Genomic DNA, 136,590 nt, shown 5'->3' with positions numbered 1-136,590 from the left:
CTGGCTTTATAGGGGGAAACATGTCGGGGAAATTGGCCTTCCGTGATCACAAGAAACAATTTGATCCACGTGAATGCAATTGAATCTGATTGTTGCTGTAGCGCACCTTAAGTTTGCAAATACTTTTCGCATGACTTTACTAAGGGCAATGACTCACTGTTTGAAATTATTCACAGCCAAATATTTCTTGAACAATTTTTTTTTATTTTCCTAACAACGGAGTACCGTCAACTGAATCCAATTGGGACTACAGTTTGCATAGTGGCAGCAGATTGAAGAGTTGTGTTTTTGATTCCTTAAATATTGACATTGACATTTTTGATTGAGAAACAAATCAAATTAAAAATTGAGATGATTAAAAAATTTATTGTTGATTGCAAAGATAATTTTCGATTACCAAGAACGCCCTATCACAATTTCTAGGCCGAAAACTGGTTGAAACTAGAACCGCTTGACACAGTTTCTTCCTCCAGCGTATTCTACCACATCACAACCCGCTCCAAACGATGGACCTTAATCCAAGGTGCCCAGAACCGTCCGCAACCCAGTGAGCCATTTCACCGCGCACACGCGACTCAATTTGACCAGTTATGCTAATTGATTTCGATTTCTCCCAACTTTTGAATATGTCCCCAGCTAGAAGCGTCCCAAGGCGAACCGAAATGAAAAATTGCAACCTCCAAATCGATCAGAAACGCAACCAAATACGGTGAATCCAACCCCAAGAAAACCCATCAACCAAGAGACCCGTCTTTCCTTGTAATCTCAACGCCCCACACTGCCCCTGATCGCATAAATGTCCCATATGCATTTTGATCGTATTTTGAGTTATTGATGCAGTTTGGTTCAAAATTAAGTGATTTTTCTGTTTTTGCAAATGGGACATTTATGCGAACATGGGCAGCACACGCGTATGGGCTTTTGTGAACTTCGAACTCTTTCGATTGTGGCGGTCTCGTTTTCAACGAGATTCGAAAAAATAAAGAAACGAAACGAAGAAGTCAAAAGTCATCCGATGAAACCCAGAATGGCCAGTCGTCGTCGTCGTTGGAGGTGGGGGGACCATGAGGCAGAAAACTTTCCGGTTTCTTGCGTTTCGCAGATCTTTTCTCCGAGACTCCAAGGTTTCGTGTTCTCCCTCTCTGTCTGTTGGGGCTCGATTTCGGTCACACATCACGCGACTTTGGTCCGGACCAGTTTTATTGCTTTGCGTTTCGGGTCTTCTGTTTGGGCAAGATTACGCAATTTAGGTACGCACCTTTTGGGCAGCCGGTATGGTTCGCCAATGGCGTGAATTGAACCGAAATTGAATGGTCAATATCGACGAACTTTACTTTACATTCACGGCCTATGCAAACCATGTCATGGTCCACATCATTACTATACATTTCTATCAAACTCTGTAAACATACACAACCGCTGTCCCAACTACTTTGACTTCTTGATAATTTGTTCTAATCATTAATTAATTTAAAACCATTTGCTTTACATCTTTGTAGAACATTGTAACACGCTAAAAAATAACCTTGCATAGTTACAAAAATACACGAAATTTCAAAATGCAAGATTTTGTTCTCAATGAAAAAATGAGTCCTGTGGGTTAATGTAGATTCGAAAGTTACTTTAAATTTCCCTTAAAATGACATGTTCCATTTTTGTTACAATTGAGTAACGAAGAGTTTCTTTCGATGAAAAATACGTTTTATCAGAATTTTGAGTAAACCATCAAATCGGGCGTAAAATTTTACATAAAATTCCCATTGACACCAAATTTCTATCTCATCTCCGTTTCAGGATGCCTTTCTAACGAGTCTAAAACATTGAAGATCTGGCAACCCTGTCTCGAGTTCTGACCACTTAAGTGATATTTATGTACTTTTTTGTAGCACTTAAATGTATGTAAACAATGTCCGGATCCATCATCCGACCCATCGTTGGTTAGGTAATCGAAAGACCTTTCCAACGAGTCTAAAACATTGAAGATCTGGCAACCCTGTCTCAAGTTATGACCACTTATGATGCCACTTATGAACCCTTATGTGATATGTGTGTTTTTTGTATTCCGGAACTTAACGAAATTAGACGAAATTTGTGTTCAAACCCATCATATCACATATCAGCCATTGTTGGAAAAGAGTAAGGAAGGCACCAACCACATAGGTGGATTAAGTTAGTTTTTCACCAACAATAGAGTAAGCGGGCTTAGATAACTCTATAGGACCTAATAAAAAAATCAGAAGTGTCTTTGTATTCAAAAAACATAGGGGTAGTTCTCTACCAACTCACACGAAATCGGGAAAAGTTGCCCCGACCCCTCTTCGATTTGCGTGAAACTTTGTCCTAAGGGGTAACTTTTGTCCCTGATTACGAATCTGAGGTCCGTTTTTTGATATCTCGTGACGGAGGGCGGTACGACCTTCCATTTTTGAACATGCGAAAAGAGGTGTTTTTCAATAATTTGCAGCCTGAAACGGTGATGAGATAGAAATTTGGTGTCAAAGGGACGTTTATGTAAAATTAGACGCCCGATTTGATGGCGTACTCAGAATTCGAAAAACGTATTTTCATCGAAAAACACTAAAGTTTTAAAATTCTCCCATTTTCCGCTACTCGACTGTAAAAAATTTTGGAACATGTTATTTTATGGGAAATTTAATGTACTTTTCGAATCTACATTGACCCAGAAGGGTCATTTTTTCATTTAGAACAAAATTTTTCATTTTAAAATTTCGTGTTTTTTCTAACTTTGCAGGGTTAATTTTTAGTGTGTAACAATGTTCTACAAAGTTGTAGAGCAGACAATTTCAAAAATTTTGATATATAAACATAAGGGGTTTGCTTATAAACATCACGAGTTATCGCGATTTTACGAAAAAAAGTTTTGAAAAAGTTACTTTTTGCGTTTCTCTTAGTTTCGTCGTCCGTGTCTGTCACGGGTGACTATGAACGGCCATGATCGAAGACGACCAACTTTTTTAAAACTTTTTTTCGTAAAATCGCGATAACTCGTGATGTTTATAAGCAAACCCCTTATGTCTATATATAAAATTTTTTTAATTGTCTGCTCTACAACTTTGTAGAACATTGTTACACTCTAAAAGATAACCCTGCAAAGTTAGAGAAAACACGAAATTTTAAAATGAAAACTTTTGTTCTTAATGAAAAAATGACCCTTCTGGGTCAATGTAGATTCGAAAAGCACATTAAATTTCCCATAAAATGACGTGTTCCAAAAATTTTTACAGTCGAGTAACGGAAAATGAGAGAATTTTTAAAACTTTTTTAGTGTTTTTTCGATGAAAAATACGTTTTTTCGGAATTCTGAGTACGCCATCAGATCGGGCGTCTAATTTTACATAAAAGTCCCTTTGACACCAAATTTCTATCTCATCACCATTTCAGGCTACAAATTATTGAAAAACACCTCTTTTTTTGCATGTTCAAAAATGGAAGGGGTCGTACCGCCCCTCCGTCACGAGATATCAAAAAACGGACCTCGGATTCGTGATCAGGGACCTCTAAGGATAAAGTTTCACGCAAATCGAAGAGGGGTCGGGGCAACTGCTCTGTGAGTTGGCGGAGAATTACCCATAGTTAATGCAATTTGCAAACAGAGAAAACTGACCAAAATAAATTTTAAAGATCTTTAAAACTTGTAACATTTTATTTTAATTTTATATTAAATTATAAAGGACGACTTACATTTTTCCGCCAACTTTACGGATAATTTATTGATTGCCATTTGCTTTAGCTTATCGAAAAAATGTGAAAAACCAAAAAAATAGGTAAATAGCGGAAAATTTCCTAACTCTATTTAAAAAAAACAGAGGAACTGATTTTTTTACATAAAGCTCAAAGACCCTATCGATACCTATCGACTCAGAATCAAAAACTAAACAATAATTAGTTAATTAGTTCAAAAGTTATGTATACAAGTGTGTTTTCTCAAATATCCGGAAGTAAGGTAAGTTACCATAAACCGTACCAAATATCATGTTATAAATCATTGGGTACCTACCCAAAAAAGACAAACGAGTCTAAAAGATAGTTGATCTGGCAACCATGTCTGAACTTATAACCACTTAAGTAATATTTATGAACCTTTCTGAAGCTGGATCTAACTTATTTGTGCGAAAACATTTTCCGGAATCATCATCCAACCAATCGTTGGTTCGGTAATCAAGAGACCAAGTCCAAAAGATTAAAGATTTGGCAACTCTGTCAATACTTTTTCAATAATTTTTGAGACTAGATCTGAATTGAACTTTGTTGGCCTTTATTTGGTTAGCTGAAAGAAAGGCATCATCCACGTGGGTGGATTAAGTTACTTTTTATTGTTAAAAGCTGAAAATGGTTCATCGTAAAACTAAACAGATTTAAATAAATGTGAGCCCTGTGATGTAAACTAGTAAATGGAAGTTCTAAGCAACTATAATAGTTTACAAACAAAAAACATTTATTTTCATCTTAATTAGTTGTATTTATTTAAATTAAAATTCCTAAATGTAGTTGAAGATCAAAATTAGTTGGAAATGATCTATCAAATATTTTTTACAAAAAAAAACTTCGCAGGCGAATTTCGTTGCATAAGTGAGTTATAAGTCAACAACTGCAGAATTTTCAAAATAATCTTCAAGAATTGAGCTAATCTATACTGTTCAAATCGTGGAATTAAATTTTAGATCATTTCTGGACAAGTTACAGAAGCTTCTTTTTTCGATATAATCGAATATAATCGAACCTCCAAGAAATCAATCATACGTAGGAAGATTCAATAGACTTGCATGGTTTCTTATAATGAATTCTCCAAAAAAATCTTCACTTATTGACTATGACTTTGCTTTGCTGCAAACAAAAAATGAAGGTAAGCATAATTCGACCTAAGTCTAAGTAAATTGTAATAAGAAATGGCTTTATTTCGGATCGCTGAACACCAAACGAATAAGACTTTCATAAAAGGGATTTTTATTTCAGGATTTTTTTATTTTCTTAAACAAATAATAGTCTACAGGAAACACCACCCATTTCGCAAAAAAATGCTCTCAGATAAACTCACGCTTCAGCAAATAGAAGCAAACTTTACTTAATAATTCTCGTTTCAACAATCGAACGTCGGTTTGGCAACAGCCACTCCGCGCAAGGGGTGAGGTTCGGTGGACTTAGTCATCGCCTTGCGGATAAACAAACCTCCAATAACTGTGTCAACGCGGCAACACGCATGGCTTGCCTCACACACGCCCAGCCCTGAAGAGGTTGTTGGTTCTCGGATCGCAGACTTCTTATGGGGTGAATGGACTTCTTGCAAGGGAGGGTGGTTGACCCCCTACGGGGGGTAGCGTTGCAAAACCGAACCGTCGAAAGCCCGTAACTCTTGACGTTGAAGAGGAGAGAGGACACCATAGGGTTTGATAGTTTTAAGGTTAGGAATGATTTGTTCGTGGGATGTTGTGTTCATTGAGGCGCATTCACAGTTCGAGGGGAGGGAGGGCCTTCAGTCTTAGACGGTGATGCCGAACTTCTTGGCCTCGACGCGGTACTTGGTGCGGTAGGTGTTGTCGGGGTCGTACTTCTCCTGCAGGGTCTTCCACTGCGAGGGTCGGTTGTCGATCAGGTAGTTGACGACCTTCTCGGTGCCCTGCTTCTGCTTTTCGCTGCACTTGGAGCAGTTGGTGTTCAGGGCGTCGGGCAGCAGCCGCTTCAGCTCCTTGCCGTCCGGAGTGCAACGGCCCTGGTCCATCAGGCACTTGAAGTAGTTGTTGAACAGCCGGTCGGACTTGAGGATCTCGTCCAGATCGATGCCGTCGTATTTGGTGGTGTACTTGTCCTGTGCGGCCACAGCGGCGATCAACGCCAGCGCAACGACGATGTACAGCTTCATCTTGGGGCTATGTGTGTGTGTGTTCTGTAAACATTGCAAACAAACAAACGAAAGCCGTTAATAACTGCTAATTTTCCCGAGTACTCGCGGAATAGAAAGCGACAGACAAACAATCGGTAATCACATGACCTGGTGGGTCATGCTAAGGGGGAAAACCCCTTGAGGACACGTGCTACAGAACTTCAAACTTGTTGTTGTCGTGATATCTTGTATTCGAACTTACGTTTTCAAGCAAAACAAATCAAAAGTTAATGACAACTGTCTGTCTTAGATATTAATCAATGTTTTCAGGTCAAAAGATCCCAGCAGGAATCATGGATATATGTGTGACAAGCTAGCACAACGCTGACGAACTAATCACCGTACTTTCTGATTCTAATCGTAGATACTTGTACTGGTGCATACACAGCAGACAATCATAGTGCATGACTACGAAATTATGCAAACTTCTACACAAAAACGCGATACGCCAAACCCAGCATTCAATCAACGATCCCAGACGACCCGCTGTCAACGCGCGTGGCTATGAATCAGCGACATTCGCTGTACCAGCAGCAGTCAATTTGGCGACACCAAACTGGTCTGCCCAATTTGAATATCATGAGGTCGGTTTTCGAAGAACCGTTACAACTGCGAACTAGTTTGACGTGACATCGGATCTAAACCCTGAATGCTTTAGTGCAAGCTTATTCCGGCAGTTTTAATTACCTCGTTTCAAAACCATGAGGCTTAATGGTCGTTTCCTGACGTGTGAAAAGCAAAAAAGAAGTAAACACTTTGAAATCTCAACCGGCGAGCAAAACTTAGCAGTCAGAGTGGACGAGCGAATTTGTTCACACCTCATGGTATGTGACAAATTTTAAGGTGTGAAAATTGTTTGCTAAATTGACGTCAACGTTGGATAACCCATTTTTAAGATTAAGTTTAACCTTAGACTGAAACTTGATTTTTACCTAACCCATTTTAAGCCGTTTTCAAACCAAAAAAATCTTTCAAAAATACAAGTTGCAATAAATTTATCCAAGAGGTTTACCAAGTTGAATTAATACGATGAATGCTGGAAGAATCTAGCTTTGCAACGAGTTGAACATAACGTTATTCCAATTCTGGAAAATACGATTATTCATCGTCAAATTGAGTGTCAAACTCCAAAACAGTATCAAAAAGTATGACTCTCGAAACATGTGCTGTAACGATAACATTTTCAGCACTCACATGAATGTTGAACAGTACTTCCCGGGCAGACGGTAATAACAAAATTCATGCCATTTCAATAACAAATACTGTTAAAATAACAAAAAACCTTATGGAATATTCTTGCAAAATCCATTTTTGCATGAGAGTTGAATAACACTTTATGTTATCATAACATATTTTGTTATTGGTCTGATATTGATTGAATGCCAAAACAACTTTGGAATAACATTGTTTGTTATGGAAGAATACCGCAAACTGTTATTGGGATGATCGGATTAGATGTTAAAATAACAAAAAATAATAACAAAGATTTGTTCGAAGAATAAACAAAAATGTTATAAGTTTGTTATTACAATAACAATCCAATAACAAAATATTCATAACGACGAATAACAAATCTTGTTATAAATAACATAAAATGTTATTGGCCTAGTATTTTCTAATATCAAATATTGTTATTCCCAAGTTATTTCCGTCTGCTCGGGTTTTCAGTATTGTTATTCTTTTCAATGGAGAGTAGGCCGTTTGGTTACAACGGAAAGGAATATGCCTTTTTTACGTGATTTGAAGAACCATTTTATGTATCATGATAAACATTAATTTAAATTTGCTGTTTCTGAGTTCTATATACAGAATAACCCTAAGGATAGGAGAAATATATCTCATTTGTGAGATTTTCTTGAAATAAAAGAGAAGAGATTGAGATTTCAAGAAGAGAACTTTTAATTAAGATGGAAACAGCAATAAAATTAATTTTATAAAATTATTTAAGAGCAAAAACGTCAAGTTTTGGAAGTTTTTAAAAATTGAATGTATGAGTATAACCTCATTTTTGTAAAATTTAGCCTAAATAATGTTTAAAAATTTAAATTCAACAGAAACTGATGAGACTTTCATCAGTTCGTGATTTAAAATTCTAATTTTTTGACAAAAAATCTTTCGTAATTTCCAGACGTAATGTTTACATTATTTTGGTTTATGTACACGACAAAAAATGTGTAAGTTTGAATGGTTTATAATGTGTAGGTTTAAAATTACATGTTTCATTATGTAATATTAGTACAATTGAAAAAGTGCCTTTACAATGGAATATTGGTAATTTTACACATTTTATTACAAATTTTGTTTTTTTTTTTTTATCTGGGAACAACATTGATTTTGATGCAGTTACGCCATTAAATTTATATTTAATTTAATTTGATTTAATTTATATTTTATATTTGAACAAGATGCAAGGAATCATCATCCAGAAAATAACACAATTATTTATTTTAGAACAACAGAATGACAATAATTGATTTAAAATTTATTTTCCGTAAATTTAGGTTGCAAAGGGATAACAAAATCACGAAAAATATTGTATGATTTTTGATAATTTGACTGCACAATTTCAAATTCAAAATTTAAATTACATGAAAAACTGAAATTTTCAACTGATTTTGTAATTTACTCAGAATATGCTGTAAAATTAATTTTTTAGACTCAAAATTTGTCTGAAAGATATTTTGTCAGAACCAATGTGTTAAATGTTTCATTAGAAACCAGGAAAACTTTATTTTATTCTATGTAATTCAATTTTCACACATTAAAATACCAAAACAGAAGAAAATGTTTAAGCTTTTAATTTTCAAACAAAAGCGTAGTTGTCTTATTTCCTAAACTTTTTATTATACTGTAAAAGCCTTTCAGAGCTTAGAAGAGGAATTGAACCCTCCAAAGCATTATTTTTTGAGATTTTTTTCTTTTTAGTACGTCATTTCGAGCAACTTCTGAATGCTCTCATTTTGTGTTTTTCGTTTTTAACACTTTTTGCTTACTTTTCTGACTTTCTCTTGATTATTTTAGGCTTATTTTACAACCATTTTCAGTATCGTTTGCCTGTTTTATGTTAATGAAAATATATTTTTGAACACTTTTTACATTTATACACTTATGTTAACATAAATTGATCAAATACTATTCCAATACTTCTCCGATAATCAAATTTTAAACAATCTGAAGTTTTTAATGCTCAATGTCTATTCAAAGAACAAGTTTATCTAATAACTTTGAAGGAATAAATGAAGGAATGAACAAACACATGACACAAAAAACTTAAACTATTTTACTTAATAGTATCTTTCTCCTATTTAGGAGGATAATAACATTGAAAAATCAATAAAAATTAGCAATACATTTTAAACTGAAAATTTTTACTCTCTGGCCAAAGAGACTTGCTTTACCCCTTTAAATTCAAAGCGACGAACCCGATTCACTCAAAACACTTTTCACCCAAATATCACTCGACCGAACTTACCGGTACTATAAAAACAGCTAAAATTTGCACTTTTCAAGAGCTATCAACTTTGCAGACCTCAAAATCGAAACCCGTTCGTCCACTTAGGGTTGGCGACAACACACTGTGATTAACACCGGATCAACCTCGGGTTTATATATATGTACACACAGAAAGTTATAAAAGCTTCTCGCGCCGACTCTCACTCCCTCGAGAACTGGCCGTTTTTTTTTGCTGCTGCGTGGGGGAGGGACAGGGCAGGGTTTCGGACCCAAAGGGTCGGGTCGGGTTGCATTCGGGCGCTAGTTGAGAGTGTCGGGCGGCGAGATAAACAACAGAAGGTTTTGTTGACTCTTTTTTTCGTCAGCTTTCTCTCTCTCTCTCGAGATGCCGGTTTTGTTTGTGTTTCACGACAGCCTACGGAGGCCGATGACAAATCCCCAGATTTTGATACTGTTGCAAGAAATAAAATTGTCATATATATTTGATGTTCAATTCCGTTGAAATATATCCTACAACATGGAAATAACCATTGAATTGAAATTTTACTCCTGACGGCAAGATGCATTCGCTCTCACGTCTCAATCGAAGAAACTGAGTTCAATTCCAGCGATATCAAACTTTTCATGCTCCCCTTTCACACATTTTTCGCAACTTTTTTGACAGTGCCTTTTTCACGACTCACGATCGTCATCTGATACTGAAAGCTCTCTCTTCTCGTGCTCTAAAATTCAGAAACAGAGAGAGAGAGAGCGTTTTAATCAGATACGACTTAAGTCCGAGCCGCTTTGCGAACGAGAGAGCGACCAAGGGTAATTAAAACGCTATTCTAGTGAACGGCTAAAAAGATAAACATCCGCCGCGCACACGTCATTAGAACATGATCTTCAACCTGGTTCCTCGACGTTGTCTTCGAAAAAAAAGTGTCAGTTCCCCTCAAACGGAATCAGTGGCGGATTAGCATGGGGTTTGACAGCGAGTTCCACAAAAAAAAGAAACTGAACCTCGAGTTCTTCTCGAAAAGTCGTGTTGCACGCGAATAACCCAGATGTCACGCCATGCAGCTTTAACTTTTAATGAATATTGATGAAGTGACTTAAATCGGTTCTATCGAAACAGTGGAGAAAGATATTGAAAATAAAACAAGATTGATCGAATTTTGTCAAAATTTGGCCCCGGCTCAAAACGGGAACTTGGTGCGCGATGACAGGGCGTTAATACCGTTTGCAACGGATCAATCAAATCGAACGGAGCTCGTTTGGCGGCAACGAACTCTGTCGGCGGGGATCACTTTGTTAGGATGAGATTTGCACAACAAAAACCAAAAATCAGCAGACAGTCACGAGAATATGGTGAAAGAAAGGTTGGATCTCCTTTTATGAGAAATGTTGTTAGAATTATGAATTGCATTAGTGAATTTTGGCAAACAAAATTATAATAAAAACAAGACCCAATTATCATCAACAAACTTATCTTCAAAAATAAATTCATCCTACAAAATATCCATGAAAATCCAAAATGGTTGAGTCCGATTAATGCTTACTAGAATCCCGTTAAAAAAAAACAAAAATCTTTATCTAAAGATAATGCTTAAAAAATAACGTAAAATACTCCGTCACTATCCTACAAATACAATGAGCAAGTTTTATGTCTGCAGCTGAAAATCAATAAATTTTAGAAATTCATGTGAACAAGGATAGAAAATAAATATTAGAAAATTGGTTCAAATCGATGTGAATAGTTTCCTTCAAAGAAAAAGTCATGTTACAAAAAAATTAAAATTATTAAAAAACCCTAAAACCATTTAAAATATTTTGATAATATTTTACCGTTATCCCGATGAGCAAATCTTTACGAAATCGGTATTTTTTTTAGAATTTTAATTTTTGTATTTTTTAATCCGACTGAAACTTTTTTGGTGCCTTTGGTATGCCCAAAGAAGCCATTTTTGAATCATTAGTTTGTCCATATAAATATCCATACAAATTTGGCAGCTGGCCATACAAAAATGATGTATGAAAATTCAAAAATCTGTATCTTTTGAAGGATTTTTTTGATTGATTTGGTGTCTTCGGCAAAATTGTAGGTATAGATATGGACTACACTGAAAAAAAATGATGCACGGTAAAACAAAATTTGGTGAATTTTTATTCAACTTTTTGTCACTAAAACTTGATTTGCAAAAAAAAATATTTTTATTTTTTTTATATTTTTAGATATGTTTTAGAGGACATTAAATGCCAACTTTTCAGAAATTTCCAGGTTGTGCAACATTTTTTTTTAATTTTTTTGAATTAGTGCACATGTTTGCCCACTATTGAAAACAAATATTTTTGAAGAGCTGAGAAAATTCTTTATATTTTGCTTTTCTGAACTTTGTTGATACGAGCCTTAATTGCTGAGATATTGCCATGCAAGTGTTTAAAAACAGGAAAATTGATGTTTTCCAAATCTCACCCAAACAACCCACCATTTTCTAACGTCGATATCTCAGCATCTTATGGTCCGATTTACAATGTCAAAAAATGAAATATTTTTTTGGAAATTTTCCGATCTATGCGAAAACAATATTTTCTAAAATTTTAAATCAAGACTAATATTTCAATAGGGCCAAATCTTTAATATTACGCAACTACGGGAAAAGTGTTCTCCAGACCATTCCCCTTTGGCCTGACCATACCAGCAGTTGGCGCGTGATTTTCCCAGACGTGTAGGAGCGTTTGAACAAAAAGTTCCAATTTCCCATAGTAATTTCCATGTAAACTTTAACCCTGATGCGCGCAGTCAGTTTACAACCAAATGAGTTGATATTTGGCATGAATATGGGAATGCCCTACAAGAGGAACCATTAAAAAATTTGACAACCTACAACTTTGCCGAAGGCACCAAATCGATCAAAAACTTCTTTCAAAAGATACAGATTTTGAAAAAAACTTTTCCTGATTTCTATACACAGAAAAAAAAATCATGGTAATATTACATCTGGGAAGGGGTACATCTTTTATGTCAGAAAAAAGGTGTAATTTTACCACTATTCTGGTGTAATGTCATTTTTTCAATCTAAATTGAGGTAAAATTACATCATAAAAGAGGTAATATTCAACCTTCCAAAATTACAGCTTCCAAATTTACATTATTTTTTTCTGTGTAGTGAATAGCGAAATGGTCTACTTATCATGACAAAAAAACAGTGCTGAAAAGTTCAAATGTTGAAAAGTTGTTCAGAAAAATTGGTCCATGATGATTTGGCAGCTGTTCATTCAACAGGGATATGTAAATATTCATTAACCTGTTTCTGGGAAGGATTTTTTTATTAATTTTTAAACAAATAACATAAACATACCGATGCCTGTGTGCTCATTTGTACTAAGCTTGCTGAGATTCAAATCTAGTTAGCATAAGAGAGCACAGAGGTATCGATACATTACAAAACTTTTAAGATATAATCGAAAAACATGTTTTAATTTAAAATCAGCATTTTTTTTTATCGAGTTTCAGAGAATTTCAATGAGTTGACATTGAACATACATGAACAATATGTAAGGTTTAACATGCCTTTTTATTTTTTTAACATTTGAATTTCATTACGCAATTTGTTCTCAATTTCTATGAACTATATTTATAACAAATCTATTAACCCTAAAGTTACTCTCGACGGCAAATATTTGTGCTTCAGCTGTAAAAATGTCTTTAAAAGCCTAAATCTCTTTGTTAACCAGACGATATGTCGTTCCAATCGTTGCGTTTGTTTGTTTTGCTCATTTCAAGTATCGATGAGTTTGTTTTCGTGTTTTACTGCTTGATGACGGCTTTTGAGGCGCAAATAATCTTCAATGTGTTATTATTTGTTTTTGACAAGTTGCTAAAATGTTACGTTCATGATTTATTTTTTATAGATTCATTTTTTAAATACGTTAATTCTCTTTTGTTCTTTAATAATGCAATAACAATATATTTTTCAGTCCAAAAAGCTTGAAAAGTTGTCAAAAGCACGCAGCACGTTTAACGTCCGAGCAGAACAACAAATTTATTGCTTCATCCTGACGTTGACCCGTTGAAGCGCAAATAATGGCCCTAGAGCGTGCGTGTAGGCACATCAAACTTCGTATTGTGTGTTTGGGAGCCTTTTTTATTCGGACGACCAACCCCATGAACCATTATTCGTCCGCGGGCGAGCTCCATTAACGAGATGACCGGACCAGGGCAGCAGAGGCTGTCAGCTGATTTTTAAAAGCCTTCCTGGTCACTTTGTTTGGGTTGACGCAATGGCGAAAAAAAGAAGATTTTAAATTTCAGTTGATTTATATTCTTGATAAATCTTATAAAATTGCAATGCACGTTTTTACAAGAAATATCTGTTCCTTTTATAATGTAGAAATGTAGTACATTCATTTAAGTTGCCTCAAACTTTTGATACTTTTCTGTGCAGATCTCCAGAGAGGCTAAATTGGAAGGCAGTCAATGGACGATCTCCGTCTTGATTCTGTGCGCGCAGTGACGCGTTGCGTAATCTTGGACGTCGATAATGTACGTCGTCAATTGGGTTACGCGGTCACTGCAATTGGATCATCGAGAGGTCACGCCGAAGTTCACCATCTGGTCCCTTTCGCCTCACGTAGCTTTCGAGCCCTCTCGTTAAGTTTCGTTCCCAGAATGTACGCCAGCCCTCGCAAAGTTGGTCTTCATGCGTGAGACTGCTCCCTTCTTTGCTTTACTAGGCAAAGGTTGATACGAAGTTTGGGTATGACGTCAATTTTCCACTGAATTGTTTGTTTTATGACTAGAAAGCCAAACGATTTGGCATAAAATTAAACTGTATCTTAATGGGATCATCTTAACAATTTACGAGAATTTTATTGGTTTAAGATGGCAAAAAAGGTAACAGAAGAAATGGGTTTCTCAAAAGTCTGAAGATGTTTATACAGGAAATGCAACAACATTGTGAAATAGTGTTTTCAAAGTTTGTTAACAAATGTATTCATTATTCTCTAATAATTTCTAAACATTTTTAATGGTATTGGCACTATTTACAGATACATGCTCAAGAAGTCTCATCTCTTTCAAAAGTCTTTCGATTTCCTTTGGATTGCCTAACCAGCAGTTAGACTGTTGCAAATATTTTCTAACTCGAGCTCCTTAAGGGTACACAGCAACCAAGAAAGAAGTTGTCTACTTAACAAAAAGTGTAAAAGCCCTGGTTGATGTGTACCGTTAAGCATTTAAACTCTGTTTAGCCAAAAAAATGTTCCATTTTACAACTGTCAACTGTGTTCTAAACAGTATGATTCACATTAAAATCATCCCATGTGCCTGTTGTTCAAGCTTGTAAATGGCTAGGTTTACATTTCTAAGAAAAAGCAGCAAGAACTAGAAATTAGCATGGCAATGGCGTTGCCATATTATCTGTTAACTATCAATCTACAGACCGGCGGTGTGGAGCGCTCAGGCCAGGGCAGAAATAAACGCTAGTCACGTTGTGGCTGTTAACCAGCCATCATTTACCAACAACAACAACAACGACAGCAAAACTGGCAACCCCAAATGACCGCTGCGGGCCGGCAGCCGGCTGCCCAGAGGAAAATCAATTTGACAGAAAGAAAGATTGTGTCTTTGCAAAACTTGTCAGCCCTAACAGAATGGCGTCGTGTGTGGCGACGACGGCTTCTGGGTCCCCTTCAGGATATGAGTCATTCGTTGAAATCGATTAACACACATGGTTGACCACTTTTGAGAAATAAAAACATATTTACGCGATATTTCGCACTTTCTGGCTGGCAACACTGCTTGATTGTTTGCGCCCTTAACTTACAGGAGGGCGTTGAGGCCTGGACTTGACCTACAACGCGATTCCTCGAATTAGCTGGCTGGGCTAACATTTAGCAGGGAGGTTCTTCTGATGACAGAAGGTAATTAAACGGCCAGTGCTAATTATCCCTACGGGTTACGACGGGCGACAAACAACAGTGTTGACAGCCACACATCTGGACACTCTTAACTTTGAGTCATGATGGTCAATTTATCACGGGCGCGATCATCATCGTAAGCAATTGTAGGGTTAGCGAGGGTAATCTGTTTTTGTTGGTGGTGTCTAATGACGTCAAATCAAATGGAACTGTTTTATTACTTTAGGAGGTACTAAGGGATTGTAAGTAATTCGTGGCTTTTTCCATGAAGTATAATGAGACAAAAATGTATTGCTGCTTATTTTTATTCCACATTCAAAGAATTTAAAATCAATGTTGACCATACTTGTAATTAAAGACATAATCAAGTTTATATTGAGCAGTATTTTTTTAAATCAGATTGATTTTATTATGCTTTTTAACGGTGCACATCAACCAGAGCTTTTGTTCCAAGATTTTTGTTACTGACATCTTAGTATTTTCAAAACTACGGGAACAATTGATTCAATTTTATATTTATCATAGACAACATAGACATAGACATAGACATAGACGGTTACTGTGCACCCTTAATTCAAAAAAAGTTATAGACTTGTGATTTAAGGGTACACAGCAACCAAAGAAGTTGTTGTCTTCTTATTCCAAAGTTGTTGAACTTATTTATTAATGTTAATGTTAATTTGATTACAAAAAAATCAAATTTTGTTATAAATCTTTAATGGAAATAAAGTCGACTCTCTGGTTGTCAATACCCTAGGGACCGTCGAGGAGAGAAGCATCAGTTTACAGAACGATGCAGAATGAAGACTCGATTGAAATTTGTTTTTTCTTGCTAATCAGCTATGGGAGAGAGTCATGGCAACGTCCAGCAAACAAAAACAAATAAATGTCAAACACCCTTCAAAGCTTCGTTTCTCATAGAAAAATTTCTATGCAAGCCATGAGAAAGTAAAATTATTGTCAACCGGAATAGATATTTAAAGCAAATAGAATCCAAGGGACCGTCGAGGAAGAGATTCTTCAAGCAAGAGAAAATATCGAGGAATAAAGACAACCGAAGTATGCAGTTTGAAGGGACTGAGAAATTCATCGGTACATGGAGCAATATTGATATCGAGAAGATCGACAGGTGTTCGCTTTGTACGCGAATGGTTCTGGGTTCGATGCCCATCTGCTCCCAACGAGAAAGTTTAGAACACAGAATTTAGAAATGATGAATATGAACGAAAAATCAAAGTCACTCGAGGCAGGTTCGAACCCCCGTCCTTTGGATTGGTAAGCAAAAATGCTAACCACTAGGCCATGTCGACTTGGTGAACTTGGACTGGAATTAGGAATACTGTTACAGAGAGCGAGTTGTGGCGCTATAACCACGGCAATGTCCAGGGCATTCGTGGAAATACAATGTCCCATCCCAGAGGGTCCCGGAGTACCAAACCTTCTTAGCATGGTGCTCCCAACGAATACAACGAATACATTCCGATGCAATGGCGCACTACAAATGTTAATAAATGACTAGAAGATTGCTAGGCGTCATCTAACCTAAGGCACTCTCAAGGATCCCTTCGAAAGATTGGCTGCGCTAGGGTCTGATTAAATTAGATTAGATTAGATATCGATAGTTCCCGTTGTTTTGAAAATACTAAAATGTCTGTAGGTAACAAAAATCGGGGTGCTAAAGTTCTGGTTGATATGCACCTTAAAAGCAGAGAGAAATACTCTTTGTTAAAAGTATTTTAATTAAAAGTCATTTTATCGCCATTCTACACTTTGTGTATCTCAGTAAAAAAAAATCTTGATAATATTACATCTGGAAAGGGGACATCTTTTGTGTCAGACAAAAATAATTATAATTTTACCCTCTTATGTGTAATTTTACCTCTGATAATGTATAATTTTACCACTTTTCTGATGATCACTTTTTTAGTCTAAATTGAGGTAAAATTACACCATAAAAGGGGCAATATACAACCTTTCAAAATTTACGCAATTTTTTACTGTGTTTTCTAGAATTTTTTAAAGGTCCTAAAGTCATTTAAAACACAATAGCTTATAGAACCCTATAAAATAAACTCTCGATGTTTTCATCCAAATGGTGCTCCCAAAGTTTTTTTCATAATTTTCATTTTTAATTTGACGTTATAATATTCCTTAAATTTTTCTAGGTCCTACTGAAAAAACATATTAAAATAGTATTGAAAAGAAACGCAGTAAAGTTAATACAACATTCTTACTTTTTAAAGTAAACTGTTTAATTATGTCTATCATTGTTCAGATAAAATGTTCAAGTGAATTTAGCATACAATTTATTTGATTGAAAAAATAAGAATATTTCGCAATGGTTTTAACTTGAAAATTTGACCTATTTTATATATTTTTCATTTTATTTTGACCAGATTTTCGAAATTAATAATTTTTCAAAAAAGGGCGTAATATTGAATGTGAGCCCTTTTGAAATATTTGTATTGATACCTTTTTTTATTTTTCAAAGAGATCGGAAAATTTGACGAATGGTTCAATTTTTAATACTGAAAATCGGACCATAACACTGAAAAAATGATGGTATATTCATCAGGAAATTATGACAGATTTTGTGTCAAAAAAATGTGTAATATTGCATCAGAAAATGATGAATTTTCATCAGTTTCTGGTGAATATTTCGGGCAAATATTTTGCTGAAAGCAAACTTTCTGTGGCTATTACTTGAAGACTTTTTATCAAAAAACCTGTAAAGTACTTTTCGATTGGAAATTAAATTTTGCATAAAATAGGTAAAAAAATGTGTATAAAAAGTTCCTAAAATCACTACTTTTCTTCAAAATTCATAACATAGCAGCCAAATTTTTTACCATAATTCTCTAGAGCTCAAAAGTTGCGGGATTTTGTCCACTAAATCATATCACAAATTTCGAAAATAAAAAAAACAGATTTTTAGAAATTTGTTTATGTTAGAAAAAAATCTGCATTTTTTGCGTGTACATATTTTGTTCTGAACAGTCCTACAACAATAACTCCAACATTGCCGAATACGCCAAATTGATCAGAAAATTTCATTCAGAAGTAATACAGATTTTCGAATCTTTACGTACCATTTTTGTATGGACAGCTGCCAAAATTGTATGGAAACTAGTATGGGTGAACCAATGACCCAAAATTTGGTCACAGGGAAGGTCCCCACAAAGTTACCCAAATAAAAAATACAAAAAATTGTCGAAATCGGAAGATTTCGTAGAGAATAGCAGTTTATTGAAGTTTTATCTAAATAAAAAAAAGAAATGATACAATCACGAAAAAAATGCGAAATTGTGGAGTTGTTTCCAGTAGATTGCATTTTTAGCCTGCCCTGTTTTTTTTACATTTTTTTATTATTGTAAATACTAGATTTTTTGTTATGTCTAATCATTTTGTAATACTTTTTGTTTGAATTTCATTGAAAATAAATAGTTAAAAGAAACCAAAAGAGGGAAAATAGATTAATTCATCGTCTATGCTCAGTACACAGTCATGCTCATGAATCACAATGGGCTCAAAACTATGCACTTACATGCTCTTGTTAATAAAACAGCAAACACTAGTCAAGACTCTTAAGTTGCTCACTTCGAAACAATGTACCATTTAGCTTCAAGCCCTTGAACTTGACCCGATGTTTGCCACAGCTTAATGCAAATACATTCCATCACTTTGTTAATGCGTCTCTGCTTTCCTGGAAATCTCTCTGCATTGGCAAAGCTGTTTCACCTTAATTTACAAGTGTGCTTTCTTGGGCAACTGTTGCCATTGGATGTGTTTCATTTGTCATTCAAATTATCATTTTACTCTGACGGTTGACTCAAGCTCTGATCGTAACCCCAGGAAAGGAAAATAACCGACTTTGGCTTTGACTTTGCATACTCTCCACTGTCTCGAACTCGTGGGAATTCTTACAAGTGGTGTGCTTCCAAAGATGATTAATGCAGCGCTTCCACTTAGTAGAGTTGCGTCGAGAGTCTAATTGAAATTTGTGAATTTCACGCGTTTCAATTAGGGCGTAAGTGCAATTCAAGTATTGAACGCGCTACTAGCGGAACCGTTGCGCTTCCGTAATTGATGGTGCGAGAAAACTTTCCAGCTGACTAATGCCTTCCGAACTTCATTGACTAAAGTGGCAAAGTTCAGCCACATTTCCCACCCCATTTGTGACCCCGCTGATTTCCACTGACCCGGGTGACTCCGTTGAGTCACGGCAGATTACAGCGATAACGTTTCCTCCTCCCGATGACCCACGGACACGTTCTATCGTAATGGACCGTGACGGAATTGAAACAAAATGGTTCTAATTGAGGTGATGATTTAACCGCTAGCGCGTAATTACACGAAGGTACAAATGACCGTCTCATTCAAGGGAATGAAAATTTCACGTTCTTAAACCGGAAGCCGAGGCGCGTTCATTTCCGTTCCTGATGGTGTGAGTAGGATGTAGGACTAGGAGGTTGGATCGATTTTGGAATACGTTTTAGGCTCATCAGGAATTGGGTGGCGATGGTAGAACAAGCATGGCTGTGAATTGCTCCATTTACATAAACATTGAGGGAATTAATTTATGCTGCATATAGAACAGTTTGTGATATCAACTGGAATAATTGAAGGAATGTTGATGCTCGAGTTGTGAGACAAGTGACACTTGATTTATTACAAAATTGGATCATCACTGATTATAAAAGTTCTCTGAAATTGGATTATAATAGATCTCAGAAAATTATTTGCAATCTGGCATGCATGATGCATCAAACGATCTTACTCAAATTTCCTAACTCGTTCATGATCGAAGACATGATTTTCCAGATTTAACCTACTAGTCACTTATTACAGTGATTTGTTCCAATAAGTCTTCAAAACAGTAACAGCCTGAAATAATTTGTAACAATTTGATAAGGCTGTTACACATTTCATTTGAAGTTTTTGTCCTTAAGGCTTAAGCCCAGGTTGAGGTCTAGGGGAGGACTAAATTTCATATTCCAGACAAAGTTTATAAAAATTTGAATTTAAAGCAACCACAGCTATGTTACTATCAAATATTTCATAAAGTCATGATCATTGACTATCAGAAATAATAAAAATATGGAAAATGTTGTTTGATATTTCTTGCATAATGCAAAACTTAATATCATATTCAAGACCGAAATCAAACTCTCACTTCATAACGAAATAATGGTTTTAGAAGATTTAATTTAAGATTTTTATAATTTCATAAACAAAGTACAATCAAAAAGTTTTGTAACTCAACCCTTTAAATTTTCAAAATTTATAGGCAAAAAGGATAATAAAATGCGTTATTTATTATTGCTGTTTTGTAATATAAAAAAGTTAAATTGGGTCTCAAAATTCAAAATATAAAACTATCCATTAAAAAGAAAATTGACTTTTGATATTATGACTAAGTGTTGTTGACATAGACTTTATCTCATATTTACACAGCAAAATAAAGTAGTAATTAATCCTTCAGGTGTGAAAGGCCAAGGTGTAAAATAAATTCTGCACTATATTATTTTTTTTAATAAAATTGTATGTAATATAGGGTATATGGCCCTATTTTGGACCTATTTTTATTAATCGAGGTAATTCAGGCTTTTAAAAAACGAATTCAATGAATCCAACCAACAGAAAGTGTAGGCAGGATCGTTTTGTATCATACCTCTTCCAAAAATGTTAACATTTTTGATTATTTCCGCTTTTTCAGCCACTTTTTCCAACGCCATTCGAACTTCCTTTCATTTTCCTAGCACATCGATAGGGTCCAAAAATTCCGGCCTCGTTGCTTATCAGATTTGGCTCGCGACACCTTGATGATTTTTTCTGTTTTGCACTGACACCAAGCAATTTCGTCCGGTTTCCGAGCAATGTAACTGTTGTTTATTTAATTCTTTTTTGTTTTCTGTAACTGAACCATTGAAATAGCTATTCTATTTTCGAAAAAAAAACTCATTTCAAAATATTTTTTCAAATCAGCCGCGTTGGATCAGTTTTTGAAGCTACTTTGCCGTCGGTTCAAGGCTATCACCAACACATGCATAACAAGGTGTTGCCAGTTTTGTTTATCAATTTATTTCGATATTTCATTGAAATTGATTGAAATTTTTTAATTTTATATTTTGAATTGAATTTCTTTACTGTAATTATTTGATTGAAATCTAAGCTTTATAAAGCAAATGATTGACAGAAACAATGAAAATATGTTTTTAAACGATAAAAATGCAAATTGATGCTAGAGATTTAGATGATTGTTAGGACCGATTGCAAAGTATCCCAAAATTTAAACTGATGTTGATTTATTTTTGTCTTAACATCATTATCACCAATTTAGCCGTATATATTTTTTAATTTTTGCTTCAAAAAATGCAAACTGGCTACCTGGTTAGAATTGAAGGGGAAACGATTGAAAAACCTAAAGTGTCTAGTTCATTAAATCGTCAGCTGTCACCGTGACAGGAGCTGTCAACATCGCTTACGAGTGGTTTTTGAAAAAGTCGTATGAATTAAATTTAAAAAAATCTTGAGTTAGTTTTAAAAAGATCCTAAGCGCTAGTTATAAACAAATCAATTTTTCAATTAGTTCTCGATCAATTTACGAATTATAAATAAAAAATGCTTTGAATTATCATCTGCACGTCTTTTAAATGCTCTTTAGGCTGGTACAAATATTTTTAAAAGTTTTAAAAAAAAAGTTCAGATCTTAGATTTTTTGAAAACTAATGATTGCAAAACAACTGAACTAGTGTAAAATGCATTTTAAGACACTTTTTTCATTTAAATGTGAAGACTATGGCTTGTTATTTAAATTTTTATATTTTTTTGCCCCCCCCCCCTTTACCTCTGCCAGGGCCGAGGGACAAAAACTTTTTTAAATATTTGCATCGGCCTTACTGAAAAACAAACAAAATTTGGTTTGGTCCAGAAAAAAAATCAAAATTGTGTCGGAGATCGTGATGACTTTTAAGACGCATTGCAAACTAATCAGAGAAATATACATATGGATAATATATTTTTTGTAAGTTTTATCTGATTTTTGCATATATATCTATATATAATTTTTAAAAATACAGGTATAACGATTTTTTTCACAATTGGCAGCGTTGGTTTATAATGAATTACACTTTTAAATTTTACCGTGTCAATCATGTTAGAAACACAATTAAACCAGCTAGAAAAGCATAAGAGGTTAATGCGATGTTAACATTATGAATTTTACGATTTGAGACATATAGCCGGGGTGACTTTGATAGGTTTGATATTTTTCCGCAAAATGAAGAGTAAAAATTGAATACGTACGTAATGGTATGGAATCATACTGACCGTGGCTCTACCACCTCATTAGGAACTTTTCATGAAATTTTGAAAAATTTAAAAAGTAAGTTAACTATAACTAAGAAAATGTTGATAAATAGCATTATTTTCCTCTCCTAAACGTGTCATGATTTTTTCAATGAACATGATTTTGAATCGTAAAACGGAATGCATTTTCGGATTCTTCGGACAATCTTCTACTAGGAAAAGGGTACTAGGAAAAGGTAAAATAAGTAATATAAATATTATTAAATATTATTTGTATTCGAAAAATTTCTGAAATAAATATTTTCCAAATTATAATCGTAGATAGGCCCTTTGGTTTATCAAACCGAGTTTTTCTAAGTGTGCGTGTTGCCGCCGCACGCCGCAATTCGAGTTGTCCAAATTTCAACCAATCAGAGTGCGGGTCCAAAATAGATTCAGCGATGTCTCCAAAATACATTCAATAAGTCCAAAAAGCATCCAAAAAATGTTTTACTTGAAATGCTTATTACAATGGAATGGTTAAATTATTTTAAATTTTCAATAGTACACTTTGTTAAGCATAAATTAAGGCACAAAACAATCCTGAAACGAGCCAAATTAGTTAGACCGTTCATGAGAACTATGCGAAATATGTTGACGCTTTGCATAGAGCTATCTAAGCCCGATCTCACACACACTAGCACACCATTTGTTTTGCTGGCCGGTACAAAATTTAACCTCACTTTTTTTCGTGTACGTACACTCAATACATGCGCACGTAGATAACTCTATAGTAGGTCCAAAATAGGGCCATATACCCTACATAACACCCAGAAATATGAAGCGATACTTGCGATCTATGTTCTATAGACCATGACAGGAAGAGTTATGCAGCCATTTGTGGTCATGGCTTCGAGTTCAATTGAACCTTATAAAATCACTAAATTTGATGCTAGATATAATATAATATATCGACCTTTTTTATTCTGCAGCCATAAACGAAATCAATAATTTAATTAAAGCGTAAAGTCTGAAGCGTCCGGATTCCGTAAAGGACTTTACTCAACAACATACCAACAAAAAAAGGTTTAAATTTAATGTTGCCATTTTGCCAATACTGTTACCGTCGGGTACCGTTCACCGGACACGGATCACAATTTATTGAAACCAGAATATCACGAACAAGAATTTAAATAACACATCTAGGTCATCGCTAAATGCACATATTTTAACTTGACATTAGCAGTAGTTTTTATATTTTTTCGGCATTTTAACCCTGCACGGTAACTTTTTTCGTCCCGCAGAATCCGAGGGCAGCATCACTCCACAGTGAAGTCCACACTCGACGTATCGTTATTAAAAAGCATTATTTGGCGTAACAGAAGTGGCGGGCTCTCACGTCATTCGCGAACTTTTTTTGTTCTTCCATCTTCAGCTTGCTCCATAGAGCCGGTTTCGGCGCTGCTGTTCTTGAATTTTGAAGTCGATTCTTGAACTTATCCTTTGCAGAAGTCCAACCGGCCAGCCGGCAATTTAATGCGGTGGTACACGAAATGGTTCACTCTACCCTGCAGGGTGGATTGTTAGCTGCGGGAATCCCCACCGACTCGCGATGGTGTCCATAAGATAATTGCACTGTTTTAGTTGGTTGGGAATTCCCACTACGTATGAAATGGTGCTGTTTACTTTAGGCATTTCTGAGAATCGTTGGTCAGCCAAATTTTCGCTGAAAATTTGAAGGTTTTGAAAACAAGATAATTAAGTTGCTTTCGACACAGTTTTGTTTGGCAAACAAATAATTGTTGAGTTACACAAATTGCACAAACAATTCAAGTCGAAGTTTTACGCAGATGGAAGTCACACTCAAGTGCGAAATATTTGGTGATTGGATTGTAATCTTAGTTATTATGGTATCATTATTTGAGATTCTGTGAAATAATACAGGAAAGAACATTATGTCATATTTATTTTTATGAATAAAATTTAAAAAAAATCAAGTGCAAAATTAAAAAATAGCAGTAAAATTTGAAGAATCCAAACATCAAATGTATTGAAATATCATCTGTTGTGTGTTATCTTGTGACAACGACCATTTAGTACTATTCCAGAAAATTTATTTTTAAAGTATGGCAAATATTTGCAAAACTTTGAATGATGGAGTCTTGGGACTATCCACAAACCACGTGGACACTTTACACTTTTTTGGAAATCTCAAAAATGATGATTTTTTAGCACGAGTCGAAAATTAATACAACATGGCTCTGCCGATTTGGATGAATGCAACGAGTGCTTAAGATTTAGAATTTTCCATGAGGTGCATATAACATTTTTTTCAATTTCTAAAATTTTGAATAGTGAAATATTTGTTACCCCACTTTAGTTTGACGTCCGTGTGGAAAAAGTATTATTGCTCGATACAAGTGCTGGAGCCATCAGTTGAAGCTTTCAGAACTCAATAACTGCTATAATGAACTGTTAAGCACTGTTATTTTTGGTGATGATAAGTAGACCATTTCGTCGCTATAGAATGATAGGAAAAGTAAGTATTTTCAAAACTAAACCGCAAAAAAATTACTAAAAAATCGCCGGAGTCAGTATAATTTATTAGTAAAGAGAATGATTTGAACACAAATGTAACAACATCAATTTGATAATTGGGTTGGAAAAAACTAGGTCAATTATTTGGTAGTTCACTTTTTTAAATTTAACTTATGGTTATTTATTTGGTAGTTTACTTTTTTATGTGTATTGATTATTTGCTTGTATAGCAAAATGGTCCATCGATTGCTCAATGTCCTATGAATTCCTGTGACAAGGTTGGATACATTTTCAACGTTCTCAATAAATCAAAGTCGTGTTATTTTGATTGTTGGATTGTGACGCTTAGTTTATTTCTTAGGATCTTTTATAAAGACTGGAGCAGGAAATACGTATCAGTTGGACCTCTCAAAATTCAGGAATGAGTAATATTGATAACAACGTATTGTTTTCGTTATAGAATAACCGTTTTGCAATAGATATAAACTTTAGGTCAATGTCTCTCTACTAAAAGTGCATAAAAACTAACTTTTTCTTCTCCTACCAATAACCCAGTGCACGCTAGATTTTGTGAGCAATTTTCTCTCCCCCGTCACCGCCTCCGATCCCGCCCAGATCTTTGTACCCCTTCAGTGCGATCTCCATCGACAGCTTGCCGGCCAGTATGCCGTGCCTCTCCATGATGTTCCAGATGGTGGCCATAAAGACGAAAAAGATGATGAAGCCACAGAGCAGAAATTTCAACAGCAAATAGGCAGTTTTGAGCCCGTACGGCGCTTCCAGTTCGATCATATTGAGCAAAACGACGATCACGGCGATCGCCATCAAGGTGTAGCTGCGCCTGTGCGATTCCAGCTGTTTCAGACTTTCATTGCAGATCACGATGCTTTCGCGAAGGGCTAGAATCGATTCCTGGTCGCTGTTTTCACAGCTTTCACCTTGGTCCGACTTGCCACTGCACGACATCAGATGGTGGATCGCCGATGTCGAGCTGGTCTTCTTCATGATGATCTTGGCGTAGACGGCCTCGTGATCGGAGTAGCTGATGTCCTTTCCGGGGATACGATCGGGCAGTGGGAGGCGATGTTCGAGAAGTTTACCCTCGTAATGACTTCCGAATCGGTACATAATGTAGTCGATTCGTTTTCCCTTGGGGCTCTTTTTGGCCGCTTCTGGATCGGTGTAACTGTTACGGGCGATTTCGTTTGTGTTCAGATCGCCGGAAGCGTACATTTTCTTGTCAGCTGAATCGGTCAGCCGAGAGCAGGTCTGCAACACTCGGTAAGCCAGATCGCCCGGTTCGGTGTTCAGATCACCGGCCAGAACCTGCAGGACACCGTTTCCTTGCGTATTTTCGATAAATTGAGCCGTGTCGTATGCCTGAATCACTCGGTGAGCCATGTAGTCATCGCAGCTGCGATCGTACTCGGCGTGGAGCTACAGAAGAAGAGGAGGTCATTAGCTGCTGTACTTTGGTTTCTATTCAATTTCAGCAGGCAGTACTAATTGATCAACACTTCACAGTGGCTTATTCAGAAGCATAGGCAAATGAAACTTGCAACAGGCAGAAATAATAACATAATTGCAATTCTTGCTGAACACTTCCCTTGCTTCTTTGGCCATTGAATCGTACATTATATGCATAACATGGTGTGTAGTTTTTTAATTGCTTTACATCTTTGTTTCTGGGATCAAGTTTTTGGTTAGTACTCACATGAGCCGCATACACATGCACCAGCTGCTCGTTGACGGAAATCTTGACGAACCCGACGCCCTTCCCGCCAAACCAATCGCCATGCTGAATCCGGTGCACGTACCCATTGACCGACCACGCGTGAAAGAAAGCCGACACGATCGGATACTTGGACAGCACGGCCAACCCGGACCCAACGACGCCACTGCGGAAGAATTCAGGTCAAAAAAATCTCCCCATCGCAACGCAGCGCAACGGAACGCGCGCGATCCTCTCACCTGTAGAAGTAATGAGCAAATGGCAGCGCGGCTGCGGCACGCTCTTTCAGGTACCGATAGTCCGACTCGGACCAGACCTCCTGCAGCGAAACGATGTCATAGTTTCCACTGGCCAGCACCTCACCGATCGCTTCAACGCGCACGGCCCGGTCTTTGGAAACGTACGGAATTCCCCTGCGGAGAAACAAAGAACATTACTCACTGCGTTGCTGCTGTTTTTGGAGGCCGTACTCACCAAATGTTGAGGGTCAGAATACTCAGCTCGAGTGCCATCACATACCGGGTACAGCTGGTTCAGGTCCAGGTTGGCCAACCGATCGATAGTCGTTACGTGGGCGGACTCCCAAAAAAAGTTGGGATGAAAAATCAATTTTCTCGGGGAACACACTGCACAGCCCGTTACTGTGCCAAGTGGTCTGTTTTTGTTTTTGGATCTGGCGCTGACGTGATACCGTCTGACAGTTCACTTTGTTTACCGTATTCGTCGAAATGAACGAACCGTGCGGTTGTAGTTGTGAGCTCGTTCCTCCGATGAAGGTACGTTCATAATAAATTTGTTTCGCCTTTATTCGACGCTTCGATGTTTGGACTTAGAAGACGTCTGGTTTGGTTGAACGGTTAGTTGTTTATGATAACAAACTGCGTAACTGAGCCCATGGTTCAGTTGCTGGAATCTCACGCAGAATTCAACAAAGCTACAGTATTTGCCTTCAAAAAGGTTGTGATTGTGATGTGCCAAGCGCTTTTCGCTGGTTGTTGATTTTGACCGACTTATCGCAAGAGATACTGTTTACGTGTTGCAAAGTAGTGCACTCAGCTGACACTGATAACCCCGTTACTGAAAATGTCTGAATGATTTGTGTGGTACCCGTTACCAAAACTATCTCAAGCGGTTGAGAATAAAATGAAACTTAATCTTTAAATGCTAAAGATTCAAGTTTATTTCTCGATTCCGTTTCTTCAATTTGCCAAAACATTCATTTACAGCTTGATTCCCTCCTTCTCGGCCTTGTCCACGTACTTCTCGACGTACTTGTTCTCCGGATCGAACTTGGCCTTCAGCACCTTCCACTCGGCCGGTCGGTTCTCGGACAGATACTTGATGGTCTTGGTGCTGTCGGCGTCCTGCTTCTCGGTACACTTGGCGCAGTTGGTCTCCAGGGCTTCCGGCAGGACACGTTTCAGGTAATTACCTTCCGGGGTGCACGCACCCTGATCCAGCAGGCAGTTGTAGTAATTCTTGAAGAGCCGATCCGATCCCAAGATGTCGTCCAGATCGATCTTGTCGTACTTGGAGGTGTACTTGTCACCATCATCCTCCTGGGCAACAGCCAGGGCAAACAGGGCCAGAGCAACGATGAAGAACTTCATGATGAGTTTAGAGGTAGATCTGAAAAGTTAAATAAAATGTTATAAAAATTCAATTGCATTTGATGATTGAATCCTACCTTGCTGAACAGTTGCTCGAATCGAACTATGTCGAAACCAAGAACTCCCTTGAATTTATATACCCATCGCTTCCAGAAATCTTCTTACTCGTGACAATATGTTCACATTTTTTACCCCAATCAACCTTCTTCCATCAATCTTAAGAACGAATTCTTCTAACCAGAAGCCACTTATGACAATCAAAAGGATCCGCGCCACCACACACTCCCTACAAGTACGCTGCATCGCCATGTGCAACTGATTGGTCCTAACTTCAGGAAGAAAAACGATTACCAATTCGGAACAAAAACAGCGCATCGAATTAGTTGTGATTTTTTTCCCCGTTTGCCAAAACTTTTTGCCAAACCTAACAATGCTGCGTTGGTAAACGACCTTGTGCGGTGATCTTCAGATTGTCAAATCAAAATCTCTAAAATATCTTATCTTATCTTATCTTGATATAATGTTAAATTTCTTTTCCACACAAAACTGCTAGTTGCCCTCAACTCTTCCTCAGTGAAAGCACACGTGAAATTTTAAACGTGATCAACACGTTTTTTTTTGCTACATGGTTCGCCCTGGCTAAATTCATCTACATCATTTTAAGTGCTTGGCCAAGTCTTAAGCTGAAGACCGAAAGCTGGACGCAATTATCAATGCCTACGTCAAGAATGATTGACTCGATGATGCAAACACCTCTACGGTGAAGAATAGTTTCAGGAAAAAGAACACAATCGACAATACTGCCTGTGGATTCTGGAAGATTAATGAACTCGAGTAAAAACTCGTCTTAGACGCGGAGCTCAAGAGGGCTCATTTTTCGGTATATAAGTTGGGCGAAATTCTAATCCAGGACAACTTGCACACCAGCTTCCTTCGCAGCAGTATCTACCATTCCGTTCCATCGTCAAAATGAAGTTCTTCATTGTCGCTCTGGCCCTGTTCGCCTTGGCTGTGGCCCAGGAGGATGATGGTGACAAGTACACCTCCAAGTACGACAAGATCGACTTGGACGACATCCTGGGATCGGACCGGCTCTTCAACAACTACTACAAGTGCCTGCTGGACCAGGGACCGTGCACCCCGGAAGGTAACTACCTGAAGCGTGTCCTGCCGGAAGCCCTGGAGACGAACTGCGTCAAGTGTACCGAGAAGCAGGACGCCGACAGCACCAAGACCATCAAGTATCTGTCCGAGAACCGACCGGCCGAGTGGAAGGTCCTGAAGGCCAAGTTCGACCCGGAGAACAAGTACGTCGAGAAGTACGAGGATAAGGCTGAGAAGGAGGGAATCAAGCTGTAAAGGATTGCTCAAGAGTGTCAATGACTTCCGAAATCTAAATGAATAATGAAAAATAAATTTGATGAAAAACTTTGGCTGAACTGAACTTGTTTCATTTGAAAAATATGCCTCAAAATAAAATCAAACATAGACAGAAGGCGCCCCCTTCCACCATTTTTCTCCGCTAAGAGTCGAAGGACATAAACATAAAAAATATTTGCTACGGTCGTAGTTAAAAAGCGTAAGTTCTCAAAAACACTCAAGAACGCACTGATTTTAATTATTTAAAATATGAGTACAGACTCGGTTCAATTTGGTTTTAGATTTTGCTTGGTCGCGTCCAACCATCCCCCTTTGGCCCTTCATACGGCAGTAATTTGAAGATGCTCCCTTTAAGTCTGAGCCACTGTAATTCTAGACAACCGCTACATAGGTCATCCTTGTGGCCCTGTTGGTTATCACATCAAATCAAATCAAATTTTTAACTTGGTTAAATTTTATTTTTGCATAAATTTCCCAATTTAAAAACAAGCCCATGTTTTTATTTTATTTTATTTTTGTAAATACACACATTCTAATAATTTAATTACGTTGGTATGCAGTTTTAACCATGTTGGAACACAATATTTTGATTTTAGTGATTGGTTTCGGCCAGGACATACGCAGACCAACACTACACAGCAAAAAGTAGTAAACCAGCTGTGTGTAAAAGGCCTGGGTGTAATATAAATATGGCATTATTTTATGCAATTTTATGTGATTTTACACCTTGGAATATGTAGCCTATCAGCATGGGAAACCTACTTGACCGAAATGTCAAGCTCATATATGCGTTTATCCTTACAGCTTTTCATCGGTCTGATGGCCGAGTACAGTCCTTACTGTTGGTGCTGGGTTTGAATCTCGTCGGTTGCAACTTTTTTTGTGTTTGCAAAAATTGTACATGCAGTGTGTAATATTAAGTGTTTATCTTGACGAAGGTGATGTGCATGCTTTTGAATGCGATTTTACCATCGGATTTTTGCTCTGTATGTTTACAAAACAACAAAAACAAATAAAAATTTCACAACAATCGAATCACGAAACAAAAATTTTCATTGTCTTATTTTTGATTGTCGAGCTTAGACAATCAACTATTCCAATTTGACTAAAATCAGGTCGCAGAACACAAATTTGATGTTTAAAAAAGAAAAAGAAAAAAATGTTTTTGCTCGTGATTTGGTTATCCGAAGTCCCATATGAGCAACTCTCTACGAAATCGGCCGAATTCAACCATTTTTATTTTTTGTATTTTTTGATTTGACTCAAACTTTGTGGGGGCCTTCCCTATGACTAAATATGCTATTTTGTGTCATTGGTTCACCCCTACAAGTCTCCATACAATTTTGGCAGCTGTCCATACAAAAATGGTATGTAAATATTCAAACAGCTGTAACTTTTGAGTGATTTTTTGTGATCAATTTGGTGTCTTCGGCAAAGTTGTAGGTATTGTTGAGGACTATTGAGAAAAAAATAGGTACACGGAAAAAAAATTGAGGATTTTTTTATCAACTTTTTTGTCACTAAAACTCAATTTCCCAAAATACGTATTTTTTGATTTTCGAGATTTTTTGATATGTTTTAGGAGACAAAAATCCGCAACTTTTGAGCCATAGAGAAACATGGTCAAAAAATCTGCCGCCGAGTTATGAATTTTTGAAAAAATAGTGATTTTTGGAAAAAATCGAAGTTTCATGCAAAAACAAGTTTGACATTATTTTTTAATGCAAAATTGAATTTACAATCGAAAAGTACTTTACATATTTTTTGATAAAGGGCTCCGTTTTCTAGATATAGCCACCGAAAGTTTGATTTCAGCGAAATATTTACAGTTTTTCGATTTTTAAAAATAGTGACCATGAGTGACCATTTCTAAAAATATTTTTTTTGAAAAGTTCAGAAAATTTGCTATTAAATTGTCTAAGAGACATTGAAGATTGGACCTCTGGTTGCTGAGATACAGCGGCTTAAAGAAAAAGAAACACGAAAATTGAAGTCTCACCCAAACAGCCCACCATTTTCAAATGACGATATCTCAACAACCAATGGTCCGATTTTCAATGTTAATATATGAAACATTCGTGAAATTTTCTGATCTTTTCGAAAAAAATTTTATGAAATTTTTTAAATCAAGACTAGCATTTTAAATGGGCGTAATATTCAATGTTTGGCCCTTTTAAAATGTTAGTCTTGATTTTAAAATTTTCAAAATATTTTTTTCGAAGAGATCGGAAAATTTCACGATTGTTTCAAGTATTAACATTGAAAATCAGACCATTAATTGCTGAGATATCGTCATTAGAAAATGGTGGGCTGTTTGGGTGAGACTTAGAAAACTTCAATTTTCGTGTTTTTTTTCTTTAAGCAGCTGTATCTCAGCAACCAGAGGTCCAATCTTCAATGTCTCATAGACAATTTTATAGAAAATTTTCTGAACTTTTCAAAAAAAATATTTTTAGAAATGGTCACTCACGGTCACTATTTTTAAAAATTGAAAAACTGCAAATATTTCGCTAAAATCAAACTTTCGGTGGCTATATCTAGAAAACGGAGCCCTTTATCAAAAAATCTGTAAAGTACTTTTCGATTGCAAATTCAATTTTGTATTAAAAAATAATGTCAAACTTGTTTTTGCATGAAACTTCGATTTTTTTCAAAAATCACTATTTTTTCAAAAATTCATAACCCGGCGGCAGATTTTTTGACCATGTTTCTCTATGGCTCAAAAGTTGCGGATTTTTGTCCCCTAAAACATATCAAAAAATCTCGAAAATCAAAAAATATGTATTTTGGGAAATTGAGTTTTAGTAAAAAAAAAGTTGATAAAAAAATCTGCAATTTTTTTTCCGTGTACCTATTTTTTTCTCAAAAGTCCTCAACAATACCTACAACTTTGCCGAAGACACACAGATCAAAAAATTCACTCAAAAGTTACAGCTGTTTGAATATTTACATACCATTTTTGTATGGACAGCTGCCAAAATTGTATGGAGACTTGTATGGGTGAACCAATGACACAAAATAGCATATTTGGGTATAGGGAAGGCCCCCACAAAGTTTGAGCCAAATCAAAAAATACAAATAAAATCCATTTCCGGTTTTGGTAGAGAATTGCTCATATACACCTTCGGATAATCGAGTCTGGACTGTGTTTTCAAAAAATGCGGTGTTTTGTGAAAATTTTAGTATTTTACACAATAAAGTCAGATTAGGGTAAAGTGGGGCAAAACCACCATGTAGGGCAAGATGAACAATTGCTCATATGTGTGAGTATGGTTTCACGGGCAATTGTTCCTTTTGCTCACATGGTCGTCTTGCCCCACTTTCCCCTACTCTCGATGGCCTATTGCAAATTGCTGAATGGTTATTTAAAAAAATTGGTTATTGTGGAAGATTTTTAGTACATAAATTTTTAACTAAATTTAAATAAAATCCAAGTAAAGGCATTCGAATTTTATAAAGTTTCATTAAACCAGTCATAGTTAAAAATTTTACCTCACTATTGTATTCCTTGTAAATTTTTCACATTTTTTTCAATAAAAGTTAGGGTTATCTTACTAGCTTAATAGATATTTGAAGTAAAAAGTTAAATAATCACCATATTTGTGCTCAATCAAAATGTGTGATTTCAATAGGGCACTTGGTAAGATTACAATATCGTACAATTGCAGTGGAATGACTCGTATACAATCATATTTTGATTCAATAAAGTTAAACATGAAAAATCCTAAGGTGTCTATGATTTAACCAATTTATCCTAAATTGAACAATTGAATTTTTCAACATAATGTTCAAACTTGAATTCTCATTGATTTGTTTGTTGGCAAACAAAATTAGAAGGTGGTATTTTTTGTTAACTCTTTGGAAGATTTGTAAAAGAAAACATTCAGATTTTCCAAACTAAATCATGCTTCACGAAGAAAAGGTCAATTATTCAAAGCGCCTGAAAGTAATATTTGAAAAAAAAGTTAAAATCTTATTACCATAAAAAAATCTATAAAAAAATATTTTTTGGTGAAGCAGAAACAATGAAGTCATCATAATCATTTTCAAATACAAACTCAATTTTAGTTCAATTCATTTTTTATCGTCACACTAAAACAGTCAAACAAAAAACACTCTAAAAACAAATTCGTAACAAGCCGTTTACAGCTTGATTCCCTCCTTCTCGGCGTCGGCCAGGTACTTCTCGACGTACTTGTTCTCCGGGTCGAAACGGGCCTTCAGGACCTTCCACTCCTCGGCGCGGTTCTCGGCCATGTACTTGATGGCGCGAACTCCATCGTCACGCTGCTTATCGCTGCACGCAAAACAGCCAATGCGAATTTACTGACCAGTGGTATTAAAATATTGAACATCGAATGGTCATAAACGATCATGAGCATTCGATGCTCTACACGCATTGACCATCCGATGTTCAACGTGTTTTTCTGAAATTTTGACAGCTCGTTTGAATGTGTGCGTGTCGTCGCACGCAGCTTTTTACTGTTTGCGCTATTCGCCACTGGGGCCGCCACCGTACATAATAGCGGCTAGTGGTAGTGCCGCTTTTCACCACCAGGTGGATTCAGTCAAAATTTCACCCCCGGGACGCAAACCAAAAAATGAGCAGAGAATATTTATCAAAACAGACAATTTATGTTGCCGATACCAAAATTAAAACTTAATCAATCGAAATAATGATTGAATTAGTTAAAATTTTGGTTTAACAACAACATCAATTGTCTGTTTTGATAAATATTCCTCCCAAAGAGAAAATATTATAATGAAAATCACATAACAGCTTCTTTATTTGTTCTAATTGAAGAAGTCAAATTCTTATAGTCTAATAATACATTTCATACACTTTGAAATACATCTCAGTTTTTTTTTGTCATCTCTATGACAATTAATCAAGAGTCTGGAATCCGGGACCAATTTTGAATTACGCAGGATTTATTTACACCAGTCGTCTGTTGCATTCGGGTTTCCGTTCTACAGCAGACAACACCTAGAAAAAAATTGCGGACGCAGCTCCAGCCCGTGGTTGATTCAGAGGAGGATTTGGTTCTCGCGGCGGTGCCGGTGGTGGCGGGCTGGGCCGTGGTCGTGGACGCGGTCGTGGAGGCAAGGAAGACTCCAAGGAGTGGGTTCCAGTGACCAAGCTAGGCCGCCTGGTGCGCGATGGCAAGATCCGCACCGTGTAGGAGATCTACCTGTACTCGCTCCCGATCAAAAAATTCGAGATCATCGACTTTTTCCTGAGCCGCTCGCTCAAGGACGAAGTGCTGAAGATCATGCCCGTCTAGAAGCAGACCTGTGCCTGTCAGCGTACCCACTTCAAGGCGTTCATATCCATCGGTGACTCCAACGGCCACATCGGTCTCGGCGTCAAGTGCAGCAAGGAAGTGGCCACCGCCATCCGTGGTGCCATCATCCTGGCCAAGCTGTCGGTCGTGCCGGTTCACCGTGGTTACTGGGGTAACAAGATCGGCAAGCCCCACACCGTGCCCTGCAAGGTCTTCGGCAAGTGCGGATCCGTCCTGGTGCGTCTCATTCCGGCTCCCCGTGGTACCAGCATTGTGTCGGCCACAGTCCCGAAGAATCTGCTCCAGATGGCCGGTATCGCCAAGACGTACGCCTTCCTGACGCCCGATCTGTGGAAGGACCTGCCGCTGGCCAAGACGCCGTACCAGGAGTACGACCACTTCCAACATTCCTCGTGGGTAGTCAGCAACCGGAAAACCACCGAAAAGCGGGAGCGTTACCGATCCGTAGTTGGCAAACTCGCGCACAAATGCCTTGTTGTTGTGTCCGTTGCCTGATGGTAAGAACCCGACTGGTCCGATGCGCGATCGCGGCTGTTGTAGTTACTGATTAAGCCCGTGATTCAAGAAGGATTTCTGCCACACGGGGAATCGAGACCTGACGCTTATCCGGTCGTGGAGTGGAAGTTTTCCTGGTTGGGAAAATTGCAATCGTGTTAAAGTGCAGTGGAGATCGGTCGTGCCGGCCAGGTCTGCGTTTTCGTGCTTTTAGAGGGACATCTTGGTGGAAACGCCGGCGAACTAGACTGGCAGGTCTATCGATGGCAACGGAACACAACGCCGGTTGGACAGGCGAGCTTGCTGGGCACGAATCGGGGTACGGTCTGCACCAGGTCCATGCTCGAGATTGAGTTCGGGCTGACGAGACGGTGATGGAACTACCGGCGGCGATAGACACCGAGTCCGCAAGAAAGGTTGCTTGCTGTTCCAGTAGGGCGTCATTATCGATCACATCCACAAATTTGGGCCCGGCGCGCACGTCGAAGGGCTCGTTGATTGCAGTTGGGTTGTGCTTTTTCTAAGGAGTTAAGCGTCGATTTATTAATGTTTCTCCAAGATAAATAATTCAACCTTACCAAAAACTTGCTTTGTTGGACGAAGTTCGTGATGTGTCTTCCGTGGTCTCCAGTGCCCAGCTTTTGTTATGCGGGTTACCCATGAAAAGGCTCCAATTGTCACTAGTGCTGCCATCTTCAAGGTTACTTGGATGACTAAATTGATATCACTCAGAAAAAAAGAAAGTAAAAAGAAAACATTAGAGTTAGAGCAATTTTCCTGAAAATTTAAAGTTTGCATATGATTTAAATTATTGTATCTTCATAATTGACTAAAACTTATAAACAAAAAAACTATTTTGTATTACTGGTTCGTCCACACGGCTAGCCATATGAAAATGGCATGTGAAAAATAAGGAAATTAAGGAATTTATTTTTGAGCGATTTTGTGACTTCGACAAAATAGTTTGTATTAATAATTTCGAGAAAAATTAGAATCCTGCGCTCCAATTAATCGCCGCAGAAAGATATCGTCGCAACGCAAAACCCTAGAAAAGACAAGAGCAAGTAGGCTAACACAAAAAAATTGTTGACATAAACTGACAATCTGGGAAAATCGTGGGGCTTGTTTAGCTGGCTGGTGTTGGCTTGTTGGTCCTGCCTGCTGTTGTCTATCTTCGGCGCTGGAAGCAGCGGTTCTGCGGCCCTCGCGGTCAGCTTGGTGGTATCCAGTCTCCGAACCAGGTCGGATGGACGCGCAACGGACGTTACTGGCTCCGTCGGGCAGGTTTTTCTCTCGTTGGCAATTAGCAGCTCAAGTATCTGCTAAACCGGACTTGTCGTGAGAAGATCTTCTTAGACGGTTAAGACCAGCGTCCTAAGGGCGTCATCCTTGAACTTCATGGTGCGAGGAGAGGACATGATGGAGTCATTTATTGTTTCCCTTCCCTTTGATGCTGGTGGTCTTTATAAGATTAGATGTGGAGAGCCAAACGGGACTCTCCCTTTCTAAGTCGATACGGACATTCACTCGTGGAACCTCCAGGTTCTATCATCGTACCACTGACGAAGTGATTGTACCGTAGTGACCTGGTAACTGGCCCGGCGGTCCATGCTGGCGCTGACATTAAATCTCCCTGGAGACCGAGCAGTCAGTAAAGACATCCAAGGACAATTCTGGTCCCGACGTGAAGGCAATCACAATTCTTAGTTGGCATCGCTCTTCAATTGATCTTTGAGCTCGACCTCACCTCCGGAGACTCACGCGGTTCTGACTTTATCAGAAGAGAAAGATAACCCTACAAGGATAATCAGAAGAAATACATCGTCCACTGGCACACGCAGGGCTGCGGAGTCGGGTCATATTTCAAGCGATTCCGACTCCGACTCCGGCTTTCTGAGATTAGCCGACTCCGACTCCGGTTTTCAGCTCCAACCGACTCCGACTTCAACTCCATCCTACCAACTCTAGTCGACTCCGACTGATACAATTTAGCCAACTCCGACTCCGACTCCAGGTCCCCAAAAATACCCGACTCCACCGAATCCGGCTCAAACTCCGACTCCACAGCCCTGGGCAAAAGAAGAACAACCCGAACCGGAGGCTCATAACTATCTTACATGGCGCTGGAGATCTTCAAGTGGATTTGAATTGATTTCGTATAAGAATCGTGCAATAAAAAGAGATTGATAACGATTAATTCATGCTGGTTTGTATTTTTTAGATTTTTTTCCTTCCATATAAAAATACACGCGGAAAGTACTTCACCGACCGGGAGGCTCATACTGACGACGACAGTTTGGCTTGGGTGGCTGATTTTTTTGACGACATGTTGATCAATGGAAAGGCCCGTTGAAGCTCTGAATCAACTTGCCACCTGGAGATGTGACTGTTTGCTTCAAATATTCGGCTGCGTTAGAAATCAATCTTATGTGGATTTTTGAGCACACACATGTACTTCTTGATTAGGAAGTGCATCTCACTCTGCATCAGCCAATGTGGTAAAGTGACGGCAACGGGCCAACTAAAAGATCGTTGAGGTCCCAGAAAACTGAACCATAACAAACTGGAAATTAATGGTCTGTGCCCAGCTATTCATGTTGGTTCCTCAAACTGATGTCCTCCACGGTACCCTCCATGATTCCTGCATCAGAAAAAGTACATACATTCAATTAAATGTTTCTTTTTATGAAGAAAACACTAAACTACCGACTGCATTCAAATATGAAAACAAACCTGACACCTACGGAAATTGAACACGATTGCTACGATGGATTAGAAAAACGCTTGCGCTCTTATCTTAGGGACCTCTTCAAGATAATCACCAAAACTGATTATTTCTTAGGACGCGCAATATAACTAGGAACATTTATAAAGAAGATTTCACACTATTCAAAAGAATAGTTTTATGTTGCGTCTTTTGAGCCACAGGAAAAACGGGCAAACTTTGTTATACATTTTTTGTAGATCAAATTTTTAACTAATAATATGTTGACCCTTTTTTAATGACAAGTGCGGGCACTGTTTTGTAATGATTTTTGAAAAAAGTTTCACATAAATGTTTCAAAAATCCAAATCATATCAAACTTTTTTTTCCATAATTTTTAGTAAATCAAATCTGTAACTACAATATTGAAGAAAAATTGTTTCGTTTTTTTTGCGAAAAATAATAAAAATGACTGCGCAGGCTCAACCCAAGGAGAATCATGAACTCTGGGGTTCTCGAAAATATTTAAACAGGGTATAGAAAGTCGCACTTGCATGGAACCCAGTAATTTCATGCAATATGTACAAGGAACTAACCACCCTAATTCTCCATACAAACTTTGGAGAAAAATCATTCGGCTCTCTCCAAATATTTTTGAAAATTTCAAAGTGCGCCTGTTTGGTCAGTGTTATCTTTATTTTTAGGAGGATCAGAAAATTTACGTAAAATTTAGGTTATTTTAAAAAAAACCTCTATTTTACTGTTCCTTTATTTAATCTTTACTCGCAGTAGGTATTTGAAAACAGTGAACTTTATGAAAATAATTTAGTTTTTACTTCAGAATGCCAATTTTTAAAAAATGTGTCGTTTTATTTGAAAAATTACTTTTGTTTTATCCAGAAAAACAATTGTGCCCTGCTATTTCTGTCGCTCAAAAGATGCCAACTTTTGGTGAAAATGAGTTATTTCATAAAACAGATTATTTTAAATCAAACAAGTCTTTTGAAATTGAATTAGAAAAGTACTGTTTGTGTTTTGCAAGCTACGTTATGAATTGCACCATTTCACATTTAAAACAGCGTAATTAATAACTGATTTCGACACTTTTTAATTCGAATGCGTTTGAATTAGCGAGCATTCGAATTAGCAGACATTCGAAGAAGCGAAATTCGAATTAACGAATCCGCTCTGTATAGCAAATCTCAAGGTTCCAAGAAAGACTGTCTGTTCACACTTCTTTGGCCCATTAACATTGTTTTGCTTAAAATAGTAGGGCTTCCAGCTTAAAGTCACTCTTTGCTTCAAACGTAAACAGTCACAAATGTAAAGAATTTTAACTATTTGTGAACAAATTTTGGCTGTTTGTCTGTGTTTACGTTTGCGTAAACAATCGTATTCATTTATTATTTTAATATTTTCATTTTCACTTATTTTTAATACTAATTGTACACTTCAATTGAACTTTTCAAGGAAATTTTCACGCAGGGTCAGTATTTCCACGACTCAATAATTCTTCTCAACTGATGAATTCTCCACCGCGGTGCACCGGTTTCGCGCACTAAACTTACCTCATCAAATAAATCGTGTTCACTTAAGCAGTGGTTCCGGATCCACTTTTGGCCTCACACGGGAACCACTCTGGGAATCAGACGATCGTGCGGCGAGCACGGAATCACCGGCGGAAACTTTCCCGGCGCGCGAAAAAATAACTGACAAAGCGAGCACAGCCTACTGCGATGAAAACGAAACGTCAAGCTGGTCACGAAGAAGAGCGCACTATTTTAAAGAGGACGAAGAAGAAATTCTGCGCTTGACAGTACGGTGTGCGCAAATATCACGCATACTAAAACATAAACAAAATCGTGTGATGCAGAATGCGGTGGTGTTGGTGATTTGGAAATGCTTTGAACATCCGATGGGCATAAATTTGAACATCGGATGGGTTAGGGCGAATGAGCATTCAACGTTCACCGGAATTTCTTTGCGTGTGCACTTGGCGCAGTTCGTCTCCAGGGCTTCCGGCAGGATTCGCTTCAGGTAACTTCCCTCAGCTGTGCAACGGCCTTCCTCCACCAGACAAGCGTAGTAGTTCTTGAAGAGCCGATCCGACTTCAAGATCTCATCCAGATCGATGTTATCGTACCGGGTCGTGTATTTGTCTCCTTCCTCTTCCTGGGCAGCGACCAGGGCAACCAGGGCCAGGGCAACGATGAAGAACTTCATGTTGGTTGATTTGGAGGTTGATACCTGATAAAGAGTTTGAATTGATAAATTTTATTGGCTTATGAACCACTGAAGATGTGGATCTTACTTTGCTTGGATTGCAGTACAAAAGCGAACTATGCCTATGTCGAAATTCTCGCGGTCCTTTTATATGACGAAACTTCTTCCTTCTGACAGTTTGGTCAACTTCGGCCCGGCCTTTCTTCCATTGATCATGTGCGTAGAAAAAGGTTCGTCACATTCCGTCGGAACCGAACTCGGCTCGTCAGATCAGCCGGTTTTTGTCTAGCCTAATTCATCAGATGCGTGAGCGCGCGCGCAAATTACTCGTGACGAAAGCATCGACATTGACCGGCCAATTTCCATCAACACGGTTTGTCTGGCCGGTTTGATGCGTTGATGATGGAAGTGTACTCTCGGTGAGTACCTGTAGTAATTGGTCAACGTGTGAAAAATGACCCACTGTGATGCGCTACGCAAGCGCTGTCATTGAACCGCCAGGGAGCACATGGTTCACTTCACGAATTCTTGGAAATGAAACCAAATTCTCAAAAGTTCTGGAACATCGCCTATCCACATTAAAATGTGTTCTAGAGATTTTTCCATCTTTGCTCCAATTATTCAATTAGCTCTTCACGTGCCTTAAATTGCTGCGTACATTCGCCGGATCTAGTTTACGTCATAAGGTATTTACAATAAAATTTGAAAAATAGGCTATCCTTGCTCTTTATAATATGGGTCATTCCATCTGAAGCGGAACAGCATTTGAAAATTACCCTCTCCGATCCTGCTCAAATTTGGCTGAGCTGTTGATACTATCAAAACATGCAAGAATCCCGAATTTCATCCAAATCGGACCACCCCCTCCATTTTTGTACCTTCCCAAAAAATTGACTTTTTGGCGATTTTTGGCCAAACCTCCTAGTTTCAAACGGCGATAGCTCAGGAACCACAAATCTCAGAAGGTCGGCCTTAGACTCAATTTTGAAGGAAATTGGACGTAGAATCCATTTCCGTGATCAAAATGTTGATTAATTTAATTTTTCTACCTGTATTGCGCAATTGAAAACTTTAAACGGCCGTATCTCAAAACACCCCAACTTATTTTTTTTATTTGACCTCACCATCGTGTTCCCCGGCCAATTTTACATAAGAATCACCTATCGACAGAAATGAATATGTTTCGTTCCAGAGATATCGAATTTTAAAGTTTTGTGTTTTCGAGATTACCTGCATCAGCTTCATTCGCCGCATCTGCTAGAAGCACACAGGCGGGCTGATCAATAACTGCTACCTGGCCATTTATTGAAATAATATTTCATCATAAATAATCTTCATCAAATTGAGCAAAAATTAACTGTATAATACTGTAGGAAACTGAAGTTTAATCGCAAATGTTTATCTGCTCAAAAAATTAATGAAGTGAATTTCTGTGTTAACCCACTGGACAGAGCAATGACGACACACAGTAAAGGGCAGAATTGGATTCCGACGGAGCGAGAGGAAAATGCAATTCTCGGATTAGTTTTCAAAAAGCCGTAAGAGCCATTGTTAAACAAAGTCCTTTTTGCATCGGTATTCGACTTACTTACGAAAAACCAATATGCTCGAGATTGTTCATCTACACGTCCTTCAAGTGCCCCAAACTTAAAATAAATGAAATTTTGTTTCATTTTCTAGAAAAACGAAAATTAGTGTCAGAGGTCACAATGGCTCTTACGGCTTTTTAAAAACTCACCCGAGAATTAATCTTGTTCAAGGTTGAAAAAAAATCACTTCGAACGAATAACGATTGCCTGAAGAAAGGCCCTCTGAGTATGCTTTGATCACTTCTTTCCCGACTAGCACTTGATCGCTGGCTGTGCTAGAGACGAATAAAAATGTGAATGATTGGGTTTAGTCGTCAACTTGCTGCGATCTGATTATAATTTTCCCCATTTAACACCAGCAGTCATGGGTTGTTATAATCAGCGGAGGTACACTCGACGAATGACACCTAGTCGTGGCAATTTGAGAATAAAGATTATTCTCAGCAGTCTTACTCGTGAGGTTTTACAGGCAGCGATTAATCGCAAAACTAATCATAGTCGTCAGATTTTCAACACTGATCTTGTTAGTAACACTTAAAAATAAGTGCACGATACATTATTGAGTAAAAATATGAATTAAAATGAATAAAATTTGTTGATACGTTGTACTCTAGTGAAGGACGATCACAAAGAGTAGGAAAAGGATTTCTGGAATGTATAAAACTGAAAAATGTAAGAAAATCACAAAGTTTGATCTGCTGCAAAGCGGCTAATTCTCCAAATTTAGTTGCGATGATTTCGACACCGTCCGAACAACAGTGTTTTTTTTCATCTATCATTCTTGGATTCTTGGAACACAATACGGCTGCTGTCCTCACGTACAAGGATTTTTTAAATTAAATGTACCTTGACCAAAATCATATTTTAATGAAATGGAGCTGGCTCACTATATAAAAATTGATTTAATATGATCAATCTAAACCATAAATCAGAATTATGGTAAAGTCAATAATAAACTATAATAATAATAATAATAAAGCAGGTTTTGGGGTTTTTGCTGAATGGCACTATTTTGCTCCACTTCATTAATTTTTTTGAGCAGATAAACATTTGCGATTAAACTTCAGTTTCCTACAGTATTATACAGTTAATTTTTGCTCAATTTGATGAAGATTATTTATGATGAAATATTATTTCAATAAATTGCCAGGTAGCAGTTATTGATCAGCCCGCCTGTGTGCTTCTAGCAGATGCGGCAAATGAAGCTGATGCAGGTAATCTCGAAAACACAAAACTTTAAAATTCGATATCTCTGGAACGAAACATATTCATTTCTGTCGATAGGTGATTCTTATGTAAAATTGGCCGGAGAACACGATGATGAGGTCAAATAAAAAAAATAAGTTGGGGTGTTTTGAGATACGGCCGTTTAATGTTTTCAATTGCGCAATACAGGTAGAAAAAATAAATTAATCAACATTTTGATCACGGAAATGGATTCTACGTCCGATTTCCTTCAAAATTGAGTCCAAGACCGACCTTCTGAGATTTGTGGTTCCTGAGCTATCGCCGTTTGAAACTAGGAGGTTTGGCCAAAAATCGCCAAAAAGTCAATTTTTTGAGGAGGTACAAAAATGGAGGGGGTGGTCCGATTTGGATGAAATTCGGGATTCTTGCATGTTTTGATAGTATCAACAGCTCAGCCAAATTTGAGCAGGATCGGAGAGGGTAATTTTCAAATTTGCACTTTTTCGTGCACAGTTGAGATGGAATGACCCATATGCTTATTGAGATAAACGTGCCAAAAACGTGATTCGATGTTCTTCACCACATATCGTATTGCCTACATCTTCGCGTGATTCAAGAAGAAAATGAAGATTTGACGTCAGATATAATTGGCTAGAGGCCGCTGCTAGACATAAAAACGAGGCTTTGGTCGTACTGGGCACGGTTTGTCTAGCTCTATCCCAGAGAGAAAATCTGAAGGAAGAAGATAGACCACTCTGATTGGTATATAAAGTTTCGGAGGATAGCCCAAACATCATCAGTTCAATTTCGTCTACCGATCAAGGAAGATAAACAACCATCCCAACAACAATCAACATGAAATTCTTCATCGTTGCCCTGGCCCTGGTTGCCCTGGTTGCCGCTCAGGAGGAGGAAGGTGACAAGTACACCACCAAGTACGACAAGATCGACCTGGATGACATTCTGAAGTCGGACCGCCTGTTCAAGAACTACTACGCCTGCCTTTTGGACGATGGACCGTGCACCCCCGAGGGAAGCTACCTGAAGCGTATCCTGCCGGAAGCCCTGGAGACCAACTGCGCCAAGTGCAGCGACAAGCAGCGCGACGATGGAGTGCGTGCCATCAAGTACATGGCCGAGAACCGCGCCGAGGAGTGGAAGGTCCTGAAGGCCAAGTTTGACCCGGAGAACGTGTACGTCGAGAAGTACCTGGCCGATGCCGAGAAGGAGGGAATCAAGCTGTAAACGCTGCCGTTTGGGGATGTAGGTGCATAATGTGATAACAAAAATCTAGTGATTTGAATTGAAAGTGCCACGCTGTCGAAGGATTTTACGATTCAAATAAAAAACGTGTTTGAATGAACGTTTCTGTCGTTTTATTATAGTTGCAAAGAAAGCTTCGAAAACTATTTCTTTCTTCAATTCAATTAATTTGTACGTCTCTTTTGTTAATCAAGCAACAAAGCTTTTATACTCATCAACAGACAAAAAACATATTGCCTTTGTCAACCACTAAAATTTATTTAATTTGCAGTCTTAAATTTTTTTTTGTTGTTTTATTTTTTTATTGTTGAGCTCAAGTATGACCCCTAAACTACTCTAAAGTGATTTATAATTTTTAAATCCAAGTTGGTGACCGATATGGCGGGGACGAAACATTGAAAAAATGCATTTTGTTAATTAATAGGCATCCAACTATTCAATTTTGACTAAAAATGGGTCGCAAAACTCGAATTTGATGTTTAAAGTCAGAAAATTAAAAAAAACACGAAGTCCTATACAAACCTTCGGATGATCGAAACTTTGGATTATCCAGGCTTTGGATAATTGAGTCTGGACTGTATCGCCACCAATGACTCGCATCGATTATAAATTTTCTATGTTTAATTATTTGGAAATTTTCATTACCGTCAACTGGGACGAATTGGGACAGATGGGGCGAATTAGGACAGCAGTTTTAACCATGTTAGAGCACAATATTTTGATTTTTCTGGTTAATTTTGGATAGAACAGACTCAGACCAACAAAATGTGTTCACCCATTTCCAAATTTAAAACCTTTAAGAGCTCTAAGCACTGCTGGCCCTATTCAGACTGTGGTCTCGATTCGCCCCAGATGACGGTAACAGTTTTTAACACCCTTCCTGATCTTATTGCTCCACCTAAGTTTCAAAGTCTTTATTCATGACATACAATCCGATTTTTTTACAATTCGAGTTAAACAGGTGATAGTCAAGATCTCGAATATCAGCAATTCCATTTGAAAAGAGCCTAAACCGAAAAAAAAGTTCTCCGATCGGGCTCAAAATTTTTCTGGGGGTTCCTTGGCCATAATAATTAGACCCGTATTTTTTTGTTTGGCCATTAGGGTGACCTACGCCGTGTTAGGGTGGTCTGAAATATGGCCATTTTCGTCGATTTTCGCAAAAACCACTTTTTTTCAAAAAATCATATATCAGCGCCATTTTAACCGATTTCAATCTCGAACCTGTTTTTTAGCAAGAGGTCTTCTCGAACCTTTTTTTAGCATAACTTTTGAAGTACTTTATAAAACCTCATAATATTAACTAGAGTCTTGCGGGACACCAAGACGGATCGAATGTGACTAGAACGGTTCATATCTGTCCAGCCAGAATTTGATTTTATGTCCACGCGGACTGACGCGAATGTGGTAAATTTTTTTAACATAAAAAATCGAACAATTTAAAAAAAACCATGCGTCTCCTCCCAACTATATGAGCCATCTACAACAATATGGAAGCGCCTGGTGCATAGCCATTTCCTTTAAGCACAACGGAAACAACCAATACAAATGTATAAAAAAGTTGTCAAGTTCGGGGGGTCCACAGCTAGCATTTTTTGTACAATTAAAAAAATAAATATTAAAAGTTTAAAATTAAAATATTTGAAAAAACTTTTTTTTTAATTTATTAGTTTACTGAAATTTTATGTTTCTCAAAGGTCTATGGGTACTTCGGGATGTCCATGGTCATCCAAGGACTCCCTAGAGTTAAGATCTACGAGTTTACCGCCGTAACAAGCAAGAGGTCGTCGGATTTTGACCCCGGATCATGTGCGTATAGCATCAGTGGATATGGTAGACTACTATAAAAATGTAATGAGATGTCCATGGTCATCCAAGGACTCCCTGGAGTTAATATCTACGAGTCTACCGCCGTAACAAGCAAGAGGTCGTCGGATTTTGACCCCGGATCATGTGCGTATAGCATCAGTGGATATGGTAGACTACTATAAAAATGTACACTCAACCCCCGGTGGTTGGTCACTTTTTCGTTTGACACTTTTTTAGTTTGTACCCCGTTGGTTGGTCAAAGTCAAACTAAAAAGTGACGAACTGTCACTTTTTACACGGCGCTCACGCACACTATTAAAACAAACGTTTGGTAGTGTGTGTGAACTCCGTGTAAAAGGGGTGTCAAACTAAAACGTGACCCCGTTCGTTTGACAACAGTTGGTGTCAAACCATCGGGGTTTGAGTGTAATGAGATGTCCATGGTCATCCAAGGACTCCCTGGAGTTAAGATCTACGAGTCTACCGCCGTAACAAGCAAGAGGTCGTCGGATTTTGACCCCGGAGTATGTGCGTATAGCATCAGTGGATATGGTAGACTACTATATGAATGTAATGGGATGTACATGGTCATCCAAGGACTTCCTGGAGTTAAGATCTACGAGTCTACCGCCGTAACAAGCAAGAGGTCGTCGGATTTTGTCCCCGGATCATGTGCGTATAGCATCAGTGGATATGGTAGACTACGATATGAATGTGTTGGGATGTTCATGGTCATCCATAGACTCCCTGAAGTTAAGATCTACAATCGATGTAAAGTTATCGAAATATTTAAGTTTGAACGATGAACAAAAGTCCTTGCTTACCCTTTTAGCCAAACGGCGACCTCTTTTTTGTTACGGCGGTAGACTCGTAGATCTTAACTCCAGGGAGCCCAACACATTTATATAGTAGTCTACCATATCCACTGATGCTATACGCACATGATCCGGGGTCAAAATCCGACGACCTCTTGTTTGTTACGGTGGTAGACTCGTAGATCTTAACTCCAGGGAGTCCTTGGATGACCATGAACATCCCATTACAGTCATATAGTAGTCTACCATATCCACTGATGCTATACGCACATGATCCGGGGTCAAAATCCGACGACCTCTTGCTTGTTACGGCGGTAGACTCGTAGATCTTAACTCCAGGGAGTCCTTGGATGACCATGAACATCCCATTACAGTCATATAGTAGTCTACCATATCCACTGATGCTATACGCACATGATCCGGGGTCAAAATCCGACGACCTCTTGCTTGTTACGGCGATAGACTCGTAGATCTTAACTCCAGGGAGTCCTTGGATGACCATGAACATCCCATTACAGTCATATAGTAGTCTACCATATCCACTGATGCTATACGCACATGATCCGGGGTCAAAATCCGACGACCTCTTGCTTGTTACGGCGGTAGACTCATAGATCTTAGCTCTAGGAAGTCCTTGGACGACCATGGACATCCCGAAGTACCCATAGACCTTTGAGAAACATGAAATTTTAGTAAACTAATAAATTTAAAAAAATGTTTTTCAAATATTTTAATTTTATACTTTTTATATTTATTTTTATAATCATACAAAAAATGCTAGCTGTGGACCCCCCGAACTTGACAACTTTTTATCTAATCTAATCTAATCAGACCCTAGCGCAGCCAATCTTTCGAAGGGATCCTGGAGAGTGCCTTAGGTTAGATGACGCCTAGCACTCTTCTTGTCATTTATTAACATTTGTAGTGCGCCATTGCATCGGAATGCATTGAAACATCACAAGCGTTAAAGCGGCCAGGCCTACTGCGTAAAGCCGTATCGCAGAGATGACTCGTAATTGGGTTGAGTTTGAGCACTGAGTGTTCGAACAACAACACAATTCTGAATCGTCAGGGGAGGAAGAAGCGTGGGGACACACCACCATACGCTCCGAGATTTTGGTTGTATTCGTTGTGAGCACCATGCTAAGAAGGTTTGGTACTCCGGGACCCTCTGGGATGGGACATTGTATTTCCACGAATGCCCTGGACACTATTTGCCGTGGTTATAGCGCCACAACTCGCTCTCCCCCGAACTTGACAACTTTTTAATACATTTATATTGTTTGTTTCCGTTGTGCTTAAAGGAAATGGCTATGCACCAGGCGCTTCCATATTTTTGTAGATGGCTCATATAGTTGGGAGGAGACGCATGTTTTTTTTTAAATTGTTCGATTTTTTTATGTTAAAAAATTTACCACATTCGCGTCAGTCCGCGTGGACATAAAATCAAATTCTGTCGATTGCATCGGATTCGGGGATGCCTTTTCTATGAGGAACCGATGAGATATCGTGAATCCCTTGACCCAAGTTTTGTTTTGTCGAGTAGTATTATAGAACCGTTTACGAAACTAATAAAGGAATTAAACGTTCAATACCTGCACAACACAACCAGAACAAAAAGCCAAGACCCCAATTACGACCCATCTCAGCATGAGGCATTGAGACTAATTGTGTCAAACTTTTCTTTGTGGCACATCTCTTGAGCATCGTAGCTCTTGAGCAGAGAAGTAGAAAAAAAACGTTTCCTACTGTTTCTTGCTGCAAGGCGAAAAGCCTAAGAAGCTAATGCTGTGGCGGGTTGCCAAACTGTTGCCGCACGGAAGAGCCGGTAGAACAATTGGTTATGAAATATATATAAAGCTCGCAAAAGTCTCGATGTAGGCATAGTTCACTTTTGTACTGCAATCTAAGCAAAGTAAGATCCACGTCTTTGGAAGATCATTGATTGAAGGAATTAATCTTTTTTTATTCTTTATCAGGTATCACCCCCCAATTGATCAACATGAAATTCTTCATCGTTGCGTTGGCCCTGGTTGCCCTGGTCGCTGCTCAGGAGGAAGATGGTGACAAATACACGACCCGGTACGATAACATCGACCTGGACGAGATCTTGAAGTCGGATCGGCTGTTCAAGAATTACTACAACTGTCTGGTGGATGAAGGTCGCTGTACGGCTGAGGGAAGCTACCTGAAGCGAATCCTGCCTGATGCCTTGGAGACGAACTGCGCCAAGTGCAGCGACAAGCAACGCGATGACGGAGTCCGTGCCATCAAGTACATGGCCGACAACCGGGCCGAGGAGTGGAAGGTCCTGAAGGCCCGTTTTGACCCGGAGAACAAGTACGTCGAGAAGTACCTGGCCGATGCCGAGAAGGAGGGTATCAAGCTGTAAGCGGTTTGTTGTAAGTTTGTTTGAAGACTTGAAGGACTGATTGATACACTGTTGTGTTGTAATAAACGTATTTTTTCCGTTGTGGAAATTAATGTTTGATTAAAACATATCACAAATCGAATGTCTAAATTAATTAAGCTGACTATAAAAACTTGTTCCTTTAATCTGTTACCAAAATAGATCATCAAGAAAAGACACAAAATCTAGTTCCCTGAACAAGACAAGGCTGCGCTAGGACGTTCCGTTAGAACCGGTCGTGAGCTGTCAATCAAACTCTCCACGAAATATCGCAGTCGAGCCCACAAATCAAGTGTCATTGGCTCCGACCAGCTGACAAAAGGTACCTCTATCTGAAAGGTGGGATTAGTGAATCAAAATCAGCTGTGACGGTAGGAAGAAGACAAATTTCGATAAATTTGATTAACATCAAAAATTAATGCTTGGAGTATTGATCAAAGGAGACGCATAGTACGTTTAATAGAACTTACTAACAAATATCCTGTCAACTCTGTCTAATCCTTTGGGAACCAAACGATTTGTATGTGTTATTGAATAATAGCCAAAACAATCTCTTTGAAATATACATTTTTGACTGAAACAACTAACCCATTAATAGCAACCTTCAGTCCAAAACGCCCTGATCGACGAACTACCAAAATTGCTTCCATTAGATCCCGGGAATCCCCAAAACTAGTTTCGAAACTCAGCGCTGAACCCGGGTCAAACACGCGCGGATCTTAATTTGCATGACTGCACTCAACGATCCATTGCCCCTCCGAGTCCCCTGATCTGCTGTACTCCAAGTGGATCACTTCAAGTTCTCCAAAAACCAGATCCCCGCAGATTATAACAACTTCTCAAACTTTGGAGAAAGAAGCCGAACAACTTCTTCACCCTTTCCACCCCCCTTGAAGTTCAGCCGTTCCTCATAGAAGTTCTCAAAGTCTGCGGGTGCAGGTTCATAGATGCCGTTCTAAGCTTGCTCTACACCCCAGTCGATTTTTTGGCGATACATCATTCGCGAAAAGCCCCTCGTGCCCCTCTCTCGCGTGAGCTTTGTGCGATTCTTGTTTACTCCTTCACGTCTAGCCAAATTAAAAAGCATGAGCTTGATGATTCGGATCGCTCTGGCCCTGCTGATGTTCTATACGTTACTTACGGTTGGCTGGTCGTCTAGGATTACGGTTGGAATCGTAGCGATATTCTGAGATGAATAATTATTTACGTCAGCAGAAATCTGTTAGGTGGATTGCTCGTTCCGATTATTCCTCCCTCTTTGCCTAATGTTGAATTGCAAAATTAAGCTAGCCAATAATTTCAATTTTTGATAGACACATAGTGCAGAGCGAAATGGAAAATCTAGACAAGATGAAAAGCGCACCGGGAAGAAGTATCCACCGGGAAGAGGCCACACCGATGCTGGCCTCCTATAAAAAGCTCGAGCACATCCAGGGACAATCATAGTTCGAAACTGTATCTTCAACCAAGCACCAAGGTGAGTGATCTCGATCCAGGTGGTTTTTAGGGATCTAACACAAACGACCTTCGAAAGGATTCAACATTAAAGTAACAGGATTGCATTTCTTCTTACAGTTCAAAACTCAAACCCCCCAAAATGAAACTGTTCATTGTTGGTCTGGCTCTGTTTGCCGTGGCGTTCGCCCAGGATGCCGAGGTGGAAACCTTGGAGGAAATCGGAGAGAAGTACACCACCAAGTTCGACAAGATCGACCTGGATGACATCCTGAAGTCGGATCGCCTGTTCAAGAACTACTACAACTGCCTGATGGAGGAGGGACCTTGCACCCCGGAGGGTAACTACCTGAAGCGTGTCCTGCCGGAAGCCCTGGAGAACAGCTGCAACAAGTGTAGCGAGAAGCAGCAGAAGGACAGCGTCAAGGCCATCAAGTACCTGACCGAGAACCGCTCCGAAGCCTGGAAGGTGCTGAAGGCCAAGTACGACCCGGAGAACAAGTACGTCGAGAAGTACCTGACCGACGCCGATGCCGAGGGAATCAAGCTGTAAACATCTGACCTTATGTACGTCTCGTTATACTCACGATATGGAACCCTCCTCTACACAACGCTTTCGATACTCAATGTAGTTGACGGCTCTGCAGTGCAGAGCAGCAGTGATTACGAATAAACCGATTGAACATTTGAATGGAAAACTTTGTGTCCTATCCCCCATAAGACAAGAGAAAATGCTCCAAATTTGGTCTACAAAGACCTTCACGATGCAGTTGTTGAAATCTTTATTCAGGTGCTTCTTTCGGTCATATAAAAAGGGTCAAACAGGAGTTGTCACAAAATCGAATCCTTACAGCTTAATACCGGCCGCCTCGGCTTCTTCACGGTAACGGTCGACGAATTTGTTGTTTGGGTCGAACTTGGTCTTCAGCACACCCCACTCCACCGGACGCTTATCAATGAGATACCGGATAACCTTGACTGAGGTATCCTTCTGCTTCTCCGTGCACAGCTCACAGTTGTTCTCCAAAGCTTCCGGCAATTTTTCCTTCAGCTCGGAAGCTTCCGGCGTGCATGCACCCTCGTCGATCAGGCAGTTGAAGTAGTTCTTGAAGAGACGGTCCGACATCAGAATCTCCTCCACGTTGATGTGGTCGTACTTGTTGGTAAAAGGAACCTGAGCCGCGGCCAGTGCCACCAGGGCCAACACGATTATCAACTTCATTTTAGGAGAATACTGCAAACAATAATTCAAATGTTTATTTTAGGAATCCTGAACAACTAGAAACTACCTCTGGTCGAATGAAGATCTACTTCAAGACTATGCAAATACTGCCAAAATTTTCTCAATTTATATGAAAATAATATGCAAGTTGTGCATCCCATTTACCACCGTCAATGCATCTCAATTCAAAAATCATCCCAATCAAAAACAGTTACGACTGCATGACCTGCACCAGCTAATGATATCGAAATAGAATCAAAGTGGGTTTAAATGCTGAAGTGCATGAGCGACATATCAGAATAAACGCAGCATCTTGCAGTAATTACATCTAATTGCGTCTATTCAGTCATGCAACTCACTGCAACTCAATCCCAAATAAGTTCAAAGCTGTTAGAAATCCATTTTTACGCCTGATATAAATATGATCCAGAAAAATGCATCAACCACAGTTCAATTCGGTTCACCAGCCAGAACTCAACATTCAACATGAAGCTGCTCATCGTATTCGCCCTGGTTGCCCTGGTCGCTGCCCAGGACTCCACATACACCAACAAGTACGACAACATCGACGTAGATGAGATCCTGAAGTCGGACCGCCTCTTCAAGAACTACTTCAACTGCCTGATCGACCAGGGCCCCTGCACTCCGGATGCTACCGAGCTGAAGCAGAGCCTTCCGGATGCGCTGGAGAACAATTGCTCAAAGTGTACACCGAAGCAGAAGGAGGTCGGTTACAAGGTTGTCGGCTGGCTTATCAACAACCGTCCCGAGGAGTGGAACGTCCTGAGGGCCAAGTACGATCCCGAGAACAAATTTATCGAAAAATATCGTGATGAAGCTAAAGCAGCCGGAATCAACCTGTAAGATGGGAATGTATAATGTGACAACAAAATGGACAACGTTACTTTGATGTATTCTTAATAAAGATTTGCAATTTTGAAAAAAAAATACGATACAATTCTATTTAATGACAATTTTTTTACAAATATGGAAGTGTATAAAATGATATCTGGCCATCGAATTGTTTTAACACTTGCAGCCCCAACGGGGTCAAAAACGTTGGAAATGCAACTTCACCGGCGCATACAACCCTTGAAAAAAAAAGTTGGAAATGCCTTTTTTATTATAACTTAAAGTAGAAGCATCTGTTTTGGATGATACACTGTAAAAAAAAGGTGATTTTTTAATTTCACTTTTTGTCACTAAAACTTGATTTGCAAAACCACACTATTTTTATTTTATTATATATTTGTTTTAGGGTACATCAAATGCCAACTTTTCAGAAATTTCCAGACTGTGCAAAAAATCTTTGACCGAGTTATAAATTTTTTAATCAATACGTTTTTTTTTCAAAAAATCGAAATATTGGTCACGAAAAAATTTGAACTTCATTTTTCGCAGGCACCGTTTTCTAGTTATAGCCTTTTTTAGGTTGGAAAATTTCACAAATGTTGCATATTTAAACATTGTAAATCGGACCATTAGTTGCTGAGATATCGACATTAGAAAATGGTGGTTTGTTTGAATGAGACTTAAAAAACATCAATTTTCCTGTTTTCTTCAAATGTGGGCAAACATGTGCACCATTTAAACATATTAAAATCTGCAACTATTTTCCACAAAGTTACCTAAAATGGCTATAACTTGAAAACGGTGCCCTTTATCAAAATTTCACTAAAGTATTTTTTGATTGCAAATTTGATTTTACATTGAAAAATGAAGTTGAAAATTTTTTGCGAACAATATTTCGATTTTTTGAAAAAGTAGTATTGATTAAAAAATTATAACTCGGTCAAAGATATTTTGCACAACCTGGAAATTGCATTTGATGTCCCCTAAAACATATCAAAAAATAAAAAAAAAATGAAAAAAGTGTGTTTTGCAAATCATGTTTTAGTGACGAAAAAATAAATCAAAAAACACTAAATTTTTTTAACGTGTATCACCTACAACTTTGCCGAAGACACCAAATCGATAAAAAAAATCCTTAAAAAGATTTTTGAACATTCATACATGATTTTTGTATGGATAGCTGAAAAATTTGTAAGGAAAATTATATGAACAAACTAATGATGTAAAATGGCTTCTTTGGACATACCGAAAGCACCACAAAAGTTTCAGCCGGATTAAAAAATACAAAAATTGAAATAAAAAAAAAAGACCAATTTCGTAAAGAATTGCTCTGTAACACTTTTTCCAACCTTTTAATGTCGAGACCACAGATTGAAAAAAAACTAATAAAAATATCATAAATTCAAACATAATTTGTAAATTGTTGGTAGTAGTTTAATTGTAATACTGTTTAAAGCAGCGATTCTCAACGGGGGTACCGGGCCTACTTGATTTACATGGCAGGGGGTACCAGCCTAGAAGAAGGTTGAGAATCGCGGGTTTAAAGCATTTAGTGCTACTTTTTGCTTCCAAATTTTGAACGCTTCGCTTGAAATTTTAAATTCAGTTTTTTTAGCTTAATTTTAAGACGGATCTGCTTTTAGAGTGACTTCATAAAACTTCATTCGACAAATGCTACTTTTTCGCGATATTCTTACACGAAACCTTGGAAGGGACATATTTGTTTTTCGTTTTTCTGAACATACTTTTTTTGCATGTGGTCAACTATGCAAATGAAAGCAATTTGTAAGAAAAAAACGCGAACTTAATTTTAAATAATGATTAATATACATCAATAACAAAATTAACAGTATACATAATTTCAAAAAATAGTTTGATGTTAATAGAGGAGCAGGAGTATATTCCTTATAACATTCATCAAATAAAAAACCAAAACATCATTTGCAAATATTTATTCAAAACCATTTAATGTGAATAATCATTCAACTGATTACAACTTGATCCCGGCGGCGGCCGCTTCTTCACGGTATTTCTCGACAAACTTGCGTTCGGGATCGTACTTGTCCTGTAGGACAGTCCATTCCGCAGGACGATTCTCAATGAGCGAGCTGATGACCTTGTAGCCAGTTTCCTTCTGCTTGGGCGTACACTTTGAGCAGTTGTTCTCCAGGGCATCCGGAAGACTCTGCTTCAGCTCGGCAGCATCCGGAGTGCATGGTCCCTGGTCAATCAGGCAGTTGTAGTAGTTCTTGAAGAGACGATCTGACTTCAGAATCTCCTCCACGTCGATGTGATCGTACTTGTTGGTATAGGTGCTGTCCTGGGCAGCGACCAGGGCAATCAGGGCGAATACGATGAGCAGTTTCATTGTGGGATTCTAGAATATTGGAATTAAATATAGTTTTATATGTTCTAATTGAATTTATAAGTCAAGTACCTTGAATTGGTTCCAGATCTGTTCTGAGACTATGCATTTTGATTCATGTTCTGCACTATTTATACAAACCGAGTCCAATGCAGTGCATCCGCGTCTAAGATGCAGTCAGAAATTTGGATACTCATTGCAATTAAAATCAATTATTGCTTTGCTGCCTCATGAGCACTGAGCAGTGATATCACGTGAGTTCTTACACCCGTCATCATTAGTCCAAAATTGGACTTAACTTGCAGCAGTTCAATTAAATCTTCGACATGCAACTCACTCAGTTTCTGTCTATTTGGTTCAAAGTGCATTCAGTCTGTATTCAATTCTTGGTATAAATAGTAAGCAAGATAATGCATTGATCATAGTACAGTTTGCACCTTCAGGATAACAACATCTGTGATTTGAACCACTAGCGTGCCCAGGGTGGGGCAACATGGGGCAGTTGCCCCACCATCCTCGGAAATTTGTTCTAAAATTGGGCAGGGGGTGTCCATAAACGACGAAATTTTCAAAACTCTAATATTTTTGCCCCACCTTCCTTGAGGACCTGGGCACGCTAGTGATTTGAACTCAACTGCTCAAACATGAAACTGCTCATCGCTTTTGCCCTGGTTGCCCTTGTTGCCGCTCAGGACTCCACCTACACCAACAAATATGATCACATCGACGTCGATGAGATCCTGAAGTCGGATCGCCTCTTCAAGAACTACTACAATTGTCTGATCGATCAAGGACCCTGCACTCCGGATGCTGCCGAGCTGAAGCAGAGTCTTCCGGATGCCCTGGAGAACAACTGCTCAAAGTGTACGCCCAAGCAGAAGGAAACTGGCTACAAGGTCATCAGCTCGCTCATTGAGAATCGTCCTGCGGAATGGGCTGCCCTGCAGGACAAGTACGATCCCGAGCGCAAGTTTGTCGAGAAATACCGCGAAGAAGCTGCCGCCGCCGGGATCAAGCTATAAACAAGTGAAGGATGAGTTTATAAAATTAAAATGAATTATTTTAAATAAATATTTGCAAGTGAACATCTTACTTCTCTTGTTTTTTAAGTTTAATATATTTAATTGTCCCATAAACATATATCAACCAACCGATAGACTCACGGTATGGTGTGTGCAATATATTATAAATCGTGATGACCCATGGAAGATTTATACGTAGAAAGTTGTGCTCCACCTTTCTGATTAAAAATATTTACGATTCAAAATATTCTATCGGTAAATGTTGCGTTTTAAGAAAAACCTTTTTTTCCCCATGCACCATAAGAGGAGGTGCATGGTGGTTCACACTAGGGACCTACATAGGGAAATGAAATGTTCTCGGAGAAATTTCAAACGCCCAAAGTCATTCAAATTTAAGGTTGAAAAACTTATAGTTTTTCTATAAGTTTTTCAACCTTAAGAACCTATAGAACAAGCACAAACATAACAAAAACTACCAGATTATTATCAACAACAGTTTTACATTACTTTTGATTGTTATAAGTCTCGATTTTTGCCAAAATTATTTTAAATTGAATCCAACCTTGTTCTTGCATGATCTTGTTGCTCGATTGGAACCCCGATTTGATAGTTCGACTGGAACCCTGAGAGTGACATTTCGCCTCTCCATATAGGCTCTCTAGTTCACACCAATCTTAATTGTTCGTAAATAAGCCTTATCATGGGTCGTATTTCAAAATGTATTGCATTTCTTTTATCATAAATGACTATAAACTTCTTTTTTAATTTATTTTTTTTATTAAATCATTTTTTTTTTTTGTTAGAACAGGTTTTTATGTTAATTCACTCAAACTAGATTTCAATGACGATCAAGACGATTTCGGCAGAAAAATGCCGAACTTGGGGAAACTAATTGTTATATTTCACTGTGTATTCGGTAGAATTACTCATAATTTGCCGAGAAATAAATTTCTGCCGAGCGATAAGTTGTTCTGATTTTATTTTTATGTAATTTTGGTATCTTTTTCCGTTCAATTAGAGAAGTGTTGGCGAACGGTCAAAATCGTAAGTTTGACAAAAATCCGACTGCCATTTTTTTTTAAATTGTCACCCTCAGCTGTAGAAATCTAAGAAAAGTAACCGATAGAAGTTTTTTTTATCAAAATCGCCTGATAAGCAATTGCCCCATTTGTTATAGATTTAATTACAGTTTAGAAGTTTCAACATCACAATGTGTGCCCAGAATACAAAAGAAAGAAAAGAATACAAAAAAGTAAAATATTCCATTGCAAATATTTATTAATAATGATTCATTTTGAATTTATAAATTGATCCATCAACCGTTTACAGCTTGATCCCGGCGGCGGCAGCTTCTTCGCGGTATTTCTCGACAAACTTGCGCTCGGGATCGTACTTGTCCTGCAGGACAGCCCATTCCGCAGGACGATTCTCAATTAGCGAGCTGATGACCTTGTAGCCAGTTTCCTTCTGCTTGGGCGTACACTTTGAGCAGTTGTTCTCCAGGGCATCCGGAAGACTCTGCTTCAGCTCGGCAGCATCCGGAGTGCATGGTCCTTGATCGATCAGACAATTGTAGTAGTTCTTGAAGAGGCGATCCGACTTCAGGATCTCATCGACGTCGATGTGATCATATTTGTTGGTGTAGGTGGAGTCCTGAGCGGCAACAAGGGCAACCAGGGCGAAAGCGATGAGCAGTTTCATGTTTGAGCAGTTGAGTTGAAATCACAGATGTTGTTATCCTGAAGGTGCAAACTGTACTATGATCAATGCATTATCCTGCTTACTATTTATACCAAGAATTGAATACAGACTGAATGCACTTTGAACCTGATAGACAGAAACTGTGTGAGTTGCATGTCGAAGATTTAATTGAACTGCTGCAAGTTAAGTCCAATTTTGGACTAATGATGACGGGTGTAAGAACTCACGTGATATCACTGCTCAGTGCTCATGAGGCAGCAAAGCAATAATTGATTTTAATTGCAATGAGTATCCAAATTTCTGACTGCATCTTAGACGCGGATGCACTGCATTGGACTCGGTTTGTATAAATAGTGCAGAACATGAATCAAAATGCATAGTCTCAGAACAGATCTGGAACCAATTCAAGGTACTTGACTTATAAATCCAATTAGAACAAATAAAACTATATTTAATTCCAATATTCTAGAATCCCACAATGAAACTGCTCATCGTATTCGCCCTGGTTGCCCTGGTCGCTGCCCAGGACAGCACCTACACCAACAAGTATGACCATATCGACGTAGATGAGATCTTGAAGTCGGATCGTCTCTTCAAGAACTACTACAACTGCCTGATTGACCAGGGACCATGCACTCCGGATGCTGCCGAGCTGAAGCAGAGTCTTCCGGATGCCCTGGAGAACAACTGCTCAAAGTGTACTCCGAAGCAGAAGGAAACTGGCTACAAGGTCATCAGCTCGCTCATTGAGAATCGTCCTGCGGAATGGGCTGTCCTGCAGGACAAGTACGATCCCGAGCGCAAGTTTGTCGAGAAATACCGTGAAGAAGCGGCCGCCGCTGGCATCAAGTTGTAAAAAGTTTCGTATCGGATAGTTTTGAAAAAATACAGTGAATTCTTTCAATAAACAATTGCAATAGTAAACATTTGTTCATCTATTTATTAGTTTAAGAGTATAGGATTCGAAAAATTGTCTCATATATTTTTTCTTTTTTTTATTCTCTGTTTATGCAAAAGCTCTTTTTTTCTTTTAATTTTCAAATAATGGCACACATCTATCGGGGCTGTTATTATCTTCATTTTCAATAAATGTAGCATTTACGCACACAAGCCTGAAATAAGTTGACTGAAAAAATATCATCATATATATATTTTTTTTTCAGATAACGGTTATGATTATTTAAAAGTCGATTTGTTGGATAATTCAACTTTCAACAACAAACGGGGACAAGGGAAATAGTCCAATTCCATTTATTGTCTGCAACGCTTTCCTCTCGAAATTTTTTAGAGTCTGTTAAAAACCCAATGTCACCCCTGATGACGGTACTTTAATACGTTAAAGTACTAAAAAACATCAAAAAATCAAATCAAATTATTCGCTCTACAGCATTGAATTCGCGTTCTCGATAGCGAGATTCCTACACGAAACGCTTGAAACGAAACGAAGGCTGACGACCTTTGGATTGTTAGTCCAACTACCTACCAGCGACTCCACCGAGGCAGGACCCAGGGAGACGACTCCTACACCTGGGACTGAGCTAACGACCTAACCTCTAGGTTAGACCGGGGCCAACATTTACTTCCCCGTCCGACTGAGATAAACAGAAAATTCTGCGCTCTTTTATTTTTTTATTTACACAATTTCTAAACATGAATAAAAATTAATTAACATTCAATCGCTTACGATATCACAGTTTAAAGCTTGACCCCAGCGGCTTCAGCATCTCCTCGATATTTTTCAACAAACTTGTTTTCGGGATCGTACTTGGCCCGCACAACAGCCCATTCTTCGGGACGGTTGTCAATAAGAAAACCAACGACCTTGTATCCAGCATCCTTCTGCTTCGGCGTACACTTGGAACAATTGTTCTCCAGGGCATCCGGAAGAACCTGCTTCAGCTCGGTAGCATCCGGAGTGCAGGGGCCCTGATCGATCAGGCAGTTGTAGTAATTCTTGAAGAGGCGATCCGTCTTCAGGATTTCATCGATATCGACGTTGTCATACTTGCTGGAATAAGTGTTGTCCTGAGCAGCAACCAGGGCAACCAGGGCAAATACGATGAACAGCTTCATTTTGGATGTCTGGAAAATGGGAAATTTGAACTGAGGTCTGGATGTCTGCATAACTACGTGTATCAAGTACCTTTGGTTGATTCCAAATCTGCTTTGCAACTATGCTGATTCATCCAAGTTTTGCACATTTTATACAAACCAAATCCAATGCCATGCTTCCTTTCTAAGATGCAGTCAAAGATTTGAAAACTCATCGACACATCGCAATTAAAATCAATTATTGCTTCGCTTCCATTTTTGTACTCGTTGAAGATGTCGAGCAAATGCTCACCCATCATCGTTAGTCAAAAATGGGTTCACCCCTGGGTGCAATTTTAACAATTCCTATACATGCAACTCACCCAGGTTTAACTTAAAAGGTTCAAAGTGCATTCATACTGTATTCAACACTTGGTATAAAAAGCAAACAGGATAATACATCGATCATAGTTCAGTTTACACCTTCAGGATAGCAACATCTGTGGAATCAACTCAACAGCCCAAACATGAAAACCTTTATCGTTTTCGGCCTTCTTGCCTTTGTTGCCGCCCAGGACTCCACATACACCAACAAGTACGATCACATCGACGTGGAGGAGATTGTAAAGTCAGACCGGCTCTTCAAGAACTACTACAATTGCCTGATCGACCAGGGCCCCTGCACTCCGGATGCAACCGAGCTGAAGCAGAGTCTTCCGGATGCCCTGGAAAACAACTGCTCCAAGTGTACTCCGAAGCAGAAGGAGGTCGGTAACAAGGTCGTCGCCTATCTTATCGAAAGTCGTCCCGAGGAATGGGCTGTGCTAAAGGCCAAATTCGATCCCGAAAACAAATTTGTTGAAAAATATCGGGAAGAAGCTGCCGCCGCTGGTATTAAGCTGTAACAATCTTGAAATTCACTAAAATGTTTAATAACTTTGGTCATGACCCTAATAGAAACCATCAGAGGGACGCATTAAACCTTTGTGTTTTAGTGTAATTAATAACTTTTGTGGGAAACGACATAATAAATTCTACATTTCAAACCTATCATCAGCTCTCTTCCATTATTTCCTCTCCATTATTGCTTAAATCCTTCCAATGTTTCCGCCGGTCGTCGTTAACTTCTGCACGGTAGCATTTGACCAATTTACCTCTCTTCTCGCAAAAGCAGATAATTGCTTCCGTACCAACAAAAACAATTCAAGAAACGATCGATCGATCGGTCGAACGAGCTGTCGGCCCGATGCAAATCTCTTTCGACCCCGCGAGTTCGTGTGAATTCGCTGAAATTTGATTCTTGCCTTATATAAACCTAGTGCTGAGTCACAGTCATTCGTAGTTTGATTGCGCAACTGCATCCAACTGGTAAGTCACGCGCAGTGCGCCAGTTTGCACCTCAATCGGCTTATCAACTAATATCTCCCCCTTCTCCTTAAGGTCTCACCCGCAAAACCTCCAACAACCCCAAACCACCATGAAGTTCTTCGTTGCCTTCTTCGCCCTGGTTGCCCTGGTCGCTGCCCAGGAGCTCTACACCAACAAGTTCGACACCGTGGACCTAGACGAGATCCTCAAGTCCGACCGGCTCTTCAAGAACTACTACCAGTGCCTGCTGGACGAGGGCCGTTGCACTCCGGACGGAAACGAGCTGAAGCGGGTGCTGCCGGAAGCGCTGGAGACGAACTGTGCCAAGTGCAGCGAGAAGCAGAAAACCGCCGGAAATAAGGCCTTCAAGTACCTGGCGGCGAACCGACCGACCGAATGGAAGGCGCTGCTGGCCAAGTTCGACCCGGAGAGCAAGTACACCGCCAAGTACTCCGACGCTGCTTAAAGTTCCCGGCAAAAATCTGGACTTCTGTGTGTGGTCGCGATCGGAATGAGTGGATGAGAGTGTGATCTTCTTTTCTAACGCTATAACTTTTAGTTTATCTTTTGTTAGTTCTTTTATGTTGTTTTTTTTTCATTTTTAATTTGTTTGAAAATAAAAAAAAGTTTTTTAGATCATTGAAACCTATCATCTTTTATGTTTTGAAGAAATCCTTGCTCAAATTTTAAATAAGTACAGTAATCCCTCATATTCGGAACAGTTTACAGATCGGCCAATGTTCAAAAAATCATAGAAAATCGATAATTGAACATAATGATTCGCTTTTACCTTCATTTGAAAGCTTTTCTTGCGATCTTTCGAATGCTGTATCAAACAACTGCAAATTTTAACTTTTATATCAAGTTTTTGAAGAAAAACTTTGACCCTTGAATTCCACAAATTACGAACACTTTTTTCTTACGGATGTAAACAAACTTTGGTTCTCTCCATGAGCACATTATATTTTCAAAATAATGACTTTACGCACTGAAACCAACGAAACTCAAGCTTAGTTATGTTTTATGAATGGTCTGATAACTTTTTTGTGAATTTATGAGTTAAATTCAGGTGTTCCACAATTGTGGGAGGCACAATAACATCCCACAATAATTGTTATGGAACAGGCAATTTGGAGGCAGTGTTTTGCTGCTTAGGATAAAATCGTCTTGAAATGAAGTTTTTTTGTTAAGAAGTACTACTTTTACTAGTGAAATAGCAAGAGAATGACCAAATATAGGTCCTAAAATAGTAGGGTCAACAGAAAAGATGCATTTGGCATGCTATTGCGAAATTATCACAAAAGTGTTCCGAATTTGAGGTTGTTCCGAATATGTGGGATGACTGTACCTTAAGTTGGCATGACGTTTTTCCTCTTCGTTTTATGGTGCTTTTATTATCACTTAAAGTTCATAATTGGTAATAATTCAACTAAACCTTGTTTTTTTTTTTAGAATAAGAGTTTCAGAATATGTTTATTAAAAATAATCAAATCATGATTCTCAAAATGAGCAAAATAAATTTAATATCTTTTTCGAGATTTTAAATTTTTTATTTTTTATTCAGATAAATCTTTTTCCTTGCATTCCCAGTATCAAATAAAGCCGTTTTGCATTATTAGATTTTTTTATTTCTAATCGATTTGGTTTCTAGAGCAAAGATTTTGAAAAAAAAGGTACACGGAAAACCCGATATTTTTATTTAACTTTTTATCACTAATTCCAAAAATACGCATATGCTTTTGATTTTGGAGATTTTTATAGGGTCTTGAAATAATCTTTTTTGCAATTCCGTCGTGAAACTACTTACTTTTCCTGTCATTCTTGAACGACAAAATAGCCTACTTTTCTGTACCAAAAATAACAGTTGAACTTTTCAGCACTTGTTTTGAAAAGGAACACTTTTCAACATTTTTTTTGATTTAAACAATTTATTGACAAAATACATGAAAATTTGACATAAAATTTCACTCAGTGTGTGTTTTTTGGAATTGCAAAAAATGTTGTACGGAACTCGTTGCAAAACTTGATTTTTTCAGCACTCTTCGTATTTATCCAACTCGGTGAACCTCGTTAAATAAATGTACGACTCGTGCTGAAAAAATCCTCTTTTTGCAACTTGTTGCATAAACTACTATTACGCTACAGATAAGGATGGTGTAAAATCTGGTACCTGATGCATTAATTTAAAAAATATGATTTTTGAAAAAAAAAATCGAATTTATTGTCAAAGCAAATTTAAAAACTCATTTAAAGATCAAAATGGTTTTTGCAATCCCAAATTATTTCATGCATTATTTTAAACAGTGCACCGTTTTCAAGTCATTGGCATTTAGGAGAGAGTGGGGAGACTTGATCCCCGGGGACACTTGATCCCAAGCCTGTATCCCGTCAGCATGTGGGTAAAACAATTAGCTTTGTTCTAGAAAGTTGTACGAAATTGAGTAAAACTCATTGTAGAAAACAAAGAAAAAATTAAAAGAATGTTTAGATTGAGTTACACACATTTTTCTAAAAAGAGCTGCAAAAAACTTCCAAGAGATCTTTTTATTTGTTTTGATAAGTATAGAAAACACTCAAAAATTATGCAAAAAAATATTTTCTATACATGAATTGTTTGATAAACATATCAACTCCAAAACCCTTACGCATTTCACGTTAAATTTATCGTCATACTATTTTTACAATCAATTGTTTAAAAAAGTGTGTTTAGGGAGACTTGATCCCTGCATTTTTACAGTCACTGGAATCAGCCTCAAGATTAAAAAATTGGGCTTGGTTTTCATACATAGTTTCCTTTAGTATAGTTGTACATAACATACTGCAGTTTGAACCATTTTTCAAAAGTTTTGTAAACAAAAATTATGAGCTTTAAATGCCCAATTGTTGTCTAAAAAAGAAAATTTTAAGTTTTTAAATATTTTGCATGCTAAACTTGTTTTATTTGAAACACAAACGTACATGTTTAATGTAAAATTGCTGTAACTTATAGAAAATTAAAAGTTTGGATGAATGAGAAACATTTTGCTTAAGATTTCTTCAAAATTTTGAAAGGGGGATCAAATTACCCCCAACGTTTTGAAAATGCCGGTTTATTTTTTTTTTTTTAAACGCTTAGCATGATTCGACGATAAATGAAATACCCTTATCAGCCAAACATAGTTGAATGTTTAAGCTTTCAATTCATGCAAAAAGTTCATAGTTTTGTGAGAAATTGACAGAGTTATGTGCGATACAAAAAAGGGGGTCAAGCCTCCCCACTCTCCCCTACTTCATGACGAAAAGCATCCCTGCAAAAAATATTTTCAAGAACTGCAAAAATTTCACTGGAAAATTTGCTTTATTTTTGAATATGAAAATCTCCATCAAAAAATATTGTTAATTTTTATGAAACACTAATGTAAAGTCAACCAAATAATCATTTACAATTCATTTACAAAAAAAAACTTTCATGTTATGTATTTGACACTAGCGTGCCCAGGGTGGGGCAACATGGGGCAGTTGCCCCACCATCCTCGGAAATTTGTTCTAAAATTGGGCAGGGGGTGTCCATAAACGACGAAATTTTCAAAACTCTAATATTTTTGCCCCACCTTCCTTGAGGACCTGGGCACGCTAGTGGTATTTGAACATGTATTTATCTTGTTTAGTTTTTTTTTGTGGTTCACAATCACAACAAAGTGTATCGAAACATCATCTAGGACATACAAAATTTACTGCACACTGATTATGGCATAGAAAGAATGAGATGTTAAAAATATGGTCAAACTTGACCCCAGATTTTTTAAAAAAAAACGTTGGTAAAATCACATGAAACATGTAAAATAATCAAACTCAAAATCTTGAAAAATCACGTTCTGATTTACAAAGCATTTTAAAAAATCAAAATTGATCTAGAAACATGATTTTTGACAAATATTTAGATCAAAGCTTCAATACAAGTACCATTAAATTATTTTTAAAAGATATAAAAAAATAAATAAAATATGTTGACAATGTTCAAAAAGCATTTTATTTTTTTAACTTTAAACATTAATAAAATAAATGAAAGACCTGACCACCCAATTCATCAACGTATAGAAGCACCCTATCTTTCCGAGCTACTAACACCACTAAAAATCCCCAGATCAAAATTACTAAGTTCATCACCTTTTTTTGTTATTCGCACCATTGAATCAACTCGTGGCCCAAATTATCCATTACGCGTGTTACGCGCGTCCACCACCTCCAGGCACCTCGCAGCTGACTAATCTGCAACTGACGGCTGCAATTTGCAAAAACCGGCTGTTTTGCGCGCGAAATGCTTCTGGCACCTTCTGTAGAGTCGTCTGCTGCAGCGCCTTAGGACCCCCGAACTTCGCACTCACACCACCGTGACCCATGGTGCGTATTAGGCCGGTAATTGTCCACATTTGGCCAGTTCTTCGCCGGCAAGTAAGCTAGAAGTGATCAATAAATTGCAATAAACTGCATCTGTTGTTCGATGTCTGGCGGTTTGGTCGACTCGTTGAACTCTGAACCAGCTCAGCTCAGCTGATGATGACGATGATGGATGGATGCTGGCGAGCCGGCCGGCTCGTGGACATTCAAGGCACCACGGCTGCTGCTTCTTAGCTTAGGTTTGCTTCCTTCTTCGCTCTCTTTATTTCTTCGGCACATATTCAAATTATCGAATTAAGCGAACCAATAATTATTTTCTGTGTGAGAGAAAGGAAACGAGATTTTTGACGAAGCTTTGGAGACCCCCAAGAAAAACGTCGAACACGCGCGAAGAATCGACCCCACACAAAAAAGTGCTTCTTCGGTGGTGCATTGGAAATCCTTGGCGATCGGACGACGACGACGGCGGCACGGATGGCACAAATTTTTGGCACTACTTGGAGACCACCATTGCTAGTATATATAGCGATTGTGGACCCTACCATAGGCATAGTTCACTACTTCAGCTCGATCAACGCGCACACTTTGCGAACGCAATTCGGTAGGTGAAAAGTTCCAACGAGTTACAGTGATTAAGGACATTCAGAACATTCTAGTGATCCAATTAGCCACGAAGCTATTACAGTGCCGATATAAAGCTTTTTCTTCAACCCTTTAGTGCTTGTGCCCAGATATCTTGTGAATTCTTGTGAAGACACATATCTAACCCAAATCTCGTGTAACTTCGTGTGTTTCTTGCAGTTCAACCCCCAAAACTTAGAACAAAATGAAGTTCTTCGTCGCCATCTTTGCCGCCCTGCTGGCCGTGGCCGCTGCCCAGGAGTTGTACACCTCCAAGTACGACAGCGTGGACGTGGACGAGATCCTCAAGTCCGACCGGCTGTTCAAGAACTACTACCAGTGCCTGCTGGAGGATGGCCGCTGCACCCCCGAGGGTAACGAGCTGAAGCGCATCCTGCCCGAGGCCCTCGAGACGAACTGTGCCAAGTGCAGCGAGAAGCAGCGTTCCGGTGCCATCAAGGCCTTTGGATACCTGAGCGAGAACCGCCCGGAGGAGTGGAAGGCTCTGCGAGCCCGCTTCGACCCCGAGAACAAGTACCTCGAGCAGTACCGCGAGGAAGGCGAGAAGAACGGAATCAAGTTCTGAGGAGTGTTCTGTGACTCCCTTAGATCCCAAAACCATGTCCCATACCACCACTCCCCTAAACCAATTCTTGCCCCACGTTGCTCTTAAGTAGTCTTTATATCGAAATTCAAAACACTATTGTACTATTGCTTCGTTTGCTCCCGGTGAGTTCGCCATCAACCGAGTTGGAGAAATAAGCCGCGCTGTAACTCAGTTAGTACCTTCGGAAAAAATGATCCCTATTTCGAAATAAAGTTTGTTGATTAGTTTTATGAAAAAAAAATGATTTCTTTTGCTAAACTATGAAAATTTGAGAAAGTTTCAAACACAATTTAACTTGCAACTTATATCTAAAACAAAGCTTTAAGGAGTCCGGTTGATTTCTAAGTGACTATGACTCCGATATTTAAAAAATCGCGATTCCGACTCCTGGATTTAGAAATATAGTGACTTCAACTCTGGCTCTCCCAAAATACCCGTTATCAGTTATCACCGATGCCGATTCCAAAAGCTCTTCGCATACAAAGTTGTTTAAAAAATTAGCTGACTCTAATTTGGCCTTTCAGAATTTGACGACCTAACTACCTCTCAAAATTTACTGAAAAAACATAACACTTCAGGAAAAATATGCTAATGTATAGAACATTTTGTGTTTCTTTTAATGGAAAAAGTGTTTTAAAAAGCATTTCAAATCATCAGTTCTCAAAAACTATAAGTTTCTGCAAAAAAAAACTAACTTAATCCAAATATGTGGTTGGAGCCTTCCTCACTTATTACCAACAATGGCTGATATGATGGAATTGTACAAAAATTTCATCTATTTTTAGATCCGGAATAAAAAGTACATAAATATAACTTACGTGGCCATACCTCGACCAGGGTTGCCAGATGTTTAATGTTTTGGACTCGTTAGAAAGGCCTTTTGATAACCTAACCAACGATGGGTCGGATGGTGGATTCGGACATAGTTTACATACATTTAAGTGAGATCCGGCATCCAAAAAGTACATCAATAACACTTAAGTGGACATATCTCGAAACAGGGTTCCCAGATCTTCAATGTTTTGAACTCGTTGGAAAGGTTTTTTGATAACCTAACCAACTATGGGTCGGATGGTGGATCTGGACATTGTTTACATACATTTAAGTGAGATCCGGCTTCCAAAAAGTACATCAATATCACTTAAGCGGGCATATCTCGAGACAGGATTGCCAGATATTCAATGTTTTGGACTCGTTGGAAAGGTCTTTTGATAACCTAACCAACGATGGGTCGGATGATGGACCCGGACATTGTTACATACATTTAAGTGAGATCCGGATATATGTGAAAACACATTTTTATACATAACTTTTGAACTACTTATCGAAACTTCAATCTGTATAAAACTCGATCTATGGGACCCTAAACCAAGTCGAATGCAACAGGTTCGGGTCAAATCGGTTCAGCCAGTGCCGAGAACCATGAGCTAGTTTGTTGGTCACATACATACATACACACACACATACACACAGACATTTGTTCAGTTTTCGATTCTGAGTCAATATGTATACATGAAGACCTTTCCAACAAGCTCAAAACATTGAAGATCTGGCAACCCTGTCTCGAGATACGGCCACTTAAGTGATATCGATGTACTTTTTGGAAGCCGGATCTAAAAAAATAGATGAAACTTGTGTACAGCCATTGTTGTGAGGAAGGCTTCAACCACATAGGTGGATTAAGTTAGTTTATTTTTAGTCATCAATATCAAATAGTGTAACTTTCAAGGTATTTTAATCAATCAACTAAAAATCTTGCTTTTTAATTAAATTTTATTTTTATTGATTAAAATTGAACCTATCTACTCTTAATTTGAAATTGATATATCGTCGCTAGTGTGCTATCTTGTGACACGTCCTATCTTTTTACAGCAGACTTGTCCTATGATAGCACACAAGCGACGATATTGGCATTGCAGAACAGCTGTAAAACTTTCTTTCGTAAAGAATAAGTATTCCATCAAGTCGCAAGCATCAGAAACTTAGACAAAGGCTGCTGTGTTGAGAGAGTATCAAACGTGAGGTCAATTCAAATCAAGATCTCTGTTTTTTATCACTGCATGTTAAGTTGCGCTATCTGTTCATTACCGTTTATTTTCACATCACACCACACAAAAACATATTAATTCAATTAAATATACACATACTTTGAAGCATCCCAAACCCACAGGGTCATCGTAGATATCAACAGAGTTGTTTACCAAGCGTTCAACTTCCAGCTCAACCAAGACCACGACCGGCAGCAAAAATCCCATTTCACATCACGAAGCTGATCCTTCCTTCCTTCCCCTAACCCAGAGTCGTTTAGCTCTATAATCAACACCGTACTACACGTGTGACTCCCACCTCAATTCCCGCTCTATCATTGCAGGCAATTAATCCCTGAACCATTTACGTCGGTTGGTCGATTGGACGAACAAAAAACAACGGCAACAACTTCATCGTCGTACCAGCTAATGATGAGTTGCTTGCTGGCCCAGACCTGGTCGGTGTTCCAGATCACCGGATGGCTCGACATTGAACTTGAATTTCAATGAGTTTTCGAGCACGGGCAGGTCGTCGGGCTCACGTAACCAAACATGCATTAGCATTTTGTTTTTGTTTATGGGTTGGAGATGATAGCGTGAAATTCACCCACACCTTAAGATAATTAATGAGCAGATTTAGCTGAGCAGCTTTTTTGGGAGTTGTCGAATGCAACTTGTCACATAACTCATCAGCATTTTCTTTTCAAATGTGCAAGCCAATGGGTCAGGGTTGATTTTTTCGTGCTTATTTGGGATATCAGGATTGTATTTCTTGACACTGTACAAGCATTGGGATTATCCCAATTCTGAATGAGACAAAAACTGATGAGTTAATCCACTGAACTTGTTCCAGGAAAAGACTTGCCAAAACGCTTAGGTCAGTTTTCAACGATTATCCAATTTGACCTTCCTCACTGAGGTAAGGCTATAATCCTGCTCTAAAAATGAACTTTTTATTAAAAGCTCGAAGACCCACCTTCATATATACATATCGACTCAGAATCGAAAACTGAACAAATGTCTGTGTGTGTGTGTGTGTGTGTGTGTGTGTGTGTGTGTGTGTGTGTGTGTGTGTGTGTGTGTGTGTGTGTGTGTGTGTGTGTGTGTGTGTGTGTGTGTGTGTGTGTGTGTGTGTGTGTGTGTGTGTGTGTGTGTGTGTGTGTGTGTGTGTATGTGTGTGTGTGTATGTATGTATGTGTTCAACAATCTTGCCAAGTTTTCTCAGCACTGGCTGAACCGATTTTGATCAAACCAGTTGCATTCGACTTGGTTTAGGGTCCCATACATCGCTATTGAATTGTTTGAAGTTTCGATAAGTAGTTCAAAAGTTATGTATAAAAATGTGTTTTCACATATATCCGGATCTCAATTATATGCATGTAAACGATGTCCGGATCCAACATCCGACCCATCGTTGGTAAGATAATCGAGAGACCTTTCGAACGAGTCCACATAATTGAAGATCTGGCAACCCTGTCTCGAGTTATGACCACTTAAGTGATATTTATGTACTTTTTTGAAGCCGGATCTCACTTAAATGCATGTAAACGATGTCCGGATCTATCATCCGACCCATCGTTGGTTAGGTAATCAAGAGACCTTTCCAACGAGTCCGCAACATCGAAGATCTGGCCACCCTGTCTCGAGTTATGACCACTTAAGTGATATGTATGTACTTTTTTGAAGCCGGATCTTACTTAAATGTATGTAAACGATGTCCGGATCCATCATCTTACCCATCATTGGTTAGGTAATCGAGAGACTTTTCCAACGGGTCCACATAATTGAAGATCTGGCAACCCTGTCTCGAGTTATGACCACTTAAGTGATATTTATGTCCTTTTTTGAAGCCGGATCTCACTTAAATCTATGTAAACTATGTCCAGATCCATCATCTTACCCATCGTTGGCTAGGTAATCGAAAGAACTTTCCAACGAGTCCACATAATTGAAGATCTGGCAACCCTGTCTCGAGTTATGACCACTTAAGTGATATTTATGTACTTTTTTGAAGCCGGATCTCACTTAAATGCATGTAAACGATGTCCGGATCTATCATCCGACCCATCGTTGGTTAGGTAATCAAGAGACCTTTCCAACGAGTCCGCAACATCGAAGATCTGGCAACCCTGTCTCGAGTTATGACCACTTAAGTTATATCTGTGTACTTATTTTTCTGGACCTAAAAAAATAGCTGAAATATGTGTCCAAACCACTCATATTACCCATTGTTGGTAACAAGTGAGGAAGGCATCAACCACATAGGTGGATTAGGTTAGTTTTTTATTGATCGCATTACCAAACAAATTTTGAGATCCAGGAATCACAGGCACTTGCCGAAAATTTTGCAAACTAAACAAAGCGCAATCATTACACACAATTACTCATCACAAATCCTTTGGATGCACTAGCTATAAGAGCGACTCTTCCTCACAGCGCTATTCCGGCTTCGGCCGCCTCGGTGCGGTACTTTTCGACGTAGATGTTCTCCGGGTCGTACTTGGCCTGCAGGGCCTTCCACTGCTCGGGACGGTTGTCGATCACGTGGTTGATCACCTTGATCGCGCCGGCCCGCTGAGCCTCGCTGCACTTGGCACAGTTGGTCTGCAGAGCTTCCGGCAGGATGCGCTTCAGCTCATTACCGTCCGGGGTGCACGGACCCTCGTCCATCAGGCACTTGTAGTAGTTGTTGAACAGCCGGTCGGACTTCAGGATCTCATCCAGGTCGATGTTGTCGTACTTGGTAGTGTACTGTTCTGCTTCCTGAGCCGAAACCAGAGCGATCAGAGCCAACACAGCAACAATAACGCACTTCATCTTGAATTCTATCAAAATAAAACGAAACAACCCTTAATATCCATAAAAAGACTTCAACGCTCCCAAGCGACGAACTCACCACTCGCTAAAGTCTTCCACACTTCAAACTGGTGCAATCTTTCAATTGAACTGTACTCCAATCCCAACTCAGACCAACACTTTATATACTAAAAACAACAACCCAGTGCACCGTTCCAAGTCTTCGGACCAAGGATTCACCAAAGAGGTCAACCCTTGGCGCAACTCGCGAGCACGCGCCAGCTGCGGCCATTATCGATGCGTGCGGCGCACAGACCAGGTCAAAGCCAATCATTAGACGGTGGTGCACACATATGATGCAGGCTTCTTCGCTAGGAGTTCTTCTCCAGTGTGGTGCAATTCTTCGGGTCAGTCGAAGGGTTGACCAAGTCCACGGTAGACGCGATGATTGTTGCGCTGGCGTTAGCGGTGTTGCGGAGGTACCCGAAATCGGTTTTTTTGGGTGCTGTACTGGCTGCTTTGGTAGGATTGTGCTGAAGAACGAGCAGTGAGTAGGGTTCTGATTGTTTGGGAGACGTTCTTGAAGATCGGTAAGGCAACGAAAAATAATTCTTTCTCATTTTTTATGACTGAAATTTGCTAAAATATGTAGTAAAAAATCTTCAGTATTCATTGCTCATCAAACATCAAACATAGATCTTATAGAGCATTTGATTTAAACTAACTCTTTTCAATAAGTTAACATCTAATTCGTTGATTCATTGAACTAAAGAAACGATTCCAGTTAACTTAGTTTCACCGTTTCTCGCTTTCGCATACAAAAAAACTAGGAAGAACAACTATTGCCATATTGAGGTCATCGATAAACCACGTAGACTCTTCGAGGAGGTGAAGGAATTTAGCGATCCTAAAATCTATACTAAAACAAACGAAATGATCTGGAGAGGAATTCAGACCTGTCCTAAACCAAAACCTCGTGCTTTACGGACGACCCCACAATTCTATCCCTGCACTCGAAATTCGCTGACGTCACTACGCGTAAGAACACCAAATTTGAGTCGTCATGGTTAGTCCTTCTCACGACTTATCGAGGCGTCGACGGTGGTCGTGCTTAAGCTCACATCTCGCGGTTGCATGAACCACCTGTTTGAAGCAGTCAGTATCATATAAAAGCCGGGAAGCTCACCACCAACAGGCACAGTACAAGTTCTAATTCGATAAGAGAAGTTTAACTGCCTTACTTGCGGCAACACCACTCCCTAACAAGAACAGGTGAGTTTGATTTTTGGTGGTAATTTGTTTAATTCTTTAATTTGTAAACCGTGTAATAGCTTAAATTTAACTTCATTCCAGCTAAAACATGAAATATTTAATCGCACTTGCCCTGCTGATCGTGGCCGTGGCCGCCCAGAACAAGTACACCACCAAGTACGACGGCATCGATCTGGATGAGATCCTCAAGTCCGATCGGCTGTTCAACAACTACTACAAGTGCCTGCTGGAGCAACCCGGTGGCCGTTGCACCCCGGACGCCAACGAGCTGAAGCGAATCCTGCCGGAAGCCCTGCAGACCAACTGTGCCAAGTGTAGCAAGAAGCAGAAGGACGGTGCCGTCAAGGTCATCAACTACCTGATCGACAACCGGTCTGCGCAGTGGCAGGTTCTGCAGAAGAAGTACGACCCGGAGAACATCTACATCACCCAGTACCGCACCGAGGCCCGTGCCGCCGGAGTCAAGGTCTAAGGCGACCCGAGAGTGACTTTCGCCCAAATTACCTCTTCGATGGACACTCCATCGGGCACAATGATCCAGTTTTTTTTTATTGGTGATAACTTACATGTTGTTGCAGAGTTCAGTGATTTGAGGAAGCTCCATGATTTCCTTTTTTAATCTTGTTTTCTTTAAAGACTTTCCTATGACGTGATAAATAAATACAAAACGAATAAGTTTTGTTTTTGAAACTTAACTAGTGTTTTGCTTTTCTAAGCCTGTATTCTTAAACTGAGAATAATACCGTAGTTTATTTTCTATAGGGCGAAACCTTAGATGTAAATATGCGTTTATCCTTGGGTAATTCTCTACCAACTCACACGAAATCGGGAAAAGTTGCCCCGACCCCTCTTCGATTTGCGTTAAACTATGTCCTTAGGGAAAACTTTTGTCCCTGATCACGAATCCGAGGTCCATTTTTTGATATCTCGTGACGGAGGGGTGGTACGCCCCCTTTAATTTTGGAACATGCGAAAAAAGAGGTGTTTTTTATAATTTGCAGCCTGATGATGAGATACAAATGTGGTGTCAAAAGAACTTTTATGTAAAATTAGACGCCCGATTTAATGGCGTACTCAGAATCCCGAAAAAACGTATTTTTCATCGAAAAAACACTCAAAACTTTACTTAATCCACCATTAGGTTGTTGGTGCCTTCCTCACAATCAAAAATTCAATACATTCAGTAAAAATAGCAACATTCCCCCTAAACATGTTTAACAATTCAACTTTATTACTCATTTCTTTTGATAGGGTTCGTAAACCTTCAATATTTCTGGCTCATCGGCAAGGTCTGATAAAAAACTTATCCAACGATAGTTCGCATGGAAGATTTAGACAATATTTCTATCACAGTCGGGAAGGCAAAGTAGAAATTTATGGTTTCGATTTCCTTAAATTCTAGCAAATTTTTATATAAAATATCGATTGTTTTGATGTTAACAGCTTATTTGAGACCTAAAGAATGCCATTCACTAACATTTCAGTCCAAATTTGTGCGATTCATAAGTAAAATCAAGTGTCCGGATTTCGAATCAGCTTTTATCAGTGTCCGGGATTCGAAACACAACAAGTCATTTTAATTTTTAAAATTCTGATGAAAAATTGTTAGAAAAGACATATTTTGCATGCATTTTCTTGAAACTGACTAATTATACTACATCCTGATTATGTTTCTACATTTCCAACTTATTACATGATTTTTTGCCAGCTATAACAAAAATGATATGTTACTAAGTGTCCGGATTTCGAAACATGACGTTATTAAGTGTTTATTTTGACGAAGGTGATGAGCATGTACTTGCATGAGATTTTACCATCAGATTTTTTGCAGTGTACCCCTTTGCTTTTTATCATTAAGAAAAGTCATCAAAATGCTACCCTGATACTAATTAAGCTTAGGGCTCGTGCATAAGCCACGTGGTCTTTTCAGAGAAAGGGAGGAGGATCTGGCAAAAAAACACCCTCCATACAAATAGTTGATTTTTTTAAGTTTTTTGAAAAACCTACCATGCAATTTGAACACTTGGTTTGTGGTTCTCAATTTCACAGAAAAAAATCAATTCTTGAAACCGTGAAGTCAGTTCACGATTATGAGAACCACGAAGGAATAGGCAAGAAAACCGTGACGTAGCAAATGAACTCAAAGAACTCAGTATTCATTTTGTGAGTGCCATTTGAGTGGTTTGACAGGTGTCAAATCGGGACTTAGCATTTTTTTGAATTTGAATTTGCTTCCGATTACGCGAAACGTCATAATCCGAGTTTTTTTTTTCGTATTAGTGCCCATGTGCTTGTCCGTGCTTCTGGCCGTGTTCGTGTACGTGCACCTGACCACGTAATTGCCTGTTCCTGGTCGTTCCCGTGGCCGTGCTCTAGGCCGTGTCCTTGTCCGGACTCCTGCCCGTGTTCGTGCCGTTTTCGTGTCTCTGGCCGTGTAGGTGTCTGTTCCTGGCCATTCCCGTGGCCGTGTCCTTGCCCCGTGACCAGGAGTGTTTGTGTCCATGTGAAACGGAACATCCGGAACAAAATTATTATTTTAATTGCTAAGTGCCGGAACTGACACCTGTCCAAAAGTTCATTCGGTTGTTTACCTTTGAGGTTAAGTCTCGAGCTTTTCTCCTTTATATATTCACGTTTATGGTGCAAATGCACCATACTCATGAATAAATTCCTTCGTGGATCTCACATTCGTGAACTTAATAGAGGAGAAAAGCAACTCGCGACAAAATTTTGAGGCTAGGAATTTTGACAGGTATGATTTTCATAAAGTATTCGCCTCCTTTTCTCTCCCACAGAAAACTGGGGACAAGGTAGCTGTCAAACTAGGCCAAAATGTTAAAGTCACTCACAAAATAAACTTTGGGTGATTTGAGTTCATTTCTGACGTCACAATTTTCTCCTCTATTCACGATTACGGGAATTGCTTTTTTTCTGTGTTCATGAACGCATGTTCACGATTTTCGGAACTCATTTTTCTCCGTGGACGTGCAATTTGAAAAAAAAAATCGCAATTGTTTAACGCTAAATTTGCTAAATTTCACAAGAAACCAATTTGACGAAGTTTAGAATCATCAAATTTATATAAGATGGATTGGCAATATTATTCTGAGGGACCATAAAATTCACAAAAAATAAAAAATCAAATTATTCGCTATACAGCATTGCCTTGGCGTTCTCGATTGCGAGATTTGTTATTCTGTTTTCTGATGGACGATTTCTGTTTTTAAAAGTCCCAAGAAATCTTCGAGTTTTTTTTTTAATTTTCCAGGAATAGATCTCAAAGAGAAATCTCTTTTTACGCGAAGACGTTGTAATTTTTATTTCGTCAATTTATCTTATTGTAGATAAATTCAAAAAGCGTTTTGTAAATTTTTACAAAAGGTTCAAATTGTGTTTAATAGATTGCAAAAATGTTTCGGCGTTCCAGCGACGCATAGCTAACACAGTAAAAAAATAATGTTAATATTACATGTGTCAGAAAAAATGAGTAATTTTACCTCTGAAAATGATTATTTTAAAATACTTTTCTTGAGTAATGTCACTTTTTCAGTCTGAATTGAGGTAAACGGTGTGTTTGTCTTTAAAAAAAACTTCAACAAACAGTAAACATATCAAAAAGTTAAGATATTTTATTCATCCAGCCTAACGGCAACGATAGCCACTGTTTACAAACTATTTTTTTCCATTCCGTCAATGGTCTTCCCCAACTTAAAAAAGCCGGTTCGTTACAATTCTTCGAAATGATAACTTTTCCGCATTGAGTCGCGCTCACCGATGCATGAACACCCCACGAGCAACATCCTGTCTCCTCCGTCCTCTAACAGGCTCTCATTGTATCAAGTGGAAAAATTGAGCAATCTTAACGGAAAGTGACAACCGACTGATTCAATTACTGAGCGCAAAAAAAAACACACAAACCGTCCACAACAACACCAAGAGAGGGTGACGCATCCACCGGCGAGCCTGAAACTGATTGCACTTCTAATCGATCGCGATCGCCCAAGCGATCGTCGCGAGCGTGACATCTGCTCTGCAACACTGCACCAGTTGCGCGACACCATCACTCAACCAACCGTCTCCACCGGACTCGCTCTCTCTCTCTCTCTCTCCCGCTCGCGCTGAATGCAACAGCCTCTGACGTCACGTCGCGGTACGAACTGCTACTAAGTCGTCGTCGATCGATTAAGGCGGCGTCGGCGATGAGCTTGAACTCACACCTCGCCGAATCGGGTGTCAGTATCATATAAAAGCTGGGAGTCTCTCCGACATCGGACACAGTGCAAGTTCTAATTGCGATAAGAGAAGTTTTACCCCTCCCAAACAAGCCAAAACCAGGTGAGTTTAGTAGCACCGTTTAGTGCAAGCTTTGTAACGGGATTAGCCAAGCACGATCGGATTGACATAACCTAGAACTCCGTCGTGCCGGAAGAAACCAATTTGACCTTAACAGTGACCGGTTAAGCCGTGTGTTTGTGTGCTGTTCTAAGATTTTGTTTTTGCACGAGCGGATCAATTAGTATACCCGTCTACTAGTCAAGTCGAGCGTGTTATTATGGAAATATTTGCGATCAAGATCGCCGATCAAGAAGTTTATCAAGTTTTTGCCGTTGAACGGTTGACTTAAACCAGTTATCGCGGCAAAGTGATCGATGACCGCGCAATGACTAGACATTCGGTGCGGTGTTATGAATGAGTTGAAAGCAGCGCATGCGAAAGTATCAATGATTCAATGATTTTGGAGAATTAGAACACGCAAGGAAGTGAAACTTAGTCTGCGGGGGAAAACAATAGAAATACACGTTTAGTGCGGCGCTAATTGGAAGGTATTTCGACGTGCGTACAAAATTTGCGGGAAACACTCTTTGACGTGCGTCAATAGGAGTGACACAACTGCAGTTAACGGGATGGACCGATTTCAGGAAGTAGTTTGCTCGAAACTGCTTCAGTTAACTTGTTTTATTCTCGAATTTCCACTCCAACATTTTTTTTATTATTTTGAAAATCTGTTGATGCAGCTCCACTTTAATTTGTTTTTATGTTCTAGAGTAGTTTACCAAGATTTGTTTGTTTTATTTCATAGTCAGCTTCACCTTTTAAATATTTGTGAGTTCAAAGTGCATTTGAAATTGATAAAATGAATTTAAAATTGTTTATTTATTTTATTATGCAAACTGCTGAAAACATGCAAAGTGAAAGTAATTTTCAAAGTGCCATTTGCTTGATCTAATTATCCTAAAATCCTTCTCTCTTTGAAAAAATCTTATTGTAGAGTGAATTCCAACTAATTGAGCCACTTTTTGAAATTTTTACATCAAATTACGGACATTTGCTCATATTCAAACAAAATGTACAACTTTGAAAACATGATAAAAACCCATTGCTATTATTTTTACACATTTTTTTTATTTTTAATACAAAAAAATTTCATTAGCCAGATAACATAGTACGATGGATCAACTGAGGGGCCGTGATTTGTAAGGAAATTTTGTTAAAAGGGGGCCGTTAAATGATTTTTTTAAATTGCGTTTTAATTTTTTTTTACCTAATTCTTTATGTTAGTAAGTGAAATATTTGCAGTTTTTCATTTTTTTAAATAGTGACCATGAGTGACCTTTCCGGATTTTTTTTAAAAAGTTTCAGAAAATTTGCTATAAAGTTATCTAAGAGACATTAAAGATTGGACCTCTTCAATAATGACACTGATCGGTTTCAAACTTTCGGGTTTATCTTTCAGTTCGTCACTTTCTAGTTTGCCTTTGTCAAACCAATGTTTGTCGAAATTTTTTGATGAGCGCAACGCCAAGCCATTTGACTCTCACGACCTCTCTCCTCTCTCGTTCGCGCTTGACTCGTTCGTTTGAAATTAATTGAAAGAGAAAGCATGAGCAGCTGTGTCGCCCGGCCGTCTGAGTGTTGTGCTCGGCGTTCTTTGGTGTCAACTTCGTGTGCATTCAAATGACGATTATGACCGGCGTGAACATTCAACGATGATGATGAAAGCTGACTTCCGAGCTCTGTCAAATATCCGCACCCAAAATTCAGAGTCGAGATAATCGTTCTCTCAAAATTTATTGAGGGCTCAGTGCCAAAATCGATAGAATAATGGTACCAACTCACACCATCATAACAAATGAGTTCATTCGTTAGTTGAATCAATAAATCTCCAACAAGTGTCATACATCGACTTCTGACTTCTCCTTGGTCACCAAGCTGTGGTGGCCGAGGCAGCTAAGTCATTGGATTGGTTTGTCAAAGGTCTCTGGTTCGATTCCCGTTGTCGACACTTTTGGTTTTTTGTTTGACGGATGAACTTTTTTTTGCAAATGAACCTCGAGAGAATAGTTCTATCGCCCATCTCGAGCTGTGTTCTCTGTGTCCGTGAATGGTACCACTATTCTCTCGACTCGAGACCATCATTCTCTCGGACTAGCGCTGCCAGTTTTGGGTGCGGCAATCTCTAAAATAGACCGTTCCCTTTTCAAGCTCTAGTTCAACACACTTAAAAATATGTAGTAAAAAAACTTTAAAAAATAATTAATGATAAACTCTTAAATATGAAGGACTAAATTTTCACCTACAGTTTTTTTTAATTTATTAATTGGAAATATTTGCTCTAACTATAAATTAACACTTCTTTCGTCAAGATTGTAATTTCAAATAAACAACAGCATTTATGATTTCGCAGTGGAAAAATTAGTACACTATTCCAGGAACCGCATCAAAATGCTGCACTACTTCATTCCTGAACGTAATCCAATTAACCCCTTCGAAATGAATCAATCTACCATATGATGGAGACAACCAGCTGAGTGTGACTGGAATGAATAAATTTTAACGTCAAGAGGAGAGCAAATGTATGTGATTGACGTGATTGTAAACCTTTGAAGAAACAGTAAAGGTTCCCCGCTAGAACGTACATTGAAGTCTCCCGTTTGCTTTGGTATGAGAAGTTACATGTAGTTATTATGATCGAATTTGGATCGAATTATAATTTATTTGACTGTTATTGCTTGACTAAATTTAAAAAGTCAGCAATTCTTCATGTAAACTGATGTCAAAAACATAAACATTGACTTTTAAACCCCGCCGTTTGACTGGCATGATTTTCAAAACCCGCCAAACAAATCGCAGCACACTGGGGGTTGCAGGGGGAAAACCGGAAAAGTCATTGTCAAAAGTTTTCTGTTTTCCTTCAAACGGTGGTGTTTTGTCGGGGTTCGGTCTTATTTATAACAGGACCAAATTAAGCCGGAGAAAACTGGCCTAGTTATTTTAGGAATCCGAATTCCTAGTTCCAACAATTCGCATGAGAGTACTGACATGTTTTTTAGTTGTTCTGGATTAAAATGACGTGAAATTTAAAAAGTTCTAAATATAATTATTTGTGTCAGTAAAATTCTCGGAAATTCTTCTGCACCCCGTTTCATAAAAAAAACATAAAAGGATTCTGGGGCTTGGGTTGTTAAAAAATGTCGAGGATAGACTGTACGCCATAAATGAAATCTTTCCTTATGACTTGTTTGCTTCCCGTTATTCTTGCCCCAGATTAAACGATAGCAATGCAGAGGAAAGGGGAAGATTTTAGAGGAAAGGAAGTCGCTATTTTGCTTACTGTCTTGATTTGAGAGAAAAATGGATGAAGAAAAACAAAAAAAGCTTTAAAGAATCTAAATAAAAAAATAATACAACTGTGTTCTCTCTTTTTCATGTTTCATCCGTAACCATTATTTATTTCATATTCAATCATTTTCCATGATCGAGAAACAAACAATATGAGTAATCAAATTCGATACAATTTCGAATTTATACACTTTCTCCAACAACAAGACCCACCCCGTAAAAACATATATTTATTTCACTTGTAAATTTAGAAATTATACAAAAAGACAAATAACACATAATTAATCTTCTGCTTCAGCTTCACTTAAAACATTTTGACGAAAATTTGTTTCATTGCACTCCACGTCTGCCTGAATCGGAATACTTCACCTTCCATCATCTGGAACCACAAAATATTTTTTTGTAAAGTTAAATTATTCAAATGAAGCAGAGATCGGGATTCAGGAAATACCTTGGCCAGTTTTCTCCGGCCTCATTCGGTTCCGTTACAAAACCGGACCCCTAAAAAACACCACCGCTTCGCCACGAAAACAGAAAATTATTGACTTGACACTGACTTTTTTCCCCAGCAACCCCCAGTGTGCTGCGATTTGTTTGGCGGGTTTTAAAAATCATGCCAGTCAAACGGCGGGGTTTAAAAGTCATTGTTTATGTTTTTGACATTAGTTTACATGAAGAATAGTCAGAAAAACGGCAAACAAACTCAAATATATTCCGTTGACAGAAGACGATAACAGCGCTAATCAATTTCGATCATCTGATATCAATCTGATTAAAACTGGAGTCTCAAAATTATCCTTTTTTCTCTCTTTTCTCCAGCCAAAACATGAAGTGCTTCATCGCCTTTGCCCTGCTCGTCGTGGCCGTCGCCGCCCAGAACAAGTACACCACCAAGTACGACGGCATCGACATCGACGAGATCCTCAAGTCCGATCGGCTGTTCAACAACTACTACAAGTGCCTGCTGGACCAGGGCCGTTGCACCCCCGATGCCAACGAGCTGAAGCGAATCCTGCCGGAGGCCCTGCAAACGAACTGCGCCAAGTGTACCGAGAAGCAAAAAGGACGGTGCCGTCCGCGTGATCAACTACCTGATCGACAACCGTTCGGCGCAGTGGCAGGTTCTGCAGAAGAAGTTCGACCCGGAGAACGTGTACATCAACCAGTACCGCAACGAGGCCCGTGCCGCCGGAATCAAGGTTTAAGCGACGTGACGCCCGGACCGGAATACCTCTCTCACTCTCTCTCTGTAACGCTTCAAAAACGGACATCCCTAGCAGACCAAAGTTCCAGATTTTTTAATGTTGCAACGTTCAGCGTTTCGCAGAAGCCTCAAGGATGAGGGATTTTCTCGTTTTTATTATTTTTTGTGTTTTGTTCAGCCTTTTCTAGGAAGTGAATCGGAAAGCGTTTAATAAATGCAAAACGTTTAAGTTTTTTTTATATAATTCAACCGCTCTGTGTATCGATTACTTAATTAATTCTACTCGCCGCCCGTCATGCTCCACTGGAAGGGTGTTTGTCTAAGTAGTTTTCCGCGTGTTGGTGCTCATGCCAGTGACTAACTGATACTGGAACTAACACTCTCTAGTACTCGTTGATTCTTCGTGTTGAGCTGCTGTAGACGGTCATCTTGATCGTATGATTTCATTACAATGGATGTTCCGAGCGGTGTTCAGCTTTGTCCGACAAGGCTTTCATGTAAAAAAGGGAAATCCCAAGCTATTCGGTGTTGATATGATAGAGTAATGGGAAAAGATTAAATAATAAGTACAGTGAACGAACTCGGAGTTTATTCTGTGAAAAGGGTATTACATTAAATTTCCGTTGGAACACAAATTTAATTTCGAATTTGAATTCAGAATTAATTGTCTTGTCATAATAGATTTTTTTTTGATATTCACAAGGCTGATTCAAATTTGACTTTTCGATTTCAATCTTTACTTTGGACATGAAAACAGTTTTAAAACAAAATTTTCTACCGCAATTGTACCTATTTTTTGAGAGGACCGGAAACTTACATTAAAAGTGCATCATGCATGGAATACGGTTAATATTGTTAAAAATATAAATATTACAGCACAGCACAGCATTTTGGTGATCCGTGATTTATTTTAAAAGACGTTATATAAATTTTTAATCAATCCCCAAAATAGGACAAAACTGTTAAAAATAAGGTAGACTTTTTAGTATCCAAATTAATTGATTTTAATTTATTTTGAAACGAGCAAAATTATAATCTGATTAAATACTCAATGTCTCAAATGCAAGAGATTTGGGCTCAGTACTACGATCGGAACAAGCCCCTGAATGTACGCAAAACCATTTTTTTTACATCCTAATATTTATCCTACGTGATTTGGGGACGACCTTTAAAATTTTACCATTCATCACTAAATAATATCAATTGATTAGCAATCAACGAATGATACTTAACTATCCAAAATTGTATTCTAAAAATGTCCTTTTTAACCATTCTCAATAATTGAGAATGGAGCACCCGCAGTCGAGCAGTTTTTGACAGTTCGCTCCATAAGAAATACGTTGTAGAAAAAAAGCAAAAACTGCTCGAATGGAAGTGCTCCATTGGCTTGGTATTAACTTTTTGACAATGGAGCACTTCCATTCGGGCAGTTTTTACTTTTTTCTTCAATGAATTTCTCATGGAGCGAACTGTCAAAAACTGCTCGACTGCGGGTGCTCCATTTTCATTAGAAATTTGCAAAGATTAAAAATTGTAGTTTTGAAGCCTCTCTTTTAATCAATAAAATTTTATAATAGTAGTTTTTGCAATTCCGTTGTGAAACTACTCACTTTTCCTGTCATTCTTGAACGACGAAATAGCCTACTTTTCTGTACCAAAAATAACAGAATCGAATAGCAATACTTTTCAAAATAAATGCTGAAAAGTTCTACTTTTCAGCACTCAAATGGGTGCTGAAAAGTTGAACTTTTCAGCACTTGTTTCGAAAAGTAACACTTTTCAACATTTTTTTGATTTAAACAATTTATTGACAAAATATATGAAAATTTGACTTAAAATTTCACTCAGTGTGTGTTTTTTGGAATTGCAAAAAATGTTGTTTGGAACTCGTTGCAAACTTGAATTTTTCAGCACTCTTCGTATTTATCCAACTCGGTGAACCTCGTTGGATAAATGTACGACTCGTGCTGAAAAAATCCTATTTTTGCAACTTGTTGCATAAACTACTAAGCAAAATGATTTTTTCAGCACGAGTCGTACCAAAAAGGTTTACCATTAATGTATTTAGTAAATTCACCGTTTGAAACAGAAAAATATTGAAAAATCTTACTTTTCAATACTGGGTAATTCTCCGCCAACTCACACAGCAGTTGACCCGACCCCTCTTCGATATGCGTGAAGCTTTGTCCTAAGGGGTAACTTTTGTATCTCGTGACGGAGGGGCTGTACGACCCCTTCCATTTTTGAGCATGCGAAAAAAGAGGTGTTTTTTTCAATAATTTGCAGCCTTAAACGGTGATGAGATAGAAATTTGGTGTCAAAGGGACTTTTATGTAAAATTAGACGCCCGTTTTGATGGCGTACTCAGAATTCCGAAAAAAACGTATATTTCGGAAAAAAAGGTTTCAAAAACTCTGCCATTTTCCGCTACTCGACTGTAATAAAATTTGGAACATCGTCAGTTGTGTGCTATCTAGTGACAACGACCATTTAGTACTTTTCGAGAAAATCGATTTTTAAAGTTTGTTGATAAATAATTTCAAAACAATGAATGATAGAGCCAAACTTTTTGAAGCAATCGGTTCGTATACTATCTCTTAACAAACGCTTCAAGTTTCAACTAATTTGGTTACACCAGTTAAAAGATACAATAGGGGAAATATGCCCATTTTAATCACTCTAAGCCGTTCGACCAATTCTCATCACTTTTGCCGTTTTCCGCTATTAAATCAACATTTTCAGATGTATCAACAATGGAAAGTTGCTTGCTCACTTTTATTTGAGCTATTTATTACTTTGGAACAGTCAAAAACATTTTATGACAGCTGTAATTCATGATCAAAGTGCTGATAGGCCGATAATAGAAATAGGCTGAGAAAGGGTATAGTTCCCCTAAATAATGTAAACAAAAATCTGAAAAGCACGTGCCACAAGTGTGTTTCGAAAGTAAAATTGTACTACGTGTAACAAGTGTGCACAGAATTCCCATACAAAAAAAAGGTTGCATTGCCTTTAGAAAGTATGTGTGTACATAAATTTGTGAAAAACAAGAAAATTTTTCCACATTTTCCAACAACATGTATGACGTGTCACAAGTGTGCACAATCATTTTGATGATAAATTGGTCTATGTCACAAGTGTGTATTGCGATATCCGGGAAACGGAAGTGAGTTTCCAAAATCGGGTTAAAGCATCTTGTAGTGTTTGTTAAGTTTAGCAAAACGTCATCATTAACTAATTTTCGACCAAAATGGTCTATGTCACAAGATAGCGCACAGCTGACGACATGTTATTTTAAAGGAAATTTAATGTGTTTTTCGAATCGTCATGTTTTCATTTAGAACAAAAAATTTCATTTTAAAATTTCGTGTTTTTTCTAACTTTGCAGGGTTATTTTTTAGAGTGTAACAATGTTCTACAAAGTTGTAGAGGAGTAAGGGGTTTGCTTATAAACATCACGAGTTATCGCGATTTTACGAAAAAAAAAAGTTACTTTTTGCGTTTCTCTTTGTTTCGCTGTCCGTGTCTGTCGCGGGTGACGATGAACGGCCATGATCGACGACGACCAACTTTTTCAAAACTTTTTTTCGTAAAATTGCGATAACTCGTGATGTTTATTAGCAAACCCAATATGTTTATTTATGATTTTTTTGTAATTGTCTGATCTACAACTTTGTAGAAAAAATAACCCTGCAAAGTTAGAAAAAAACACGAAATTTTAAAATGAAAATTTTTATTTTAAATGAAAAAAATCCCTTAAAATGACATGTTCCAAAATGTTTTATAGTCGCGTAACGAAAAATATCAGAGTTTTTAAAACTCTTTTAGTGTTTTTTTTTCGATGAAAAATACGTTTTTTCGGAATTCTGAGTACGCCATTAAATCGGGCGTCTAATTTTACATAAAAGTCCCTTTGACACCAAATTTCTATCTCATCACCGTTTGAGGCTGCAAATTATTGAAAAACACCTCTTTTTTCGCATGTTCATAAATGGAAGGGGTCGTACCGCCCCTCCGTCACGAGATATCAAAAAAACGGACTTCGGATTCGTGATCAGGGACAAAAGTTACTCATTAGGACAAAGTTTCACGCAAATCGAAGAAGGGTCGGGGCAACTTTTCCCGATTTCGTGTGAGTTGGTAGAGAAGTACCCTACTAGTGTTGAAAAGTTCAATTTTTTATCATAAGAAAATGTTGATTGCATGAAAACTGGAACAGAGCATATGAAATGAAAAAAAAGAAACAAAAAAAATCGACTGTTAATTTAGGTATAATTTTCTATTCATCCTCAAAAGTACTTTCTACAGAATTATAAACAACAAAGGTTTGACTATTTATGCTATCAGATTATTGCTGGATTAGGTCCGTAAGTATGGGAATTGTGGACTAAGAATAAAAAAAAGTGATCAGAAACTGTTATTCAGCGTATTTTTGTATTTTTACCGCTGTACATAAAAATAATCAGGACCTTATTGAGACCATACATAAACCACGTAGACACTTAAGCGGGAGATAGACGTAACTTCACTTTTAAAATTTAGCGAAAAGAGAACTATTTCTTAATTTTGCAGGCTTCTTGCGCTCAGCTTTTCAAAACAAGAAACGGATTTGATCATCACATATCCATTATCATCGAACGCCAACAGTTACTATAGAGTGCAACTGGAGCGCATCGGGGTGGGGTCCTTTCCGTGGCACTGACCGTGTACCATCGCGACCTTCACCGTTCGCATGTACCTATATAGCTACATACGTACTAGCAAACTTCACACCTGGTGCCGCTACCTTAGAACGCACCTTCTTTTTCGAGTCGATTTCAAATTTGCTCGTGAACTCGAGCACTGTTGCGTAACACACCCAGCAGCAAAGCATTTTCCTTCACCTCGGCGTGCTTCTGATGCCGTTGGCCGTTAACTAATCGAATTACTATGGCGAACATCAGTTAGTCAGAGCATACCGCAGATCACCTCGCCCGCTACTTAACAAGACTTTGCGTATTATAATATTTTTTAACACCTCTCGACTCGACTCGTCTACTGTTAATATTTGAACAAGGTTTAAGTCAACCCCCAGCAATCTCAGTACGGCAGGTAAGACCAGATTGCGCGAGAAGAATGTTTTGCGTGAGCAAATCGACTCACCTTTGCGGTCAGCTGTGTCGAAAATGAACTCAGTGGTGTTGAACACGATATATCTTCAATGTCATTTAATTAGAATTAATTTCTTATCCCCATAGAACTATGATTTTATTTGAATTTAAAGATCATGCAATTTATGTTCAGTCCCCGAGTAGGCCGCGGGTAATCGGCTCCCCTCCCACTAACATTTACACACAAGATCCTCTGTAATTATTAAGCCAAATGTAATTACAAAAGCCGACTCGGTCCTAACCAGGTCCCAGTACCGAAAAGGACCTAATAAAAAAATATATATGTTCAGCCATTTTAATTAGTTATCTAACATATCGTCGATTGTGTGCTATCTTGTGGCACGTCCTATCTTTTTACAGCAGACGTGTCACAAGATAGCAACTCAAGCGACAATATTTCGCCAACATTGTATTTAAGGCAAACTTAAGCCAATTTCAACTTAATTTCATTGAAATATTGAAGTTTGTTTTGCCCCCTTATTTCTAACATTTTTATTGAATGTTTAGACTTGAAGATTTTTTTTTATATTTTTGAATTTTTAACATCATGGATTTTGAACAGAAGAATAATTAAATTTTGAGAAATTCAAATTGAGGGATAATATATAAATTTTTCAGTACATTTTTTTTATAATTTAAGAATTTTTAATTTAAGTTTATGGAATTTTGGATTTAATTATAATTCTTTTTTAACGAAAGCACAAACTCAATTGAAAGTTTTTGGACGACAATCAAAAGACTATAATTTGTTTTTTGCTTAAAATAATGTTAACTAGAAGGAAAAGAAACTTGAAAAATAATTTAATTATATTGACAGCAAAAAATATAAAAAAATCGTATGACTCTAAAAATGATTCAAAGTAATCTGATTTGTATTCGGTAAAATGGCGGCCAAATTGGCGGTTTTTGGGTACCGTGACATTTTATTTTGTAATTTATTGCTACCCACCTGTTGGATGCATATTTTGGGTCGCTGAACATAAGTTTTACTTCAAAAATAATAAAAGATATTTTAATTGATTCAATTATATTTTTGTTTTAATTAATATAACATTTATTTATGAATTAATATAAAAATATATTTTTATTAAATTTTAACTTTATTGTTGAAATGAAATTTTAAATGCTTTTTTTTTATTTCTAAATTGATTTCAAAAATCAGTTTTAAATTGGTTTAGGGTGGTAAAAATTTTATTTAAAGTTTTTGTCTCCCCCCTTCAAAATTGGCCCGTAAAATCAGAGGGCAAAAAAAATTTGCTATTCCGCTGTGAAACTGTCAACTTTTCCTGTCTTTCTGGAGAAACAAAACGGCCTACTTTTCCCTGCTTAAAATAACTGAATGGAAATTTAATACCTTTCAATACCCGTGCTAAAAAGTTCTACTTTTCAGCACAGAAATGAGTACTAAAAAGTTGAACTTTTCTACACTAGTATCGAAAAGTAACATTTTTAATTTTTTTGTTTTGAACGGTGAATTTACTAAACACATGAATGTTTGACATAAAATTTTATTCAAGAAGCGTTTTTCGGAAAAAAAATGTTGCAAGCAAAACTTGATTTTTTCAGCACTCGGTAAACCTCGTTCAATAAATGCACACTCGTGCTGAAAAAAATCTTCTTTTTGCAACTTGTTGCATAAACTACTATTTAAAAAAAAACTTCAAAATTTTAATGGAAATTTAAGTGCAATCAGCTAAAATCAATTATAAATGCTCCTGCGTTTAGAATCATTTTTAGCATGTTTGGGTCGATAATCTTTAAAAATGTAGAAAAATTTCGATATTTATTCTCTCAAAATTATTATTTTCGCTAAAATTGGACCCTAAAATGAAACTTAGATCGCTGATATTAATTTTAACAGCGATAAAGCTTATTTTCCATCGAAAAAATGTTGTCTTGTCATTATTTTTTTGCTTTAAAATGAAAAAAAGTGATTCGAAATAATTTTTGATCGTGTTTTTGCCGTTGTACATACAAATTGACATATGGCTTTAGTACCCAATTTTTGTTTTTGTAAAATCTTACATTTTTTGTTACCCTGGCCAGACCCAGACCAAAAAAACTCCAGATTTTTGAATAGATTTTTTAATAAATTCTTAAAAAGATTTTTAAATAAATTTTAAATAGATTTTTAAATAGATTTTTGAAAAAAAAAGTATATATTTAAAAATGTATAAATTTTAAAAAGATTTTTAAATAGATTTCTAAATAGATTTTTAAATAGATTTTTAAATAGATTTTTAATCTAATCTAATCTAATCCGACCCTAGTGCAGCCAATCTTTCGAAGGGATCCTGGAAAGTGCCTTAGGTTAGATGACGCCTAGCACTCTTCTTGTCATTTATTAACATTTGCAGTGCTCCATTGCATCGGAATGCATTGAAACATCACAAGTGGTAAAGTGGCCAGGCCTACTGCGTAAAGCCGTATCGCAGAGATGACTCGTAATTGGGTTGAGTTTGAGCACTGAGTGTTCGAACAACAACACAATTCTGAATCGGGGAGGAAGAAGCGTGGGGACACACCACCATACGCTCCGAGATTTTTGGTTGTATTCGTTGGGAACACCATGCTAAGAAGGTTTGGTACTCCGGGACCCTCTGGGATGGGACATTGTATTTCCACGAATGCCCTGGACACTATTTGCCGTGGTTAGTGGTTAGCATTTTTGCTTACCAACCCGATGGACGGGGGATCGAACCCCGCCTCGAGCGACTGTGATTTTTCGTTCATATTAAACATTTCAAATTAATGTGTTCTTAACTTTATCGTTGGGAGCAGATGGGCATCGAACCCAGAACCATTCGCTTTCACCGTAACCAGTCAGCCACGGCTCCTAATATAGATTTTTAAATAGATTTTTAAATAGATTTTTAAATAGATTTTAAAATAGATTTTAAAATAGATTTTAAAATAGATTTTAAAATAGATTTTTTCATAGATTTTTAAATAGATTTTTAAATAGATTTTTAAATAGATTTTTAAATAGATTTTTAAATAGACTTTTAAATAGATTTTTAAATAGATTTTTAAATAGATTTTTTAATAGATTTTTAAATAGATTTTTAAATAGATTTTTAAATAGATTTTTAAATAGACTTTTAAATATATTTTTAAATAGATTTTTAAATAGATTTTTAAATAGATTTTTAAATAGATTTTTGAATAGATTTTTGAATAGGTTTTCATATAGATTTTCAACAGATTTTCAAATAGATTTTTAAATAAATTTTTAATAGATTTTGAATAGAATTTTAAATAGCTTTTCAAACAGATTTTTAAATAGATTATCATTATTTTTATAGAATTTTGAATAGATTTTCAAATTTATTTTTAAATTGATTTTCAATTTGATAGAAATGATTTTCAAATTTATTTTTAAATTGATTTTCAAAAAATGATTTAAAAAATATTTTTTAATGAATTTTCAAAATAGGTTTTAAATTGAAAAATCGGTTATAAAATATATTTTAAGTTAATTTTACAACATTTTTTTATTAACTTATTAGGCTGGTGCACATATTTTTATCCACTTTATCCTTATCCACTGAGCTTCTATCGGATGGTGAAGTAAAACGTCGGTCCCGGTTTCTCCTGTCTCGTCAGAGGCGCTGGAGCAGAAATCCCACGTTAGAGGAAGGCCATGCCCCGGGGGCGTAGTGCCAATAGTTTCGTTTCGTTACATATTTTAAAAGTTTTTCTAGAGTGTTTTCATATCGAGATGCAACCGGCGTTTCTGTTACATTTCGTGCTTTCCATTTCATTGGGAACAAAACTTTTGTAAACAAGAGTGTATCCCTCTCACACCTTATGCAAACTGTCATTTGAGTGAAAGGGATACACTATTGTTTACAAAAGTTTTGTGCCCTGAAATGTTTGGCTCCATTTCTGCTTTTGTTGAAAAAGATCCTGTAAGCTATTGTGTTTCATACGTTTATACTGCCCATGTTCGCATAAATGTCCCATATGCAAAAGCAGCAAGCTGAGAAAACGCATTTGAAGTTTGTCCCACACATAAGGCTACGTGTTAAGTTTTCGCGAAAAAACTGGATTTCCTCCTGATTTCTAGAACAAAGTATTGGATGTTAGGTATATGGTTTTCTGAAAGATCTCACGATTTTGAAGAAAACTGCATCAATAACTCAAAAACGATGAAAATGCATATGGGACATTTATGGGATCAGGGGCAGTATAGGACCTTTAAAAACAATCTGGAGTTTATTTTTAATGAAATTGTATCATTGAAACAAATCTGAGAATTTTTTAAATAAATAAAACAAAATTGAAAAATAAACTGTTTCGCCCGAAGGTATGCAGCCCAAACAGTCAAACTCGTTGGGCACTCAACATAAACAGAGGCACAGCCCTACTCCTGTCACGCAATCCAGCTGAAATTTAATCAAGTCGCATATCTTCAGCTCAGCGTGCAACTGAAAGTGACAGATCTGAAAGGAGAAGGAAAGCGATTTTTAAAAAGTTGAACGTAGAATCAAACTTTGGTTTAAAATACTTTCTTTTTCACACTGGACACAATTTGAAAAAGTGCCGCGCGCAAGGTTCTGCCAGTTCCTGAAAATGTGCATTCCCGTCTGAGTGCTCCCCTCTTTCCAAGTGGCCAACGTCGTGGTGGAGGAATCTGCCATCGTCGTCGAAAGTGAGCCCACTTTTTTTTCGTGGCAGCTCCTCCACAAGTCGAGGGAGCGAAAAAAAGGACCATAATTTAATCTTGAGGCGAATTGCAACGACGCGGATTTTCGGAAGAGTGTGTGCCAGGACCAGACCGATTCTCAACCATGACGAGCATGGAGCACGAGGCAATCAAACTGGGGCCGGGCCACAACCCACAGGATCTGGAACTGGAGGAGGGCGAGGTAAGTATGCTGTCGGTCTTTTTGCGACAGGAGGGACACACAGTCGTCGGGGACGCACGGCGGGTTGAAGGGAGGATTTTCGTGGAGAAATTTTGCTCGAAATAGTTGGAGGAAAGTTAGGTTCTTGGAAGCTGATAATTTTGAACTGCGCAATAATTATGATCGATTTGGTTTATTCCCATGATAAAGATAACATTTAAATGGAAAAGATATTTTTAACATGGATTCCAAATCTTGGGCCACCGTTCCCCCAATGTCGATGTCAATGACCGGTTTGCGGGAAACTGCGTTTCTGCTTGTGTGTCCTACTTGTGGTGACATTCGCCAAAATCCGTTTCTCCGAAATCAGAGCTGAATTTTTAATAAAATCGCTTTTTTTACATTAATTTTTATTTTTGTATTTTACCATAAATGAATTCCAGGTCAGCGACGAAAGCGACGACGGGTACACGCCACTGCAGCGGCCCGAGCTAGCAACGATTCCCCGGACGGAGTTCGCCGGTGGAGCGAGCGTCAGTCAGGCCCGCAATCAGATGGACATTATCCTTTCGGACCAGGACGATCTGAATGACGACGATGACGTTCCAAGCTCGGATGATGACGACGACAGCGATCTGGAAGCCGGTGGCGCGTTCGGCAAACGGATGCGAACAAACAATGACCGCAAGCTGCGGATAAAACCCCCGCTGGAGAAGATTCCCCCACCGAGGCAGGGCAACAGTCGCGGTGGCGTCGGTTGCAGTGGCCTCTCCAGCAGCGTCCCCAACAAGTACAACGTTTGGACGGAGAGCTTGCAGGAGGACACGCTGATGGAGACGATGCGCGGGTGTGACGTCACGCTGAACGGCATGCGGAACCGGGACGTGGAGTCGTACGATTACAGCTTGAAGTACCGGATGAACGGGGGGAACGCGTACCACAGAGCGCTCAAGCGGCGCCAGTCCAACTCGGACGATTCGGACGGGTTCGGGGGCGGAAAGCGCTTCCGGTCGACGTCCTTCGGCGGGGTCAGCTGCGGCGTCATGCGGGAACAGCGCAAAAGTGCCAAGCTGCGGCTGGGCAAACGGAACAGCAGCGACGAAAGCCAGGACAGCTTCCAGAACGCACCGAGGTAACACAATCTACACCCATTCTTACACAATCTAGCGAACGCACTTTTTGCACCATCTTGGGATGAAGGGGTGAAGGGGCTTTCTAACACACGCACTTTAGGAACTAGCACCCGTAATTGACCACAGGCCCATTTACGCGTTAGATTTGCTTCCAGGCACATCCTAGATCTGAACGTGGCGGACGGCTGCACGTACGAGGTGTTTGCGGCGGAGCTGGCCCGCAAGCTGTGCGAGGAGAAGGACGATCTGATGTGTGAGTTGTTTTTTTTTAGATTTCTATAATTCACTTTTTGCCGGGTGGTCACTTTATTCCTATCTTTAGTGTACATTTAAACAAGTAACAAAATTTTACGAGGCAACTGGATAAACAGTATTCATGAAATTGTTTGAATATTTTTAGTTGTTGCAGGCCAAGGGTGCACATGATACTGATGATACTCGTCGGTTGACACACCTAGGCGAGGAACATCCCAAAAAGAGCCCAACTACATCCGTAGTGCTGTTTGGACAAAACAGCATGGCTCTGGTTCCTTGCAAGTGTCCTATTTTCTTACCTCCACGTTGGCTTGGTTTAGTCATCATGATGACAAGGTGTAACCTAGCTGGTGGCCTGTGGAAACGACTCGTAAACCTTTGACCAGCGAGGGTCAGAGTAGAGACGGCTAGAAGAAAGGGCGCGACAATGTGGGAAAGGAAAGTAATTTGTGATTGTAGACGGTATTGTTTTGATTCGCAGTATGTTGAGTCAACTGCTGTGGATGTACCTGAAACATCGCACAACGGGGTTTCTCTTCTCTTCATTCTCAGCTACCACCTATCTTCTGTTTATTTTGTTTCACTGATTTTCTAACGCGGCTTCTGTTTACTATCCTCCATTTGATTTCGATTTTCCTCATTTGATTCTTTTATTTCTCAACGCTTTCCACTCTATTTTACCAATTGATGCTGCTGTAACAAACTTTCTGCTTTCCCTTAATTTGGCAGCGGTGTCAATTTGGTTTATCATGTGCCTTTTCTTTATTTATCTATTTGAATAATTTCTCATCTTCCCTGTAAATTGCCCTGAGTACAATCTAAGCTTGTTTGTTACCTCATTTTATTAACTATTGTTAATTTCTATATCTACTTCATAAATTACTATCTTCCTTTTACTATTGATTCTTTACATAGTATATTTCCTTCACTGTCCATTGTTTTGAAACTTCACCTTTTTCTTAAGCAAGTGAGGTTCGAGCCCTTACTCAATTTTGGAATGATTAAAGAATTAACACAAATATTACTATTGTACTTTTGAAAAACGTTTATAAAATGCTTAGGACCAAAAATTGTAACAAAACACCGCGACAAAAGAAATAGCAACATATAAACACGACTCAACACTAGGAAAGATTTCAGGAGAAAACAAAACACAGTAAATAACAATTAGTTTTGAATTCAAACTAAAAATAAAACAGTTTTGCTTTAATGAAAGTTGATAGGCACACTTTAAACGGTTAGGCGCTTATACTTACATCAAACCCTACGTAATGTACCACCCCCGGCCGAGTTAAAATGCGTAACCGGATAAGAAGGTGTGCATGCCTGGCACGAACACTCAAAGCGTGTTCTAGCGTGCTGCTCGTACTGACTCAGAGCAAGGGTGAGATGTAGGTGTAAGGGCAGTGCGTGTTCGTCGGGAACCTGGTGCATAAGATCGGTCAAGGCCCGTTCTTACACTGAAAATTGCGAATTGCGAATTGCGAATATTTTTAGTTGTTGCATTTGAAGATTCGTTTAACATGAAAATCTACTCGGCAATCAAAGCACTTAATCCTGAATTTTATTTAATATTTTTTTAGTTAAATATGGAAAAAATATTCTTATGACCATACGAAAATTATAGCTTTAGAAATTGTGGGTCATATACTGCCGTTCTACGCTTAATTGTCCCATGTCAGTTTTGGACGATTTTGACTTTATGACATTTTTAAGTTTAGTTTGATGTGTACTTTAAGAAAAATACATAAAATCTGGTACTTAGTTCGGAAACTCATTAAAAGCAACACCAAGTCTGTTTGTTTTTTCTACGCATAATTGTCCCACCAAGTATTTTCTTTCACGGAATCATCAGTTTTACTAAGCATTATGTCTTGTTTACCTGTTGTATAGCAAGAGAATAATAAATTAGAGTGCTAAACTGCTAACTGGAGCGATCAGGGACACATAGGGCGAATAGAAACCCACGAGACAATTATGCGTAGAAACACAAAAAACGGTCGAAAAATTTCAATCGCGTTTTTCTCAGTTGCACTTTTTTGAACATGGGACAATTATGCAGGGGATGTTTCGCGCGTATTTGGCGCGGATTTGCTGGTTAAGGGGCTACATACATGTAAATCGTCAAAAATGTCAGAGGTTGGTATGGGCACACATTTAAACTTTTTTCAAATCTTATTGCAGGGCATTAAAATATACATTTTCATCTGTTAACAAAATAAATATGAAGACATTTGGATGTACCATAGCCGAGATATAGCTATTTTATGTTTGCAGTTTCAAAAAACGGGTGCCACGATATCTCAACACTGCTTTGACCAAATCGGCTCAAAATTTTTGTGAAGACTCCTTAAACCGGTCCTGTGTGCATGACGAAGCCCGATTTTCAAAAACTTAATTTAACCCTTTCCGGCCTGATGGGTCATATATGACCCAAAAATCAAAATTTTCTAAACTGCCCATAATTGAAAATTCGGCTATTATGCCAAATCAAGTATTCCGAGAAAAACGCGTTTTTGTGTTTGTCATCAAATCTCCGTCAAGGCAATTTCCCATAAGAGTGGCATATTAGCCGTTTGGTTTTTCGCATCGGCAGCCAAGTCTAAACACTATTTCAGTAAAATTCAAATTCCAGAAGATGCGTTGGAACAGCCTCTACCACCTGGTGCTACTATCTCGATTTTGCCAAAAGTGGATATTAGCCGTTTTTTTCAATGGTGGGCAGTAAAGTAGCCTATAATTTTCATATGGTCCATTTGATTTGAAAATTCAGGCCTGAAAGGGTTAAAAAAAGATAAAAATAATTTTATATTTTTCATATAAAACATCGACAGCTTTTGATTTTTCTATTTTTTAAAAAAGCAAAATTTTAAAATCTTCGTCGTGCAGACGGGACATGTCTTGGGAGTCTTCACCTTAAATTTCAGCCAATTTGGTCCATCCCATCTCGAGATATCGTGGCACGCATAAATCAACTCGGTGTTTAGAGAAAAACGTTCACAAAGTTTGACAGTTCGCTTTGAGCATGGCAAAATTGTGAACTTAAATCGTCACAGTCACAAAACATCTTCATGAAACTTTCAGGAGTGATTAAAAATCATGTTTTTAGTGAATTTATTGAATTTTCTGTAATATGAAATTTTGTGATTTTCTACATGTATGTAACCCCTTAAATTTACTCATAGGCGGATGGCAATTTTGATTAAAAAAAATAATTGAGAGAGATAGAATTACTTTCAACATATAAAGCTTAGAATTAGAATTATTTCTTAGAAATTGTTACTAAAACAACATTGAATTTTCTTGCGAAAATGTTTGTTTATGATTTCTAAATAAGAAACGTCGAAATAATCTTCAAGAAGAGATTTTCTTGTTGAAGATTTTTTAAAGAAATTTATTCCTACACTCAATTCATTTTTCACATCTGCCATCGACTCTGAATATTTAATTTCTATTGAGTTTTGAGTGATTTTATATCAACCTTTTTTATGGTTTATTTTATACTGCAAACATTCAATTTCCAAGCTTTTCCCAAAGATATCGATATTCGCATGAGATTTTTTGGACATAACAGAAGCTGGCTTTCCGCCTTTGATTTTAGATAGATTTAACCCGTCGCAAGACATTTTTTCTTAATTTCAACATTCTTTATGAAACAATCAAAAGATCATTATATTTAAAAATGAAAGCTCTAACATAAAAAAAAATCATTGTTTCAGAAATTCAAAAATTCAAAACGTTTTTGATATTTGTATTTGTTAAATAAAAAAATAAAATGCTTGAATTCTTAAATCCTTGAATTCTTATATTCTTAAATTCTTAAATTCTTAAATTTTCTTAAATTCTTAAATTCTTAATTTCTTAAATTCTTAATTTCTTAAATTCTTAAATTCTCAAATTCTTAAATTCTTAAATTCTTAAATTCTTAAATTCTTAAATTCTTAAATTCTCAAAATCTTAAATTCTTAAATTCATAAATCTTTAAATTCTTAAATTCTTAATTTCTTAAATTCTTAAATTCTTAAATTCATAAGGCTGGTATCACGGTGGGTAAGAAGGGGATTATTATGCAACTTGCATGCACCTCGGAAATTCTTTCTGGAGGTTGTTGGGGGGATTATTCTGAGTCAGAAAAATCAACTCCCAAAATATTCTGTCGGTGAAAACTGATTTTATCTCGATTTGAAGTTAAAAAACATAATATACCACCTAAAAACTCAAAAATACGTTTAAAACTCGGTCTATCTCTGGACAAAGATGTACATTTTCATCTAGATATCCATTTTTAGTTCACAAAATATATTCCTGAAGAGTACATCTTAAATCGATCCATTACTTGAGTCCCAGCGTCATCAGGAGGTGTAAAATAATGTTATTTCTAAAAAAATATTTTCAATTTGCTCTGGTAAATAAACTGACATGTCTGAATTCAAAAACTAATGTTGCATCATTGTTGCAAACGAAATGAAGAACAATTTTGCAGAAAAAAGTATGATATTTTATCAATTTACAGTAAAGTTATGTCTATTTTAGTGGGAAAATTTCTGCCAATTTTCAAAATTCTTCGATATTTAAATCATTCCTGTTATAAACAGCTACTATGATCATACTCAGGAGGATGTAACAAAAAATTTAATTTGGCGGTCATTCAGGGGCTGGTTATGGTGGGAATACTGAGCTAAAATTCCAAATATGAGCTTGATTGAACTTAACAGGAGCTGGCGTTTGAATTTGAATTTTTAATGAGATTTAACCTGTAGAAAACACATTTTTCAAAAATGTAGATTTTTTAGTAACTTTGGTCACTGAAGCGTTCATTTTCAACATCATTGGCGTGTAGGACAGATCCTTGCAGATGTTTTGGTATATAAAACATTGAATTGAAGCACTCTGGAGCTCTGTACAGGCCTTCAAAATTTTGTTTTTTTAGAAAAACGTCTCAGCAGAAAAGATAAGCGTCGCACCATTTCATTTTGCTCAAAACTGCAATGTTATATAGGTCAAAACGTCCGCAAGGATCTGTCCTACACGTCAATGATGTTTAAAATAAACGCTTCAGTGACCAAAGTTACTAAAAAATCTACATTTTTGAAAAATGTGTTTTCTACAGGTTAAATCTCATTAAAAATTCAAATTCAAACGCCAGCTCCTGTTAAGTTCAATCAAGCTCATATTTGGAATTTTAGCTCAGTATTCCCACCATAACCAGCCCCTGAATGACCGTCAAATTATATTTTTTGTTACATCCTCCTGAGTATGATCATAGTAGCTGTTTATAACAGGAATGAGTTAAATATCGAAGAATTTTGAAAATTGGCAGAAATTTTCCCACTAAAATAGACATAACTTTACTGTAAATGGATAAAATATCATACTTTTTTCTGCAAAATTGTTCTTCATTTCGTTTGCAACAATGATGCAACATTAGTTTTTGAATTCAGACATGTCAGTTTATTTACCAGAGCAAATTGAAAATATTTTTTTTAGAAATAACATTATTTTACACCTCCTGATGACGCTGGGACTCAAGTAATGGATCGATTTAAGGTGTACTCTTCAGGAATATATTTTGTGAACTAAAAATTGATATCTAGATGAAAATGTACATCTTTGTCCAGAGATAGACCGAGTTTTTAAACGTATTTTTGAGTTTTTAGGTGATATATTAGGTTTTTTAACTTCAAATCGAGATAAAATCAGTTTTCACCGACAGAATATTTTGGGAGTTGATTTTTCTGACTCAGAATAGTCCCCTCAATAACCTCCAGAAAGAATTTCCGAGGTGCATGCAAGTTGCATAATAATCCCCTTCTTACCCACCGTGATACTAATTATTGCCTTAAATAATAAAAAAGATAATAAAAAAATAATTATTTAAATTAAATACAAGCCTAGGTTTCAACATTTGGATAAAAAAGTGTTTTAAAATGCATTTTACACGCGTCCAGTTGCTTTCCAATCATTAGTTTTCAAAATATCGATGTATTGACGGAATTTTTTTTGCGAAAAAAAATCTTTTCGCCGGACTGTACACTGGTATTTCATGGAAATTTAAAATGTTTTCAAAGGAGTTCAAACATGCTAAACATGATTTTTTTTTCATGGATGCTAAACATGATTATTAACGCAAGAAAATGCATTTTTACTTGAAAGAATTTTTCAAATTTTGAAGTTTTTCTTTTTTTTTTGCCCCCTGATTATTCAGGCCGACTTTGAAGGGGAAGGCGACATAAATTTTAAAAAATATTTGCAACTGAACTCGAAAAATGAGCTTATTAATTTGACCTCGTAGACCCACCTTCACGTATACATATCGACTCAGAGTCATGTTCTGAGCAAATGTCTGTGTGGATGTGTGTAGGTAGGTGGACAAAAAATTGTCACTCGATTATCTCCGGATTGACTTTACGGATTTTGACCATTTTGATCTCATTCGATCCGTCTTAGGGCCCCATAACTTTCTATTTTAAATCAGCAAGTTTAGTTAAGTTCTTCAAAAGTTATGCTAATAAAACGATCTTGACTACATTTCAGAAAATTGTAAAAAATCTTTTTTTAAGGAAACCCGTCTTGTTATACATTTTTAGAAAGGTATTAAAATGACATTTCCAACGATTTCAAAATATTGTAGATCTGCAACCCTATCAAATGTTATTAGCACTTAGTGTAATTTATACACTTTTTGGAGGCCGGATCTCAGATATTTCAATAAAAATATGTCCGGGTCCATCATGCGACCTGTCGTTAGATAGATAATCGGAAGAACTTTCAAATGGGCCTAAAACGTTGAGGATCTGACAACCCTATAAAAAGTTATTAACACTTTACTGCCGTTCTACGCATAATTGTCCCATGTTCGAAAAAGTGCAACTGAAAAAAACGCGATTGAAATTTTTCGATCGATTTCTTTGTTTCTACGCATAATTGTCCCGTGGGTTTCATTCGCCCTATGTGTCCCTAATTGCCCCAGTTAGCAGTGTATCACTCTTATTTGTGATCCTCTTGCTAAACAACAGGTAAACACGACATAATGCTACCTAAAACTAATGATTCCGTTTAAGAAAATACTTGGTGGGACAATTATGCGTAGAAGTTTAACGATGGGACAAACAGACTTGATGTTGTTTTCAATGAGTTTCCGAACAAAGTACCCGATTTTATGTGTTTTTCTTAAAGTATACGACAAACTAAACATAAAAATGTTAAAAAGTCAAAATCGTCCAAAAATGACATGGGACAATTATGCGTAGAACGGCAGTTTAGTACACTTTAAACACTTTTTGGAGGCCGAATTTCAGATACTGTGATAGAAATATTAGTTTTTAAATAAAATTAAAATGCTAAAATATTACATAAAAAATACGCGAATTTAAGACAAGATTTTGATTACCACCCACCCTGTTTGTTACATAGAAAGAGCAATATATAATATTTTAACTATTTTCCAGTACGAGTCGTTAACGTCCTAGGCAAGGAGATACCAGCGAAGCTGTTCAAAGAAACGCAAAAGATCGAAGCCGACGGAGGAATGCTAATCATGGTAAGAGTTTCCCTAGACTAAAATTTCGAAAATTCTTCAAGTTTATCTTCCTCTTTTTACAGAACGGAGCCCGTCGCCGAACGCCCGGCGGCGTCTTCCTCTTCCTCCTGAAGCACAACGAGGAGATCGACAAGGACGACAAGCGGTCCATCTTCCTCGAGGAGAAGAAGGCCGCCATCAAGGAGCGCAAGGTGTCCCAGGCCGTTAATCGCGGCCGTGCCGTCGAGGAGCTAAAGGCCACCCTAAAAGCGGCCGATAACGAGCTACACACGCGCGGTGACCTGCTGCTGGTGGGCCACATGCTCAAGCCCGAGACGCACAGCACTCGTGAGGATCGCTTTTAGTCTTAGTTGAAGGGTTGTAGTTGGTAACAACTTGCTTTTTTTCAGTATCAAACCCACCTCCGTCACCGGTGGGCGACGAAAATCGCGAGGGTAGTCCAGATTTTCATCCCCAGAACGTGCACGTGAACGTGACGAGTCCGGAGAAACGTAAGCGAATCTTCCCAACGGTTTCATCACATCACATCACTAACTCTCTGAAATCTTCTCTCAAACAGCCCACGACGATCCGAAGGAGCAGCTTCACCACCACCACCACCACGATCCGGCGTCGATTCCGCAGAGCTCCTCACACCAGCAGCAGCAGAACCCGAACCCAACGCCGCAGCCGGGACAGGCCCCGCTGGCGAGTTACGACGACGACTTTCTGGACATGACCTGCGACGATATGGATTTGTTTTAGCTGCTGGACTGGCTGTGGCCGTGGAGGGTGGTGAGTTTCGAACAAATCACAGTGTTTGTCTGTACAGAAGCGGCGGCGGAATCGGATCGGAAGGACAACGGAGGTGGGTGGTGCGAAATTGTTGGGAGTGTTTGAGAGCGTGAGCGGGGTGTGAGCGTATGCGTGAGTATTTGCGTGCGGAATGTGTGCCAATAGTCGAAGCGAATCGCGAAAAGTGGGGAAAAAACACAATAACACACATAAACACACGCAGTGCTTAGGGTAAATTCTCGTATGTTTGGCAGGTTAAGCACTCGCTCCTAACTCCATCCAATTTGCTGATTTTCACTATTTAAACAGCTAATTTTGCAAAACTTCTGAAAGAAACTTGCTTGCTCACTTCTTATTGATCTATTTATCACTCGATATAAGTTGAAAACGCTTTTGATTAGCTTTAATTGAATGTCAAAGTTCTGACCTGCCAACATTAGAGGCACGCTGGAATTAGATGCTGTTCCCCTAGTTTGCAGAAAATACATTTAATTTTCTAATTCTGAACAAAACGGGCACTAATGCTGAAGGGATTTGGTGGAACGGAAAAGAAAGCCCACAAAGTTTATGGTAGTACTCTAGAACTCGAAACATTAAAAAAGCAAAATTACTGTCAAACAGTATTTCAAAAAATGTGTTTTTTTTATACTTCTGTTGAATAAGGTTAATCTTTTGCAACCGATGCTGCCTTTTTGAAAATTTGTCTTAACCTGCTTTTATCAAGTGCGTAATCTGCTTTGCCTAGGTTTCCATACTAAAAACTTGAAATAACAAGTGAGTCTTTTTGTAACATCTTAGGCTATTTTCACAAAAAAATTGAGCGAAAAAAAATCGTGGGCTCAACTTCAAATTTAACTTTTAAAATTAAAAATCAAAAAATCTCATAAAAGTGGAGAGTTTTTTTCTTTCAGTGTTATTTTTCGGAAAGCCCGTCAAATTTCCTACAAGTTTGTCTTTGACCACTTTTTGATACGATGCAACGGCTTCGAGATACAGCAATATTAAAATTACGAAATACAAAAATATTGAAAACACGTACGCCCTTCTCAAATGTCATTATCGAGTGTTACTGGCTCCATATACACAAAAATGGCTTTTATAGGCCTAGGATAACATGTCTACAAAGTTTCATTGAGATTGGAGAGGGTCGAGAAAAAAGTACCTAAAAAATTCCTGTTTTGGGCTGGAATTGCTCTATATTGATCGTAATTTCTCGACTAATGACAACTGCTGATCGAGAAATTCTCGATATGAGTTCTAAGTTTGTTTTTAAATAAATCCAAGCATTAAAAAAAATAAAAAATAAGCAATTTAAACAATATAGAAAATCAAGATTTTCAAAAGAAAACTAAATAACAATTTGATTTTTTTTTTTAATTTCATCAAAGAATTAAAAACTGCATCTTTATAAAAATAAAATATTACAAAAATTTTACAACTTTTTAAAAATTTGCAAATAATAGAATTTTGTAATTTTTAAAATTCCTATTTTTTATATTTTGAGGTTTAGAAAAACCTGTTTTAATAATAAAATAGTAGTTTATGCAACAAGTTGCAAAAAGAGGATTTTTTCAGCACGAGTCGTACATTTATCCAACGAGGTTCACCGAGTTGGAAAAATACGACGAGTGCTGAAAAAACAAGTTTTGCAGCGAGTTCCATACAAAAATTTTTGCATTTCAGAAAACACCCATTGAGTGAAATTATAAGTCAAATCGAGGCAAGCATTTCATTAGGGCACAAAACTAAAACGTAAACATTCGTGATTATTTCACTATTCCATTCATCAGTACACTCCCTACATGCCCTCTAAGAAACAGATTGATAACAAACAATTTCCTATTGAAAAAATCAAAAACACAAAAGGGCACATAACCATGTTCACTGCAAACCAAAAAAATATTCAAATGTGCCCTTTTATTTTTCGTTAGGTTCTCGTACTTGAGGAACTTTTTGTGCTATAAAGTGAACTTTTCATACATTTTTTTTATAACACTAATTCACTTAAAAAAAAGTTTGGTTTTGCTTTTCACCTAGGATTTCTGCAGAGAAAAACTTCGTCAAAAAACAATATTTAATACGGTCCCGCGGCTGCTGTTCAGTACACTTTTGAAGAATTTTTATGTTTCACATACCTTATCTACACTATTCAATCACAAAACTTCACCAATAATCAAAATTTCTACTAAATTCCTCATTATTTCTAACTAAACAAAAGGGCCCGTAAACATCATTCAAAACAACAATCCGGTGACAGCGTGTTGTTTTATCGTATCATCAGTAAAAATACCATCAGTCAAGCTTCTTTTTTAAATAGGAATTGAAACAAGTTGTCCACTTTTTGCAAGCGATTTTCTCGAATCGCGGTTTTTGGTTTTGTGCCCTAATGAAATGTTTGGCTGTTAATGTTCATGTATTTTGTTAATAAATCGTTTTGATAAAAAAAAAGTTGCAGGCCAAGGGCGAATGATGCTGATGATACCTCGTCACTGACTACGTCCGTAGTCCTGTTAGATCATTCTTGATCAAGACAGTATAGCTCTGGTTCCTTGCAAGTGTCCTATTTCCTTACCTCCACGTTGGCTTGGTTTCGTCATCATGATGGTGGCCTGTGGAAACGGCTCGTAAACCTTTGACCACCGCGGGTCAGAATCGAGACAGCTAAAAGAAAGGGGCGCGACAATGTGGGACAGGGAAGTAATTTGTGATTGTAGGCGGTATTGTTTCTATTCGCAGTATGTTGAGTCAACTGCTGTGGATGTCAGGAAGGTGCAAAATTGAATGTACGTTAGAAAATGGTTAAACAGTGCGGCGTCCTGTACACCGACAATTAAATAAGCAGTTAAAAGCCTTATTCGTCCACTTTAATTTTGGATCGCGTTTTCGATTTACATCTGCAAAATCTTGAAATTATTTATACGGATTTGTAATTCCTCTCTTTCCATCATTCCCTTGGTGGATGTACCTGAGCATCGCAGAACGGGGTTTCTCTTCTTTCCGTTTTTATCTACCATCTATATTCTGTTTATTTTGTTTTACTGATTCACTAACACACCTTCTGTTTATTATCGTCCATTTGTTTTCGATTTTACTTTCAAGATTCTCTTATTTCTCAACGCTTTTCCACTCTATTTACTAATTGATGCTGCTGTAACAAACTGTCTGTTTTCCCTTAATTTGGCAGCGATGTCAATTTTGTTTATCTTTATTTATCTGTTTGAATAATTTTTCAACTGCCCTATAAATTGCACTTAAGAGCGAGTTTTTCACCAATGTGTAACAGGTCGTATCGAGGTGCTCCGATTTGGATGAAACTTTCAGCGTTTGTTTATCTATACATGAGATGAACTCATGTCAAATATGAGCCCTCTACGACAAAAGGAAGTGGGGTAAACGGGCTTTGAAGTTTGAGGTCGAAAAAACATAAAAAATAATTAAAATTGCTCGCATTTCCGTAAAACTTTATCAATTCCAACTCTCTTAGATGCATTCGAAAGGTCTTTTGAAGCACTTCAAAATGTGCCATAGACATCCAGAATTGGTTTGACTTTTCTCTTAGCTTTTGCAAATTACTGTCAAAAATTGATTTTTTTAAAACCTTAATATCTTTTTCCAACAGCCTCCAACACCCATACTCCCATAGGTCAAAAGATAGGCAATTTCATGGACTATGAGCCTACGGTATTAACTTTTTGGCCAATCGCAGTTTTTCTCATGGTTTTTCGATTTTTCTACAACAAACATTTTACAACGTTAGTTTTTGCCCTGTAGGCCTCCATAGCGGCACTTTTTGGTCTCAATTTTGTCATATTCGGAATCCTCGGACAATTTCATGTAAATTAGAAGTATTGGAGTTGTAAATTTGATTGGAAAAATTGCCATTTAGAATGAATTAAAATATTTTTTAACAATTTGTTGGATTAGGGGTAAAACAGGTTTTCGCCTACTTGATACAGCATTTGACGTATTGATCATAGGGTAAATAAAATCTATTTCTTTTTTCAAAAATGTTTCATTTAATTATTTTTTAAATCAAAATTACAATTCCAATACTTCTAACTTATGTGAAATTGTCTGAGGATTCCGAATATAACAAAGTGAGACAAAAAAGTGCCGCTATGGAGGCCAGCAGGGTAAAAACTAACGTTGTAAATTGTTTGTTGTAGAAAAATCGAAAAACTATGAGAAAAACTGCGATTGGCCAAAAAGTTAATACCATAGGCTTATATTCCATGAAATTGCCTATCTTTTGACCCATAGGAGTATGGGTGTTGGAGGCTGTTGGAAAAAGATATTAAGGTTTAAAAAAAACCATTTTTGACAGTAATTTGCAAAAGCTAAAGGAAAAAGTCAAACCAATCCTGGATGTCTATGGCACATTTTGAAGTGCTTCAAAAGACCTTTCGAATGCATCTAAGAGAGTTGGAATTGATGAAGTTTTACGGAAATGCGAGCAATTTTAAGATTTTTTATGTTTTTTTTACCTCAAACTTCAAAGCCCGTTTTACCCCACTTCCCTTTGTCGTAGAGGGCTCATATTAAGCATGAGTTCATCTCATGCATAGACAAACAAACGCTGAAAGTTTCATCCAAATCGGAGCACCTCGATACGACCTCTAGAACAAACTGAGCAATATTTACAAATACCGCCTCTTAATACAATCTAAGCTTGTTTGTTGCCTCTATTTATTAGATATCTGGAGCAACATTTGAAAGGGGCGGTACGACATTGCTCTTACGGCCTTTCATTACACGCGTTTAAATGGGACGAAAGGCCGTAAGAGCAATGTCGTACCGCCCCTTTCAAATGTTGCTCCAGATATTGTTAATTTTTTATCTGCTTCATAAATTACTATCTTTTTTTTAATATTGATTCTTCACTGTCCATTGTTTTCAATCTTCACCCTTTTCTTCAAACAAATGAGGTTCGAGCCCTTACTCAATTTTTGGAATGATCAAAGAATTAACACAAATATTACTATTGTACTTTTGTTAAACTTTTAAATAACATGCTTAGGTCCAAAACATTGGAACAAAACACCGCGACAAAAGAAATAGAAACACATAAACACGACTCAACACTAGGAAATATTTCAGGAGAAAACAATACACAGTAAAATAACAACTAGTTTTTGAATTCAAATTAAAAATTAATCAGTTTTTGCTTTAATAAAAGTTGATAGGCACACTATAAATGGTTATGCGCTTATACTTACATCAAACCCTACGTAACTACCACCCCCCGCCGAGTTAAAATGCGTAACCGGAAAAGAAGGTGTGCATGCCTGGTAAGAACACTCAAAGCGTGTTCTAGCGTGTTGCTCGTACTGACTCAGAGCAAGGGTGAGATGTAGATGTAAGGGCAGTGCGTGTTCGTCGGGAACCTGGTGCATAAGATCGGTCAAGGCCCGTTCTTACACTGAAAATTGGGAATTGCGAATCTACTGGAACAAGGTTATGTGATCTGACAGATTTTCCAGGACAAAAAGATTTTTGGTCAATCCAAATTTTCCCCTGAAAGTATGTAAAACTTATTTCCAGTCGAATGCAGCATGAGACATAAAACCCCATTGAAAATCCGCTGAGATACACAACTCATACGCTTTGTTTAAGTTTGTGGACGTGATATTTATTAGTTATTTTTAAGCCTTTGGTGTTCCGTTTACTCAGTTTGGTATAATTCGAATAGCATCTTACAATTCTGTAGCTTTTTAATATAATTTGATATTATTTTTTACAACGAGTTCCGCGGGTAACTAGGGGCAGGGAGTCCAAAGCAGTTCTATTGTTCTGTAGTCTTGAGATATTCATTGTTTTTACTTTCTTTTATTTTCTTCTAAAATATATGTTAAATAAAATCACTTTTTCGATACATGAGCTTAAAACTACGCCTGTCTTCTTCTTCTGGCTAGTATAATTTCCTTGCACTCAATCAGAGTTATATTCGCTTCAGCACAGGTTTTTTTTTATTGCGCGAGACAATTTAATTTCGGGACAGAAAGAAGCGCTTCGGATGATTCTGGGGTTGGTGGAAAAAATGATCACATCAAACAAATAATGTTTATTTCTCCTCAGCAGAGTAAATATTTGATAAATAAGGCAGCCTTAACTAATAGATCGCGATAAACATTGACTATAAATACACTTCCGTAGTTTTTTTTTTTTGTTTTGTTCTTCAGACTGTTGCTACAAATCTCTTTTGCTAACTTACGCCCTTCGATCCGGATGATAGTTGATGTTATCGTTGCTGATTCCCTTCACGTCGATGCCCAAATCCTCATCCGGAGTGCTCAGCCAGTCGCTGCTGTTGCTCTCCGACTTGCGCAGATTCGGGTCCGAAAGGGAAGTCGCGTTGGTCGTGGTTCCCGTGCCCGATCCGGTAGCCGTTGTCGAGCCTTCGTCACTGCCGGTCGTGGCCAGTGCCCGCTGGTTCGAGCTGCTGCTGCTCGACTGCGTGGTGGCCGTCGTCGTTGTCGTCTCACTCTTGGTCAGATTGTCGAAGCTGGGACATTTGGTGAGGACGAGGTTGAGATTTTTTGAGTTTTGAAACTGGTTGAAAATGTTCGAGACTTTTGGGGCGCCCTCGTTGGGTGTGTCCACCTGCTGCTGGCGGCCCTGCTTGGGTTTGACTATGCTGATGCCGGCGTCCAGCGTGCCGTACGAGTTTTGCTGGGTGGATTTGGGGGCGTTCGCGTAGAGTTGAGCACCGGAACTACTGAGTCCGCTTTGGTAGCACTGCGCACCCGAGGTGAGATTCGACGAGCTTCCTCCGCTGGTCGTCGGATTGACCAGGTACTGCCGTTCGGAGCCACCAACGCTTTCGCAGCTGCTGCTGCCACCTCGCGCCATCTGATACGTCGTCCGACCCCGGAATCTCCGACTCAACGAACTGCCAACCACGCCCAAATGGTCACTCACGTCCTGATGCACGTCCGAGATGTCCAGCATGTTCAACAGCGCACTGTACCACGATCCGTGGCCCTGGCCGTTGATGCTGGCACCGATGCCACTACTTCCGAAGCCACCGACGGGAATGTTCAGCTCGTACGGCTTGTACGAGAAGCTGTAGTGGTGAGCCAACGCCGCCACGAACATCTCGATGCAGATCAGGAAGTTTTGCAACTTGGACGACAACTGCTGGATGTCGTCGTTGCCCTCCGATCCGAAAATGTCCTTGATGACGCCGTAATACACCAGCAGATTGATCACGACGCCTTGGCTGAAAGTTTAAACAGCAAGTTAATTAGTGTCAACCTGAAACCAGTCAACTCAAGATACTCACAAAAACGAGAAGAAAATGACCGCCTTGATGCAGAGAAACTTCGGAATGGGTCTCATCGGCTTCAGCTCGTCCTTGTTGGCTCGGTAGAACAGAACCAGGCAGTACATCGCAACGAACTGCGAACAGTTGTTGATGAACACCACGTACGGGAAGGCCACATCCGTCTCGAACCGGCCCTCGCCGTAGACGTCCTTCACCTCGCAGATGCTGTTGCGGGAAAGGTTAAACTTGCAATCAATCCAAAACAACTATTCCAAAATAAGACTCACTATGCGACGAAGGTGGTAATCGGTCTAACCACAGTGTACTGCAAGATCCCATGCTTGCAGTTATGGACGAACTCTCGGCCGGGCGGCCACGGTTCCACGAAACAAAGCGGAAAGAAGTGTCGCACTGGTGGCTTGTACTCAAGTGTCCGCTCCAGGTCCATCTCCAGGTTGAGATAGTTGAGCAGGTACTTCATAAAGTTGTAAATCACGTACGCCTCGTAGCACTCGCGGATACTGTCCATGTAGATGGCGTGCCGTGGAAAGAGCAGCGAAAGCCACGCGTTCAGCGCGTAGATCGGAACCATCCAGAGGATTCTGTGAAAAAAGGAGAAGCGTGTATTCAGTATCATTAACCTTACCGGTAATCGGTTCCAGCTTGGCCAGCATAGGTCAGCGACCAACGGCATAATTGGGAGCATTCTTTTATTACGTAACGCAGTAGGGGGAGGGGGTCGAAGGCCGTGTTACGCTCCATACAAAATTTTTAAAATTTGTATGGAAATTTTGTTACGAGGGGGGGGGGGGAGGGGGTCTAAAAGTCCGATTTTTCGCGTTACGTAATAAAAGAACGCTCCCATTGTAGATTTTTAAAAGTTTGCGGTCCAAAAAGGGCCCCAACACCGTATAGTTAAGAGCGAATTTTTCACCAATGTGTAACAGGTCGTATCGAGGTGCTCCGATTTGGATGAAACTTTCAGCGTTTGTTTGTCTATACATGAGATGAACTCATGCCAAATATGAGCCCTCTACGACAAAGGGAAGTGGGGTAAAACGGGCTTTGAAGTTTGAGGTCCAAAAAACCAGAAAAATCTTAAAATTGCTCGCATTTCCGTAAAACTTCATCAATTCCAACTCTCTTAGATGAATTCGAAAGGTCTTTTGAAGCCCTTCGACTTTTTCTCTTAGCTTTTGCAAATTACTGTCAAAAATGGATTTTTTTAAAACCTTAATATCTTTTTGCAGCAGCCTCCAACACCCAAACATTTTTGAAAAAAGAAATAGATCTTATTTACCCTATGATCAATACGTCAAATGCTGTATCAAGTAGGCGAAAACCTATTTTACCCCTAATCCAACAAATCGTTAAAAAATATTTTAATTCATTCTAAATGGCATTTTTTCCAATCAAATTTACAACTCCAATACTTCTTACTTACGTGAAATTGTCCGAGGATTCCGGCATTTTTTCCAATCAAATTTACAACTCCAATACTTCTAACTTACGTGAAATTGTCCGAGGATTCCGAATATGACAAAATTGAGACCAAAAAGTGCCGTTATGGCGGCCTACAGGGCAAAAACTAACGTTGTAAAATGTTTGTTCTAGAAAAATCGAAAAGCTATGAGAAAAACTGCGATTGGCCAAAAAGTTAACACCGTAGGCTTATAGTCCATGTAGTTACCTATCTTTTGACCTTTGGGAGTATGGGTGTTGGAGGCTGCTGCAAAAAGATATTAAGGTTTTAAAAAAATCCATTTTTGACAGTAATTTGCAAAAGCTAAGAGAAAAAGTCGAACCAATCCTGGATGTCTATGTTACATTTTAAAGGGCTTCAAAAGACCTTTCGAATTCATCTAAGAGAGTTGGAATTGATGAAGTTTTACGGAAATGCGAGCAACTTTAAGATTTTTCTGGTTTTTTGGACCTCAAACTTCAAAGCCCGTTTTACCCCACTTCCCTTTGTCGTAGAGGGCTCATATTTGGCATGAGTTCATCTCATGTATAGACAAACAAACGCTGAAAGTTTCATCCAAATCGGAGCACCTCGATACGACCTCTAGAACAAACCGAGCAATATTTACAAATACTGCCTCTTAAGGTCAAGTGGTAGGATGATTCATCATAAATCAGTGCGTTCCAAAAGCAGTAACGCTTCGTTATCGGACAGGCAGGCAAGTGGGTTTAAAATAGACCTGACCCAGGGTGGCGCCAATCAGTGCAAACAATTCATTATTAATACCCGGCGATCGTGTGAGACGACACGCGGTATTGAAGAGAAAGAGGAAACTCAGCAAAAGCAATCGGAGCTTGATCGCGTTCCGGAGCAAACGCAAAACATAGTCGGGTGGGGTTTTATGGATTCTTAGATAAGGTTTTTGTGTAATGTTTATGGGTTTGTGAATTGCTGTGGAACGATTGTTTAGGAAGCCGAGATGATAACGTAATCCTATCAGCAGCAGCACCAGCGTGCACTTTGAGCAAGCAAATCGAGAACAACTTTCTAGGAGTAGATATAAGTAGTAAAACGAAATATTCTAGCAATGTTCAAAGTTTTAGTCTTTTTATTGAAAAATGTGTAAAAATCACTTTGGATTCCTAATTTGGTTTTGCATCTAAAAATTAGTTTAGAAATTTTGTTGGATTAGATTGAAATATTTTTAATTTTTTTTTAAATTTAATATGCATTCTAGTGGTATGGCTATATGCTCTTCATCTTTATTGTATTTTTCGTTTTATTATTAACTGTTTTTATTCATTTATTAACTTCAAATTGTTTTACATTTTTGCATTGAATTAACAACTAATCCTAACTTAAAACTAAAATAAAAATTCTTTGAATTATTCAAAATCATTAGAACGAGTAAACTACGAACTGTATTTTAAGATAAATCCTCCGAGCCTTCTCACTTGTTCCTGGCGAGTTTTGCACCCACGCAGTGTTGTTGTCATCTCGATGAAAATGTTCATAAGTTCTTGTGGTGAAAACAGGTCAGTTGCTGACTGAAGCCTGGAGGCGTTGTATTCACTGCAACTTTTTGCCGCTAATTCAACGGCAATGGCTGCAGATTTGGAACCACTCGAACAGATCCCGCTCCAGGTGACGCCAAAGCAGGAAAATCCACGTCCGTAAAAGTTGGTGGTGTTTTGCGACGATTTGGTTGGTGCCTCGTCGTCGCTTGCTGCCGAATTTTTACAAACTCAGCCCGTTTTGGGCAGCTTCGATTCTTAGTAGAATGGTCGCCGCCGCAATTGAAGCATTTGGCTTCGATGTTCTCGTTGATTGTTTCGCAAGCTTGAGTTTTGTGCTCACCTCCGCAGGTTGCACAACGACTATTAATGAAACAGTTCCTTCCACCATGTCCAAACTGCATGCAGTTCGAACATTGCGTCACGTCACGGTGCACTGGACGATAACGTTCCCAAGTCACGATGATGTTGAATATTGCCCGAACTGCTTTCAGCTCAGAAACCGTTGTCTCACCCAAACAACCCACCATTTTCTAACGTCGATATCTCAGCAACTTATGGTCCGATTTACAATGTTAAAATATGAAACATTCGTGATTGTTTCCGATTTTTTCGAAAACAATATTTTTAAAATATTTAAACCAAGACTAATATTTTAAAAGAGCGCCAAATTTGCTCTCGAGTTTGCCGCGCGTAGCAAAACAGGTATCAAATTTGATCTCAAGTTCATCTGTAGAAGAAAAATATGTGTTGGTACCTGTCGGGTACTCATTTTCTGATACCCGAAAAGTACCGGGAAGCCGGAGGCAAAGTTTTGAATGTTTCGGAGATTTTTGTATGTCTGCTCTTGTGTACGATTGAAAAATTCAAAATTTAAAAAAAAACCCAAAATTCAAGAATTCCAAAATTTAAACATTCAAAAATTCCAAAATTTCAAAATTCAGAAATTCAAAAATCGAAAGTTCAAAAATCTAAAAATTCCAAAATTCAAACATTTTAAAATTCCAAAGTTCAAAAATTCAAAGATTCAAAAATTCAAAAATTTAAATATTTTTAAAATTCAAATATTCAAAAATTCAAAAATTCAAAAATTTAAAAATTTAAAAATTTCAAAATTCCAAAATTCCAAAATTCAAATATTCAAAAATTCAAAAATTTAGATAATCAAAAATTCTAAATTTCAAAATTCAAAACTTCAAGAATTCAAAAATTTAAAAACTCCAAAATTCAGAAATTCAATAATCTAAAAATTCAGAAATTCCAAAATTCAAAAGTTTAAAAATTCAAAAATTCCAAAATTCCAAAATTCCAAAATTCCAAAATTCAAAAATTCAAAAACTCCAAAATTTAAAAATTCAAAAATTTAAAAATCTAAAAATTTAAAAATTCAATATCTCAAAAATTCAAAAATTCAAAAATTTGAAAATTCAAAAATTTAGTTGTTCAAAAATTCTAAATTTCAAATATTTCAAAATTTAAAATTCAAAAATACAAAAACTAAAAATTTCAAAAAAATATTTTTAATTTTTTTTATATTATTCTCATTTTTTTTATTTTTTTAAACTTTTTTTTTAATGTTTTTATAAACTTTTTATTTTTTTCAATTTTATCAATTTTTTTCAATTTTTTTTTTAATTCTAATTCTTTTTAAATTTTTTTCATTTTTTTTAATTATTTTTTTTCAATTTTTTCCAATTTTTCCAACTTTTTAATTTTTTTTTCATTTTAGTTTCATTTTTTTTACAAAAAAAAATACTTTTTTTCATTTAATTGAGGTTTTGCAGCGTGACTGTATTTCAAATGTAGGTGGCGCCAAAATGAGGTTACTTGCCAAAAATCGTATTCCTTTCTGCTGGATTGAAGAACAAAATCGCTTATTTCTCATGATTCCCTGCATCAATCTTAATGAAACTGGTTGCAAAAGACGAGAAAAAATTTTTGCTTTAGAATAATGAACATCAACTTTTGGGCGCGCAAAAATGTGTGACCTTTTTCTTTAAAAAACATGTTTTGGAACACGAAAAAATGAGTTTCCCCGTATATACCAATGAAATAAACAGTTATATAGTTGATAACAGATGTGTTAACGAATATTCAACAATTTGTATTGATTTTTGACAGACTTTCTTGCCAAATAGTCCAAATTACTATCTTTTTCTAAATCTACAGTTTTCTCATAGAAAAATCAAACAAATATTGGAAAGTTATACACCAAATTGTTGGAAATAATTTTTCTCATCCGAATCCGGCATAAGTTTTATAAAAATGTTGGTTAGGAAGGAAAAAACACATTTTTTCTAAAAATCATAGGTTTACGCTATTTGTTCATAGGTGGCGACACGCGTCATTTAGTTTTGCTGCAAATTCTCTATAGTTTTAATTTTTTTTTAAACTTTTTTCAAACAAAAATTCTAAAATTCAACAGTTCAAAAATTGTATATTTTTTTTATTTCTTTTTTTTTCTTTTTTATTTATTATTTTAATTCTTTTTTCATTTTTTTTTTTTTTAATTTTTTATTAATTTTTTTTGCCGTTGCAAATATTTTTTAAAGTTTATGTCCCTTGACTCTGACCAAAGTCGAGGTCATTTTCTTTTTTTTTTTTTTTGAATGTTTTTATAAACTTTTTAATTTTTTCAATTTTATCAATTTTTTTCAAATTTTTTCAAATTCTTTTTTAATTTTTTTCTTTTTTTTTCATATTTTTTCATTTTTTTACATTTTTTAAATTTTTTTTCAATTTCCATTCCATTTTTTTCCATTTTCCGGCCTTAAAAAAAAAAACTTTTTTTTCATTTTTTAATATTTTACAGGTTTTTTAAATTTTATTTTTTTTTAATTTTTTCTTATTTTTTAACTTTTTTAATGGTTTTTTTTTTAAATTTTTTTTTCATTTTTTATTTTTTTTTTTTAGAAAAAAAAATAACTTTTTTATTTTTATTTGTTCCTTTTTTTTAAATATTTTTTTACACTTTTTAAAATAAAAAATAATGTTTTTTCCGTGCATGATGCAAATTTGATTTGCTTCGATGTTTGCTACCCGCGCTGGAGATGCACTTATAAAAAATGAAGAATTCAGTGGAAATTTTGCTAACTGGTGAAGTTTTGTGATTGAATAGTGTAGATAAGGTCTGTTAAACATAAAAAAATCTTCAAACGTGTAACGCGGGTCCGTATTAAATATTATATTTCGACAGAGTTTTTTCAGAAATCCTTGGTGAAAAGTAAACCAAACTTTATTTACTTTAATTAGTGCTAAGAATGCATGAAAAGTTCACTTTATAACACAAACAGTTCCTCAACTATGAAGAACTAACGAAAAATAAAAGGGCGCACTTGAACATTTTTGTTTGTTTGTTTTTTTTTTTTTTTTTTGGGTTGGAGTGAACAATGTGCTCTTTTGTGTTTTTGATTGTTTCAATTTACATAAAAAATGAGGTCAAAAAATTCATGTATAAAATTTAGATTTTTTTCCAAAAGGCGGCATTTTTTTATGCAGAAAATGTGTTACAGATTGTTTTACAGATTTTATGAATTGATTGATTGAAGTAGAGCGTCAAATTTTTGCAATTGACCCACTCTCAACCCCAGATTCAAAGTCACCCCTGACAGTAGGTATACAATTTGGAATGTGTGAAATGGATTTCAAATGATTCATATACAAACGAAAAACTCCAAAACATAAAAATCGAAGAAATTTTAAAAGCGCATAAGGCTTTTTTTTACTATGAGAATACATCTATTCAAATCCTAGACTTGAAAGTTTTTACTCTTTGCTCTCGTCAAACCCGATAGAATGCTATGTGTTCGAATGTAGATGTTCATAATGACGATTAATAAACAAAGCGAAACCTTATCAATGCTTTCCTTGGCATTGAGCAGAGGGAACCCCTGAGAATAGTTAACTGTTAACTCAATCAAAACAAATGAAATATAAATTGAACAAGCGTCATATCTGCTCCACTTCACCCTCGTCACAGCAATGGATGTTTTTTTTCCACAAATTCCATACAACCCGAATGACAAAACAAGGAAATCGAAGGCACTTCTAAGCCGATTAGTTGCCACCCCCTCCCGCTCCCTTACCTGATGATGTGTTTCTGCAGGATTGGCCTGGTAAAGTGCACGACGTGTTGGGTAATTTGCCAGATCGAGATCGGAATCGCCGACAGCACAAACAATCCCCCAATCAGGATGAGCTGGTCCTTGCGGGAGAAGCCATCCTTGACGGAGTTGACGATGAGCAGCGGAACGACAATCACGACGAAGAGAAGGTAAACTAGAATGAGCAGTGGCCGGATCCAGGAGCGCCACTGGAGGCAGCAGCTTTGCAGCCAGGAAGTGCACATTCTGCTGGTTGGATTCTGAATACTTTTTTGCACAATTTTTTATGATTTTTTCACTGCTCGCCGACGGCCATCGTCTTTGGCCTCATTTTTGTTTGCAGATTGCCTGTTTTGTTTTCGTTTTGTTTCGTTTGGCAAATTTTTCTCACTATCAACTTTCACTTGAATAACTCGATTATTTGCTTGTTTGTTGTCTTCTTTGTGAAGCAAGTCGGAATGTTTACAAGAAACGGTTGTCACGAATCGTCACGGCGTGAAAGTGAATATTGTTTTCGTTTTCTTCGCAACGTTTTGTTTGCGACGTAACAATAAAACACTGCACTTTTTGGCTGCGCCACAACACAACACTGCGCTGCACCCCCAAAATCGTAAATGTTTTGATTTTTCTCTTCACGGAGGATAGGCATTACACGAAATCGAGTTCGATTACACGAAATTCAGTTCAGGTACGATTACATACTTCACGGAGAATCGGCATTACACTTTTTGCAGTTCGATTTTACACCACCGACTAGTTTCAACCCTCGAACTGAAAAAAGTGTAAAGTGCGAACTGCAAAAAGTGTAAAAGTTACATCTTTGCCAGTTCAGGGGTCCGAACTGAAAAAGGTGTAACTTTTGGACTTAGAAAAATTTTGAAGAATCTGCGGAATCGTTTCACTCGCTGTCAAATCGGGACTTAGTGCAATTTGGATTTCGGTGGTCAGAGGAGTTGAAATGGTGAGTTTTGCCGTTTTGCCTCAGTTTGGGAACAGTGGCCGGAAAAGGCATCATTCCGGTTCCCCAGACCGGATAACCAAGAACTACGTAACAGTGAATGTTTTTGTGGCCGGATTCGGTTGAATTCTTGGTTCTTCGGTCTGGAGGAAGTGAAATTCTACCTTCCGGCAGGAGTTGACACAAAGCTGTCGGATGCGGTCAGAAAAAGTAAGATTCCGGTTCCCCCAGACCGGATAACTAAGAATTTCGGACCAATGAATATTTTTGTGGCCGGGTTCGCGTGAATTCATGGTTCTTAGGTCGGAGGGAAGTGGAGTTCTTGGTTTTTTGACTGGAGGATTTTCAGACTCAAAACTAACCCAACTTTTTTTTTACTTGTTTCCAGGTTTGGTGCTACTCGGTCAACTAGAAACGCGCAACGGAACACGGTCCGGCTCGAAAAGATGTCCTCGGCCTGTAAGTGTTGCGGGAGTTGTGTTGTGATGCCACTCAAAAAGTGGAGCTAAATTTTTGACTGCCCTTTTTCGGGGGAACCGTTTTTTTTTATCTCTTCCTGCGTCAGGGATGAAGTTATTCACCAATGCCAGCATTCCGTCGCAGGCGGCCGCCGGGTACGCCAGTGTTTGTTGGGAACCGGATCCAGAAGGACATGCTGATGGATTTGAACAAGGAGTACCTGCCGGAGATGGGCATCACGACAATGAGAGACATTATTGCCATCCAGCGCCACTCGAAGACGGTGTGCGACCAGAGTGCCCGCGACCGGGTGCTGTCCTCGCAGTCGGCAGTCGTCGAGAAGCCAGAACTGCCGGAACACTTAACCAATCTGGTTCCGGTGGCGGCGGTTTCCGCCACGCTGAGCAACCCAACCAAATCGTCGGTGTCCCGTAAGATCCTTTCTCCTCAGGAGCGCTTAAGAATTCGCTTTTAACCCTTGTTGACCTTTTCAGGCCCCAGCTCGGCGAAATCTCTACCGAGCAAATCGCGGAATGGCTTTTCCGAGAACAAAATCACACTTCCGGCTGGCGGCGGATCTTCCACGAACATTGTGCCCACCATCAACGAGGGTTCGGACAAGAAAGCATCGCTGGTCGGTAGCTTAGGCAAACGGAGTGCCGTCTTCAAACGGCTCGAGTGCAACTCCAATGAAGACGAAGAGGAGGATGGAGAATTGGACGTCGACATTGACGACGCCGGAAACGGACGGAAATCGCCGAAGAAGATGGCCTCGAAGGTCATGCTCAAGGGTATCGAGGCGCTTGGGAAGAGAAGTGCCAGTTCTGGCGGCGGCGGAGGTTCAATCTTTTCGCGGCTGGGCGAGAAGAGCAACCAGAGAGAGCAGAGTGACGGAGCGCCCGCCGGGATCCTGAAGAAGTCGCCGGTAAGTGTTGAGGATTTGGTCAAAGTCAGCCGCACTAACGTTTAAACTCTTTCAGCAACATCCCACCCGCAAACTCCCTCCCAAAACCCAGAACGTCACTCTGTTGAAGAAGATCCCTGCCAAGACGGTCACGGCAGGTGACGACCAGTCGCTCTCCTCGCGACGGCGCAGTTTTGACCGCATGAGCTCGGACAGCGAGCCGGCCAAATCCGTATCCTTCTCGAAGAGGGACGAAGTGCTCGAAATCGAATCCCATCCCATGTGCTTGCAGGATCGGGAACTCCCGTTTTGGGCACGCATAGGCGGCGGTGGCGCTAACTTCACAGCCGGGAAACGTTGATCGCCCTTACCAAACCAACAGCAAACGGAGGCGTTGATCTCCGGGTTGTTCCCGATCTGAGGAAAAGACGGTCCGGCTAAAGTGCGCCCACTTCGCGAGCAAAGTCCCAACCTGAGCCCTTTTAGTTCGTTGACAAGACCCTCGGCCGATGTTCCTGAAGACTTCCGGTCACCGATCTACGTTGGGAGGTCAATCAAAAGGTACAAAGTACAAACATCGCTTTCCCCCCATTTCATCGCTTTCTTTTTATGCTTACTTTATTGTTTGTTTCTTTCTTTGCAGAGCGACGGTGACAGCTTGAACGGGAACCGGAAGCAAGAAGCACGAGGTATCATCGGAACTCCTCCGGCTGTCCGTGACCGGAAGTACGAAAATATTCAAACCGAAAAGTACATCGAGAAGGTAAAAAACAAAGTTGAGTTGCTGAGATTTGTGTTTACTGAAAACTTGCGATTAATTTCCAGCTCTTTGTCCAGCTCCAGGAGATTTAACCAGGCAGACTTATACAGCTTTAACCTTCATAGCCCCAATCCGTGACTCAGATGCAGTCCATAAGTAGGATACTGTAGGACAAGATTACCCAAGATTTGGTGGGGTAATGCTGGATCTCATTACGGCGTCCAAACTGCTGCAGGACAGAACACCAAGGATGAAGGATCATCGAGGACAAAAGGAATTTTAGAGCCAAATTGCACCTTGGTTGACCGAGTTGCTGGACCAAGACATTGGCTAGATGATTGGCGACCTCTGAGCCGGTGATTACAGTTTCCCAGTAGGTAAACCATTCTCAAACTAATTAGATTATTAAAAATGTAAACCTTTTTACAATTCTTTGCAGGGTTAGGCTCCAAGTGAGGACAAGACAGAGCTCGGTGACGATGGTAGCGCCGAATTACCGTGACATCCGCCAAGACCGGTAGAGCCGGATAGCTATTGCGACGAGCTGAGGAAAGATAATTCGGTCAACTGGACTAGGAGCAGGCCTAGGTGTTGCCGGCCGAATCCATAATGAGACACGCCAGATCGGGAGGAGTCGGTCCAGCGATACGAGGCCATAAAGCATAACAGCAAGTTGGTGGCTGAAGGTGTCAAGGCGGTGCCGTGTGTCTGCTACCGACGAGCGTTTGCAAGGAACAGCAGGTTGAACGGCCTTCCGGTGAGCGATATAAGCTTGAATTATTTTGGAGTTAATGGTACTAATTGGTTTTTATTTTTTCTAGTTACGTGGCAGCCGGAAACACATCGTAAAAGGTGTCGTCGTGACTGTCGTTTCAACCAGTTTGGAACCTGGTTCCGGCTATTTGTGCTAAAGTTGAAGAGGTTGGAAGCTAGCCAAACCGTGGAACTAACAAGATTGTGCTGACAACGGGATACCGAGGTCTACGTTACGCCGATGGTTATAATCGATCGAACGATGTGACAACGTTGACCGGAGCGAAGAAGTTGCCATAGGAGGCCAACAAGCCGGAACCAGTTTGAGAACTTGGCACTGCCTCGAAGTGTTCTGACTGTGGCTTTCCGATATTGATCGGACACAGGCATTGTTTATAATTTATATTGTGTAAAATTGTCGAATATGTTTTTATCATTAAGTCATTGTAATCATTTTGTTAATAAACTTAAAGAAACATTGTTCAACTCATAGTTTCATTGAAATTTATTGTTCAATCTAATTTCCCTTAATAAGAATCCCAAAGCAAATGCAAAAACGCCCAAATATAGGCAACAGGCTATTTTTACCCGGTGAAACGTTTCAATTTCAATTTTACACGAAATCCAGTTCGACCCCTCTTACACGAAAGTATGTAATCGTACCTGAACTGAATTTCGTGTAATCGAACTCGATTTCGTGTAATGCCTATCCTCCGTGTTTCGTGTAAGAGGGGTCGAACTGGATTTCGTGTAAAATTGAAATTGAAACGTTTCACCGGGTAAAAATAGCCTGTTGCCTATATTTGGGCGTTTTTGCATTTGCTTTGGGATTCTTATTAAGGGAAATTAGATTGAACAATAAATTTCAATGAAACTATGAGTTGAACAATGTTTCTTTAAGTTTATTAACAAAATGATTACAATGACTTAATGATAAAAACATATTCGACAATTTTACACAATATAAATTATAAACAATGCCTGTGTCCGATCAATATCGGAAAGCCACAGTCAGAACACTTCGAGGCAGTGCCAAGTTCTCAAACTGGTTCCGGCTTGTTGGCCTCCTATGGCAACTTCTTCGCTCCGGTCAACGTTGTCACATCGTTCGATCGATTATAACCATCGGCGTAACGTAGACCTCGGTATCCCGTTGTCAGCACAATCTTGTTAGTTCCACGGTTTGGCTAGCTTCCAACCTCTTCAACTTTAGCACAAATAGCCGGAACCAGGTTCCAAACTGGTTGAAACGACAGTCACGACGACACCTTTTACGATGTGTTTCCGGCTGCCACGTAACTAGAAAAAATAAAAACCAATTAGTACCATTAACTCCAAAATAATTCAAGCTTATATCGCTCACCGGAAGGCCGTTCAACCTGCTGTTCCTTGCAAACGCTCGTCGGTAGCAGACACACGGCACCGCCTTGACACCTTCAGCCACCAACTTGCTGTTATGCTTTATGGCCTCGTATCGCTGGACCGACTCCTCCCGATCTGGCGTGTCTCATTATGGATTCGGCCGGCAACACCTAGGCCTGCTCCTAGTCCAGTTGACCGAATTATCTTTCCTCAGCTCGTCGCAATAGCTATCCGGCTCTACCGGTCTTGGCGGATGTCACGGTAATTCGGCGCTACCATCGTCACCGAGCTCTGTCTTGTCCTCACTTGGAGCCTAACCCTGCAAAGAATTGTAAAAAGGTTTACATTTTTAATAATCTAATTAGTTTGAGAATGGTTTACCTACTGGGAAACTGTAATCACCGGCTCAGAGGTCGCCAATCATCTAGCCAATGTCTTGGTCCAGCAACTCGGTCAACCAAGGTGCAATTTGGCTCTAAAATTCCTTTTGTCCTCGATGATCCTTCATCCTTGGTGTTCTGTCCTGCAGCAGTTTGGACGCCGTAATGAGATCCAGCATTACCCCACCAAATCTTGGGTAATCTTGTCCTACAGTATCCTACTTATGGACTGCATCTGAGTCACGGATTGGGGCTATGAAGGTTAAAGCTGTATAAGTCTGCCTGGTTAAATCTCCTGGAGCTGGACAAAGAGCTGGAAATTAATCGCAAGTTTTCAGTAAACACAAATCTCAGCAACTCAACTTTGTTTTTTACCTTCTCGATGTACTTTTCGGTTTGAATATTTTCGTACTTCCGGTCACGGACAGCCGGAGGAGTTCCGATGATACCTCGTGCTTCTTGCTTCCGGTTCCCGTTCAAGCTGTCACCGTCGCTCTGCAAAGAAAGAAACAAACAATAAAGTAAGCATAAAAAGAAAGCGATGAAATGGGGGGAAAGCGATGTTTGTACTTTGTACCTTTGATTGACCTCCCAACGTAGATCGGTGACCGGAAGTCTTCAGGAACATCGGCCGAGGGTCTTGTCAACGAACTAAAGGGCTCAGGTTGGGACTTTGCTCGCGAAGTGGGCGCACTTTAGCCGGACCGTCTTTTCCTCAGATCGGGAACAACCCGGAGATCAACGCCTCCGTTTGCTGTTGGTTTGGTAAGGGCGATCAACGTTTCCCGGCTGTGAAGTTAGCGCCACCGCCGCCTATGCGTGCCCAAAACGGGAGTTCCCGATCCTGCAAGCACATGGGATGGGATTCGATTTCGAGCACTTCGTCCCTCTTCGAGAAGGATACGGATTTGGCCGGCTCGCTGTCCGAGCTCATGCGGTCAAAACTGCGCCGTCGCGAGGAGAGCGACTGGTCGTCACCTGCCGTGACCGTCTTGGCAGGGATCTTCTTCAACAGAGTGACGTTCTGGGTTTTGGGAGGAGTTTGCGGGTGGGATGTTGCTGAAAGAGTTTAAACGTTAGTGCGGCTGACTTTGACCAAATCCTCAACACTTACCGGCGACTTCTTCAGGATCCCGGCGGGCGCTCCGTCACTCTGCTCTCTCTGGTTGCTCTTCTCGCCCAGCCGCGAAAAGATTGAACCTCCGCCGCCGCCAGAACTGGCACTTCTCTTCCCAAGCGCCTCGATACCCTTGAGCATGACCTTCGAGGCCATCTTCTTCGGCGATTTCCGTCCGTTTCCGGCGTCGTCAATGTCGACGTCCAATTCTCCATCCTCCTCTTCGTCTTCATTGAGTTGCACTCGAGCCGTTTGAAGACGGCACTCCGTTTGCCTAAGCTACCGACCAGCGATGCTTTCTTGTCCGAACCCTCGTTGATGGTGGGCACAATGTTCGTGGAAGATCCGCCGCCAGCCGGAAGTGTGATTTTGTTCTCGGAAAAGCCATTCCGCGATTTGCTCGGTAGAGATTTCGCCGAGCTGGGGCCTGAAAAGGTCAACAAGGGTTAAAAGCGAATTCTTAAGCGCTCCTGAGGAGAAAGGATCTTACGGGACACCGACGATTTGGTTGGGTTGCTCAGCGTGGCGGAAACCGCCGCCACCGGAACCAGATTGGTTAAGTGTTCCGGCAGTTCTGGCTTCTCGACGACTGCCGACTGCGAGGACAGCACCCGGTCGCGGGCACTCTGGTCGCACACCGTCTTCGAGTGGCGCTGGATGGCAATAATGTCTCTCATTGTCGTGATGCCCATCTCCGGCAGGTACTCCTTGTTCAAATCCATCAGCATGTCCTTCTGGATCCGGTTCCCAACAAACACTGGCGTACCCGGCGGCCGCCTGCGACGGAATGCTGGCATTGGTGAATAACTTCATCCCTGACGCAGGAAGAGATAAAAAAACGGTTCCCCGAAAAAGGGCAGTCAAAAATTTAGCTCCACTTTTTGAGTGGCATCACAACACAACTCCCGCAACACTTACAGGCCGAGGACATCTTTTCGAGCCGGACCGTGTTCCGTTGCGCGTTTCTAGTTGACCAAACCTGGAAACAAGTAAAAAAAAAGTTGGGTTAGTTTTGAGTCTGAAAATCCTCCAGTCAAAAAACCAAGAACTCCACTTCCCTCCGACCTAAGAACCATGAATTCACGCGAACCCGGCCACAAAAATATTCATTGGTCCGAAATTCTTAGTTATCCGGTCTGGGGGAACCGGAATCTTACTTTTTCTGACCGCATCCGACAGCTTTGTGTCAACTCCTGCCGGAAGGTAGAATTTCACTTCCTCCAGACCGAAGAACCAAGAATTCAACCGAATCCGGCCACAAAAACATTCACTGTTACGTAGTTCTTGGTTATCCGGTCTGGGGGAACCGGAATGATGCCTTTTCCGGCCACTGTTCCCAAACTGAGGCAAAACGGCAAAACTCACCATTTCAACTCCTCTGACCACCGAAATCCAAATTGCACTAAGTCCCGATTTGACAGCGAGTGAAACGATTCCGCAGATTCTTCAAAATTTTTCTAAGTCCAAAAGTTACACCTTTTTCAGTTCGGACCCCTGAACTGGCAAAGATGTAACTTTTACACTTTTTGCAGTTCGCACTTTACACTTTTTTCAGTTCGAGGGTTGAAACTAGTCGGTGGTGTAAAATCGAACTGCAAAAAGTGTAATGCCGATTCTCCGTGTTCTCTTTTGCGTTTGACGTTTTCTTGTTTTTCCTGCATTTTTTTTTCTTCTTTTTGTGGTGCAACTGTCAAGTTGACAGATGGGAGGGTGTTGGAGGGACAGTTGCCTCGCTTTTGTAGTTCAGCACCACCCCGACGGATTTCATCGTTAACGATTCGTTAACGCTAGCTTCAACAGCTCATTGATTCTTTAACGTTATTGCTTCGGCAAACTACTAGGCGATTCAAGGGAGATGTCGATCAAACAGAAATGTCAAGACTTTTGCATCATTCAAAGCTTATTCATCATCATCGTCCCCATTCGTTTGCAGGTTCCACTCGTCCATCAGCCTGTGGATCAACCCGTCACCCTCCGCCGGTTGTCCCGTTGCACCGCTCGCTCCCTGAAACATCTCCAGAACATCCTGCGGAAATCCGTAGTTGTTCCTTGGATTTGGCTGGATCCCGCAATCCTCTGGCAGGTAGCGAAACTCCGGCACGTCCTCCTCCTCGATCGTGGCCGTGACCGCGTCCGCATCCAGCTGGTCGTAGTCGAACGCCAGGCTGTCCGAGTGGCCCTTGCCGTACACGTTAAAGTCCATGATGACCACGTGGTCCTTGGCCGGCCGGTACACGTCGAAGACGTCTGGAAGGTTTGAGAAAGTTAGCGTAAAACTAGTTAAGACTTGTAGAAGTCCCTACAATCCTTCAGCGGGAACGCCTCCTTGATCTTCTCCTTGAACAGCGACACGATATCGCTGACGATGTCGTTCCGCTCGGTGGCAATGTGCTCGTGGTACGAGGGCCAATGCCGCGGCGAGATGGCCACCAGAGAGCGACCCTTGACGAAGCACCGGAACTCCGAGCCCGGATGGATGTCGCACCACTTCTTGAGCACCACGTGGAAGCCGCCGCCGTTGGCCGGCGACGAACGCTCGGCAAAGTCCTCCTTGCAAAAGCTGGACGCCTTGAGCAGCTGGTACGCGTCGGTGATGTCCTTGACTCTGTTGAAAAGGATTATGAATGTAAGTTGTCTAAAGAACTGATCAAGAAATTACTTCAAACTCTGCCCCAGCGTGATCCACTGGGCGTCCTTCGGACTGTGCCAGTCACTTTTGAGGAATGCCGATCCGCCCAGCTTCTCGATGGAATCGGAAAGTTTTTTACTGAATTCCGGGAAGGCGGGCAGCTCCTCCTCATCGTCGCTGAACTCATCGTTATAGGTGTTGAAGTGCTTCGTTTTGGAAGTATCGGACGAGCTTAGCACGGAGCACTCCTTTGGCAAAATGACCAAATCCTGCCGGAGATACTCCAAAACATCGTCCGGAACGGGAACGATCTGGGCCTTGATGGTGTTCTTGCGGAACTGATCGTACCAGTTGACCAGCATGCAGGCCGCCTTTTCCAGCTCGATGTTTCGCAGCAACATTGCGGTCGGAACTCACTCAACTTTTTAGAAATCTGATGAAATTTTGAGAAATCGGCGAAATCCGACTCAGAACGGTCAAAATTCCGATGCTTGTTTATTTACTCGTGTGAGAACTGTCAAACGCGGCGTGCCCGGCTCTTATCAAAAATCGACCAACCCAGCGTAAACAATCGATCAAGTTTGAACCCTTCTGCAGACTTTTGTTCTAAGCTGCAAAAATCTGCCAACGTCGTCGACGAAACCGCCAAAGCACAACAAACGAAACGTCAAAAGCTGAAATCGCCGCAACAAAAACATGTAAGTTTTCAAGTTTTTCCCCGAAAAACCCCGTAAAATCGTCAATTTCCCCCAATTTTAAGTGACCTCGCCCAGCCATGGATCGCAACAAGCCGGGTTCCAGCGGGCGCTCGTCCAAGAAGCAGATCAACCTGCCCCAAAGCGAGCTGTTTGCGTTGGGCAGCGTACCGGAGCGGAAGCGCGATGCCGTCGGGATGGCCAGTGCCGTGGCGGCCAAAAAGATCAAGCTGGCAACGGCCAGCGGAAGCGCAGGTGGGGGGAGTTCTTCCGGACTAGCTGCGTCGCTGCCTGGCAGCAGCAAGGCCTCTTCCGGCGGGGACAGTTCCAGCTCGAGCAGTGTGTTGGAGTACTGGGAGCAGATGGCGCTGGATTGCGAGTCGGTGGATCTGGTTTCGTCGGTGCTGAGTGCGATTGACCAGCAGGACAGCGACAGTGTGGTGGGGTACATTTGCGGCGCGATTAAGCTGCTGATTTCGCCAAAGTCCAAGTCGGAGTCGGTGCTGTCGCTGTCGTTGCTGTATCTGGCCAAGATCAGGCCGCATTTGTTCTGCAACGAGACGATTACGTCGGCGTTGATTGCGGTGTTGAAGCGCGACAGTCAGAACTCGTTCAAGGGGAGGAACAATCCGACGGTGCACGTTTTGGCGTGTAATTTGCTGGCGCGCGGGTACAGCGATAAGAAGCAGTGGCCGGAGTGTTTGATCCGGACGTACGTTGAGGACGCCATCAACGATCGGGTCTGGGTGGACTACGAGGAGTGTGCCCCGTTTACGGATCAGTGCGTGGCGGCGTTCGGGAGCAAGATACCTCCGAAGTGGATGTTGCAGCCGGAGCTGAGCACGTTGAATCCGACCAGCCGGGAGAACCCGATCATTGACGATGAACACTCGACCGACAGTGGGATGTTTGGGGACGCGCTGGGGAAGGATCCGGACGCGAATCCACCGCGCTTTGCGCACATTCAAGAGACGGTTGAGAAGTTGGTTGTGGAAGCGGCTAAGGATCAGCTGAATCGACGCCAGGCTCCGGATTGCTCGACCAGGAACTTCCTCAAGTTTCTTTCGCTCGCTTGTGGCATCCCAGAGGTACGGGCGTTGGCCATTCCCCGACTCGAGCTGTGGATTCACAACGGAAAGCTGATGAAACCGGCCCAGGAGCTGCTGACCTTCATCTGCTACAACGTAACCGGACAAAACTCCAAGGACCACGAAGTCCTTTCGAACCTGGTCAAAATGCGGCTCAAGACCAAACCACTGATCAACATTTTCATGATCTGTCTGAAAGAGATGATCAACTGCCAGTCGGAGATCCTCACGATGATGCTGAAATACGTCGTCCAGAACGAGCTGTCGAACGCTCGCAACCCGAACAACATGGGCATGCTGGCCACCATGTTCCAGGCCAAACCAGCCGAGTCCGCAACCCATCTGGCGGAAATCTACCAGGAATGCGTCCTCCAACGGGAAGACGTCCTCCGCACGCTGCGAGTATTCCTTCGTGAACTGGTCAAAATGCTCCGCTACGACATCCCCCTGATGGTGTTCTGCAAGGCCCTCCTTACAAACCGTGCCGACCTAACCGCCCAAGTCGCCAACTCGGAATTTCGCGACCGCATTTTCCACTCCGTCGCCGACCTCATCTGTCTGTGCATGTTCCTGTCCGTGTCGCCGCAAATCCGCGAAGCAAACGCCTCCATTCGCAGCGGACGTGAACCGAAGAGTTCCCCAGCGTTGACCACGTTCTACCAGCAAATGTCCACGATCCAGTTCGACGCCCTCACCTGGATGCACGAAATCGTCCCACTCGTCTTCAAACCTTCCCCCAATGACTTCAAACTGGCGTTCCACAAAATTCTACTCCTCGACCCTCCGGAAGCGTACGCCAAAGGCGACCAATGGCCACCGGAGCCCGAACGAGCCCCTCTCCTCCGAATGGTCTCGGAAATTCCCCTCCAACAAAACTCCATGCTGCGCATCATCCTCATCGGAATCACCAAGGAAATCCCGTTCACCGTCCCCGACACAATGGAAATCATCGAACAGCTCGTTCGCCGCGCCGGATCCCTCCGTCACATCGACTACCCCCCGCTCGAGGTCGCCAACCTGGAAATCATCGATCTCCTCTTCAAAATGTCCGAGTACCACCACCCGGACAACATCGTCCTCCCCCAAAACTACGAACCCCCCAACCTGGCCATCTCATCCCTCTACTGGAAGACCTGGATCATCCTGCTCCTAATCTCCGCCCACAACCCCGCCATGTTCGGCTCCTTCTGCTGGGAACAATACCCAATGCTCCGCACCCTCATGGAGATGTGCATCACCAACCAAATCGGCCCCACAAAACCCTCCGACGAGGAACTCCAAGTCGCCACCGCCGAAAAGGCCCAAATCCTCGAGTTCGAGAACCACCTCGCCTCGAACGCCATCACCGAGCAAAACAGCCTGCTCCTGTCCCAGCTCATCCTGATGGACCCGCGCGGCGTCGCCCGCCGACCCCCCAACCAAGTCCTCGAGCAAATCCAAACCCTCAACCAAACGCTCAAAATCGGCCACCTACTCTGTCGCTCTCGCAAACCGGACCTTCTGCTAGAAATCATCCAACGCCAGGGCACCTCCCAAATGCCCTGGCTGGCGGACCTGGTCCAGAACAGCGACGGTGACTTCAACCACCTGCCGGTGCAGTGCCTCTGCGAGTTTCTGTTGTCCAACTCGGCGACCGTGATCGTGGAGAGCAGTCGCGAAGCGGACCTGCTGATCTACCTGCAGAAGGTGATTCAGGACGAAACCGGCGAGCATCAGATCATCTGCGAGATTTTGGAGTACTTTTTGCGGCGGTTGTCGTCGTTTTCGAAGCAGTCGCGCCAGTCGGCGATCCGCGGGTTGAAGTTGCTGCTGAAGGTGAGTTACAGCTTGGTTTTTGTATTGCGATTGTTTTTAGTAGACATTTTGCGATCATTACATCACTGGTCTAAGAATTGAGACATTTGGAACGACGATCGTTGATCAAAATATTGAGTTTTTTTTATCATTGGTTTTTTTCTTAAATTTTAAATATATGTCTGAAATTTGAGTATAAATGTAGAATTTAAAAAAAAAGAAAATTAATAATGAAAAATCTAACAAATTTATAAAAGTCAATATGTCGTAAGGCTCAAAATAATAAATTCTAAACTTAAAATACTAAAATTACTATTAATATGTATTTTAACAGTTTTGTTTTAGAAAAAAAAGCTCTAATTTCTTGCCGTTCTACGCATAACTGTCCCATGTCATTTTTGGTCGATTCTGACTTTTTGTCATTTTTAGGTTTAGTTTGACATTAACTTTTCGAAAAACACATAAAATCTAGTACTTTGTTAGGAAGCTCATTAAAAACAACACCAAGTCTGTTTCTCCCATCGTTGTACTTCTACGCATGATTGTCCCTCCAAGTATTTTCCTTCGCGGAATCATTAGTTTTATAAAGTATTGTGTCTTGTTTACCTTTTGTAAAGCAAGAGAATAACAAATAAGAGTACACAAAAAGAAACACAAAAAACGGTCGAAAAATTTCAATCGCGCTTTTCTCAGTTGCACTTTTTTCAACATGGGACAATTATGCGTAGAACGGCAGTTTACATTTTCAAAATTATACCCCATTTTTTATTAAAAAAAATACAGTAATAAAACAATTCTAGCTTTCTTTTTCAAAAGGTCCTATGAACATAGAAAACAAATGGCGCATTGGTTGTTTTGAAAAAGTTAACTAAAATTCACAACAATACAAAAAAAAATTACTGTTAACAATTTGCTAAATATGTTCATCTCTAGAGTTTTTTTTTTTAATCAAAATCAAATTATTCGCTCTACAGCATTGCCTTGGCGTTCTCGATTGCGAGATTCCTAATACTCGAAACTAGGTGTCCGAAGGCTTGATTGTTGAGGCAATTGCAAACCTCTTTTTACACCTAAGCTTCCATCCACCCCGGAATTCGAACTGAAGACCTTTGGATTGTGAGTTTAACTGCCTACCAGCGACTCCACCGAGACAGGACCCAGGGAGATGACTCCTACAACTGGACTGAGCTATCGACCTAACCCTCTAGGTTAGACCGGGCGTGATCAGACAAATCTCGTCTCGAAAAATGCCACCGGGACCGTCTGGGATCGAACCCAAGCCGACTGGGTGAGAGGCAACCACGCTTACCCCTACACCACGGTCCCGGTTTTTTTAAAGGTCCTATAACCTATTGTCTTTCATATGTTTATAGGACCTATTAAAAAAAATCTAGATCTATGAAAAAGAAATTTTACGTCTTTTTCCGATATGTGTTTCAAAAGTCTAAATTTTAATCAATTGTAGAAGTTTTTTCTCTGGAATATTTATTTTTTTAAGAATTATTTGCGAAAAAACTCAAAAAACAATAAAACTTTTGATTTTTTAAATTTAGATTAAATTTAAATTAAAAATATGAAGGATTGAAAAAAATTTCAAATTTGATAAAATTTCTTGAAAATCAAATAGAATATTTTTTTTATTGAAATGTATTTAAAAAAAATTAGATCGTTTTTTTATAGTCATTATATTTTTTCAACTTAAACTTATTTAGAGTTTTTTTATTTTAAATGTCAAAAAATTAATACTTAAAATAAAACTTAAGAATTGTTTATTTAGATTAAATTTAAATGAACCAAAACTGAGAATTTTAAATTGTCACAAACTTTTTTGTAAATCGCTTTTAAAAACATTAATTTAAAAGCATTACTTACAATTACTTAAAATTGAAAATAATAGATTTTGATATTTGTCACTTTAAAAATCTTAAATTTTTTAGAAGCTTATTTTTTTTTTAATTTTTAGATATTGTTAGAACAGAAAAACATAAAGCATTAGAACATTAACCTCAGTCTGTGCTTAAACATTAGAACAAATTTAAATATTTAAAAACTGAGAATTTTAAATCGTCATAAACTTCAATAGTATTTTTTTAATCAAACAGAATTAAAAAAAAAATAATAGCGTTTATATGATTAAAATATTAGGATTTTTTTAAAATCTGTAATTTTTGAAAAAGGTTTCATTGTTTTTTAATGTTTATTTTATATTTTAAATAAGGACCATCCATAAACCAGTGATTTTTTTCCGAGATCATGGGATAATCGAGTCTGGCCTGTATATTGAAATTCAAAAACATAGAACTTTACAATTTTCAAATTCACAGTAAATTTAAATATGAAAAACTCTAAAACATCACAGGCTTAGAAAGTGTTTAAATAAAACCTTTCAAATGCATTTAAAAAAGAATTTAAACAAGTAACAATTACCGAATTATTGGTATTTAAACAATTTAAATATAAAAAAATTGAGAATTTTTAAAGCGTCACTTGTTTATCTTTTGAATTTTCTGAAAATAAATTCAGAACCAGATTATCCGAAAGAAATTCGAAATTATTGCCGGGTCTTGGGATAATCGACGATGTATTTGTTGTTCCGTTTTGAACTCTTGAATTCCTGAGCTTTTCTTTGGTTTTCAAATTAAAGTTCATGTTCAGTTCGTTGCAAAACAAAAATAATAATAATAGCAAAGCAAAACTAGAAACATGTTTGAGTTATTTTATAAAAGTCATTTTAAGTAAACAATATTTTACATTGACGATGTGAAGTATTTTACCAAGATTTTTAATTTTAATTGTTTATTTTTCGATTTTTAAAATTAATTGATTTTATTTTAATAAAAATCAGTCCGGCAAATAAAATTATATTTTTTAGGCAGTTTGAATATTTTAAAAATGATCTAAATGTTTAGATTTTAGTTTTTGTTCATGAGCATGAGCATGAGAGATCACCCATGGTTGCCCCTCCGTTGCTGAACAAAACCGTAATATCCTTTCAGCACTACTGATCATAGTCTTCGACGATCTAGTGGTGTTTCCCTTATCAACAGCATGTATGAATGCGCTGAAAAGATAAAACACCATGATTGCCAAAACTAGATCAGTTGCGAATAGGTAACAGTCATTGGCCACCAACGGCGCCCGCCATGTCAGTTTGTAGATCTCGATTTTAAGGGACGGGAATGTTAGTTAGCGCAGGTTGCTACTAGGGCAGCTGATTTACTCTGTGCTTACACCCCACAAGCGCCAGGAACCTGAAAATTTGTTAGTAGGATAGGGTGTTTGGTCAGGATTCATCATAGAAGATGACGATGCGACCCAAAATCATATCGTTTGTTGAAAGGTATTATATATTATGCTCAAGGCAAGCAATCGGATGCTGCGGATGAGACATTTCCCGTTTATCTGTTGTTAAATTTTAAATGAAATGGTTTAGTCTTAGACAGCCGGCTGTGGAAAGATAGAAATAAAATCATTTGTAATTAAAGAATGAAGGATTAAACAGTAACTTTTAACATGAGATGATTTTACGAGTTTTAAATGATTGATGTTTAGTTAGGTACTGATTAACGGTGCGATCGACGAGTTTCGATGTGTATCGAGCTGAAATGTTATGATAAGGCTTTGTTGTTGTTGCACACCGACGACGAACGCGAAAAATCTTACGACCCTACGGAAAGGAATCGCAAATCTGACTGTTTAGATTTTAGTTTTTGAATAGACGATCTTCGATCGTTTGAAATCAAAAAATCGCTTGAAATTTTAACAAACCAGTTTGAATTGTAACTAATGATTTTTTTTATCCAGGTCTTCCAAGAGGACAACGACCCGGTCCCCATCGAGAGCAACAACTCCGACTGGCTTCTTCGCTACCTCCCCACAATCCCGCACTTTGTCTACGTCCGGCCAAATGTGGTCGTCCAACTGCGCGCCGCCTGCCAGGTCGAAAACATCCCCGAACTGGTCATGGTGTACATCCAGTTTATCGCGGCGCACACTTCCCTCGACTCGGAACCGGACATGCTGGAGCACGTGATGGACATGTCGCATCTGATCGTTGAACGCAGCACCATCTTTTCGCACATCATCCCGACGGTCACCGACCAGAGTGAGACGCGCGTCCAAACACTGAACTGTCTGTTTGTGATGTTCAACAACTTTTTGATCAAGTTGCGCGAGTACAAGATCACGCAGGCGTTTACGGAGTATCCGGATCTGCTGCTGGTGCAGTTTGCGGACGAAACGCAGTGCCACATCCATCTGAACATCATCCAGGGCTTCGTGATCTTGCTGACCCACTCGGCGTTCATTCCGATGGCGGCGCAGATTCTGGACTATTGGTTCCCGGAGGGAGCACCGCCGCCGCAGGCGTTCACCATCGACACGTCGGAGCCGGTTCAGATTCTGCCCGATTGGCTCAAGCTGAAGATGATTCGGAGCAACGTGGATCGGCTGGTGGACGCGGCGTTGATTGGGCTGACGCCGGATCAGATCGTGCTGTTTGTGCAGAACTTTGGAACGCCGATCAACTCGATGTCGAAGCTGTTGGCGTTGTTGGATCGCGCCGTGATCGAGCAGTTTGAAGCGGTCAACAGTGCCATTCTGCACAAGAAGTATCTGGCACAGCTGGTGGAAATTCAACAGGCTCGGGGTGCGAAGAACGGACACATTTCGATTCAGGCGCTGGAGTTGGACAACCAGTCGATCGGGGATCCGCCGATGATGACGGTGACCGTGATGCAGCCGATGAACGTTGATTTTGGGGAGGAAAGAGTGCGAACCATTTCGGAGCAGAGCAAACCTGCCTCCAAGGGGAAGGAGATTGAGGAGGCGGTTGAGATCATCCTGACTCATCCGGTCATCAGCCAGCCGAATATGGCAAAGTATCGCAAGCTGATTCAACGGCTGATGGTCGGTGGGAAGTCAGCGAAATCACAGGAGTACACCGCCAACAAGGTGCTCAACTATTTGGGTCGGTTGGTTAAGAGTTCACAGGGTCAGTACCTGGTCAAGAACTGGGTCCAGAATCCGCAGATGTGTTGCTTCTTCCGGTCGCTGCTGGAGATTGCGCCGGAAAAGTTCGAGAACCTGAACTATCTGCTGCACGTGCTGGACGAGATTATCAAGTTTATGAACCCCGCGCCAAACACGGTGTTGCTGCAGGTTAGTTGGATTTTCTCGTTGATTTACAGAGTGTTAATTCCGAATGTTTTTGTATTGCAGATTCTTGTAGGCAAACGTGCCCAGTTGATCAAGGTCGCCCAGAAGGACACCTTTCAGACGCAGTCGCAGTCCCAGAACCTTCTGCAAGTCCTTTCGACCACGAAATCTTCAGAAGTGGAGAAAAAGGGCAAGCAACAGCTGCGTCAAACCGACAGCGACGAAATGATCAACGTGATCTCCACCATGCTGAAAAACTGGAAGGGCGTCAAGTCGGAGTCCGCGTCCGCAGAGCTGCAGTACGACAAGCGTGGTCTGCTGGTGGATTGGCTGGCCGAGGCCGACTCCGAGCTGGTGCACGTCAACAAGGAGCAGCAGATGGACATGCTGTTCAACAAGGCACTGCCAGACTTTCGGCCGTATCTGCTCTCGTTGATGAGCCACCAGGTGAGCTGGGCAACGCTGCACCAGACGGTGGAAGTGCTGATGGAGAAGTTCAACCCGAGCTACGATCCCTGCTCGGTGCTGGACTTTATCGACACGTTGACGCGCAATCCCAAGCTGTGGCAGGGACGGGACAAGGCCGTTCCCAAGCACGAACAGGCCGAGTACGTGGTGATGCTGAGTGAGGGGCAGGTTAGGACGTTTATTGACTATGTGCTGGCTGAGGAAGACCGGGACAAGATGAGCCAGCGCGTCAAGTTGCTTGTGCAGTGCATCAGCTCCAAGTACGATTATTTGAATTCGATGGTCGAGTATGCGGATGGGAAGAAAGATCCGGCAGCGAAGCTGTTCCTGCAGCATCTCTATTTGAATATTCCGCCTATGAAGTTTCTGATGCCGCACGTCAAGGCTGTTTACGACGCGGATGTTCGCAACGAAATTGGTTGCGTTGGGGATAAGTTTTCGTACTACATCTTGACTACGATCGCTTGCCTGTCGAATCCGCGCGACTTCCAGCAGATGTCTGCCGAAATGGAGCTGATCGTGCGGAAGTTGGCCGCTTCCCATCCGGTTTTGCTGCTGCGCCAGCTCTCCGTTCTTGCTACCCTACTCCAGGGAAGAGCTCACATGGACTTGCAGGTTCTCCGCGCCGAATATCACTTCCACCTGTTCCATCTGGTCATGGGAATTTTGGAACTGCTTCAACCACTCGTCTTCGAGGACAGTTACAGCGTTGGATTGCAAAACGCCCTCGACTGCTACTTCGCTCTGCTTAGAAATCACGGCAACGTCAAGGAAACTTACACCCTAATCTACCGCTTCATGGAGTTCCTGCAAGCTTATATCGCAGCGAACCCCAAATCAGCCACCATCTTCATCCAACAATACTTCGACCTGCTGAACGACCTGGCCCAACAGCACTACGACCTACAATCCCTCCAACAGCTCGTCCAAGGTCTGTCAATGCTCAAACAACGCACCCCACTCGCCATCGCCGAACCACAGCAAACCCCAGCAGAACCAACCCCCGGAACATCCAAGGACGTCAAGAAACCAACCCCGGACCAGCACCAATCCGCCACCGCCGTCATGATGACCCCGTACGTCAAAAACGAAATCCTGCCCCAGCACTGGCTCGAACTCACCCACGCGCTCCGATCCCGCGACATCGACGACATCTCAATGCCCCTCCTCGAAGTGGACGCCCTCACCGTCAAGCGACCCGCCCTCCTCGAGGACGTCTTCGACGACGTAATCCGCTTCCTGACCCATCACTCCGGCTCGATCCGGCAAACCGCCCACTCGCTGGTAACCCGTTGGCTCAAGCAGAACCCCGGCAACTTCTCCACCAACAGTACCGCCCTGACGGCCTTTGTGGGCTGTCTGTACCACGAGGATGTGGCGGTGGTGCAGAGCGCGCTGGACAAGACAACGGAGTACGTGCTGTGTCTGCAGGAGTACGCGCCGCAGATTTTGGTCACGTTGTTCAATCTGGGCATCGGGTGCAAGATCAACACGTACACGGCGATTCGGCGGTGCGTGCAGGCCGTCAAGAAGCAGCATGCTTGTTAGAGGTGTGGGGGGAAGATGATTGACATTTGGAACAATTTTGGAATAAAGTATTGGATCAGTCGTTGAGAATCTTTTATTTCTTTTGTAGATAAGATCAGCGTGATGGTTATTGCACTCAAACGAAATATTTCCACCGAGTATGGAAACGAACTGGATATTCAATAAGTGTGAATCGATATTTTTTAACTATAATTTGATTAAATTTTGTCAAAGTTACAGTCATTTTAAGATTTTTGACATTTTTGGAGATGCTAGTTTTATATGTACTAACAACCCTTGAAAATTTCAGGCAGATTGGTGAGACCGATGCGAGATGGGTATGCTTTGCTCG

The 136,590-nt window shown here is 39.2% G+C and overlaps 25 protein-coding genes, 1 long non-coding RNA gene and 3 pseudogenes across 29 annotated transcripts; 16 read left to right on the top strand and 13 right to left on the bottom strand.

Moving 5' to 3' along the window:
* Positions 1-4,968: 4,968 nt before the first annotated feature.
* On the bottom strand, positions 4,969-9,495 carry LOC6034360 (ejaculatory bulb-specific protein 3). The gene is made up of 2 exons (XM_001844626.2): positions 9,372-9,495; positions 4,969-5,902 (listed from the first exon to the last, which is right to left on the bottom strand). The coding sequence occupies exon 2, from the start codon at positions 5,876-5,878 to the stop codon at positions 5,498-5,500; it is 381 nt and encodes a 126-aa protein (XP_001844678.1). The 5' UTR covers positions 5,879-5,902; positions 9,372-9,495; the 3' UTR covers positions 4,969-5,497.
* Positions 9,496-25,400: 15,905 nt separating this feature from the next.
* On the bottom strand, positions 25,401-27,508 carry LOC6054623 (putative neutral sphingomyelinase). Its single transcript, XM_001870474.2, has 4 exons — positions 27,285-27,508; positions 27,050-27,223; positions 26,793-26,976; positions 25,401-26,515 (listed from the first exon to the last, which is right to left on the bottom strand). The coding sequence occupies exons 1-4, from the start codon at positions 27,320-27,322 to the stop codon at positions 25,640-25,642; spliced, it is 1,272 nt and encodes a 423-aa protein (XP_001870509.2). The 5' UTR covers positions 27,323-27,508; the 3' UTR covers positions 25,401-25,639.
* Positions 27,509-27,966: 458 nt separating this feature from the next.
* Positions 27,967-28,549, bottom strand: LOC6054622 (ejaculatory bulb-specific protein 3). Its single transcript, XM_001870475.2, has 2 exons — positions 28,498-28,549; positions 27,967-28,439 (listed from the first exon to the last, which is right to left on the bottom strand). Exon 2 carries the CDS (start codon positions 28,418-28,420, stop codon positions 28,031-28,033), a length of 390 nt encoding a protein of 129 aa, XP_001870510.1. The 5' UTR covers positions 28,421-28,439; positions 28,498-28,549; the 3' UTR covers positions 27,967-28,030.
* A 776-nt stretch (positions 28,550-29,325) lies between these two features.
* LOC6034363 (ejaculatory bulb-specific protein 3) lies at positions 29,326-29,851 on the top strand. Its single transcript, XM_001844629.2, has one exon. The coding sequence runs from the start codon at positions 29,390-29,392 to the stop codon at positions 29,777-29,779; it is 390 nt and encodes a 129-aa protein (XP_001844681.2). The 5' UTR covers positions 29,326-29,389; the 3' UTR covers positions 29,780-29,851.
* Positions 29,852-33,943: 4,092 nt separating this feature from the next.
* Positions 33,944-40,701, bottom strand: LOC6034364 (ejaculatory bulb-specific protein 3). The gene is made up of 3 exons (XM_038253957.1): positions 40,617-40,701; positions 40,277-40,552; positions 33,944-34,090 (listed from the first exon to the last, which is right to left on the bottom strand). Exons 2-3 carry the CDS (start codon positions 40,526-40,528, stop codon positions 33,944-33,946), a joined length of 399 nt encoding a protein of 132 aa, XP_038109885.1. The 5' UTR covers positions 40,529-40,552; positions 40,617-40,701.
* On the top strand, positions 34,477-35,601 carry LOC6040586 (annotated as a pseudogene).
* A 3,435-nt stretch (positions 40,702-44,136) lies between the features above and the next one.
* On the top strand, positions 44,137-44,616 carry LOC6034365 (ejaculatory bulb-specific protein 3). The gene has a single exon (XM_001844631.2). The coding sequence runs from the start codon at positions 44,161-44,163 to the stop codon at positions 44,548-44,550; it is 390 nt and encodes a 129-aa protein (XP_001844683.1). The 5' UTR covers positions 44,137-44,160; the 3' UTR covers positions 44,551-44,616.
* Positions 44,617-49,189: 4,573 nt separating this feature from the next.
* Positions 49,190-49,604, top strand: LOC6034366 (ejaculatory bulb-specific protein 3). The gene has a single exon (XM_001844632.2). It carries the CDS (start codon positions 49,195-49,197, stop codon positions 49,582-49,584), a length of 390 nt encoding a protein of 129 aa, XP_001844684.1. The 5' UTR covers positions 49,190-49,194; the 3' UTR covers positions 49,585-49,604.
* Positions 49,605-51,061: 1,457 nt separating this feature from the next.
* On the top strand, positions 51,062-51,728 carry LOC6034367 (ejaculatory bulb-specific protein 3). Its single transcript, XM_001844633.2, has 2 exons — positions 51,062-51,079; positions 51,178-51,728. The coding sequence occupies exon 2, from the start codon at positions 51,200-51,202 to the stop codon at positions 51,608-51,610; it is 411 nt and encodes a 136-aa protein (XP_001844685.1). The 5' UTR covers positions 51,062-51,079; positions 51,178-51,199; the 3' UTR covers positions 51,611-51,728.
* Positions 51,729-51,798: 70 nt separating this feature from the next.
* On the bottom strand, positions 51,799-52,390 carry LOC6034368 (ejaculatory bulb-specific protein 3). Its single transcript, XM_001844634.2, has 2 exons — positions 52,347-52,390; positions 51,799-52,291 (listed from the first exon to the last, which is right to left on the bottom strand). Exon 2 carries the CDS (start codon positions 52,277-52,279, stop codon positions 51,905-51,907), a length of 375 nt encoding a protein of 124 aa, XP_001844686.1. The 5' UTR covers positions 52,280-52,291; positions 52,347-52,390; the 3' UTR covers positions 51,799-51,904.
* A 337-nt stretch (positions 52,391-52,727) lies between these two features.
* LOC6034369 (ejaculatory bulb-specific protein 3) lies at positions 52,728-53,227 on the top strand. Its single transcript, XM_001844635.2, has one exon. It carries the CDS (start codon positions 52,766-52,768, stop codon positions 53,141-53,143), a length of 378 nt encoding a protein of 125 aa, XP_001844687.1. The 5' UTR covers positions 52,728-52,765; the 3' UTR covers positions 53,144-53,227.
* Positions 53,228-55,068: 1,841 nt separating this feature from the next.
* LOC119767034 (ejaculatory bulb-specific protein 3-like) lies at positions 55,069-55,597 on the bottom strand. The gene is made up of 2 exons (XM_038254262.1): positions 55,569-55,597; positions 55,069-55,508 (listed from the first exon to the last, which is right to left on the bottom strand). The coding sequence occupies exon 2, from the start codon at positions 55,497-55,499 to the stop codon at positions 55,122-55,124; it is 378 nt and encodes a 125-aa protein (XP_038110190.1). The 5' UTR covers positions 55,500-55,508; positions 55,569-55,597; the 3' UTR covers positions 55,069-55,121.
* A 327-nt stretch (positions 55,598-55,924) lies between these two features.
* Positions 55,925-56,556, top strand: LOC6034372 (ejaculatory bulb-specific protein 3). Its single transcript, XM_038257938.1, has 2 exons — positions 55,925-55,963; positions 56,127-56,556. Exon 2 carries the CDS (start codon positions 56,141-56,143, stop codon positions 56,516-56,518), a length of 378 nt encoding a protein of 125 aa, XP_038113866.1. The 5' UTR covers positions 55,925-55,963; positions 56,127-56,140; the 3' UTR covers positions 56,519-56,556.
* Positions 56,557-57,802: 1,246 nt separating this feature from the next.
* Positions 57,803-58,300, bottom strand: LOC6034371 (ejaculatory bulb-specific protein 3). The gene has a single exon (XM_001844637.2). It carries the CDS (start codon positions 58,217-58,219, stop codon positions 57,842-57,844), a length of 378 nt encoding a protein of 125 aa, XP_001844689.1. The 5' UTR covers positions 58,220-58,300; the 3' UTR covers positions 57,803-57,841.
* Positions 58,301-58,599: 299 nt separating this feature from the next.
* On the top strand, positions 58,600-59,143 carry LOC6034370 (ejaculatory bulb-specific protein 3). Its single transcript, XM_001844636.2, has 2 exons — positions 58,600-58,628; positions 58,689-59,143. The coding sequence occupies exon 2, from the start codon at positions 58,698-58,700 to the stop codon at positions 59,073-59,075; it is 378 nt and encodes a 125-aa protein (XP_001844688.1). The 5' UTR covers positions 58,600-58,628; positions 58,689-58,697; the 3' UTR covers positions 59,076-59,143.
* Positions 59,144-59,914: 771 nt separating this feature from the next.
* Positions 59,915-60,378, bottom strand: LOC6034374 (ejaculatory bulb-specific protein 3). Its single transcript, XM_001844640.2, has 2 exons — positions 60,363-60,378; positions 59,915-60,301 (listed from the first exon to the last, which is right to left on the bottom strand). Exon 2 carries the CDS (start codon positions 60,290-60,292, stop codon positions 59,915-59,917), a length of 378 nt encoding a protein of 125 aa, XP_001844692.1. The 5' UTR covers positions 60,293-60,301; positions 60,363-60,378.
* A 352-nt stretch (positions 60,379-60,730) lies between these two features.
* Positions 60,731-61,289, top strand: LOC6034375 (ejaculatory bulb-specific protein 3). The gene has a single exon (XM_001844641.2). The coding sequence runs from the start codon at positions 60,778-60,780 to the stop codon at positions 61,153-61,155; it is 378 nt and encodes a 125-aa protein (XP_001844693.2). The 5' UTR covers positions 60,731-60,777; the 3' UTR covers positions 61,156-61,289.
* Positions 61,290-61,603: 314 nt separating this feature from the next.
* Positions 61,604-62,111, top strand: LOC6034376 (ejaculatory bulb-specific protein 3). The gene is made up of 2 exons (XM_038253407.1): positions 61,604-61,618; positions 61,691-62,111. Exon 2 carries the CDS (start codon positions 61,728-61,730, stop codon positions 62,082-62,084), a length of 357 nt encoding a protein of 118 aa, XP_038109335.1. The 5' UTR covers positions 61,604-61,618; positions 61,691-61,727; the 3' UTR covers positions 62,085-62,111.
* A 4,443-nt stretch (positions 62,112-66,554) lies between these two features.
* LOC6034377 (ejaculatory bulb-specific protein 3) lies at positions 66,555-67,412 on the top strand. The gene is made up of 2 exons (XM_001844643.2): positions 66,555-66,596; positions 66,797-67,412. Exon 2 carries the CDS (start codon positions 66,822-66,824, stop codon positions 67,200-67,202), a length of 381 nt encoding a protein of 126 aa, XP_001844695.1. The 5' UTR covers positions 66,555-66,596; positions 66,797-66,821; the 3' UTR covers positions 67,203-67,412.
* Positions 67,413-71,546: 4,134 nt separating this feature from the next.
* LOC6034378 (ejaculatory bulb-specific protein 3) lies at positions 71,547-72,650 on the bottom strand. The gene is made up of 2 exons (XM_038253403.1): positions 72,147-72,650; positions 71,547-72,075 (listed from the first exon to the last, which is right to left on the bottom strand). Exon 2 carries the CDS (start codon positions 72,065-72,067, stop codon positions 71,681-71,683), a length of 387 nt encoding a protein of 128 aa, XP_038109331.1. The 5' UTR covers positions 72,068-72,075; positions 72,147-72,650; the 3' UTR covers positions 71,547-71,680.
* Positions 72,651-73,219: 569 nt separating this feature from the next.
* LOC6034379 (ejaculatory bulb-specific protein 3) lies at positions 73,220-74,013 on the top strand. Of its 2 annotated transcripts, none has more exons than XM_038253404.1 (2): positions 73,220-73,318; positions 73,400-74,013. In XM_038253404.1, the coding sequence occupies exon 2, from the start codon at positions 73,407-73,409 to the stop codon at positions 73,788-73,790; it is 384 nt and encodes a 127-aa protein (XP_038109332.1). In that variant the 5' UTR covers positions 73,220-73,318; positions 73,400-73,406; the 3' UTR covers positions 73,791-74,013. The 2 variants fall into 2 exon arrangements, with proteins under 2 accessions (XP_038109332.1, XP_038109333.1); XM_038253405.1 differs by having other exon boundaries at positions 73,221-73,337.
* Positions 74,014-77,499: 3,486 nt separating this feature from the next.
* LOC6034380 lies at positions 77,500-82,391 on the top strand (annotated as a pseudogene). The gene is made up of 2 exons (XR_005277524.1): positions 77,500-77,653; positions 81,758-82,391. The product of XR_005277524.1 is annotated as an ejaculatory bulb-specific protein 3 (transcript).
* A 9,315-nt stretch (positions 82,392-91,706) lies between these two features.
* LOC6034381 (phosphorylated adapter RNA export protein) lies at positions 91,707-102,031 on the top strand. 2 transcript variants are annotated; one of them, XM_038256161.1, is made up of 7 exons: positions 91,707-92,163; positions 92,586-93,274; positions 93,419-93,528; positions 100,979-101,070; positions 101,133-101,397; positions 101,460-101,561; positions 101,630-102,031. In XM_038256161.1, exons 1-7 carry the CDS (start codon positions 92,086-92,088, stop codon positions 101,812-101,814), a joined length of 1,521 nt encoding a protein of 506 aa, XP_038112089.1. In that variant the 5' UTR covers positions 91,707-92,085; the 3' UTR covers positions 101,815-102,031. The 2 variants fall into 2 exon arrangements, with proteins under 2 accessions (XP_038112089.1, XP_038112090.1); XM_038256162.1 differs by having other exon boundaries at positions 91,708-92,163; positions 93,431-93,528.
* A 5,469-nt stretch (positions 102,032-107,500) lies between these two features.
* On the bottom strand, positions 107,501-116,820 carry LOC6034382 (transmembrane protein 184C). Its single transcript, XM_038257387.1, has 4 exons — positions 116,170-116,820; positions 109,396-109,710; positions 109,127-109,333; positions 107,501-109,063 (listed from the first exon to the last, which is right to left on the bottom strand). The coding sequence occupies exons 1-4, from the start codon at positions 116,430-116,432 to the stop codon at positions 108,052-108,054; spliced, it is 1,797 nt and encodes a 598-aa protein (XP_038113315.1). The 5' UTR covers positions 116,433-116,820; the 3' UTR covers positions 107,501-108,051.
* Positions 116,821-117,207: 387 nt separating this feature from the next.
* Positions 117,208-119,528, top strand: LOC6046397 (uncharacterized protein C19orf47). The gene is given in 8 exon segments (XM_038257388.1): positions 117,208-117,355; positions 117,534-117,604; positions 117,711-117,765; positions 117,767-118,035; positions 118,099-118,529; positions 118,585-119,069; positions 119,152-119,271; positions 119,334-119,528. Coding segments are annotated over 5 exon segments (1,053 nt in total). The 5' UTR covers positions 117,208-117,355; positions 117,534-117,591; the 3' UTR covers positions 118,870-119,069; positions 119,152-119,271; positions 119,334-119,528.
* Positions 119,529-120,884: 1,356 nt separating this feature from the next.
* Positions 120,885-121,887, bottom strand: LOC119767819. Its single transcript, XR_005277727.1, has 3 exons — positions 121,765-121,887; positions 121,385-121,702; positions 120,885-121,320 (listed from the first exon to the last, which is right to left on the bottom strand). It is a non-coding gene; the product is annotated as an uncharacterized LOC119767819 (long non-coding RNA).
* A 536-nt stretch (positions 121,888-122,423) lies between these two features.
* LOC6052133 lies at positions 122,424-123,811 on the bottom strand (annotated as a pseudogene).
* A 951-nt stretch (positions 123,812-124,762) lies between these two features.
* Positions 124,763-126,037, bottom strand: LOC6034383 (cell division cycle protein 123 homolog). Its single transcript, XM_001844649.2, has 3 exons — positions 125,540-126,037; positions 125,184-125,485; positions 124,763-125,127 (listed from the first exon to the last, which is right to left on the bottom strand). The coding sequence occupies exons 1-3, from the start codon at positions 125,908-125,910 to the stop codon at positions 124,781-124,783; spliced, it is 1,020 nt and encodes a 339-aa protein (XP_001844701.2). The 5' UTR covers positions 125,911-126,037; the 3' UTR covers positions 124,763-124,780.
* A 63-nt stretch (positions 126,038-126,100) lies between these two features.
* On the top strand, positions 126,101-136,328 carry LOC6034384 (integrator complex subunit 1). The gene is made up of 4 exons (XM_038257386.1): positions 126,101-126,207; positions 126,270-129,107; positions 132,891-134,246; positions 134,307-136,328. Exons 2-4 carry the CDS (start codon positions 126,285-126,287, stop codon positions 136,257-136,259), a joined length of 6,132 nt encoding a protein of 2,043 aa, XP_038113314.1. The 5' UTR covers positions 126,101-126,207; positions 126,270-126,284; the 3' UTR covers positions 136,260-136,328.
* Positions 136,329-136,590: the final 262 nt, after the last annotated feature.

This window comes from Culex quinquefasciatus, chromosome 2, assembly GCF_015732765.1.
Source record: "Culex quinquefasciatus strain JHB chromosome 2, VPISU_Cqui_1.0_pri_paternal, whole genome shotgun sequence".
Classification (NCBI taxonomy): Eukaryota; Metazoa; Arthropoda; class Insecta; order Diptera; family Culicidae; genus Culex; species Culex quinquefasciatus.
This window is presented reverse-complemented; position numbering and strand designations above follow the sequence as displayed.

What these genes read in the sequence shown, in the direction of transcription:
- LOC6034360 (XM_001844626.2), bottom strand. Translation starts at nt 5,878, where the DNA reads ATGAAGCTGTACATCGTCGTTGCGCTGGCGTTGATCGCCGCTGTGGCC.
- LOC6054623 (XM_001870474.2), bottom strand. Translation starts at nt 27,322, where the DNA reads ATGGCACTCGAGCTGAGTATTCTGACCCTCAACATTTG. An exon ending in TTTGCTCATTACTTCTACAG is followed by an intron (nt 26,977 to 27,049) that starts GTGAGAGGATCG and finishes ATTCTTCCGCAG; the next exon opens with TGGCGTCGTTGGGTCCGGGT. An exon ending in TGCATGTGTATGCGGCTCAT is followed by an intron (nt 26,516 to 26,792) that starts GTGAGTACTAAC and finishes CTTCTTCTGTAG; the next exon opens with CTCCACGCCGAGTACGATCG.
- LOC6054622 (XM_001870475.2), bottom strand. Translation starts at nt 28,420, where the DNA reads ATGAAGTTCTTCATCGTTGCTCTGGCCCTGTTTGCCCTGGCTGTTGCC.
- LOC6034363 (XM_001844629.2), top strand. Translation starts at nt 29,390, where the DNA reads ATGAAGTTCTTCATTGTCGCTCTGGCCCTGTTCGCCTTGGCTGTGGCC.
- LOC6034364 (XM_038253957.1), bottom strand. Translation starts at nt 40,528, where the DNA reads ATGAAGTTCTTCATCGTTGCCCTGGCCCTGGTTGCCCTGGTCGCTGCC. An exon ending in GCACACGCAAAGAAATTCCG is followed by an intron (nt 34,091 to 40,276) that starts GTGAACGTTGAA and finishes TGCAGCGATAAG; the next exon opens with CAGCGTGACGATGGAGTTCG.
- LOC6034365 (XM_001844631.2), top strand. Translation starts at nt 44,161, where the DNA reads ATGAAATTCTTCATCGTTGCCCTGGCCCTGGTTGCCCTGGTTGCCGCT.
- LOC6034366 (XM_001844632.2), top strand. Translation starts at nt 49,195, where the DNA reads ATGAAATTCTTCATCGTTGCGTTGGCCCTGGTTGCCCTGGTCGCTGCT.
- LOC6034367 (XM_001844633.2), top strand. Translation starts at nt 51,200, where the DNA reads ATGAAACTGTTCATTGTTGGTCTGGCTCTGTTTGCCGTGGCGTTCGCC.
- LOC6034368 (XM_001844634.2), bottom strand. Translation starts at nt 52,279, where the DNA reads ATGAAGTTGATAATCGTGTTGGCCCTGGTGGCACTGGCCGCGGCTCAG.
- LOC6034369 (XM_001844635.2), top strand. Translation starts at nt 52,766, where the DNA reads ATGAAGCTGCTCATCGTATTCGCCCTGGTTGCCCTGGTCGCTGCCCAG.
- LOC119767034 (XM_038254262.1), bottom strand. Translation starts at nt 55,499, where the DNA reads ATGAAACTGCTCATCGTATTCGCCCTGATTGCCCTGGTCGCTGCCCAG.
- LOC6034372 (XM_038257938.1), top strand. Translation starts at nt 56,141, where the DNA reads ATGAAACTGCTCATCGCTTTTGCCCTGGTTGCCCTTGTTGCCGCTCAG.
- LOC6034371 (XM_001844637.2), bottom strand. Translation starts at nt 58,219, where the DNA reads ATGAAACTGCTCATCGCTTTCGCCCTGGTTGCCCTTGTTGCCGCTCAG.
- LOC6034370 (XM_001844636.2), top strand. Translation starts at nt 58,698, where the DNA reads ATGAAACTGCTCATCGTATTCGCCCTGGTTGCCCTGGTCGCTGCCCAG.
- LOC6034374 (XM_001844640.2), bottom strand. Translation starts at nt 60,292, where the DNA reads ATGAAGCTGTTCATCGTATTTGCCCTGGTTGCCCTGGTTGCTGCTCAG.
- LOC6034375 (XM_001844641.2), top strand. Translation starts at nt 60,778, where the DNA reads ATGAAAACCTTTATCGTTTTCGGCCTTCTTGCCTTTGTTGCCGCCCAG.
- LOC6034376 (XM_038253407.1), top strand. Translation starts at nt 61,728, where the DNA reads ATGAAGTTCTTCGTTGCCTTCTTCGCCCTGGTTGCCCTGGTCGCTGCC.
- LOC6034377 (XM_001844643.2), top strand. Translation starts at nt 66,822, where the DNA reads ATGAAGTTCTTCGTCGCCATCTTTGCCGCCCTGCTGGCCGTGGCCGCT.
- LOC6034378 (XM_038253403.1), bottom strand. Translation starts at nt 72,067, where the DNA reads ATGAAGTGCGTTATTGTTGCTGTGTTGGCTCTGATCGCTCTGGTTTCG.
- LOC6034379 (XM_038253404.1), top strand. Translation starts at nt 73,407, where the DNA reads ATGAAATATTTAATCGCACTTGCCCTGCTGATCGTGGCCGTGGCCGCC.
- LOC6034381 (XM_038256161.1), top strand. Translation starts at nt 92,086, where the DNA reads ATGACGAGCATGGAGCACGAGGCAATCAAACTGGGGCCGGGCCACAAC. An exon ending in TGGAACTGGAGGAGGGCGAG is followed by an intron (nt 92,164 to 92,585) that starts GTAAGTATGCTG and finishes AATGAATTCCAG; the next exon opens with GTCAGCGACGAAAGCGACGA. An exon ending in CGTGACGAGTCCGGAGAAAC is followed by an intron (nt 101,562 to 101,629) that starts GTAAGCGAATCT and finishes TCTCTCAAACAG; the next exon opens with CCCACGACGATCCGAAGGAG.
- LOC6034382 (XM_038257387.1), bottom strand. Translation starts at nt 116,432, where the DNA reads ATGTGCACTTCCTGGCTGCAAAGCTGCTGCCTCCAGTGGCGCTCCTGG. An exon ending in CTGCAGAAACACATCATCAG is followed by an intron (nt 109,711 to 116,169) that starts GTAAGGGAGCGG and finishes CTTTTTTCACAG; the next exon opens with AATCCTCTGGATGGTTCCGA. An exon ending in GTCATTTTCTTCTCGTTTTT is followed by an intron (nt 109,064 to 109,126) that starts GTGAGTATCTTG and finishes TTAAACTTTCAG; the next exon opens with CCAAGGCGTCGTGATCAATC.
- LOC6034383 (XM_001844649.2), bottom strand. Translation starts at nt 125,910, where the DNA reads ATGTTGCTGCGAAACATCGAGCTGGAAAAGGCGGCCTGCATGCTGGTC. An exon ending in ACGCTGGGGCAGAGTTTGAA is followed by an intron (nt 125,486 to 125,539) that starts GTAATTTCTTGA and finishes CCTTTTCAACAG; the next exon opens with AGTCAAGGACATCACCGACG. An exon ending in GGCGTTCCCGCTGAAGGATT is followed by an intron (nt 125,128 to 125,183) that starts GTAGGGACTTCT and finishes CAAACCTTCCAG; the next exon opens with ACGTCTTCGACGTGTACCGG.
- LOC6034384 (XM_038257386.1), top strand. Translation starts at nt 126,285, where the DNA reads ATGGATCGCAACAAGCCGGGTTCCAGCGGGCGCTCGTCCAAGAAGCAG. An exon ending in GGTTGAAGTTGCTGCTGAAG is followed by an intron (nt 129,108 to 132,890) that starts GTGAGTTACAGC and finishes TTTTTTATCCAG; the next exon opens with GTCTTCCAAGAGGACAACGA. An exon ending in CAAACACGGTGTTGCTGCAG is followed by an intron (nt 134,247 to 134,306) that starts GTTAGTTGGATT and finishes TTTGTATTGCAG; the next exon opens with ATTCTTGTAGGCAAACGTGC.